The sequence below is a fragment of the Mustela erminea genome, chromosome 17 (assembly GCF_009829155.1).
Source record: "Mustela erminea isolate mMusErm1 chromosome 17, mMusErm1.Pri, whole genome shotgun sequence".
Taxonomy (NCBI): domain Eukaryota; kingdom Metazoa; phylum Chordata; class Mammalia; order Carnivora; family Mustelidae; genus Mustela; species Mustela erminea.
In genome coordinates, this window is record NC_045630.1 from 68,638,446 (window position 1) to 68,768,145 (window position 129,700).

The window sequence follows — 129,700 nt, forward strand, 5'->3', positions numbered from 1 at the left end:
CGCTATTATGTATGGATTTTTTAAAAAGATTTTATTTATTTGACAGAGATCACAGGTAGGCGAAGAGGCAGGAAGGGAAGCAGGCTCCCCGCTGAGCAGAGAACCCGATGCGGGGTTCAATCCCAGGACCCTGGGACCATGACCTGAGCCGAAGGCAGAAGCTTTAACCCACTGAGCCACCCAGGCGCTCCTATGTATGGATTTTTAACAGGGATGAGCCCTCACCATACCGGTACCATTGTGTATCTGCTTTTTTCCCTTTATTTATATCACAGATATTTCCCCCAAGTTATCAAAAGTCCTTCTTCGACATCCTTTTTTAATGGCTAAATATTAGTCCACTGTATGGTTACACTGATTTATTTAGCCATTCTTCTCTTGTGGGATACTTAGGTTCTTAACAATTATTCCATTTTTAAAAGAGTAGCTGCAGTAAATATTTCTATGCATCGTGTTATCTGCATATCAGACCATGTACATAGTCGTGACATAGTCATGTGTGCCTTTTCTGTCCTATTGGCCTTTATTCCCACCTTGTGAGGAGGCGTGAGACCATGCAACTTGCGACTCCTTGAGGCCCATTTCTCTTGCAATCCCAGGGCCCGGCCTGCACCCTCAAGGGAGGCTCCTTCAGAAAGCTCCTCCCCGGGGCCCTGCACTGAGGCCCCAGGACTGTGTCCCTACCTGGCCAGAGCTCTAAGTGACATAAAGTCTTGGTAACTTGCTATATTGTGGGAAGCCACGCAGAAGCTTGAGGTATGAGCCAAACCAGGCCCTGACTTGTGCCTCCCTGACATTAAGGGGTTAAGCAACCTCAGCAATGGAAAGGTTGAGTAGCGCTGAGAAAGGGTCTGTGCTAGGAGTCTCATGATCGCCTAGGTGACTACCCATTGGGGTTTATCAGGAACAGGACAATGCAGGCCTACGTCCTAAACCCACGACAGGACCTTGCTGTTCTTGCATGGGCCGTAAAATGCACCTGGCGCCCTTCTTCAGTCCCTTCATCAAGGGAAGCTTGGGAAATAGGGAACTTATCTGTAAGTAAGCAACACGCTGGCGGCAGGATGTCTGTGTTTAACCGAAGGGAACTGGTAAACAGGAGCCTGGAGAAACTCCTTTTGGTATGTGGCGGGCGGTTAGTCTCCCCTAAGTGTTTCTGCTTTCTATATAACCGTGCACACTTCGTAATAAAGTTGGCACTGCTTGGACATCATCCACTGTGTCCCTCCTGTCCCCATCTCCTTACGCCTCGTCTTCGTGTCACCGTCCTCTTACCCTCTCGACCCTGGTCGTGTTGTTGCGCCGGCCGTGACAAGGCAGTGAGGCCCAGCAGGACAAGGGCTGGAACCCCTTATACGACCAGCCCTCGGTCTACAGAAGATGCTTAATAATTCTGGAACGAGTGAGTCAGGCAGAACAAGTTGCTCACCTCCCTAGGCCAGACTAGGAACCCTGAGTCAGACAACCGTGGCCACGAGGTTTGGGGCGTGGCCTGCAAAGTGGGCCACACACAAACTGTGAGCCCACAAACTGTGGGCCTTGAGATTGCCTCATTCCGGCACTTTCAAACCTCTGCCATGACCACAGTAGGATACAGGACATTGGCTGGGGGGAGGGGACAGAGAGATGGAGGGAGACGTGGTGGAAACTGAAGCCGGGTTGTGGAGCTCCCTCAGCAGCCCCCAATACCACAGGCTGAGTTAGTAAAAATGACTGAACTAGTCCAGTCTTCTAATTTTACAGACCAGGGAAAGGGTGCTCTTAAGTGATTTGTTCAAGGTCTCACGACCAGTGGTGGAAAGGGGAAAGGACTCAGACGCGCCTCCCCTTCACAGGACCTTCCCCAACTCGAGCCGCCTCTGAGTACCTTCCAAGCATCCCGCATCCCTGATGCCGTGGAATTAGGAATTTCACTAAGCAAGACCCACCACGGTTTAACGTCCCTGTGTCCCCAGGGAGCATTCTTACACCAAGCAGGGCTGGGCGCCCGGTGGCTCAGTTGGTTAAGCCTCAGACTCTCCATCTGGGCTCAGGCCACGATCTCAGGGCCCTGAGAGGGAGCCCCAGGCTGCAGGTGCTGGGCGTGGAGCCTGCTCGGGGTTCTCTCTCCCTCTGCCCATCCCCCCCAATAAATAAACTAATAAAAGTAAAGCTGTTTACGGGGAAAATTTGATGAACTGCGATAAACGGAGCCACGTGACAAAGCTCTGCGGGGAGATGCTGGTTTTCTCCGCGGTTCCTGGCGGAGGAGGGCGCCTGTCACCGTGAACACCGCGACCGGGAGCGGGGGGTCAGCGGCGGGCGGCTGCGGAGCCCCGGCAGTTCGTGCGGACGGCGCCCGTGCAGCTGCTCCGGCCGAGCTCTCCGCCTCGGCGACGGCTGCCCCGAGGGGCCGCCAGCCCCGCGCGCGATCGGGTCCGCCTCTAGCTCCGCGCCCCCCGCCCCGCTCCGGGCCCGCGTCTCTCCCGAGCGGGCGTCAACGGTTCCGACCCGGCAGGTGCCCGCAAGGGCCTGGTGAGCCTACCGACACCCCGGACGACTGCCCCGGAGGCTGAGCATTCGCCCCCGCAAGCCGCCCCCGAGGGGTGCCCCGCTCAGGCCGCCCGTGCGCGCCCCGCGCTTCCTTCCCCGACTCTGGGCGCGGGACTGGCGCGGCGTCGCTGCCAAAGCTGTTCTCGGCGTCCCGCGGGCGGATCAGGACGAGCCCCTCGGCCGCCCCCGGGCTGCAGGTTGGCCGGAAGCGGAACACGCCCAACCCCGGAGAGGACGCGCGCGGGCCCGTTTCCGCGGCAACCGGGCAGGCAAGAGAAACGCCACGCAGCCGGCCTCGCGGGCGGCGGCGCCTCTATGGTGCGGGCGGGCGCCTCTATGGTGCGGGCGGGCGCCTCTATGGTGCGGGCGGGCGCCTCTATGGTGCGGGCGGGCGTCTCTATGGTGCGGGCGGGCGTCTCTATGGTAAGGGCGGACGCCTCTATGGTGCGGGCGGGCGTCTCTATGGTGTGGGCGGCCTAGAGAGGCCGGCCTGCAGCTTCCGGGAAGATGGCGGCGCGCAGTCCGGAGGACGCACGTGTTCGCGCGGAGGGGGCCCGGCGCTGACGGTAAGCGGCGACAGCCTCCGGACGGTGGCGGTCGGAGGCCGGGCTCGGGAGTGAAGGCGGAGTCAGGACAGTAGCCGCACCGGGTGGAGCTGCAGCACGAGAGACGAGAGACCGGGGAGGAGGACCTGTGGAACCGCGGTCTGAAGAGTGGCCCCGGCCGCTTTAACGTGAGAAAACTCGGGTTGACCCGAGAGCAGGTGGTTCCCGACGCGCGCTCGCAGCCTTCGCGACCCTGCGGCCTGGGGCCTCGTAGCTTCCGTCCGCAGTGACCGCGGCCGGTCGGTCAAGCCCCCGGGTCGCACCGGCTGAGCGCGTTCACGCCGGCCTTGAGCGCGCGGGGTCAGGGAACGACGGCCGACGCCGATTCAGGGCGTGCGGTTTCCAGTGACGCGGCGGTCAGCCGTAGGTCAGGGAGCGCAGACGGCTCCGCGAGGCCGAGGGTCATTCACACCAGTTCTGGGATCCTGGATCCTCTACTTGTCGGCTGTTGGGTTTGGGCAAGGAATAAACTTCCTGCGATTCGTGTGTTTGCAAATGTGGGTAATAACCCGTCCTGGTAGGTCGGTGGGAGGGTGAAGAAGATGGTCCGTGTAAAGCGGTCAGCAGGCTGGCGTCGAGGAGAGGACAGTGTCAGGTGTTACTGTTGTTTTTACCAAAATCCGGGGGCTGATGGCTCAGGGATGACTTCCGGGAGGAGGCCGGGTTTGGAGGCCGGCTTAAAGGCCCCAGTGTTCGAATTTTACTTTCCTTATAAATTCAAGAGCCATTTCTTCGCCCCCCGCTTTTCTGTCGGGACTCTCAAGGTGTCGGGTTTTTGGGTAATCGCCCCTCACAGTAGAACCGTGAACAGAAATGGAAGTCATCCTGAATTTGCCGCTCTTCAATCCCGGAGCCGGTATCCTGACCTGCGCCGAAGGGAGACGCTTAACGGACTGAGCCAGGAAGGCGCCTTATAATAAATTATCTTTATACAAATTAACTTTCAGTGAGTCAGCAGTGGTGGCCCTAAGTTTTGTGTGTCTTGTGTGATAAGCCAGCCTGACCATTTCAGAGGCAGATTTAGTGTATAAGACGGATAATGCCTTATCCGGTTCCAAACGGAGGAGCACCTGTGCGACTATAAAGAAATGCTGCCGGTAACTGTGGCGTGGTAGGAAGAGGCCACGTTGGAGGCAGGTAGGCAGCCTGGGCTTGTTTTCCAGCTCCCCTCTCTTCCCTAGCTCTGTGACCCAGGCTTTGTTTTCTTTGTTTGTAAATTAAAGATATTAGCCACCCAGGGGAGGATCAGCATTAAATAAGACACAACAACAATACATGGAATCAACCTGTTATGCATGAAATGCTCAGTAAGGGCACCCTTCCTCTTTTTTTTTTTTTTTTTAGATTTTATTTATTTATTTGACAGACCACAAGTAGGCAGAGGGGCAGGCAGAGAGAGAGAGAGGGAAGCAGGCTCCCTGCCGAGCAGAGAGCCCCATGCGGGGCTGGATCCCAGGACCCCGAGACCACGACCCTAGCCGAAGGCAGAGGCTTAACCCACTGATCCACCCAGGGGCCTCAAGGGTACCCTTCCTAAGCTAGACAGTTTCAAAAAGGGTGTTGCAGCAAGATTGAAGACGGGCAGCGAGGAGGAGTCGCGGAGCCCCCACACTTGAGAGTATCGTGAGTGCTGGAGCGTGGTTGTGAGATACGGCTCCCTTCAGTATTCTCACGACTCAGGCTAAAGATCCCTTATTGCTTTGGTTTTCTGTGGCAGTGAGTTGCAGGGGCAGTCACCATGTGGCGGGAAAGAGCGGGACTCCAAGGGCGGGCCGTCTGGCTGAGTTCCTACACATCCTAGCTGTGTGACCCAGAGCAAGTCACACTTTCTCTTTGTAAAGGAGGAATGCTATTTTCCCGGATGGAACGTTCCAGAACGCCTCCTGAGCTGGGAGAATTAAATGAAGTAATCACGTGATGAGCACTCTGTAAACTTAGGTGTTACTAGTTACACCAATCCTGCTTGACTTGTGGACATGCCGATGATCTCTCTGGGGTCAGACAGGAGCCCCTCCCCCCCAGCAAAGACCAGGCTTCTTCTTCTGTCTCTGCCCAAGTTCAGAAAAGAATTTTTAGGCGAGCAGTCAGGCTGGAGCTGAGGGGTGATTTGGGCGCCCTCTCCTTTTCTCTTGAAGCGGTGAGGACGGCGTCTTCTCCTGTGAGGGACTGCGAATCGGGACTGTTGTCTCACCATGAGCATCACCCCAGAGGTCAAGAGTCATGGGATGAAGTTTGCTGAGAAGCAGCTGCTGAAGCATGGATGGACGCAAGGTCAGCCCTGGGGGGCCCCTCCACGTCCCCCCTGCTCCCTGCTCGAGCCCAGGGGAGCAGCTTCCTCCTGGGCCATCCATAAGTAGTCCGTTCAGCTGGAGGGGGAAAGCCAGTTTAAAGGGAAATTGCAGAAGAAAATTTCTGACTTTTCCAGAAAAGGGGTGAGTGGAAGAAATGTGACCGCGGGTCGTGAGAAAGAAGTGTTTGGGAGGACTGGGGGGGAGTAAGGGTCGCAGCCTCTGTCCTGAAACAATCACGAGGGAGAGACGGCTCGGGCGCAGCCAAAGGCAGGGACACTGCATGGAGAGGCGCCGGAAGGAGGGGGACTGGAGGGTGTCCCCAGTGCTCCGTGTGCGTTGTGACAAGGAGTGGCATGTGTTCGTGCTGTGAGGGCTTGGGGCAGGCGGCACAATAAACCGGGTCACTCACTGTCCCGCAGGCAAAGGCCTGGGCCGGAAGGAGAATGGCATCACCCAGGCCCTCAAGGTGACACTGAAGCAGGACACTCACGGGGTAAGACTGGGCAGGCTGAGGGAGGTCTGTGTGGCTGGAGAAGGGGATCCCAGGGACAGAGCAGGGACAGGTCCTCGGAGTTCATACTTCTCCCTCTGGCAGGTGGGACATGACCCTGCCAAGGAGTTCACAGACCACTGGTGGAATGAGCTGTTCAACAGGACTGCAGCCGGCCTGGTTGTGGAAACTGGGCAGGTAGGGGGAGCTGATCGATGGGCGAGTGGACGTGGAGGTCTGGGACGTGTGGGGTGCGGGGCACACCACGTCCCCCACTCACTGTTACCTCCCCACAGGATGGAGTACGGCTAAGGCATCTCTCTAAGGAGACCACCCGCTGTAGTCGTCCCAAGCCCAACATGCTGTATCAGAAGTTTGTGAAGGTGCGAGGGGCTCGGGTCCATCCTTTTTCCTTCCCTGGTCCCCTCGGCCTGAACCGTTGCTTCACATGCCTCCTTCGCTCTTCTAGAACTATCCTAACATTGTCAGACGTCACTTGCTTAGATAGCAGACCCGCGACCAGAATTAGACTTTCAGGTCCCATTGGCCTGGGGATGGGGCCTGGGTGGTGGGGCACAGGCAGCCGCCAGAGCAGGGCAGGAGGGGAGGTCCAGTGCAGAGGACTTAGAAGCCAGAGGAGACCCGACAGGTTATCTGACCCCATCCCACTCCCACTCCCGGTCCACGGCCACCTGGTGCGTGCTAGGGCTCTCCGTGTTCTGCAGCAAGCCTTCCCGTTTCTCCCCATCCCCGAGGCCTTCCTCTCCTGCCGGTTGCCGGCACAGCCTCCTACCCAGACCCCACCCGGTCTCACTGCCCAGCCCAGTCAGTTCACTGCCACAGCGGCCAGAGTGCTCTCTTAACGCCTTGCACTGGGGCTCTGGCTCGTCCCTGACCGAGGATGACCGTCCCGATGTGTCTGGCTCCCCGGGCCCTGCGGTCTTGTCCTGCTCTCACCGTTCTCGGGCCTCTGCCCTTGGGACAGGATCGGATTCTTTTGAAGGTGCCGCCTTCCACCTGCAGGTTTCTGCATGTGCTGGTCCCACTCGCGGCCGTTAGCGCGCCCTGCTGCCTTTCCCCCTTCACCTGCCCACTTGCGGTGGTCGTCGAGAGCTCACGGAGTTCCCGAAACGTCCCCAAACCCTGAAGTCGGACCAGTATCCCTCCTCCAGCACAGGCAGCGCTTGTTTGCTGTCCTCCACCCTCCGCCCCCCGCATCGGCTCTTCTGGGCCAACTGGTCTCGTGCCTGTTCGGCTCCTGTCCCAGCCCGTTGGCCCAGAGTAGGTTCTCAGTCTTAGTTACAAGCACTGCGGGTAGGCTCCCCGGGCCCTGCGGTCTTGTCCTGCTCTCACCGTTCTCGGGCCTCTGCCCTTGGGACAGGATCGGATTCTTTTGAAGGTGCCGCCTTCCACCTGCAGGTTTCTGCATGTGCTGGTCCCACTCGCGGCCGTTAGCGCGCCCTGCTGCCTTTCCCCCTTCACCTGCCCACTTGCGGTGGTCGTCGAGAGCTCACGGAGTTCCCGAAACGTCCCCAAACCCTGAAGTCGGACCAGTATCCCTCCTCCAGCACAGGCAGCGCTTGTTTGCTGTCCTCCACCCTCCGCCCCCCGCATCGGCTCTTCTGGGCCAACTGGTCTCGTGCCTGTTCGGCTCCTGTCCCAGCCCGTTGGCCCAGAGTAGGTTCTCAGTCTTAGTTACAAGCACTGCGGGTAGGCGTGGGGGAGGGTGGTGAGCAGAACCATGGGATGACATCAGGGGACACCAGGACCCAGTGTCCACCCGTGAGTGGGTGCCCAGAGCCCACCAGTGGGCTCCACCGCCGCCACCCCTGCCCTGGCAGCCCACCTCCTGCTAGGGTGGAGGTACGCTGTGGCCCCCCCTCCGTGGGTCTCCAGGGAGCTGTGTTGGGGCCTGGCAGATCGGCCCCTGTGGCTGCCTGTTCTGGGTGGGGGGGCTTCCGGGAGGGAAGAGGGGTTGGCAGTGGTGTTGAGGGGGCTTTGTCCACCCCCATGATCGCTCCCTCTAGACGGCCACACTGACGTCAAGTGGGGAGAAGCCAGACAAGGACTTGGAGAGTGACAGTGATGACGACAACCAGGGACCCAAGCCTCCGAAGATGTGAGACCTCATTTTAGTGCCGGGGGCGTGTGGGAGGACAGAAAGGGCCAAGTCTCAGGCCTGACTGGGCTTCTTCGGGTGGAACTATGTCGCACTAATCTTTGCTTGCCCTGCACCGAGAAAGTGCCAGGTCCTGAACAGGGACTCCGTGTTGAAGGGAGGTTTCGGAGGGCAGGAGAGGTCAGGCCTTTGCACGAGCTGTTTGTGATTCCTCATCTCCCCCCAACAGTCTGACCGACGAGATGCTGCTGCAGGCCTGCGAAGGGCGCACGGCACACAAGTAAGTGGCGGTCAGCTCCTTGCGGTCCCTTCTCTCCTCCCCATCGCAAGCCCTGGGGGGTGGCCTCTTCTGTACGCTTCTCACCCCGGGGAGGGGTCCCCCGCCTCCCCCCACCAGCGCTGCCTGCACCCGCAAGGACCAGGCCTGTTCACCCTGTACCTCGCTTTGAGCCGAGCCCCGTCTGTTTCAGGGCCGCTCGTCTCGGGATCACCATGAAGGCTAAGCTTGCCCGGTTGGAGGCCCAGGAGCAGGCGTTCCTGGCTCGTCTCAAAGGCCAGGACCCTGGGACCCCTCACCTGCAGTCGGAGAGCAAGCCCCCGAAAAAAAAGAAGAAGAAAAAGAAGCAGAAAGAGAGAGATGCCATAGCAACAGCCAGGAAAGCAGAAGAAGAGTGTGGGGGGGACGCAAGCCAGGCTGACGGGAGAAGCAGGAAGACGACCAGACAGAAGCCAGAAGCTGTGGTGGCAGAGGAGCAGGAGGGAGCGGCGGTGGGGGGTGCGGACAGGGGGACCGCAGGGGCGAGTGGACCCGCAGAGCAGGAGAGCAGGGAACGAGCTGATGAGCGCCACAGGAAGAGAAAGAGGAGGCAGCACCGCGCAGAGGAGCCGGGGGTCCCAGGTGGAGGGGCCCGAGGTCAGGAGGCTGAAGCCAGCGCTGGGACGGAGCAGGCAGAGAGCGGCACATGTGCCAAGCTACGGCGCAGACACAAGAGACGGCGGCGGCCGGAGGAGGGGGACGTGCATGCTGAGGACGCGGTGCAGGGGGCTGCTGTGGACGGTGGGGCCCGGGAGGCAGCAAGCAGAGCGCACAGGGAGGGGAGGAGCAGGAAAAGCAAGAAGAGGAGACCGCGGCCCGAGGAGGAGGAGGAGGAGGATGTAAGGGATGAAGGGGCCGAGGAGGGATGAGGCGGGACTCGGGACGGGAGCGGGGCTCGCACCGGCCCAGGCAGCCGCGGCGCGCGGAGGCCGCGGGGACCAGCTGCTGCCGTCGGCCATGACGGAGAGTGAGAAGCAGAACAGACTGTGAAGGTCAGGCCCGTGTGGGGCTCCACGAACCCCCTTCTGAGGAGCTGCAGACTCGGACCCGAGTTGACCGGGTCTCCTACGCCCTCCGGAGGAGGCGGACCAGTGAACTCCAGCTGCTCAGAGCCGGGTGTGGGCAGCGTCCCCTGAAGCTTCTAACCTGGGGAGGGAGAGCTCGGGCTGCGGGCAGACAGGGCCGCTGCAGACGCAGGCCGCCGGCCCCGCAGACTAGAGTAAACCAGTCCGCGCCAGCCTGTGTGAGCTTCCTGCTTCTCCACTCCCAGCCGGGGAACCTCTGAATACAGCTCAGGGGTTCCTTGGACGCCTCCAAAGAAATTCCTTGTGTTCACGTCCCATAGTCTCGCCACCCTGCTGAGTGGGAGGGGAAAGCTCAGAGAACCTCACTTGGGAGCTTGCTCAGCCTCTGGAAGTCCCTGTTTGTTGCACCCAAAGGCCCCAGCTGCCTCCCTGGCCGGTTCTGACCCCAAGGAGAGGTGGCCCTGTGTCTGCCAGGTCGCACTCTGGCTCCCACCGCCCGTCACCCATTACTGCCAGGAAGGCTCCCCAGATTCCGTGGGTCGGGAGGGGGCCACAAAGTCTTTATTGGGAGGAATGGCCGCCCGGCCCCCCTCACTGCAGACGGTAGACACACTCGGTGTCGGGGTAGGGCGGCAGATTCAGCTGGTATTTCTTTTCCAGAGCAGGTGGCACAAAGCGACCCCCCAGGTAGTGGTAGCGCCCAGTGAACTGGGTGGCCGACTTTTTGGGTGCTGTCAGGGAGATGAGCAAGTCTGGCTGGATCCCTCCGGAGTTCCCCTTCTCCACGTCCCATCCTGAGGAGAGGATGGTATTCAGGGAAAGCGGACGAGATCTGTCCCTCTTCGTGCCCTGCTCTACCCCCGTCCTGCAGTGGGAGGCCCGTGTCCCTGCTTGAGGAACCTGCATTACGTCCTTGAAGCTCCATGGCCTCCTGGGCTTTGGTCGCTTGGATCCAACACATACGGGCAGTAGTCCTCAGCTCTGCCCCCTGGCCCTTTTGTGGGCCCACAAAGCTGTGTTCTGCCCCTTCAGACCAGCTTTAAGCTTGGTCTGAGCCTTGGGTCAAGAAGGATGCCTAGGTGCCTGTCTCAGGGCAGGGTCCCACCCCAGTCCCCGCCCCCCGCTCCCCAGCTTCCTTGGACCCAGCACCTGAGGGGATGTCGATGCTCGCGATGGGCACCGTGAGCCCATTCAGGACACTCAGGATGCTGCGGAACGGCTCCCGGACATCGCCTTTGAAGCTGAAGCCAAAGATGGCGTCCACGACCAGCTCGTACAGTTCGTCGATCAGCATGGGCTGTGGGGGGCAGGAAGGGGAGCACGTCACAGCCCGCAGCCACAGGGGGCCCTTGGTGGGAGACGCCTGTGCCTTGCATGCACCACTCACAGAGGCACAACTAATGTCACTGATTTAGGAGGCATCTCGGGCCTAGACTTTAGTGCAAGCTGGTCACTGATTAGGCCAAGCTGAGCTTGCCCAGACAGGTCAGTTCTGAGGGCCTGCCGGACCCTGGGGAGGTACAGGGGGGACGGCCTGAGGCCAGGAGTCAGGACAAGCCTTTTTTTTTAAAGATTTTATTTGTCAGAGAGCAAGAGCGAGCGAGCACAGGCAGACAGAATGGCAGGCAGAGGCAGAGGGAGAAGCAGGCTCCCCACCGAGCAAGGAGCCCGATGCGGGACTCGATCCCAGAACTCTGGGATCATGACCTGAGCCGAAGGCAGCTGCTTAACCAACTGAGCCTCCCAGGCGTCCCCGGACAAGCCTTTTCTGCACCATCCCAGTCTCTTCCGCTGTTGTGCTCTTGAATGTGTTAAAAGCAAAGTTCTCACTTCCCACCCCTAGTCTGTAGACTAAGGAGGGGGTTTAGGATGAGGCAGTTTACTGCTTACAGGTCCTGACTTCAGCGGGAGAGCACTGACCAGGGAAGTGAAGGGAGAGGGGCTTCGGGGAAGGGGCAGGAGGGCACTGATGGAGCATGTCCACTGGCAGGGGCTCCCCTACTCAAACAGCCCAGATCGGCACCCCCGCCCCCGCCTGCATGGAGTCCACCCTCCAGAGAGATCAGCGAGCGAGCGAGCTCGGCCCGGGAACAGGAGGAGCAGGACACCGGCGGTGGCTGGGGAAGGGGAGGACCCCACTGGAGCCACCTACCTCCGAGGGCATTTCACCAAGGAAAGGGATTTCCATTTTCTGACACTGGGTCACCAGCGCTGTGAAGAGCGGCTTGTTCGGCCTTTTGGGGTAATAAATGGTTGGCTGGTAGCCCTGGAGGAAAGGAGAAGGATCGACCGAGCGCGGGTCCCGGAAGCCCCGCCGCCCGGGTCCTCGCCCACACACTCACGAAGAGCTTGAGGTGCCGCGCGCAGACCAGACCGTCTCCTCCGTTATTCCCGGGCCCGCAGATGACCAGGACGGCGGGGGGGCTCCGGGACATGGACTTGGGGGGATAGGCCTGGAGGCGGGGTCAGAGGGCAGTCAGGGGCGCTGGGCGGCCTCGCGCCAGCCCGGCCCGCTGTCCCCCGCCACTCGGCGGTGCCCAGGCCGCTGACCTTGGCGATGGCCGTGGCGCAGCTCAGCCCGGCCAGCTCCATTAGTTGGTCCACGCTGAACTGGTACTCGTTGAACAGCTCCTCGTCCACCGCCTGGGCCTCCTCCTGGCTGCGGACACCCCCAGCCTCAGTCCCGGCGCCCCGCGCGCGGCCCGTCCCCGCTCCCGCCCCTCGCGAGCCCGCCCCGGCCTCGCCTACCTCAGGTACTTCACCGCCGGGCTCGCCATGCCCGCCGACTCCCCGGGGCCGCCCGAGCGCGGCCGCCGCGTCCCCCACCACGCGGGCCCCGCACGGCAGGCGCCGGCCTGGCCCGCGACGCGCCGCAGATGGGAGCCGGCGGCCAGCAGCCCGAGCCCCAGCAGCGTCCGCAGCGCGGACATGGAGCTCGCCCGGCGCATGTGCGGCGCCGGCTCCGCCCCCGGAGGCGGGGCCGCGGGGTCGCTCCGCCCCCCCGCCCGCGGACGCGGAGCCGCGCAGGCCGGGGGGCGGGTCCGCGCTGCGCGCAAAGTGTGCAGTGTTGGGTCGTCGGTGGCGGGGCGGGCAGCCCGGGGTCCTGCCCTAGCACTGCCCGGCTGAGTGGACGGGGCCCGCTGGTGTCCGCATCCCGTGAGCTCCCACTGCGACGGTGCGGGCACTCGCTAGGCCGGCCCGAGCTCGGCTCCTCGCCGTCGCGGCCGGCGGTTCCCCGCTCCGCTGGCCGCGCGCGCTGCACGGTCCCTGCTAGAGGCACAGGCGCGGGTGGGAAGGGAGCCGGGCTTCGTTCAGGAAGCGGCGACCTGGGAGCAGGGAGGACCGGTACCCCAGGGCCAGCCTTCAGTCCGAGCGAGCCTGGAGCGTCTGAAAGGGGGGAGCGCCGGAAGTGGGGGCTCGGTGCGGGAGAAGCCGGTGCCCGGGCGGTGAGCCGTTCGTAAACACAACCCCCCCAGGGCTAGTGTTCCCCGGAGTCCCTTCGCGCCCTTTCGGAAAGGGGGTGTCCTGCTGCAGACCAAGGGACTTAGGTCGGCAAGCAAGGAGCACAGAGGCTTGAAAGTTAACCCCAAGGCCGTGTGGACTGCTGTTGGCGGTGAGGTTTGGGACCCCTGTCCCAACCACATTAGCTGCCCCTGCCCACCTCTGCTTGCCAGCATAGCGCGCTCCGCTTCCCTGATACTCAGCGTTTACCCGCTTTATCAAGGTAGATAATACCTATGGTGGGGCACCTGGCCGGCTCCGTGGGAGGAACGTGCCGCCGGTGATCTCCAGGTCATGAGGGTGTAAAGGTTACTTTTATTTATTTATTATTTGACAGAAAGAGATCACAAGTAGGCAGAGAGGGAGGAGGAAGCAGGCTTCCTGCTGAGCAGAGAGCCCAATACGGGGCTCAATCCCAGGACCCGGGGATCATGACCTGAGCCGAAGGCAGAGGCTTAACCCACTGAGCCACTCAGGTGCCCCTTTATTTATTTTTGTTAAAGATTTTACTTTTAAGTAGACTCTACACCCAACATGGGGCTTGAACTCATGACCCTGAGATCAAGAGTCATAGGGTCTTCTGACTGAGCCATCCAGGGGCCTCCTCAAGATTCATCTCTAAAACAGTGCAAGGCGTGTTTTTTGAGCATGTGCCCCGCGCTAACGCGAATCAGCTCATTTTATCCTTGTGGCACCCCTGTTACTAGCCCCATTTTCCAGACTGAGAAAACTAAGCTCCAACGATACAGTGACAACGGTCCACGGAGCTAGGGTCCAAGCAGCTTGAGCTGATTTGTACTCTGAAGTATTATCCTGTAGGGTGCGGCCTTCCACCCGTGGGGAAGTAGATAGAGCGCTGTCGCGGCTGACTTCATTCCGACGCGATGTAGGAATAAAACAAGGACACGCACATACCCACCACATGCCCAGAATTTATAAGACAGCCACTGGGGGGTGTCCCGAGGAAGGAGGAGCAGAAGACCGACTTCATCTTACCGCTGCCTTTCAGACTTCCAGAGTTTGCTTTGGGAAATGCCTTTAAAACCAGTTTAGGAAGGACACACTGATCGCAGCCCTGCTGAGTTCCAGGTGCTTACCTATTTCACCCTGTCAGTCCTATGACCTGGCTTTATCCTCACATTATAGCACAGAGAAGTCAAGTAATTTTCCAAAGACCACACAGCTACGGGTTTCTGGGTGCCTCAGTTGTTGGGCGTCTGCCTTCCGCTCAGGTCATAGTCTCAGGGTCCTGGGATCGAGCCCCGCATCGGGCTCCGGCTGGAAGCCTGCTTCTTCTTCTCCCACTTCCCCTGCTTGTGTTACCTCTTTCGCTGTCCCTCTCTCTTTCTGTCAAATAAATAAATAAAATCTTAAAAAAAAAAAAAAAAAGAACATACAGCTATTAAATGGTAGAGCTAATGACGGTTGATACAGCACTGGCCTGACTCAGTGTCAATATTCCCGTGTGGCAGGTGCTGCTACCTGTCCCCCAAAATCCATTCTCTTCTCTTCCTTTGGCAGCAGAACCCCTGAGTTGCGTCTGGCCGCAGGGCTGCCCAGCTGAACACTACATTTCCCACTGTCCCTTGTAGCCGTGAGGCATGTACATGTGATTACATGCTGACCAATGAGGTCTGAGCAGAGGGGACGCCTGTTGGCCAGGTCCTCCCTTTGGGGGGAAAAAAAAAAAAAAGCTTATTTTCCCCGCACTTCCTCTTTCCCTCCTGCCGGCTGGGAAGAAGGGCTCTGCTGCCGCCGAGCAGCCATTTTAGACCAGGGCAGGGGAAACCTGTGTGGGGGTCATGGGGCGTCCTGTGGACTCCCCGAGCTCCGCGAACCGGGGCTGCTTTCAAGGGAGAGGATCAAATTTGTCTCTGTCCCTGTTTAAAGGCAGGGTACGTCGGGCTTTGTTAACAGGAGGTGGACCTGTGTCCCACACAAGACATCGTGAATGCCTGACGAGGTGCCAAGGAAGGTGAGCCGCCGTGTCCCCAGCCGTCTGTTCCATGTGCGGCACAGGCTAGGTCCCCGGCAGGCGTTTTAACGGCTCCTCAAACTCTCAGGGTGAAGTACTTCACAGTGTATAGAAGCCCTCTTCCCTGACACGAGCGAGAATGGGTTATTTCATTTCCATGTAAAAATGCATCCGTTTGCCGTCTGTCCGAGTGCGGCCGGCGTCTTCTGGAGCCCAGGACCAGAGCTCTGCGTCCCTCCCGTATGAACCTCATTACGGGTCACCTGAACTTTCCAGGCTGCTTCCTGGAGGTGGAACAGTTAATGGCGTGTTTGAAGCAATCTGAGTGCAAAATTCATCTAGTTTTTTACTATTTTGCCCCAAAATGTGATCATCGTCTTGCTCACATCTCATTCACAGTAGTTTTTGAATTGACTCACCTTAATCAAGACTTCCAAGGATTCAGCTTCGTTTTCATACAAACAGGGCTTGTTTTCACACTTTGTTCATCAGTTTGTGTAATATTTAATTGAATCATGAGTTCCAAGAACACAGGCAGTCGGTGTGAGCACACTGGGTACCAACACAATCAGCCCCCGAGCACGCCTTAGCGTAAACGGGGTGGCAAGCCGCACGGCACTCGCCGAGGTGCTCCCCGGCCGGGTTTGAATCCTGGCTTCCCCGCTTCTCAGTTGTGTGGCCGGGAGGACACCCATGTTCTCGTCTGTGAAAGGGGGTCGTCTGCGGTGAGAACTGCGGGAGAAAACCTTTGGGAAACGCTCAGAGCCGGGTGTGGTGGCCGCGGACTGAACCACACACTTTCCAAAATGTGGTGGCCGCTGGCGGCAGCGTCCGGTACGCCTGAGGGGCTGTGTCCCCAGCCCGTGACTCTCGTGGAGGCGGTGCAGTCCATCTGTGGGCTGAGAAGTGTCCCTGTAGCATTTCAGCCCCATTTCCACCAGAAGGTGGAGGTCTGGAGTGAGTCCATGACTGCAAGCCTGCTGACCAAGATGTCACAGCTTTTAGAGCAGCGAGGCCTCGGCAGTCATGAGGTCTGGATCCAGAAGGAAAAAGGGGGAATTCACGGTCCATTTTCCCTCTTTCTTTTGCCCGTTGAGTCCCAAACTCCCAACAAGGAACAAACGGAACACCTCAGTGCCCGGACTGCAAAGGCCCTGTTCAGCCGACAGAGTTGCCCTCTTTTTTTTTTTTTTTTTTTTAAGATTTTATTTATTTATTTGACAGACAGAGATCACAAGCAGGCAGAGAGAGAGAGAGAGAGAGAGAGGAGGAAGCAGGCTCCCCGCCGAGCAGAGAGCCCCATGCAGGGCTCGATCCCAGGACCCCGGGATCATGACCTGAGCTGAAGGCAGAGACTTTAACCCACTGAGCCACCCAGGTGCCCCCAGAGGTGCCCTCTTGCCGGTGGTGTTCCCTTGTGTGTCCATAGGGCACCGGACAGCGGGGAAGAGCCTTGGTCCCAGAAACCACAGGGGCCACACTCAGGGCCGGCAGAGTGGGGTCACATGATCACACAGAAGCCAGACTCCGTGGGTCTCCTCTGACGGCTTCTTCTGGGGGCTTCCCTGGGCCAGCCCGACCACCTGCGGGAGGCAGGGCAGGGCTTGCCAGTGGGGTGCTGGAGAGGACAAAGGGCCGCCCGCCCTGGTGGCAGGTGCTGGCCCTCGCCTCCCTCCGCTGCTAGGCTCCAGGGCAGGAGGGGGAGGTTTGAGCGCACGCCCCCACCCCTGGCCCTGTTTAGGTCAGCAGGATTATCCCTTTCTGGGGGGCTCCAGTCCGGCTGTGCAGGAGACAGGGAACACCCCAGGCTCTAGAGCTGGGTGACCGTTGTTCCCACGGTTCAAGGCCAAAGACAAAGAGGCTTCCCCAATCACTGGACCACATCTTCCCCCAGTTTGGCCAGCGATCATGTTCTGTTAAAACCATCCAAAGTCACATCTGTTCCTACTCCTTTTATCCAATCTTCAGGCCTCCTCTCCTCCCCCACAGGGACCTACCTATTGGCTTGGGGGCCACTGGGTACCAGAATGCCAGGGTGCTCCTTTTGGAGGGGGCCGTGGCCTCCAAGCAGGAGACGGGCCCCGGTTCTCGGAGCCGGACGGAGAGGGACAGCCGCATTCATCTCTCGCCTCTCTGGACCAAGAATCACGTGGCGGGAAGAGAAAGCTTTGGGAGAAGAGCAGGGCGGTGGGGGCGGGATGCGCGCCCTGGTCACTGACACGGAGGGTGCAGCAGAGCCTGCGCTCTGTACAGGACAGGTGTCCGGCGACAACTCGCCGCCGTCTGGAGGACACGCTACAAACAAAACAGGGCATTCCACTCGGAATAGCGTGTAGCCAGGGACGCTGCCCGCAGAGGTCGGAGCCTCTTTTACCAGCAGAAGCAAACAGGGAGCTAGGACAAGATCAGCACCCGGTACCTGGCACGTCGCAGCCCTTCAGTAAAACCAGGTGCTCTAAGGTCCACAGTTCTAGAGGCTAGGAAAGCCGCGGAGGCCAGGGGGAAAGGTGACTGCGGAAGGGGAAGCTGGACAGGGTCCAGAGACATGAACGGGACAGGAGCGGGATGGGGAGGGCTGGACGGCCTCAATGGCAGACCAGGGCCAGCGGCCCCTCGGGGAGCCGGAGGGGTTGGGACAGCGCTCCCATTTTCGGGGAGGAGGCACACAGCCGGTCAGGCCTACTCCCACTCACACTCCAGTCTCTGCGCCCGAGACACCACGGGGACATCATCGGGAAGCGGCTGGTCCTCTGTCTCCTCCTGGCTCTCCATGCACTCTTCTTCTTCCCACCATCTCGAAGACCTGGAGGGGTGGGGAGCAGGGGGGAGAGAGGCACCAGGCCAGCCCCTCCTCCCTGGGGTACCTGCAGACCCCAACCCCCCAGCCAGCAGCCGCCTGCCTCCAGCGCACCACCCCTCTCGCCCACCAACCCTGGAGCCCCAGCCTTGCCCCACTCACCTGTGTGGCACTTCTGCCCCACCCCTTCCCGCCCCGGCTGGGGGCCCTGCTGCCACCCCTGGAGCCTGGGTCCTCCCTGGTGCCAAAGTCTGGGAATGGTGGGGAGCAAAGGGAACTGGCTAGGGGTGTATCTGCGAGTGTGTGTTCTCTGCACACGCCATGGCCCCCAAGAGACACAGACGCGCTACAGACAGCCTGGGTCATGCCACCCATGGGAGAGTGGAAATCCGTGGTGGGGTTTCGGCTAGTGACTCTCAAGGTAGAATCAGGCTCCCCATTATCAGGCCTGGCCAGAGCCTGGCCTCCACCCCCACCCTGCCTGGAGCCTCCGGGGGGTGGGGGGGCAAAGTCCCAGAAGGCTGGTGGCCGCCAGTCCTCTGCCCCGACCAGACTAATTTCATTTTGCTCGAAAATTGTAAATACAGTGTCCTGGTCTTTAAGAGAAGACATAAAACTCCCTTAAATACATAGAATAAATACCGAAGTACAATTTTAATTCCTGGAGGGGAGTTGGTTGCCTGAGAGCATCTCAGCAGAGACAGGGTTGGGGGGAGCCGGAGCGGGAGGGGGCGGTGAGACCTGCGCGGACGCGCGCGCAGCTCCGCCTCGGGGGACAGGCCCCTCCCCGGAGCACTGCCCCACCCTGTGGCCTCGTGGAGAACTGCAGCCAGGGCCTTGCTTTCCACCCCCTCCGGGTCGGGCCTGGCATCCTTGATGGCACCTGACGCTCAGCTGCTGGGTCAGTTACCACTCAGCCAGACACCTGGCACAGCCCAGCGCTGGGAGGTATGCCAGAATCCTCCGCCCACCCCCGGTGTCCACGGAAAAGTGACCCGTGTCCTCTCGCCAGGCTCCCCTCTCCCACCCCCCGCAGATGAACCCCCAGGGCCCAGGCAGCATCCCTGACGGGGTCAGCTCTGCCTGCCACCCCCTCCTTCTCAGGGTGGCCTCTCCCCACCCCCAGGTCCCTGTCCAGGGTCACCTCACCAGCGTGGACGTTGGGACAAGCCCAGCCTGCGCCAGGTGCGTCCTCATGACATCGGCCAGCTTGGCCACCAGCCGGTCCCGCACAGAGTCTGGCTCCTTCTGGAGAGAAGGTGGATAATGGGGGAATGGGGAGCGTCTGGGCCATGCGGTCGTCTGCAGACTGGGGAGGCAGGAAACTGGACAGGGCGGAGGGAGGGGGCTCTGTCTTCCTTTCTCTTCTACCCTATCCCCACGCCCTCGCCCGGATCTTGCTACCGCCCGCCTGGAACTGCGAAGGGACAGGTTCTTCCTCACAGCAGAGTCCCGGGACCTAGCACACCGCGTGCCCGATGTGCGTTTGGTGAGTGGATGGAGAGTTGGCAAGGAGAGGACCGAATGCGGGACGGTCCGCAGACGAGGCTTGCTGGAGGCCTAGAGGGAGAGCCGGGTTCTGGGAGGGGTGGTCTCACCTGACTCCGGGCCAGCGCTTCCTTATAGTAGCGCAAGGCCTGGTCGTGCTGCCCCAGTCTGGCTGCCGCGGCCCCCAGCCCCTCGCAGGCCTGCCACTGCCCCTTCGTGTCCCCTGGGGAAGACAGCCCGGAGGTCCTCTCTTGGGTCCCCGCAGCACTGACCCTCCCTTCCAGAAGCCACCAGCCCCCGGGACCCCTGGCCTGGCCCCTTGGCAAGCCACCCGCTAAGCCCTCACCGGTGTCCCGGGCGGCCTGGAGGGCATGCAGGTAGCTGTCTCGGGCGGCTCCGTGGTCCCCCAGCTGGCTCAGGGCGAATGCCAGGCCGCCGAAGCTTCGTCCCTGCTCCCGCCGTTGCCCCACCGAGCCTGACGACAGAGCCAGTCCCATCCTAAGAGGGGACCTTGACTGCTGAGACGTCGGCCAGCAGCCCCGGCAGGCACCCGGGAGTCGAGGCACTCAGCCCCAGCACCCCTCCCCAAGGCACCACAGGGATCGCAGCTCCCCACAGCCAGCCTCTCCTCAGGCCTGAGTTTTGGCCAGAAGGCATCTCCACCTGCCCGCTCCCCCGGGAGACCTCCTCTCCCAGCCGGGGCTATGCCCTCTGCCCACTGCTGCCTTCCCAACCCCAGGCCTCGGCCTCTGAGCCCTCATCCCCCATCCTGTCCGCCTGCCCCATCTCCTGCACCACCAGCCCTCCCCTGGTTCTGGACATTCCGGCCCCATACCCCGCCCTAAAGGTCTGTCCACCTTGAGCCCCAGCTGGAGCCCCGCTGAGTCCCTATCCCCTTCCCCAGGCCTGGGTACCCACCATGCAGGTCAGCGGCCTTCTGGTGAAAGTCCCGAGCTTCCTGATGGTTGCCGAGGGCACTTTGGGCCGCCCCGAGGTTTCTCAGCACTGTGGCCTCCTCTCCTGGTCCCTGACACAGGGGCAGGGCCCGCAGGAAGGCCTCTGCTGCTAGCGGGAACAGTTGGAGCTGGGAGTAGCTCAGGCCGAGGTCAACATAGAGCGGCCCTGGAGGGCGTGGCCAGGGTCACGGGTAGCCAGGCCAGTTGCTGCTGATGCTGCCTCTGTATGGGCCCTGTGCCCCTCTCCCGGGGTCCTTCGCCCTTTCCCCGGCCCACAGAGAAGCCTCTGCCGGCACCCCACCTCTCAGAGCATCACTCGGTCTGAATGTCCCCAGACCCACACCTCCTCTGCCCGAAGGCCTCACCCAGCAGGCTGCTCTCAGGGCTCCTCTCTGCAAACCTCCGGCTCTCCTCCAGCACCTGCACCACTTCGGCCACCCCGTGCTGGCCGCTCTCCAGCATACATGCTGCCGCGGCCCCCGCGGCCAGGGCTGCGGCCTGGGGCTGCCCAGCTTGGGCATAGGCCTGGCTCGCCTCCTGCAGACACTGGGCCGCGAGCTCAGGCTGTCCCAGGGCCCGGTAGCAGGATCCCATTTTTGCCTGGGCTTGTCCCTGGTCGCCGAGTGGCCGGTAGTGGCCCAGGGCCCTGCGGTACCAGGCCAAAGCTTGAGGCAGCTTGCCCAGGGCCTCGTAGGCCAAAGCCACGTTGAAACACTGGTCTCCATGACCTCTGCCCTGTGCCTTCTCTGCAGGCTGGGCTCGCAGCAGCAGCTCCAGGCCCCTAGCTGGGTCCCCAGTCTCCACATAGGCGGCCCCCAGGTTGAAGGCACAGGCCTGGAAAACAGGGGTGTCCCGAGTTTGTGGGGGCTCAGAGGCCAGGACGAAGGCCCTCTGGAAGCAGGTCAAGGCTTCATGGTTCCGGCCAGCCTGTAGGGCTCCATGGCCAGCCCTGGTGAGGGCTTGGATGTTGGCCTCCTGCTGGGGACGCTTTCTCTTCTTCTTCTTCTTGGAGCTCGAGGGTTCAGGCTCAGGCCCTCGGGGCGCAGCCTCAGGGTTGGAGAAAGACATGGTGCTGACAGTGGGGAGCAGAAGGGTCAGTATGTTACCCTTGCCTTCCTCCAAAGCAGGATCCTCCAGGGTGATTCGGCCGCACTCCTGCCCTACTATCACCTCGGGGTGTCAAGGCCTTCTCTCTGTCATCGTACTTTGCCTCAGTGACCCTCCCGGGGCCCCATCAAGTCTTCCTCTAATGTCCCAACTCATTCTTAGTCCTTCGGGACTAAGTAACAGTGCCCTCCAGAAAGCCTCCCCCTCAACCGTCTGGGTCCTTCTGGACTCCCAGAGCACCTAGGCCTGTGTCCTTCACGGCGTCCATCACGCCGGGTTAAAGTTGCTGACTTTCTTGTCTGTCTCTCCTGCTAGATCAGGGGAGATCTGAAGGGGCCGGCACAGACCACGTTCTCCATAAATGTTCGCGGACCGAGATGGACACAACGATGCGAGCGCACCTTACACCCCTGAGCTGTGCGCTGGGAACCGGCTTAAGGAGGGGAAAGCCATGTAACATACGTGTTGCCTACATGTTCCCACGCCCATACGATCCTCACTGAGGGAGCGAAGGAGCAGACCAAAGAACATGCGGGGCCTCTGCCCGTCGCCTCCTCCATGCTGCTCCTCCCTGGACACCCAGCCACTCACAAGGACGGGTGCTCCTGCTGCCTGATCCCAAGGTGTAGATCAAGCCAGTTGTCGGGGAGCGCCTGCGGCATACAAACAGCCACCGGGCGCCAGGGGCACGGAGCTGAACGGGCTAGTGAGTTGGCAAGGAGGCAGCTTGGCGGGCAGAATGCTGTCTCTCCCTTCACTGCCCACACCCTCTCAGGGGACCTCTTTCCCCATGGCTGGCTAGTCCTGGTCCCCCAGCACCCTGCGGTGGCGTCAAATATGCTTTTCCCCACCAGGATCTCACCTCTCCCCGGAAAGGCGAAGGAAGCCTTTTCCTGAGCTCTCCTCCCAGGGGCCGGAGAAAGGCGTGGCAGAGGCTCAGCCTGGGCTCTCAGCCCCTCTCCTTTCCTTTGTCCTTTCCCCTCTTTTCTGAGAGAGGCAGGCAGAGGTGAGCCTCCTTTTAAAGAAATTCCCCGTGACCAAGAACACCTAGGAATCTTGCCTTCAAGGGCCTCATCCGTGGGGCGTCCCTAGCTACCCCCCACCAGGCCTTGGGGCCCCAGCCACGGGATGCCTTACCTCCCTCGATTTCTCTGCGGCTGGCCTTCTGGAATGGTCCCTCTGGCTTGGGTTACCTGGCCAAGCTCTGAGCTCAGAGCCCTGGGGTTACCAGACAACCAGGTACCGCCCTCCACTCCTAGGAAAGTTTTGATGGACAGCTCAGGCGCCCTATCTTAGTGCGGTGCCACTGACAGCGGTCAGGGTCGGCTCTGTTACCTGCATTCCATTGCCCCTCCTGTCACCCTCACCCCTGCACACACCCCTCACGCCCCTCCCTGCAAGCAAGGACTCAAAGCGTGCTGGCTTGTTACCATTTACGACCTCAGGGATGGTCTGTCCCGTACTGTCACTCTCTGGAGGAGGGGACCAGGCTCAGGAAGCAGGTGGGACCACCCCGAGGTCACAGAGCAGTGGTGGAGCTGGGGTCAGAACCTGGAGTCTCTGCTTCTGGGCTAATCAGACTCGGATTCTTTCCAGTGCACTGTGACTGCACGCTTTAATGAGGCCTGGACTGCTCTAGAAGTGAACCCTTCCACAAGCACACGGACATGCGCACTGGTACATTTCACATTTGGGAGCGGGGTTAAAGTTGATGATCAGGAAGGGCCTGGAGATCAGAAGAGTCTCTTTGCATTCCCAGTCCTTTTCCCAGCTCCGCTGATCTGCAACCTCCATGTTCTGCTTAATGAGAGGACAGCAGGCCCCAGGACGACAGGTGCCTGCGGGGCTACCCCAAGCAGGGTGGCCTGCAGCAGAAAGAAAACACCTTCATTTCCTGGCGGAGAGGTCTCTTTTAAGTAAAGAGGCCTTTGCCAGAAACAAAATTACCAGGAAGCCGCTGGGCCCCCCTGCACTGGGCAGCCTTTGCTGAGGGCCTGCGTGGTGCTGGGTGCCACATATGGGGCCCACGGCCAAAGCAGGCTTTCTCGGCCGCCACCGCTCCTGCCTATAGGCTGGCCTCCAGGATGCCACCAGAGCCTGCCCAGGGCCAAACAGGCAGCTCAGGCCGCGGCCACTCAGCAGGCTTCCTTTAAGAGAAAAGCCTGGGGAGGAGGCTGGGACTGAAACTATGCTTGCCAAGTCCCGCTGACCTCTCCATGTCCTAGGGACCCTTTCTGAATCACCTGCTTGTTTGATTTCCACTTTAGATGACGTATCCTTGCCACTGTCTCCTCACTTGGCCTCCAGGCTCCACTGTGTCCTGGATCCTTCTCTTCCCTGTTCTCCTTTGCTGCAAACAGACCCCACCCGTCTGCCCTTTGTGTAGACACTTCCATGAACGCTCCAATTAGTCCTCTGACTTTCCTACTAATGATAAGCCCGTCATTTCTAAAATTAGATTCTAGACTCGGCTTGTCCATGCGAAATTTCTGTTTCCCCCCATCCACCCATCCCCCATTCCCGGCGTCAGCTGGAACCATGGGAGGCATCCTTGACCCCCTCAGGAGGCATCCTTGACCCTGTACTTGGTCCTATTGGTTCGACCTCTGAGCCCTCTCCCCATACTATTAACACTCAGTGCGTGTCATTGCTGCGTGTGGTCCCTAACGTCGCTATGCAAGAAATACTCTCCTGAGGCCCTGTTTCCGGCGCCTGTTGCACTGGGATGGTGGAGACAACGTGAGTCAGCTGGGTTGGCCCCCTCCTTTCTCCCACGGTGGAGGCCAAGTTGGAGGGAGTATGAGCTGTTAAGACTTGAGAGGGAAGGCCCGTTGGGTCCTTAGCCGTCTCCTTACTATCGTCTTGGGCCCTGAGCCCAAGTGGAAGAGGGGGTAACTCATCCGGGCACTTCCTTTCTGGCTGGGTTGGGGGTTTCTGTATATAAGGACCTCATTACACCACTGTTCCCTGTGAGGGTCCGGCTGCCCAGGTCCTTCCCGGAAAGCAGGGACCTCTATCAGCAGGAGTCTAGGTTCTCACCACTTCCCTGCGTGGAGAGCAAAGGAGACTGGTTCTCGCCTCAGGGACACCCACGTTCCCCACATCTCCCACCATTTTGTCTCGACTCTGAGTCGCTTCTGGTCTTCTGAAGGTTTGGAGATTTTCTGTTTTCTGCCCCTTCAAGTCTCTCGCCTGGGGCTAGGAGCCTAGGCTGCCTTGCCGCCTGACTGGGCATTGGTGTGTGTGGGGGGCAAAACGGAAGCTGCCAGAGGGGGACGCCGACTAGACGATATGGCAGAAAGCTGTCATGATTGTGTTTACTAGTTCAGACCTCACTATTTCTCGCCTGCACTGCGGCCGCCCACTCTCAGGTGCCCTCTGCTCCAGCTTCACCCTGCTCCGAGCTCCTCTGCAGAAAGAATCTTTATAACATGCAAACCTGACCTTGACCTGTGTGTACAGTGTTCTTTGGCTCCTGGCTGTTCCCTGGCTGTTCCCCGGCGCCATCCCGAGGCCTCTGCCTGCTTCCCGCCACTGCAGCAGGGCCGGCCGTGCCCCTCCAGGCTCTCTTGGTCCCTCTCCCTCTGTACAGCCACACTCGCTTGTCATTTCCCGAACTCCCTCCGCACTCCTGCAGGTGCTGTTTCACTGACTGAAATGCCTCTCTCCTGTGGCCTGATGAATTCGTGCTCCCCTTCCAACCCAGATCAGCTGCCGCCTCCACTAGGAAGTCTTCCTGTCCTTCACTGCCCTTAACCTCATTACCGCAGTGACCTCATCCCTCGGAATATCCCCGATCTCTGATGTGGTTGACTCTATGACCGTCACTCAGTCCAGAACAGCAGCTTTAGGGCATGAATTATACTGACTTTTTAAAGGATTGTATTGTCGTTGTTTTTTAAAGATTTTATTCATTTATTTGACAGAGATCACAAGCAGGCAAAGAGGCGGGGGTGGGGTGGTGGTGGTGAAGCAGGCTCCCCGCTGAAACTATGACCCGAGCAGAAGGCAGAGGCTTAGCTCACGGAGCCACCCAGGCGCCCCTGAAAATCGTGTTGTTTTTTTTAGAGCACCCTGTGTACCCGCCGAGGGGCTCGAACCTACGACCCCCAGGTCAGGAGCGGCGCGCGCTACCGACGGACCCAGACACGTGCCCCCAGTTGGGCTGCTTTCCCTCCGCATCCACACTTTCCAGTTCCCTGCAAGGTGGCCTGCACGTTAACAGGAGCCAAGAAGGCTAGAGGAGGCGCAGCGGGGTTCAGGGGAGCATGAGGGGGAAACGATGGAGGCCAGGGCAGCCGAGGAGCCCTACAGGAACCGCAGCAGCCCCCCGCGGGGCAGAGCCCAGCGCAGACCCCGTCGCCCCCGCAGCCACCACCTCCGCACCCGGCGGCTGCGCCTGCGCCTGCGCCGCCCGGAACTACAAATCCCAGCGGCCCCCGCGACACGGGCCGGAAGTGCTGTCCAGCTGCGGCGACGGGGAGGGCGGCGGCCCGGCGGCGGGAGATTCAAACCTGGGAGGAGGAGGAACATGGAGCGGCGGAGAGCGGGCGCGGGCCCCGCGCTGTGTGAGTGCAGAGCCGGCCGAGGAGGGCGGCGGGCCTGCGCCAGCCGGGGCTCGGCCGGGCTCGGGTGGAGGCGGGAGCGGCGAGACGCCCGACGCCGCCGCGCTTCGGGGCGTCCAGGGTTTTCTCCGGCGTCCCCGAGTCCGGGGCCCGGGCGGCGGGGGTGGCCTGGGCGGCCCCCCCAGAAGGCAGCAGCGCCGGGCGGCAGGCGTGCTGGCCGAGCGCCGCCGCCGACGGGACGCCCGGAGCGCTCGGCTTCGCGGGTGCCGAGACGGTGCGGAGACCGCGGGGCGGGCCGGGGAGCCCTTCGGGGCTCGCTCCTCGGCCGTGTCCCGCGGCTTCAGCTCCGGGGGTCGGGCCGGGGCCCCTGACCCGCGTTTGCAACAGCACCGCTTCTCCGCTGCCCCGGGGGATCAGGCGGTGGCCTGCGGGCCGCATTTGCAAAAGCACCGCTGTCGGGAGAGGCTGGGGCCGGGTCGGCGGCCGGGAGGCTGCTGCCTGACCTCCGCGCCAAAGGCAACATCTCATTTTTCCAGCCCTCCGCCTCTCCGGCCAGCGGGGTCCGGAAACTAAGGCCGCGTTCAGGATCTGTTGAAGCAGAGCTAGTTCTGGACCCCAGAAGCCGGAGGACTGATGGTTTTCACGACTCTGTGTGTGTGTGTATGTGTGTGTGTGTACGCGCAAACCTCTGCGCATCTCACACAGCCCTCAGCTCATGACTCTGGGTGACGGCATCTGCTCCCCCGTTTATTTTCCGTGCTTAGCAACCAGCAACGTTCCTTGTACACACCCTGAAGGCACTGATGGGTTTCCCACAGTGGGCGGGTGCTGTCGGGTCTGGCCTAGACGGGTGTGTGTGTGTGCGTGCGTGTGTGTTAACGTGCTTAACTGCCGGTTCCAGTAAGCCCTGCCCCTCGTCCAGGTCACGTTACACGATATGCAGTATAAGGTGAAGAGCCGGACTGACTTCGAGTGTTGGGTCCAAGACAGAGTTGTCTCTCCTCAAGTCCTCTGTGTTTGTTTAGTGTGTGTGTGTACAAAGTTCTCTCACCCTGCTTGATTTTTTTTTTAAGATTTTATTTATTTATTTGACCGTCAGAGATCACAAGCAGCAGAGAGGCAGGCAGAGAGAGAGGAAGGGAAGCAGGCTCCCCGCAGAGCAGAGAGCCCGATGCGGGGCTCAATCCCAGGACCCTGAGATCCTGACCTGAGCTGAAGGCAGAGGCTTAACCCACTGAGCCACCCAGGCGCCCCACCCTGCCTGATTTTTTAAAAAATGATTTTATTTATTAGAGAGAGAGCACAGGGCAGAGGCAGAGGGAGAAGCAGGCTCCCCCCTGAGCAGGGAGCCCAATTCGGGGCTGGATCCCAGGTCCAGGGGATCATGACCTGAGAGAAAGCAGATGCTTAAGGACTGAGCCATTCAGGCGCCCCACATTTTTATCTAATGCTAATCTGTGTTTCCTGAGAATAAAGATCCACCAGCCCCGGGCCTGACCAATGCCTGACGGAGAGAAGGTAGCATAGGAATGACTGGTTGTTGAGGGATGAGTCCCAGATGGTCCTCCTAACGCAGCCTCTGGGAGGGGCCTGAGAAGGATGACACAGGTCCAGGTCTTGGAGAACTCAGAGGCTGTTAGGGATGAAATAAGTGGCTGCGTTCCCAGCCATGGAGGAGTCTGGACATCCGCGCGGGAGCCTGAGGGAAGGGCCTGGAGTCATCCGGATGGAGGAGTCAGCAGATGGCTGGAGGGAAGGAGCGCGGAGCACCTCTGTCACGGGGGTGCCGACCAAGGCGGCTTTACGGGACGGGGGCCCAGGACCGGAGCCAGGGGTGTCAGGAAGAGGGGGCGCACGTGGGTGCTTTGGGTCTCGGGGCAGAGTTGCCCAAGAAAGTCTGTTGAGAAGCAGCTTCAGTGCCCTGGCCCTTTGTCCGACACTCCTGTCCGCGACCGGCCTTGTCCCGCTTCCCTCCTCAGACGAGCGCCTCACGGCCGAGGAGATGGATGAGCAGAGGCGACAGAGTGTCGCGTATCAGTACCTGTGCCGGCTGGAGGAAGCCAAGCGGTGAGCCCAGGGACTGCCCCTTCTGCTCCCCCGGTTCCCGCCCTGCCCACTCCAGGCACCTACCCTCTAGCAGATGCAAAAGGCCTGGGGTCCTTCTCTTTTAAGAGTTTATTTTGTTAGCACGGTTTTGGGTTCAAGATTAAGAGGAAGGCCGAGATTCCCCAGGTACCCCCGGCCCCCACACGTGCCCCCGGCCCCCACACGTGCCCCCGGCCCCCACACGTGCCCCCGGCCCCCACACGTGCCCCCGGTCCTCACACGTGTCCCCGGTCCCCACACGTGCGCGGCCTCCCTGTCAACATCTGCAGGCAGGGCGTGCTCGTTACTACCGATGAGCTCACCTGGACACGTAGCCTCCCAAAGTCCGTGGTTGACCTTGGGGATCACTCTGCCTTCAAAGTCCTCCGCGCTCTGCGTCTTTTAGCTCCCCCATCCCGCCCCCTGGCAAGCCCTCCTCTCTTCTCTTGTCTCCTTGGCTTCTCCGTGGTTGGAATCACACAGTACGAGCCTTTTCAGACTGACTTCTTTCACTTCGTCCTACGCATTCAAGGTTCTTCCGTGTCTCTTGGGGCTTGACAGCTCGTTCTGTTTTAGCGCTGACCGGCCTTCCGTTGTCTGGATGGACCTCGGTTTTCTAGTCCGTCACCTACGGAAGGACGTCTTGGTTGCTTTCGAGTTGGGCGCTTGTGAACGAAGCCTCCGTACACGGCGGCGTGCAGGTGTTCGTGGGCCACGTGTTGTAAGTCCTGTGGGTGAATACCAAGGAGCACCATTGCCGGATCACAGGGCGGGAGTGTGTCTCGTTTTGTAAAAAATCACGAAATTTCTAGAGTGGCTGCAGCATCTCAGCGGTCCCAGCAGCCGGGACCGGGACCAAGAACTCCTGGTCCCGCTCGTCCTCGTCAGCATCCCGTGTGGTCAGGGCCCCAGATTGCGGCCATTCTGATAGGTGCGTGGTGGAGTCTCACTGCTTTCATTTCCATTTCCCCCATGGCACATTCTCCCCCACCTGATGGTGGGGGGATCTTTCCAGACGCTCGGTTCCCATCCCTGCATCTTCCTCAGCGCCGTGTCAGTCAGTCGGCGTCTGTGGCCCTTATTCTGATCAGTTGTTTGTTCTTGTTGTGTGAGTGTGTGTTTCAGTGAGCTCTGAGCCTGACGTGGGACCCGAACTCATGACCCCAAGATCAAGAGTCACGTGCTTCACCCACTGAGTCAGCCAGGCACCGTGTTCTCTGTGTATTTTTTTTTTCTTTAAGATTTTATTTATTTATTTGACAGACAGAGATCACAAGTAGGCAGAGAGGCAGGCAGAGAGAGAGGAGGAAGCAGGCTCCCCGCTGAGCAGAGAGCCCGATGCGGGCCTTGATCCCAGGACCCTGAGATCATGACCTGAGCTGAAGACAGAGGCTTAACCCACTGAGCCACCCAGGTGCTCCTCTTTGTATATTTCAGATACTAGTGTTTCTAATTTTTTTTTTTTTAAAGATTTCATGTATTTATTTGACAGATAGAGAGAGACAGCGGGAGAGGGAACACAAGCAGGGGGAGTGGGAGAGGGAGAAGCCTGCTTCCCGCTGAGCAGGGAGCCCGATTCGGGACTCGATCCCAGGACCCTGGGATCACCACCTGATCCGAAGGCAGACGCTTAACGACTGAGCCACCCAGGCACCCAGATACTGGTCTTTTATTAGATATGTATTTTTCAAATATTTTCTTCCCATGTCTTCTCATTTTCTTTTCTAGAGCAGAAGTTTTTCATTTCATTTCATCTATTTATTTATTTTTAAGATTTTATTTACTTGAGAGAGAGCAAGAGAGCACACGAGCAGGTAGGGGAGGGGCAGAGGGAGAAGAAGCAGCCTCCCACTGAGAAGAGAGCCCAAGGATGTGGGGCTCGATCCCAGGACCCCAAGATCATGACCTGAGCTGAAGGCAGACATGTAACTGACTGAGCTATTCGGGTGCCCCAGTTTCTCATTTTAATTAAGTCCAGCTTATCAATTATTTCTTTCAAAGATTGTGTCTCTGGCGTTGTGTCTAAAAAGTCATTGCCTGGGGTGGGGGTGGGCGGGGAGTCATCGCCGGGGCGCCCCGCCGGCTCAGTCTGTAGAGCATGCTACTCTTGATCTTAGGGTCACGAGTTCAAGCCCCATCTTGGGGATAGACATTACTAAAATAAAAATTTTTTTAAAAGTTGGCCACACCGAAGGTCACCTGGTTTTGCCTTGTGTTCTCTTCTATTTTGAGTTGATTTTGGTGATGGGTGTAAAGTCTCCGTCTCGATTTCTTTCTTTTGCGTGTGGACGTCGGGTTGCCCCAGCGCTGTTTGTTGGAGAGACGCTTCCTGCTCCTCGGTCAGCGGTCAGCTGGCTGTTGTGCGGGTCTGGTTTTCTCCCTTCTGTCCCACGGGTCCGCCCGTCTTTCCCTGAGACCACTCTGATGGTCTGTGGTCAGACGATCACAGATGACTGTGGCTCAGACGGGCGGCGTCATCCTCCACCTTTGTTCTCGGCCTGCGATCTGGCGTGGGCTCTTCTGGATCTTGGGCTCTCCGTACAAACTTTAGAGGCGTTATGTCGATATCCACAAAATAAGTTGCCAGGAGCCCGCGTGGGACGGCGCTGAACCCGCAGAGCAGCCGGGACGAGCTAACGCCTGGGCGGGTGTCACTCTTCCTGCCCACGAGTGTGGGCTACCTTTCCCCTGAGTTTGTCCTTTGATCTTACTCATCAGGGTTTCATAGTTTTCCTCCGAGATCTTGTATATATTTTGCTGGGTTTATACCTAAGTATTTCATTTTTGGGTGCTAATGGACACCGTATTGTGCTCGTAGTGTCAAGTTCCGCTGGCTTGCTGCAGGACCTGGGGCAGCGACCGACCTGTGTGTGTTAGCCTTGTGTCCCACAGCCTTGCGCGAGGTTTTGTGTCGCCTTCTTTCACATTTTCCCCCCGGTCACGCCATCGTGAGCAAAGACACCACCACCTCCTTCCTCCGTGCGCTCTTCTGGGCCTGCCTCTAACGTCGGGCCGTCTGCTCGCATAGTCCCCGCAGCGCCGCTCTGACACCCACAGACGTTACCCATTAGTCCTTGGGAGATCAACACGCGGCCATTTTCAAATTTTCCTGATTGTCTGGAAAAGTGATCTATTTTTCTATTCTTCGATTGCCTTCATCAAAGAAGGTTCCCACAAAGCTCACAGGTTACATCTGGTTGTTGCGTCTCTTGAATCTTCTTTAATCCAGAACAGCTCACCTTCCCTCGCACTTCTTCACGTCACCGACTTGGAGAAGGCGCCGGCCTGCCGGCCGTGTACAGCACCACATTCTGGGTTTGTCTGTCTACCTCCTTGTGTCCAGCGGCTTGCTCCTCTGTACCCCGTGTTTCCTGCACGTGGACGCTGCCTCCACGGCTCTTTCTAATCCGCAGAGGATTTCTAGCATTCTCCAGGAGAGCAGTGGCGTGGGTAGGCCGGAAGTCAGGTGGCTGTGGCTGGGAAGGCACAGAGCGAGGCGTGACTGGCTCTCTCTGAGGATAGAGGCTTCCCTGGAGGCATCCGTGTGCGGACGTTGGGAGGTCCCATGCCCCCTCCGCCCATGCCACCATCGGTGACAATCTGCTTCCCGAGTCTTCTCCCCGCGCGCTCATACCCGTTAGCTCGTGTCACACGGTGTGGCTCTGAGATGTGTGCGTGCGCGCAGGGGTTGCTGTACAGAGCAGGTCTTCCGATTACAAGGGCTCTGGTCTTTCTGTCCTTTTGTGCGGCTCCCATCACCTTGGGGGTTTCCCCACGAACCCCATTGTCATCAAAGTTGGGTTCTAAGCTGTGTAGACATAACCCTTCAGGCCTGGGTTCTCAGAAAACTCGCAGAGAGAGAAGCGAGCAGACGTGGTGCTGTGGGACAGGCGTGCGAACCAGACCGAGAGACAGGGTCTCGCGTGCAGCCGCTAAGGGCCTCCCTGCAGACACACAGGTTCAGGATCCATCAGGGGAGATTCCTGGGGGTGAGCAGGGGCCCAGGACTGGCCATTCTGGCGCCTGTGGCAGCTTGGGATCCAGTGGCAGCAGCTAGAGCAGGGCAGAGGGAGGAGCTGGGAATAGGACAGGACCCAAGAGTCCGGGACCCTGTGTGCTGGGGGATGGGGTGGCGACGGGCCCTGCTCTGTCCCGCACTTTCAGCTGGATGGAGGCCTGCCTGAAGGAGGAGCTCCCTTCGCCGGTGGAGCTGGAGGAGAGCCTCCGGAACGGAGTGCTGCTGGCCAAGCTGGGCCACTGGTTTGCGCCCGCCGTGGTCCCCTTGAAGAAGATCTATGATGCGGAGCAGCTGCGCTACCAGGTGGGGAAGGGAGGCCTCTGCCTTCCAGCTGCTTCCTCTCAAGCTTCCCCTTCTCAAGGCTGTGACAGTAGGGCGGCCGTATAATTTATTGTCCACACCCGGTTGCAGATGAAAGGGACTGCTCTCAGTCACTGCACGGGGCCACCAGGAGTGGCTCGGGTCCCCTGGCTGGACACTGTGTGCAGGCTTTAACAGCAGAGGACTCTTGCTAGCTAGGTGTTGAGATGCCCCTGGTGGGACGCTTCTAAGCCAGTCGACACTCAGAGGCTTATGGGCTTTGCCGCCGTGACGATATTCCTGGGCCGCTGCCTCTTCTGTGTGCCCTGGCCAGCCCAGCCCTGTCTCCTCACCTCACCTCTGGACTCCCCTTTGCTGGGAAGCCTTCCTGGGTAGTTAATCCCACATCTGCACCTTCCTTCCCAAATGTCCTGCCGGCTCAACCTTTCCTGGTGGTTTCCGTCTGTCTGTGTCTCTCTGTCCTGGGGCTTGGGGGATGAAATATGGGAAACCCATAGGTCAGGGTCCTCTGGCTCCTCCTGCCCTTCAGGCTTCTGAGCTGTGCTCTGGGCTCTGGCCACGGGGAACCCTGGAAATAGATTCTCGTCTCTTCCCTTCACTTTCAGGCCACCGGCTTGCACTTCCGGCACACGGACAACATCAACTTCTGGCTGTCTGCAGTAGCCCACATCGGCCTGCCTTCGGTAACGCTGGGCCTCGAGATTGGGGTTCATCTTGCCCCCCACTGACCCCCACCCCCTGTGTGCACGCTTTGTCCCCCGGGACCCTTCAGCCCCCACCTCCTTCCTCTCCTGGGTGAACTTGATCGGAGGGTTTCGATGGCGGCTGCCTGTCTCTCAACCACGCCGGCCGGCGCTGCCTCTCCTTCCCGCGGGTGAGGCAAGTGGAGGGAAGTGGAGCCCCCACCCCAGCTGCAGGGTCCCCACTAGTGAGCGAGGCCGCCGCGTGCTGCTGGGGCTGGGCTCACGGGAGCCGGCCTTCTTCCCAGGTTTACAAGCGAGGCCATGCCACAGGCCACATCCCTTGGGGGTGGACTTGGAAGCCTAGCCCCTGGACCCCCGCCAAACACGTGCTATGTGTCCCTCGGGCTCTTCAGACCGTACATGTTTCTTGACTGTAAAGGGGTGTGGTGACCCCCCTGGACCCACCCTGGGCAGTTGTCAGGAGGACTGGGTGGTCTGCGTGGTTCCCTCGGCGAACGGTAGAGAACTGGGCGCATTAGGGCACCGCGGGACTCCACCTTGTATGTCTTCCTCCGGGGAACTGGGAGACAAGGAGGTGGCAGCAAAGAAAGGCTCGGTGGGAGGCAGGGGCAACTGAGGCATCTGTCCTCAGTGAGGCGGGAACACAGTGAGGTCCCCAGGAATCTCAAATGGCCAAGAGGCTTTGGGGTTAGACCTCAGCAGTCCCCAGGGGGCACGGGACGCCATGCTCCAAGGACTCGGTTCCTCGAGGGGCCCCCACTGCTCAGAGGCCTCTGGCTTAGCGACAGGGGTGAGTTCCCTGCCCCATCCCTGACACATCCTTGACAGCGTGGGCCTCCGTGGGCCTCTGCGGGAGCATGGCCGCTTGTCTGGCGAGAGTCCAAGGCCAGGAGCTCAGTCTCGCTGTGTCTCTAGGACGCACAGGGGGCCTCATTCTCCTGGAGGATATGGCCCACGTCCTACAACCTTGAGAGACCTACCTGTGTCTAGTGAGCCCAGGGCTGTGTCTGTGGCTAGGCCTTGGTTCAGTATGTGGCCCCAGGGCCTTTCTCTAACACTGAGTGTGTAGGTACAGTGCTGGCTGTAAGTGGCCGGGGAGACGGGCGTAGCAGTCACAGGCCACAGAGAGCACACAGCCGGGGGGAGAGGACACCGCTCCTCGTCCCTCTCTCCGGGGCTCATGTAGTGGTGTTTCTGACGGCTCTAACCGGCTGGCTTCTCCCCCAGACTTTCCTCCCGGAGACCACAGACATTTATGACAAGAAGAACATGCCCCGGGCAATCTACTGCATCCACGCGCTCAGGTGAGGGACCTGCGCTCTCGTCCTCGGTTTCCTGTGGGTCGATGCAGCCGACAGTGGGCAGCAGGCTTGGGAGCAGGAAGGAGGGCGGGTCGGCCACAGGAGCGCTTCTCAGGAGAGGGAGACTGTAGAGGCTTGCGGCTGGGTCTAGGTTTATGAGCGTGTCTTTTTACTGCAGAGAGAGAGAGCATGCGCACAAGCGGTGGGGGGCATAGGGGCAGACGTGGACTCCCCGGGGAGCATGGAACCCGACGTGGGACTCGATCCCAGGACCCTGAGATCATGACCTGAGCCGAGGGCGCTTCACCCACCGAGCCACCCAGATGCTGCTCGTGTGCATCCAGCAAACGTGGACACGTTTGTGTGTGACTCGTGGGGTGAAGGAAAAGGGTGATAGGGAAGGGTCTTCCGCTGGTGACTAGGGCCCAGAGGAATCCAAACAGGCCCCATCAAGAGTGTCGCAGGTGAGTCACTTAGCGTGAGTGGTGACCGCTGTCTGGCTGTACCCACGGCCGGCCATGAGCAACCAGTGGCTAAATCCTAGATCCTAAAGTGACCGACCCATCCCCGGGTCTGCCTTGTTGCCTCCTCCTGACTTCATTTCCCACGTCCGCGTGCCCGGGCCTGCGGGTCTCAGCTTATGATGTCCCATCTCCAAACACTGCTCCAGCCGCGCCCCCTTCTCTGGGAAGTCCTGATCCCCCCGACCTCTCCACCATCCCGTTTCTCTTCTGCAGCACTTGTCTCGGGCTTGCTTCCAGTAACCTTACTCCCTGTGGACCAGGGGGCCTTGGTCCCCACGTCGGGGTCCCTGTGGTATCTCACACGGACCCACATGTCCAGCACACCAACATAAATAGGCCCAACGCCTTTCCTTCTTTTCTAGTCTCTTCCTCTTCCGGCTGGGACTGGCCCCGCAGATCCACGATCTGTATGGGAAAGTGAAGTTCTCAGGTGAGCCCAGCTCCTTCCCCAGCCGCCTGCGTGGAAGGGTCTCGGGGGGCGGCTCTGGCCCTGAGGAAAGGCTTCTGTGGTGTCTTTGCAGCCGAGGAGCTCAGCAACATGGCCGCCGAGCTGGCCAAGTACGGCCTCCAGCTGCCTGCCTTCAGCAAGATCGGGGGCATCCTGGCCAGTGAACTGTCGGTGGACCAGGCTGCGGGTAGGGGCCGGGCTCTGGCCTGCGAGGGGCGGGCTTCATGGGAACGGGGAGCCTCCGGGCCTCAGACAGATTCTGGGTGCCGCTCATCGGTAGGGAGGCTGCCAGGCCTGCTGGGTGGGGAAGGGGATGATATCAGAGCGGCGGCGGCCGGCCTCCTGACCCTGGTCCCTCGCCCTTCCCAGTCCACGCCGCCGTGCTCGCCATCAACGAGGCAGTGGAGCGGGGGGTGGTCGAGGACACCCTGGCGGCCTTGCAGAATCCCAGCGCCCTGCTGGGGAATCTCCGAGAGCCTCTGGCGGCCATCTACCAGGAGCTGCTGGCCCAGGCCAAGGCGGAGAAGGCCGCCAGTGCCCAGACCCGCGTAAGGAGCCGCCTCGGGTGCCAAAAGCCGGGCGGCCCAGGAGCCCCGCAGTGGACAGGACTCCTGGGGGTCCTGTCCCACGCCCCAGAAAAGCTGTGGGAAAGTGTTGCTTGTGGGTTATTGTCGCGAAGCAGGAGAGGCACCGGGGAGAATGATGAGGACTGAGAGGAGGCAGGAGGGGTTCTGGGTTTGGGGCGGGCTGAGACGGGGACCTGGAACTGCATGAGACCGACAGGAGGTGCCAAAGGCGGGCCTGGAGCCCTGGGTTCCCCAGACTTCTGACCAGACTGCCCTTTGGGAAGGGCCCTGTGGGAGGAAAGAGGTACAGACGGGGGAGGAGGAGGAGGAGACGAGGCTGGCGTCCCAGGCCTCACTCTCGGCGCAGGAGGGCGGAGCGAGCTGGGACGTGTATGACTGCTTCCTGACGCAGGCTGAGATCCAGGGCAACATCAACCACGTCAATGGTGAGAGAAGAGGCCTTGGCATGCTCTCGGGCTGAGCCCTTGTATTGGGCGGTTTGGGGGTGGCTTTTGCTTGGGCCAGCGGCCCTCATGTCTCAGGGAAAGAGAGAAAGATCCATGTCAAGAAGCAGCATGTGTCCTGTTCTGAGGCCTCCGTGCCCAGAGACGCGCCCCATCGGGGGTGCTTGTGTTTGGATGGAGATCCATGGGGAGGGCGGAGGCGAGGGCAGGCCTTCCGGCTCTGGGTCAGGCTCCCTCCCGAGAAGGAGGGGTGAGGAATGGATTGGGGGGGGGCAGGAGGGGCTACTGGAAGCCTGGGGACAGAGGGGGCCTCCGCCTGTTTGGGGCAGTGTGTCCTCAGTGTCTGGGGCGGTGCGGGACAAAGGCTGCGAAGATCCCGCTGAGGGTTTGGGGCAGGGGCGGGGGCTCCGGGGCGGTGGGAAGAAAAGGGCTGGGCTTTCACATGTTGTCTGCTGTGTCGTCTTGGTCTTTTGCAGTCCATGGGGCTCTAGAAGCTGTTGATGATGCCCTAGAGAGACAGAGCCCCGAGGCCTTGCTGGAGGCCCTTCTGGACCCAGCGCTGGCCCTGCAAGGGCTCAGGAGAGACTTTGCTCGCTGGTACTTGGAACAGCTGAGCTCAGACAGAGAACAGAAAGCACAGGTCAGGCCCACAGCCTGCTCCCCGCTGTTGGCTGCGGTGTATGGGGGCGGGTCTCTTCCTTAAGCCCTGCCTCTGTCACCTGCTGGTGTTCAGGCAGGGCCAACTATGTGTGCAAAGGATTACATCACCCCAAAGCCTAAGGGCCTAAACTGACTGGGGGGACCCAGAGGCAGCATGGGCAGTGATAGGCTCCCCTGTTGCCGAGGGGGACCTCAGCTTGGCGATGTCGTCTCCACGGCTGCTGGCGCTCTCCCCAGCGTCTGGGCGGGTCTGTCAGTGCCTGGTGGGTACGGGGAGGCAGAGGCTCGAGGCAGGGTAGTCGGGCGCTGCTGGGAGCCGGGGCTGGCAGCATCTGCGGGTGTGCACGGCCCTGGGCTCCCCTCTGCTTCACCCCTTCCCCTCCCCAGGAGCTGGGCCTACTGGAGCTTCTGGAAAAGGAGGAGGTCCAGGCTGGTGTGGCTGCAGCCAACATGAAGGGTGATCAGGAACAAGCCAGTAAGTCGCCTCCGGCCAGGGCCTTCCTGGCTTCTGTGTAGGGTCATGCAGACTGGTACTGGTGGGGCCTCTCCCCCTCCCCACCCGTCAGGGCTGCCTGGAAGCATACGACAGCTAGGCTCCTGAAGGCCTTGGGGTCCTGATGGCCATGCTGTGGGGCTGAGGCTGGGCCGGGCAGCCCTCTGCAGGGCACTTCCCCTGCGTGGGGCCACTTTCAACCTGCTTGAGGCCTTTGGCTTCTGTGCAGTGATTTCCCAGGTTAGAGAGAAACTCTTGATCACACTCAGTTCCCTTTAAAAACCCTGCGTACAAATATAATTCTTTATTAGAGGAGTGTGTTGGTGACCATATCTCTCCCGGGGGTCAGCCCGCCCACCGCAGGAGCGAGAGGAGGCAGGGCACGGGCCTGAGCTGCAGCCCGAGGCCACCAGTCCTGTCACGGCTGCGGGCACCACCCGCTGGCCTGGCCGCTCACAGTCGCTCGCTCGTCCGCTGCCGACGCACGGGCGCGTCTCTGCTGGACGCCGCAGGCCTTCCTGGGCTCCGCCGCATGCGCATAGCCCTCAGTCCCACGCGCTCGGCCGGGGCCTGAGACCTGCGTTTCTCCCTCCCTTCTCATCCGCCCAGTCCAGCCACCCAGACGGGCTGCTCTTCCCGGGCAGCCCAGCCTGCCCCACCGCCGGGCCTCTGGTTGTCCGGGTTTCGTTTCTGCACACTCACCCACGGAGGGCGGGCGGCAGCGTCCAGCGCGGCCTCCGCTGCTTCGTGCTCCCTGGTGGCCGGGGCCCTGGGGGTCGTAAGGCGGTGCTGACACGGGGCGGCCGGTCTTCATATCCTCATTTCTCCCCACAGACCCGCCTCCTTGATGCCAGGGCCTGGATCTGCCTGGCATTTTCCAAATCCTGCTGTTCGAGACCCCACTGATGCCCCCCGACCCCTTCAAGCTTACTGCTGCCCTTTGCGGCCCGAACGGGTCCACTTTGGGGCTGGTTGCCTGTCCCTCTGTGCTGTCGGCTTGATTTGGCCCCCAGAGCCCCTTGTCTGGCCTCTTACTCCGCTCCACGGCCTCCCTCCAGTGGTGTCCCTGCCGCCCCCGCCGCCCTCACGGAGGCGGCCCCTCCCTTACCTGCCACCGTGCTCATCTCTGGGCCGGACGGGTGGCTTCCTCTGACTCCTTGCACTTCTTCCTCCAAAACGCTTAGATGCTTATTTTGAACAGAGCAGAGGGCAGAACAATTGTGCTTTTTTTTTTTTTTTAAAGGTTTGTTTGTTTTGAACGAGCATGTGTGGGCCCTTGTGCGTGGTGGGGGAGGGGCAGTGGGAGAGAATCCCAAGCAGCCGCCCCACTGAGCACCAACCCGGGGCTCCATCTCAGGACCCTGAGATTGTGACCTGAGCCAAACCCCAGAGTCAGATGCTCCGGTGGCCGCAGCATCCAGGCGCCCTGAGGCAGAACTCTAAAGAGTAGTTGCCAAGCCGTTCTGCCTCTGAGACCCCAGCAGGAGCCAGTTAGATGGGAGAGGGGGCCGGGCCCTGGGTGCCCAGACTGTGCAGCCCTCCCCCTCCTCCCCTGCAGTGCTCCAGGCCGTGTGCAGGATCAACAGAGCCATCCAGCGGGGAGTGGCAGCTGCCACCGTGAAGGAGCTGATGTGCCCGGAAGCCCAGCTGCCTCCCGTGTACCCCGGCGCCCCAGCCGTGTACCAGCAGGAGCTAAGGGCGCTCCAGCAGCAGCGGGGCGGGGTGAGCCCCAGACCACACCCCCAGCAGAGCACCCTCAGTGGGCTCGGGGAGGGAGGTGGGTTGCCGTCCCTGCGTGTTGAGCTGATCCTAAGCGCTAGGACCCCTGAGCAGACCCTGCTCTGCACACACGTAATACGAGAACCCCATGAGGTAAGGTTTCCATTTTAGAGACAAGGAGAGTAAAATGCAGAGGCCGACACGGCTCCCACCACAGCTGCATCCGGCCGTGCAGCACTGAGTGCAAATGCATGCAAGTCCCCATGGCTCACCCCTCTGTCTGGCAGCCCCCGCCCCTGTGCAGACAGCTCCTCCCACAGCAGGGTGGTCTCCTGCAGGGACTCCCCAGTCCCAGGGGGAGCTGGAATGCACCCGAGGTCCAGACAGTCCCAGGCAGAGAGAAGGGGATGATGTCAGGGTGGAGGACTTCAGACTAGGAGACCGACGGAGCCGCGCTGGGAGTGAGTCTGGGAAGGCTTCCTGGAAGAGAAGAGCCCAGTGCAGTCAGACCTGCGACACAAAATTCAGAGCATGACCCTGGTCGTGGCCACTCTGGCGGCTGCGTAGGAGGTGTGCGGGAGGTAAAGAAAGCACTGGGCCCCGGGTCATGGACACCAGCGTGGGAGGTACCTTCCAACTCTGCCTCCGTGCCGTGGGCCCTCGGGCAAGTGAGCTCCTTGTCTGCCCCTGAGTTCATATAAGGACGCGGAAGCAGTGGTGTGTGTGTGCGTGGGATTGTCACGAGGCACACGTCAGCCGTGAGCCTGGCCCCTGACCTCCGCGGCCGGGATTCTCCTTGGCGGGAGTCTGCCCTGTGGGGGCGCGCATGGTGCCCCAGACACGAGGATCAGCACACACCGGGGTTTGGAAAGGAGGAGAAGCCGGGGCCACTGAGTGGGGCTGGGGCCTCTTTGTCCCCCTCTGTCCCCTGGAGCTTTGCGAGCTTCCTGGTGCGTGCTGGGAACCACCCGGAAGCCCGTGGGCTCATGGGTGAGCGTGGGCCCTGGAACCCGGGGGCTGGGTTTAACTTCCGTGACTATGGGCTCTTCTGCGAAAGGGGGATGTTAAGGGCAACTCCCTCCCCGGCCTGTTAGGAAGGCGCTTACCCACTGAGCCTGCAGAGAGCACGCTCTGCCGTCACGTTCAGTTAGTCAGCGAAAGAAAGAGGCCGCTGGGGCTTGGGTCAGAGACTGGGGTGCGGGGATGCCTCGAGAGCGGGCTGGCCGTGGCCCCAAGCCTTCCCCAGCCCCATGGGACTCGGCGCTCCCCTGTTACAGGAGCTCGGCCACGAGGAGCTCTTCGTGGCGGTGGAGATGCTGTCAGCTGTGGTCCTGATCAACCAGGCCCTGGAGGCCGGGGACGTCGGTGGCTTCTGGAGCAGTCTGGTGAACCCCGCCAGCGGCCTGGCGGAGGTGGAAAGAGAGAATGCTCAGCGGTGAGGGAGGTTGAACCCGGTGGCCAGGGGCAGGGGTGGAGATCTGCCTTGGGCGCTGCCCTGCTCCCGCCCCCCTCCCCCGGTCTGTACGGGCTCCTCAGCCCCTGCTGTCCTGGGAGTGGGGCTCAGGCCTCCCGCTTCCAGCATGTTCTGTGCTTCCAAGCCGAGGTGCTGGAAGGGCAAAGAACAGAACCAAATTCCTTCTCTCGTCCACCCAACATGGCGGGACGAAAAGGAGGAGGAGCTGTGGCCAGACCCAGACTGGCCGAGGGGGTGACTGGTGGGGACGTGTGGGGGTTACGGGAGGCCCTGTTGGCAAGGGAACGTTGGGAGAGCTCTCAGGGCCTCTGTGTTTGTCATTGCACAGACCCAGGGCTGGACGTGTGCTTGGCGGGGCAGGGTAGCGCGGGGACAGCGGCGGCCGGGGCCGGATGTCGAGGCCACACTGTGGCCTTGACTTTCCCTCTCAGCGAGAAGGAAGCCATGGCGGTGGCTGGGGGTGGCCTGGAGCGGGTGGTCTGAGCTACGTTTGCCGGGCTCACTGTGGCTGCTGGGCTGAGGACGGGCTCCCGGGTTGGACGCGACAAGCGGACAGCCTCCAGTGTGGGTGTGGGGACGCCTGTTGGAGGGCGGTGGCCGTGGAGGTGGCGAGGGGAGACTGGTTGGGAATCTCTTCCTGAAGGGGATGTGACGGGGTCGGGTCGTGTGTGCATGTGGGCTGTGAGACAGAGTGTGGTCGGATGTGACGCACGATCTCTGTCCTCAGAGGCTGGAGCGCATGTCGGCCGAAGTGGGCAGGACTGCGCTGCACAGGCTGAACGGGCTCGGGCTGGGTTTCGGGAGCTCCCCAGGCGTTCCCGGGCTGCAGGTGGACTCCGGGGAGTCACTTAGGCTCTGACGTCTCAAGCCAAGAGCTCAGGATAGGGGTGTGGAGCCCCAGCGGTGGGAGGCTCAGGCGTGTGGGCGTCCGGGAGGAGGCAGCACAGGGGCTTTGAAAGCACGACCTCCAAGGTGGAAAGAGAGGCCGGAGCCTGTGAGGGAGCGTGGGAGCGGTGTCCGGAAGTGCCCTCACCCCTGGCTGACACCGCCCCTGCGGCTCTCCTCTCCCGCCCCTGCTCCCAGTTACTTTGATGGTCTGGCGGAGCTGCGCCGGGCGCTGGCCGGGGCCGTCCTGAGCTGGAACGACCTGCAGGCCACCGTGCACCGGGTCAACGCCCAGGTCCAGGAAGAGACTGACCGTGAGTGGAACCCCGGGCAGGTGGAAGCAGCTCGGCGCGGGCAGCTTACCATCCCTTCCTGTGAGCCTGGTCCTCGGCCCACCCAGATCTCTCCTTCCTAGAGGTCCTTGCCGTCAGCCTCATCAACGAGGCTCTGGACCAGGGCAGCCCCGAGAAGACCCTGTCTGCCCTGCTGCTTCCCTCGGCTGGCCTGGAGGACATCAGCCTTCCTGTTGCCCCTCGGTACCATCTCCTTCTCGTGGCAGCCAAGAGGCAGAAGGCCCAGGTGAGGTCTGAGTGGGCTGAGTCCGTCCCCAGAGCAGGAAGGGCCTCCCCTGTGGGTAGAGCTGTGCCTGGGCTGTGCCTTGGGAGAGCCCCGTGTGATGAGACAGTCCCTTCTGAGGGGAAGGCCAGGAGGGACCCTGCGGGAAGGTGCCCATCGGGCTGGGCCCTGGCCCGAGCTCCAGCTGGCAGTGCGCAGAGAGTGGAGGGGCCTTCTGAGTGGCAAGGGCACAGGCCTGGGGGCCGGACAGCCAGGCTGCACTCACTGCCCTAAGCTCTGCTCGTTGGTCCGTAAAATACCATGCGCCCTGGTGCTCCCTCTGTATCTTCTGGAACGGGGGAAGCACTCGGTCGGAGAGTGGGGCAGGGTCTGAGCACGTGGCACCCTGAGCCACAGCCATCCGGAGCAGTTGAGGGCTGGGCCTGCCCGCTGGACCGCCTGGGTCTGCTTCCAGGCGGCTGGCCCTGTGCGTCCCTCTCACACCGCTCAGGGCCCTGTGAGCGTTTGGTGATAAGAAGCTTCTGGCCGGGTTAGGGCTTTCGGTGAGCAGCATGATGGGTGCTGGCGAATGACGACGCTGGCTAAGGACGGGTCGGGGTCTTCTCTGCTGAGCGTTGTTTGTGCCTGACAAATACAGGTTCCGAAAAAAGTCCTTTACTTTTTTTTTTTCATGATTTTATTTATTTATTTGAGAGAGAGAGAGTGAGCACATGAGCAGGGCAGGGGGAAGCAGGCTCCCCGCTGAGCAAGGAGTCTGACCTGTGGCTCGATCCCAGGACCTCAGGATCATGACTTGAGCCAAAGGCAGATGCTTAGCTGACAGCCCCCCAGGTGCCCCAAGAAAGTGGTTTAGAACGCTGCCTGGAACAGAGTGCTCGAGCACATGTCTGTTTAGAAAGTTCTCTCTGCTAATTGGGAGGGAGCAGAGTCTGGGATTGGGATTGGGTGAGGCACGGGGATTGGGGGGGTTCCAGCCTGACCATGTGGCTGAGTGAGCCTGTGGTCACATGAACCCGGCCACTGCCTGGTGCAGTAGCCGGGTTCAGAGCCGGAATGGACAGGATAGGCTGGTGGTCAGGGTCAGGGTTGGCCTGAGAAGGTACACATGGGCCATAGGTGAATGGGGAGCCGGGGCCGGAAGGGGGCACCTCCGGTTCAGGCTTTCCTTGGCCGCGCTGGGCACCAGGGCGGGTAAGTGTGCTGCTCAGAGGCGGAGGACATTGAGGGCTTCCGAGGGTTCTGGGAGTGCTGCGGCCTGGCTGAAGCTTGGCCAGCCCGAACACAGGCCGGGAAAGAGCTTTCTGAGCCTGGCAGCTGCCCCAGGAAGCACCAGGGGTGCACGGGCTCAGAGTGGGTGGACGAGGTGGGCACCGCTGTTCCTGGGGCTCCTGCTGCCTTGCCTGGATTTTGGTCCTCATGCAGCTAAGCCTGGGCCCTGGGGTGGCTGGCCTGGGCTCCCATCTTCCCCATGTCAACTTCCTAGGTGACGGGGGACCCTGGAGCATTGCTGTGGTTGGAAGAGATCCGCCAGGAGGTGGTGAGAGCCAACCAGGACACAGATGCCGCACAAAGAAGTATGTGGGCCACGTGCCCTGCAAGAGCCCAGGGGAGGGCTGGGGGTGGGATGTGGGCTCCCCACTCACCCTCTCTTGCTTTCAACCTCTTGGGGATGCGGCCAGAACTAGAGCAGGGCCTCGGCGCTTGGCCTGGATGATAGGTCTCCTACCCGCAGCCGGGCAGGGAATTCTTGGGGCTGAGAACGCACAGTCCACACGTGCCTCCGTCGACGCCTTCCAGGGGTCCTCGCCCCGAAGCGTGAGCACGGGAAGTCGGGTGGTGGCCAGAGGTCCATCCTGTCCTGTGCTGGTAACTGGAGTTTGGGGTCTCCCCATCAGCTCTGGTTGTGGGGGGAAGGAAGAACTGGCTTCGAGAGCAAGTAGGCAGGATCGGGAGGACCCTGGCATTCTGCTGTGGGAGCTGGTAGTATCTGGTGTCCCTCTGTCCATCTGTCTGTCTGAATGACACAAAGGCAGGGATTGCACTTCTTGGATTTTGTTCTCTTCTGAAGAAACTATCTTGAGGTTCTCTGCCTGTATTCTGCCTTTGAGCTTCTGTACGAGGGACTTGGAGCTGTCCTTTTGCCCAGCCGGCCCCATGCTGCCTTCTCCAGGAAGCTTTCCTTGATTGCTCCCTTTTCCTTCAGGCACCGCTGCGTGCTGCTGGGGTCATCTGGGTCTGCCCCCGTGCTTGGGTATTCCCTGTTCCTTTCATCAAATGGGGCTTGTGTCCCCCGTTTCTGAATGGACAGGACAAGGGCCCCATGGGAGGGACTTGGGGAAGGGGTAAGGACGAACCGCTCACTCCCGATATCCCTGTCAGTGGCTCTTGGTGTGGCCGCCATCAATCAGGCCATCAGGGAAGGCAAAGCAGGCCAGACGGAGCGAGTGTTAAGGAACCCTGCCGTGGCCCTCCGAGGGGTGGTTCCCAACTGTGCTGACAGCTACCAGCGGGTCTTGGAAGGCGCCATGGCAAAGAAGAGGCACCCAGGTAACGGCCGCAGCCTCAGCCTCCATGTCTCCGCCTGCCCCACTGCCCCCTCCGAGCCCCCTCTCCTTCCTCACTTGGCTTCCGCTCAGGAGCCCCGGCACTCTGGGTCCGACACGGCATGAAGGACGGCTCCGCCTACTACTTCCACCTGCAGACCTTGCAGGGGACCTGGGAGCCGCCCTCTGGCTGCCGCCTGAACACGTCCCACCTGACTCGGGAGGAGATCCAGGTTGGCAGAGGCCCTGTGGGGGAGGGGGTCGCGGAGGGGGCTCCCCCCCGCCGGGTGCCACAGGCTCTCTCTCCCGCCTGCAGTCGGCCGTCACCAAGGTCACCACGGCGCATGACCGCCAGCAGCTCTGGAAGGCCAACATCGGCTTCGTCATCCGGCTCCAGGCCCGCCTGCGGGGCTTCCTGGTCCGGCAGGAGTTTGCAGAGCGCGCCCACTTTCTGAGGACCTGGCTGCCGGCCGTCGTCAAGATCCAGGTGGCCGGCTGTGGCTTCGGACATTGTCGGGGGCGGCGGGCTTATCTGAGCCACAGGGGTTTCCTCCTGCTTGCTTTCTGCTGAGCAGAGGGGGATGATCTTCTGGCCTTGGAGCAGGAAGGGCTACGAGCTGCCGCCAGGAGCCTGGACCGCCTGGGTTTGAATCCCAGCCCCACCAGGGGTGGCCGGGTGACCTGCACAGGCGCCCGCTGTCGCCCAGTTTTCCCAGCTGCAGAATGGGCATGTGGTCGCTGGAGCGCCTCCTTGTAGGGTTGTCGCGAAGCATCCGAGTGGCACCTGGCTGGCAGGCGCTTACTGTTGTCACGTCGCTGTCCCCAGGGCAAGAGTGGCTCTGTCGCCTCTGTGTGGGGTGGTGGGAGTGAGATTTAGCAAGCTGTCGAGGTCCAAGACACAAGGGCTCCCCGAGGTGGGTAAGCAGGACCGACCGGGTAGGCCAGCCCCGAGGGGAAGAGCCATGTCTTTTCTCTCCAGCTAGCCCTGTGGCTGGTCCAGTGCGGCCGCGGGGCAGGACCTACATGTAATGGGAAAGTTGGGCCTCAGGCCCACCCACTTGGCAAGCCAGGAAAGATGGAGCTGAGCAGAGACCCCAGGTAGATGGGACCCGCAGGTCGCGTGAAAGTGTGCGCAGTGCGAAGGTCCTTTATTGACAATGTCTGCACGTCCGGTCTGCAAGGATGCCCCCTGCGCCGGGCCAGGCAGGAGACGGATGGGACAGATGAGTGACCACAGCTCCTCTGGCAGGACCTGGAGCACAGCTGACATTAGGTGCCTTGACGGCAGGGACACGAGGACAGCCCTGAGAGCCTGGGGGTGGGGGGCCCTCGAAGACGAACCAGCACGTGTGGGGTAGCAACTGGGGGCTCAGGCTTTAGAGTCAGAGGCTGGACTTGGCCTCCTGGTCCTCCTGCTTGTGGGTCATACGACCTTGGGCACCTCTCTTAAGGCCACTCTAACACCATTCCTTATTCACAGCGAGGGCCCCACCTCGTATGTCGATTGTGCGGGCTCAGCGGGAAAGTACCTGGGGCACTGAGCTCGGGGAGCCCTCGTGGGCAGCAGCCATCAGAAGGTGTTGAATTGCAGGGCACCGGTCCCAGGACTCCCTACAGAACCTTAGTAATTAGCATCTAGCGGGAGAGGGGATGGGGTCAGAGGGCATGTGTGCCACCAGCATTGGGGCTGTGTGGTCTCTGGCCTGGGTCCTGGGAGACAGGGAAAGGGAGCGGTGGCCCAGAGCCTCAGGCCACCTGTGCTCCAGCCATAGGGAAGGAAGAGCCAGAAGTGGGGCTCCCGGAAGCTCCGAGCCTGACCGAGCCCACAGGTCAGGTCCTGACTTCTGACCAGTCCAGACTGGGAGGCCTCTTGTCTATGGGGAAGAGCCGAGAGGGGTCCCCTTAGAGGGCAGCTGGACCTGGAGAGGGAGAAGAACCGGTGCTGAGCAAAGGCTCGGGCAGGGGTGGCAGGAGCTTCCTGGCCTCCAAGCTCCAGGCCAGACAGCCGCCCTCCTGGGCCGCACTGGCCCTTTTGCATCCTGTCCCAGCAGAGCGACGGGGTCAGCCATGGGGGTGGACCGCGGCCAGCCGAGCGGTGTGTAGGAAGGGAGGGGAGGACAGCTGGACGGAAGGGGCCACTCAAACAACCAGCCCACGGCCGTGCCTGTGCGGGAGGATCGTCTGGGGCCTGAGCGCCCTGGAGAAGTTTTCCCGTGGGACAGACAGGAAGGATGTCAGGACGCAGGAGTGCCTCCTGCACGTCCAGAAGAAAGTGTGATGTTTGAAGTGGCTGGAGTCACTGAGGAAGGACCGGGCCGAGAGTCACGTGGGTCTGGTGGTCAAGGGCTTCAGGAGGCTCAGGCGGGCCTCACACAAGCTGCGGGGAAAGGGGAGCGGCCCCGAAACGGGAAGGGAGCCGCCAGGTTTGTGCTTTAGGGACTGGAGAGCGTGTGGTTCCCAGAGGAGCTGGTCATCCCAGCCCCTCCCAAAGGACCCGCCAGGGCCGGGGCACCGCGGGACAGCGAGTCACCGGGCGCCGTGGCAGGCGGAGGTGGAGTGGGGTGCTGGCGCGGTGCACGGAGTGAACAACAGTCGCATGCGGTCCACATGGCATCGGCAAGGGTGGGGTGCCTCACTCCGCACCTGCGCACGTCTCTGTCCCTGCTCCGTGGGTCCCCCCAGACTGCGCGTGCCTGCCTCTGGGGGACACGGTGCGTGCTCTGGTGAAGGTGTCAGACTGTTCACCTCTTGTGTCTTCTAGTTGGGTTTCCGTGACGCTGCGTGGGGTCGCTCGCTCGTGTGTGCCTGTGTGTGTGTGTGCACGTGTGTGTGTGTGTTTGCACGTGTACACGTGTGTGTGGGGACGGGGGTGGCAGAGCGTGAGCTGGGCTGGCGCAGATGTCTGGTCGTCCCGTGAGGGTAGCCGTTCACAGAACAAGGCTGGTTTCCCCTTCGCCTCCCCCAGCCCCCAATCCCTGGGATGGCCTGTCGCGCCGCAGGGACCAGCGGGGGCGCCCTCTCTCCTGCCCTGACACAGGCTCACTGGCGGGGGTACAGGCAGCGGAAGGCGTACCTGGAGCGGCTGCGGTATTTCAGAGCCCACTTGGATGCTGTCATCAAGGTAGCTGCTGCAGGGCTGGCCAGGGGGTTCCCACGTCCCGAAGGGCCCTCTGAGATGATGGGCGGTCGCCTCGCGGCCTCTGAGATGGCGGGGGCCTGCCTGGGTCCTGGTCTGGGTCCGAGGGCCGGCCCTGAGCCTGCAGCTCTGAGGTGGCATGTGTCCTCAGATCCAGGCCTGGGCCCGGGCATGGGCAGCTCGGAGGCGATACCGGAGGCGTCTGGGATTCTTCCAGAAGAACGTGAGTGTTCCCTGCTGCCCCGTCCCCATGCCCAACCTTCTGCCAGGGGACCTGGGCGAGGGCAGCCGGCAAGCCTTTCTCCACCTGCGCTCACGGTAGGTTGAGTCCATCGTGAAGATCCAGGCGTTTTTCCGCGCGCGGAAGGCCCGCGATGACTACAGGACGTTAGGTACGTGACCTGGTCCCCTCTGATCGCTGATCTGCCCATGCTCCCTCTGTCTGCGAGCGCCTGGCTTCCGGTAGTCAGCAGGGCAGAGGTCACGCCTCCCCACGGCTTACACGCCGGGCTTTGGAGAAGTCTGTCCTTCCTCAGCCCCCTCCTCGCCAACAGCTGATGCCCCAACCTTGAGCATTTCTCCGGATCCAGGGTGCGTGGGGAGTGAGGATGTGTGCTCTGCCTTTGGGGATCCCCCAGTTTAGAGGGAGAGACAGGAATTCCCCCAGAGCCAGGCAGGTCTAGATATCCCTCCCGGGGTCACATAGCAGGGAAAGAGAAGTTACGAGATGTCTGTGCAGGAACATCCTCGAACAGGGCCTGTCGCCGAAGCCCCCGCCTGCCCCCGAGATGGCCCGGTCATGGGGAGGTCTCCCCTTGGCAGATACTTGCTGTCCCAGGCTTCAAATGTCTTCCTGTGGCTGCCACCAAAGCAAACAAGGGACAGGTCTTCTCCTGCAGGACTTCCCGCCTCCGTGCACTTTGCCTTCTTGTGTGGCCCGGAGATCCCCCAGCCCTGGCCCTCTGTGACCCTGCATGCACGCAGCCTTGTGCCGTGCTGGGACCTTGTCCTGTCCCCTTGGTCCCCTGAGAAGGGTGCACATCTAAACCCTCTCGCAGATGATTCTGGGCTGCTCTTGGCTCCTGTTCTTAAAGCACAGAAGCCCAGCCATGGAGGTCCTCTGTGAGGTGATCCCAGGGTCCACTTCTAAGTCAGCCTCTGGCCCTTGGGTTCTGGGAGGTGTGGGCCCTTTCCCTTCTGGGCCTGAGGCGACACTTCTGGCCTTCAGGTAGAACACAAGACGCTGGCCACATGTCCTGTACTGCCCGAGCCTGTCGTGCCCGCGGGGTGCCGCCGGCCCCTCCCTGGCTTTGGATGCTCGGCCAATCTGAGGAGCAAATGGGACTAGGTGCTCATCCGAGGGGGCTAGGCCTCCGACCTGGGGGCAGGCAGTCCTTGGCGTCGGCCCCGGACTCCTGTTCTATCGTACCTGGCTATCACCCAGGGAGCTTGGGGACAGGACTGGTTTGAGGCAGCCCGCTGCCCCCGGCCACAAGCAGAACCAGTTAGAAAAGGACTGGGCGTTGGGGGCCTGTTGGCCTCAAGCAGGATGGGGACCAAGGGCTGGTAATAGGCAGGGGGCTGGCGAGGACGTCTTTGGGAGGGCACGGCTGGTCCTGATGCCTCTTCCCTTCCTGCCAGTGCACGCAGCCCATCCACCTCTCCGCGTGGTGTGCAAATTTGCCCACCTCCTGAATCAAAGCCAGGAGGACTTCCTGGCGGAGGCCGAGCTGCTGAAGCTCCAGGAGGAAGTGGTTCGGAAGATCCGGTCCAATCAGCAGCTCCAGCAGGACCTCAACCTCATGGACATCAAGATCGGCCTGCTGGTCAAGAACCGGGTCACCCTGCAGGTGAGGAGCCAGCCCACTGTCGCCGGCATGTCCTGCGTCCCCTGCCTGTCTGGGGCGGGTGAGAGCAGGAGACCCGGCAGACACAGCCCTGGTGTGAAAGGAGAGAGCTTTCTGCTCTTCCTGCTGCTTCCTCGTGATGGGTGCGGGCGGCCTGCGTCCTCTCCAAGTCTGCCTCCTCCTTGGGGAGCGGGGGGAGTCTGTGCACTTTGCCCGGGCAGCGCGGAGCAGCACGCGAGCCTGCAGACACGTGGCGACGTGGAGGAGCATGTGCTCCAGCTCGGACGGCAGAGCAGCAAAAACCCACAGACGTGACGTCGGGGCCTGGCAACCCCGATCTCTGCAGGGACTCCCCCTGTGACGCCAGAGGAGCCAGCTGAGGTGTTGGGGTGGCCGAGGCCGGGTCCCTCTGCCCCCCAGCACCGTTTCTGTCTCGCTCCTGCCATGAATGGCTCAAGTGGCTCTTCGAGGGGCCGCTGCTGACCGTTGCTCTGCCCTGTGTGGGCCCGCCCCGCCCCGCGCCTGCAGGAGCTGGTCTCCCACTGCAAGAAGCTGACCAAGAAGAACAAGGAGCAGCTGGCGGGCCTGATGGTGCTGGACAGGCAGAGGGGGCTGAAGTCACTGAGCAAAGAGAAGAGGCAGAAGCTGGAAGCGTACCAGCACCTCCTGTACCTGCTCCAGGTGCGCAGCGGCCCCGAGGGCCTGGGGCCTCGAGGCCTTCCTGTGCACGGTCCTCTTCCCAGCCCTAGTGCCGTGGCCCCAGAGACGGGGACCGCCGCCTCCCGTTCGTCCTCCGAGGGAGCTCCTGGCAGGAGATCCTTGCCTGATTTGCTCGCTAGTCCTCTGGGGGCCTCGTCAGCCACCCGCCGCCCTCTCGCTTGCAGACTCAGCCCATCTACCTGGCTAGGCTCATCTTCCACATGCCACAGAGCAAAACCACCAAGTTCATGGAGTCCGTGGTCTTCAGCCTCTACAACTACGCATCCAGCCGCCGCGAGGCCTACCTGCTACTGCAGCTGTTCAAGACGGCGCTGCAGGAGGAGATCAGGTAGGGTCCCGCGTGCAGAGGATGACGAGGGGGAGGGCTGAGACGCCGCCCGGGACTGCGGCCCCTCCGCCCGGTGAGGACCCGCAGAGGCTGGGGGGCAGGAACGGAATCGGGAGACCTCTGTTCTCAGCCTCCTAGGAGTGCCCGGAGGCCGTCTCCCAGGACGGTATGGAGGAGGGAGCGCGGGCGAGGGTCAGCCTGCGGGCTGAGCCCCCGCAGCAGGGACCTGCCTTCAGGGCACACGCCCCGCAGTAGGCTTCCTAGAGAGGAAACGCAGCTGTTCGTCCTACGTGGAGGCAGGGGTCCAGCTTCCGTGACCTCTCGGACCTCAGGTCAAAGGTGGAGCGGCCCCAGGACATGGTGACTGGCGACCCCACGGTGGTGAGGCTGGTGGTGAGGTTCTACCGGAACGGGCGCGGCCAGAGTGCCCTGCGGGAGATCCTGGGCCGGGTCATCCAGGACGTGCTGGGGGACAAGACGCTGAGTGTCCACACAGACCCCGTTCACCTCTACAAGAGCTGGGTCAACCAGAGCGAGGCCCAGACCGGACAGCGCAGGTGAGCCACAGCTGAGGGGGAGCCCTCTGGGCCCGCGGCCCCGTCGGGTGAGATAAGCAGCCCCCCACCCCCGGGAGTTAACACGGGTGGACCTGGCGCGCGGGACGCAGGATGAACACAGAGCAGTGTGCGAGTGTGCCCACTGCCGTGTCCTGCTCGCAAATGACGCGTCCGGCGGGCCAGGAGTCGGGCCTGGACTCCTTATTGATGGGGATGGCTGCATAGTCGTTCCCGCTGAATAGACCCGTAAGGCAGCGAGAGCTGGGTTGGCCCTGGACACAAGGCCGGTGCTCAGGTGCCCGGTCCCCAGAAAGTGGGGCCGCCCAGGAGCAGCCCATGCTGGTGGCTTCTCCAGTGGTGCGTGGGCTCATGGGTCATCTTCCCGATCGTCCCAGCCACAAAAGACAAGATGCAGGCCTGCCATGGCGTCCACCTCCCCCGAGGGGGCCTCCACACCCATGGCGTGTCCATCTGTCCTACGCTCGCCCACCCCCCACCAGCCCCTCTTTCTTCTTTCCCTTCCTCCCAGGTTGCTCCGTTCCCTCCAGGACCTTTCTCTTGTTCTGGCCTGGGCTGCCCGTGTGTGTGTGTGTGTGTGTGTGTGTGTGTGTGTGTGTGTGTGTACGCACGCGTGTGCATGTTCCTGCGTGTGTACATCTGCACGTGTGTGTGTGCGTGCATGTTTCTGAGTATCTGCACGTGTGCATGTGGGGGTGAAGAGCTGGAGGGGGCGGGCTTCGGGAGGAGGAGTGGGCGGGGCTCTGGCTGACACCTTGGCTCTCTGCCCACAGCCACCTCCCTTACGATGTCACCCCAGAGCAGGCCTTGAGCCACCCCGAGGTCCAGCGGCGGCTGGACATCTCCCTCCGCAGCCTCCTCGCCCTGACCGACAGGTTCCTGGCAGCCATCATGTCATCTGTGGAGCACATTCCGTACGTGCCTCAGCCCCGCCAGGCCCCCGGGAGCCCCACGCCCGTGTCCTGAGCCCTGGGAGAAGGAAGGGGATTGCGTCTGTAGGTGGCCCATCCGTGACAGGAATCGTGACAACCAAGTCTAGCACGTCTGGGTGTCGCCGTCCCATCACACGCTCCTTCCACACACGTCATTGCACTGGAGCCTCTCAAAACCCCTGAGCTACAGAGAGGGCAGGGATGCTCGCGTCCGCTTTCCAGAGCGGGGGGGGGGGCGCAGAGCCGCAGGGAAGGTCCGCCGGAGCCCCTCCTCTGGTCCCTGCTTCCCCTCAGGTCCTGCTTCCAGCCCCCGCTCGGCCCCTCCCAGGGGCTCTGCCTCCTCCAAGCCTCCCAGGCTGTCCTGAGACAGGGTGCCCAGGGGACATGCTGAAGGGGCCTCTGTGGGGGACGGCAGGCCAAATTCCGGGCTCTGCGGTGTTTCCAGGGGACGCTGGAGAGAGGCACAGCCAGGGCCCTCGGGCCGGCCCAAAGCCTGCACACCAGCTTAGTGGGTGCTGGGTACTGAGCTGAAGGGTGGCAGGGAGCTGGCCGTGGAGAGCAGGGGGCCGGTGCACCACGCCTGGGCAAGTAAGGAGGCAGCAGTCTTGTGCGTTGGGCTCTGGCAGGGATGGTGGGACCACAGCACATGCCCACTTTGTCCCCAGGTATGGGATGCGGTATGTGGCCAAGGTCCTGAAGACCACCCTGGCAGAGAGGTTTCCTGCCGCCTCGGAGGACGAGGTCTACAAGGCCAGTACCATCTGCCCCCCCAGGCTCCGGCACTCTCCTTTGTCCTCCTGGGGCCTGTGAGCCCCAAGACAGAGATGAAAGAATAGAAAACTCTGGGCTCTGAACGTGCCAGCGGAGCGACCTTCTGCCCACCGCCCCCCGCAGGCCTTCTGCTGGCTGGTGTGCGGGCAGCCTCGTCGTGAGCGAGCAGGGCGGGCTGGAGGGCTGGTTCCGGTCAGGCTCCTGCTCATGTTTCGACCTCGACCGGGTGTTTTGTGCAACATGATGGGGTTGGCCCGGGAGGTCCCCCCAGCCACAGGAGCTGGGTAATAGGACTGGGGCGCCAAGGCAGACCCTGGGGCATCCCTGGGATGGTTTCCTCTGCCCCCAGGTGGTCGGGAACCTCCTATACTACCGTTTCCTGAACCCAGCTGTCGTGGCCCCCGACGCCTTCGACATCGTGGCCGTGGCAGCGGGCGGCGCCCTGGCCCCCTCCCAGCGCCACACGCTCGGGGCCGTGGCTCAGGTCCTACAGCACGCGGCTGCAGGCAAGGCCTTCTCCGGGCCGAGCCGCCATCTGCGGGCCTTGAACGACTACCTAGAGGACACCCACATCAAGTTCAGGTCTGGGTCCTGACAGCCCATCCCTCCTGTCCCCTTGTCGTCCTCTTGCCTTCTGTCATGCCCCACCTCCCCCTCTGGAGGCCTTGGGGAGCGCTGCGTGGAGGGGTGGCGTGCAGTTAGCAAGCCGGAGCGGGCATAGTTGGGGGGTCTGCCCCGGGGGGCTGGAGGGACAGGGTAGGGGGCCTGTCAGGCACTGCAGGGGGAATAGACAGAGCACCAGGTGGTGCTGCCCGCCCACCCCACCCCTCCCACACCCTTCTTCTGGAGACAGGAGGTTCATGTGCCGAGCCTGCCGGGTCCCAGAGCCGGAGGAGCGCTTTGCGATGGATGAGTACTCAGACATGGTGGCCGTGGCCAAGCCCGTGGTGTACATCACCATTGGGGAGCTGCTCAACACGCACAGGGTGAGGGCCGCGGCCGGGGGTCGCTGGGAGGATGGGCTGGCCCTTGGAGGAAGGCCCGGCTCAGCCCCCATCTTCGGCGTGCCCTGACATGCAGCTGCTGCTAGAGCACCAGGACTGGGTCGCCCCCGAGCACTGCGACCCCTTGCATGAGCTCCTGGAGGACCTCGGGGAGCTGCCCACCGTCTCCGACCTCATCGGTGCGTGCCGTGCTGGGCCAGGGAGCGGGGTGCCGGCTGGGGGCCTGCAGGGAGGACGCAGGCCAGTGAGCAGCCTTCTGGAGTTCTGGTTCCGTTGGGGCCGTGTGCTGGGAAGCCAGTCTGCACACGCCCCTCCCCCCCTGCACCCCTCCCTTCTTTAGATGGGCATGGGGACACCGGCTAATAGGAAGAAAGGGGACAGACGGTGGGGGACCCAGTGCCATCGTGTAAATGGCTTATTAAATTGCGTGAGACAGATGGGGATGGCTGTGGGTGTGTTTGGAGTCTCTAAGGGTTTCTCCTACAGGAGATATGCAGCAAGAGTGAAGTTCCAGGTCACGGCTGGGGTGGTGACAGATTGAGAGTGGGGAGCTCAAGGCCCCAGGCTCAGGTGATGGTCAGAGGCTGAGCTCTGGGTGGCAGCCCTCCCATGGGTGCTGCTACGGGCAGCATGGACACGACTCTCCTGGTGCAGAGGTGCCTGGGGAAGGTGGCAGGCCTGGCCGTGGGTCTCATCCCTGCCCCCACCACAGGGGAGGGCGTGGCCGCCGCTGGGAACGAGGACCCAGCCAAGCTGGAGGTGTCCCTGACCCTTACCAACAAGTTTGAAGGGGTGGAGATGGACACCAGCGACACCGGTGCCCAGAGCCTGCTTCTGAGGTAAGTGCGCGCCGGCTGCTGGCGCGGGCCCTCCGCGGTCTTCCTGGGCTCTTGTCCGGGGGCGGCTCTCACGGAGGCTGCCTGACACTGCCCTCCCCAGGCCTCCGTGTCACCCTTGGCCTTGGCTCTGGGCTTTGGCTGGAGGCCGGGGGACACGTGGGGTGTGGGTAGCACGTGACACTGGCGTGTTGTCACTCCTCACGTGTGAGCTTCTGATCTGAGGGCAACCGTGAGGTTGGGGATGGTTTCCCATCTTTACACGCAGGACGGGTGGCCTGCCGGAAGTGAGGGTCAGGAGAGGGGCTTGGAGCTTCCTATCCCCGGTTCTGTGAGTGGGGCGGGGGGGCCCGGTAGGGCTAGCTGGCCGGCTGGGCAGAAGAGGAGCTGAGGTGCCAGCTGCGTCCTGTGCCAGGCGGGCGGCCCTTCCCCTCACCGGACTGCCCAGTAAACCAGTGAGGTGGGCCGTGGGCGAAGGCCTAGCAGGGTGGGGCCACTCGAGAGCACGGCCAGAGCCGCCAGGAGGGAGGCGGCCGGCAGCAGGAGGGACATCGCAGCTGGGAGGGGCTCCCAGAGGACAAAGCATGTCCTTCAGCCTGGAGACTCAGGAAGACCGTCTGTGGGTGGGAGGGGGCCCATCCGGCGGGCGCAGGGGTGAGGCAGCTCCGTGTGTGCTCGTGGAGAGCCTCAGCCGCCCTTGACACCTCCTTCCTCGCTCGCCCTCTGGACCCCTCAAGTGTCCCTGGCAGCCACAGCACAGGGCAGGGTCCCCTCCCTCTCAGCTCGCCGCCAGCCCCACGTCGGGGCCTGACCCTGGCCCTCCCCTCTTCGCCCTCCCCTCCTGCAGCACCAAGCAGATGCTGGCGGACATCATGCAGTTCCAGCCTGGGGACTCTCTCGAGGAGATGCTGTCCCTCCCTGCGACCGCAGAGCAGGTGCGTGGCCTCGCTGCTCACGTGATGGGTGTTGCCCGGCCTCCAGCCCCGCCCATTCCTCCCCAGGACCCGCCCCCAGCCCGCCCCAAGCAGACGCCAGGACAGCCTGGAGGGGGTTCCTGAGCATGTGGAGGTCGGGTTGGTCCAGCAGCAGGAAGGACTAAGCCAGGGCTTCCCAGGGAAAAGGTGAGGCCTGCCGGCAGGTAGACGCTTGTCCCAAAACACGGGACAGAGGACAGGAACGCGGGCGAACACCGGGGAGCCGTCGCAGTATTGGGAGGTGGCCGCCAGCGTGCGTTCACGCTTCCTGCTGTGGCGTCCATGCGGGTCCCCCGCAATGACCACAGGCCCGTTTGTGTCTGTGACGCCGCCCGTGGCTGTTCAGTCCCCAGGCACCCGCTCCGCCTACCCCCACTCCCCGAAGCTGGGCGGGGGGCCAGAATGGCGGAACCTCCTAGGCCCCTCCAGCTCCTCTGTCTTCCCAGGAAGCGGCCCACAAGCAGCTGACGTGCGAGCGGCAGGCGCGCGAGAGCCAGACCCCGGAGCCCCTGCGCCGGCACCGCTCGCTGAGCGCGCACGCCCTCCTGCCCCTGGCCGACAAGCGGCGGCGCGTCCTGCGGAACCTGCGCCGGCTGGAGAGCCTGGGGCTGGTCAGTGCCCGCGATGGCTACCAGGGTCTGGTGGACGGACTGGCCAAGGTAGAGGCCCGGGACTGGGGTCCGGCTGGGGTGGGTGGGTGCAGGGGCAGGCGAGGTGGGGGCGCTGGGCGGGAATGGAGTGGGCGGGGCCGGGTGGGGGCGCAGGTGCCCAGAAGGCCGGCCTCTCCCCGGCAAGCCCCGCCCCGGACTGTCACCAGCCAGGGGAGGCCGACGCACCCCGCAGGGCCTTTTCTGACGGGAAGGTCTCAGGGAGGGGACCATTCCTGCAGCTCTGTTTTGAGCCTTGGAACAGTTACTCCTCCGCGCGCGTCCCTTGAGGGTTTGGGCTGGAGTTCTTGAGCCGGCCCTCCTGGGAGAAGCAGCTGTAAATTCGGCCTCTCCCTGCTTCTCCTGAAGACGCTCCCCGGGAGTGCCCTGGGCTCCCTCAGCTCTCCTGTCCCCCAACCCCAGGACATCCGCAACCAGCGCCGGCACCGGCAGCGGCGGAAGGCAGAGCTGGGGAAGCTGCAGGCCACGCTCCGGGGCCTGGATGCCAAGACCGCCTTCTACGAGGAGCAAGGCGACTACTACAGCCAGTACATCCGGGCCTGCCTGGACCAGCTGGCCCCGCGCCGCACGTAGGCACCACCGGCGGGCCCAAGGCTACCTGTGACCTCTCACCCCCATGTGACCTTTGCCCCACTCCACCAGCTCTGAATCTTTTTTTCTTTTTTAAGATTTTTTAAATTACTTATTTATCTGAGAGAGAACGAGCATTAGCGGGGGGGAGAGGGAGCCCAGTGTGGGACTCGATCCCAGGACCCTGGGACTGTGACTCGAGCCGAAGGCAGCCTCGTCACCGACGGAGCTCCCAGGCGCTCCCTTCCACCAGCCTTGAAAGAACCACCGTCCCAGGACAGCAGGGTCCCTGTCTCGTGTGGGCTCGGGCTTAAGTGCAGGCCCTTGTCCTCCACCAGGGAGGGTCCTTGGGCTCTGCTGTCCTTCCCGCAGACCCAGAGGACGAGTGTCTCGGGTGCGTAGATGAATTCTCTGTGGCCTTTTCGAATCAGGAGTTCTGGGAAAGGGAAGAAGCGGCCGGCCCTCCGATACACCGCTGCCCAGCTGCTGGAGAAGGGTGTCCTGGTGGAAATCGAGGATCTTCCCGCCTCTCAGTATGTGTCAGACCCCAGCTGTGCTCCAGCACGGGGCGGGAGGAGGGGCTCTGGGGGCAGTGGGGAGACCGACACCTCCAGGCAGATGTGGCCCGGCACAGTCGGAGACAGCCCACGGCCCGGGATGCTGGGGGCGCTTCCCGGAGGAGCAGGCATCTGATCGGGCCAGGCCGATGGCAGGTCGGTGGCGTGGTGAGCAGGGAAGACAGAGCGGGAGCACCGCCAGGAGGTCTGGGCTCAGGGACACACAGCGCTGTCTGGCCGCGCCTCAGTGGGAGGAAGAACAGGGCTGGGGTCCTGGGAGGAGGCACGGAGTCCCCACGTCGAATCCTGTCCCCGACAGCTTCCGAAACGTGATCTTTGACATCACCCCTGGAGACGAGGCAGGCAAGTTCGAAGTGAACGCCAAGTTCCTGGGCGTGGACATGGAGCGGTTTCAGCTTCGCTACCAGGTGAGCGCCACCTGCTGGGCTTGGGGGTTGGCCCACAGCCCTTCCCTAGGCCTCGGAGGACACCAGCTCCACTCCGCAGCCAGTCGGTACCCTCTGTTCCTGAGCAGAAGGCTGAGGGGCTCGAAGCCCAAGCCCCTCTGCCCCCAGGCTCTGACGCAGAGCCCCTGCCAAGCAGCAGACCGGCCGCAGGCTGGTGAGGTCAGAGCCGGATGGGTACCCAAAGCCCCAGCCCGTGCCCCTGCCCCCTGCACCCTGTGCCCGGCCCCAGAGCCTTATCCCGATTCTATAGGCTTAGAGGCTGATGTGGAAGAAGCTGTCACAGGCCAGCACTCAGGGAAGCAGTGTTTTTTTTTAAGATTTTATTTATTTGAGACAGAGAGGGAGAGCACAAGCAGGGGGAGCAGCAGGCCAAGGGAGAAGCAGACTCCCTGCCGAGCAAGGAGCCCGATGTGGGGCTCGATCCTAGGACCCTGGGATCATGACCTGAGCTAAAGGCAGATGCTTAAGGACTGAACCACCCAGGTGCCCCACTGTTTGGCCTTTTAAACAAGAAAACTGATTTCAAGCCTTTGTGCTTGAGTTCACATTTGGTTAAGTCACTGTCCTCTCTTGCCCTTGGTGTCCTGCTCTGTGAAGTGGGGTCTCGGTGGTCAGGGCCGCTGGGCTGAGAGCTTTCCAGAGACTGGGCCCCCGCCAGGAGCCCTCACCCCTGCCCCCCAATGCCCTCTCCCCAGGACCTCCTGCAGCTGCAGTATGAAGGTGTAACTGTTATGAAACTCTTCAACAAGGCCAAGGTCAACGTCAACCTCCTCATCTTCCTTCTCAACAAGAAACTCCTGCGGCAGTGACCAAGGCCTCTTCCCCTGCTCGGTGCTTGTCTTGACACTCAACTCGCTGCACACTTCCCTACAGATGCCAGGGCTCAGGATGGACCCCCAGGGCTCAGGATGGGCTGAGCTCCAGGGTCCCACCCCTCCCCTCACTGGGAGGAGCTTGCCTACCTGGCCACAGCTAGGGTCTCCTGCTAACAGCTAACTGGAGCCTCGCCCCAGAGTCTGGCTGTGTGGCTGATAAGTCCCAGACCCCTGCTCTCCCCGCAGGAGGGCATGAAGTTGGGACTTGCCCTTTGCTCGGGCTGGCCTCTGGCCCCTCGTCTGCTGCTGCCTCGCCGTGGTCACCCCAGTATGACACACTGCTGTGGCCCCGTTCCCTCCGCCTCCCTTCTCCCTGCACAGCCCCGCCGGGCACCTGCTCCCTCCTGCCCCTGTCCCTCGCTCCCAGGACACCCGTGGATGCCTGATGGCCCCGGGCAACCTCCGCTCTCATTCCTCTGTGGATGGTCTGTTCTCTGTGCGCCCCTCGAGTATTTCATGCGGCTTTAATCATAGTTTCAATTCTGGCACTTTTCTGAGCTCAGAGTTGTTCCCCATATCCGCACCAACAGTGCCACCAGCGCCTCGTGCCGTGTCGGTTGGGGCGCCTTGGGTCAGAGGCAGGAAGGGCGCCCAGCACGTTGAAGACTCTGTCCATCCACTTCCGACGGTACAAGGGGCATCTCTCCCCCTCGGGGCTCCGGCCCCTGAGAGCTGACTCTTCTGGGCAGTTTCAGTCCACCTGCATTCTTGCCCGCCCCCCCCAGCTGACTTCCTGTTCCTCTGCTCCTGACGTCACTTGAATAAAAGCAGCCGTCATTCCACCGCTGCTGTTAGCGCTTGGCTTCATCTCGTGGGGAGCAGGCCCCCGAGCCCTGGGACAGCTCTCCCCTGAGCACGCGGGGTCCCTCCCGCGTGGGCCTGCTCCGCCAGCCTGTGCTCCCGAAAGCTTCCCGAGCTGTGGCCTTTCCGCCTCCCGCCGCTCCCCCGGGGGACAGAGAGGAGGGAGGAAGGAAGGCTCAGGTTCCGGAGGGCGACTAAAGCCGAGAGGAGGAGCCGCCCGCTCTGCACACACGTCCCCCAGGTTCTCGTCCCGGTCTCGCCGCAGCAACTTAGTGTCTAGCTTTCACACTCTGATCAAATCCTCTCTGCGTGACCAAAGCCCAGGCCCTGCCTCCTGGCTCAGGAGACAGGCAGAGTCTGGGGAGGAGGGGAAGGTACAGAGACACCTGCCCCAGCCTCTGAACCCTGAACCCCTGAGAAGCCCCTAGCGGACACCCCCAAGTTTGCCTGTCACTCAGATCTGTCTTGCTGTCATGTCCTCTCCTTCCGAGACATGTCGCGGCAGAGACTTCAAGTACTGCCTTGCTCTGGGCGACAGGGACACACCATGGTTCCAGATTCCACACATGAGCAGTCGTCACTGAAAATCTCACCCTCCACCAACGGCTCCAGCACCGTCCCTCTGAGACACCCCCCAGTGATCACCTGGCCTCCGCCACCCACACCGGGAACTGGACTGTCACACACAGCAGCTGCTGTCCTTGAGGGCCTGTCGTGCCCTGGGTGTTCATACGCACTCACTCTTCACAGCAACCCCAAGAAGGCAAGCTGCGGCTCCCCTTGGAACTGAGACCCTGAGGTCTGGGTGACCCACCAGCTCCGCAACAGGCAGTAAAGGGCAGAGCAGGCCTTTAACCTCAGGCCTGCTCCGTCTGCACTGACACTCCTCCAGAAACTTTCTCTTTTCCAAGAGAAACATCTCCACTTCCTTCAGCCCACTGCTCAACCTGATGAGCATCAGGGCCTTCCTAGCTGTGGATGGCCAGTCCAAGACATGGGCGTTCAGCTTCCCTGGCGGAAGTCCAAGCTCTCGGGAGGACAGTCTGACACCAGGGACGTAGGTGCAGTCTGCCAAGAACAAGTGGTCTCTCTACCGAATGTGAGTTGGGACAGCTGAATATCCACAGAGAGAAGCCGGACCCCTACCTCACACCGTATACAGACAATGAAACAAGTCATAGACCAAAATGTAAGAGTCAAATTCTTATAAAACTCCTAGAAGAAAACCTAAATGTTCATGACTTCAATCAGGCAATGATTTCTGAGGACACCAGAGGCACAAGCGGCAAAAACTAGGTAAAGCGGGCTCCATCAAAGTTAACAACTTCAAAGGACACCTTCGAGAAAATGAAAAAAAAACAAAAACCCACAGAAAGAGAAAAGGTAGTTCCAGATCATGCGTCTTATAAGGGACTTGCTTCTAGAATGTCTAAAGGGCTCTTATAACTCGAAAAGACAACCCAATTAAATGGGCAAAGAATTTTAATGGCCATTTCTCAAAAAAAGACACACAAATAGCTAATAAGCACATGAAAAGACCCTCAACATCATTAGTTATTAGCAAAATGCAAATTAGGTTTTAATGAGTTAATCGCTGGACGCCCCTGGGGATGGCCGAGCTATTGACAAGGGTCCCGTGAGGAGGGGGACGGGTTCTAGCTCCTGTCTGCTACGGTGCTTGGAAGAGGGTGGGGCCGCTGTGGAAAACAACCTGGGGTCTCTGCAAAATGTCAGACCCGTGAGCCAGCCCTTCCCCTCCCACGTATGACCCAAGAAAATGGGAAGCCCCTGTCCACATGCAAGTCTGTACGCAGATGTCCGTCAGCCAATGGACGGGCCGACAGATGGCGGACAGACGGCGGCAGCGCCTCACCGGCGGAGCCCCGCCCAGCCACAGGAAGGGACGGCAGCACGGTGAGCCACAAGGCAGAAGAAACTCGAAAACACGCAAGGCACAGGTCAGACACGGCGGCACGTGGGTGTGATTCCATCAGACGGACGTCCAGGCTGGGCAAATCCACAGGAACAGAAAGCAGAGCAGGGGTCTCCAGGGTCTGGGGAAGGGGGAGCATCGGGTGACAGCACGGGGGTGTGGCTTTCAGCTGGGGCCGCGGCTCTGTTCTGTAGTGGAGGGGGGGCTGCACGACCGCAGAGTAAACCCACCCCATTGTATACCTTGAAAGGGTGAGTTTTAGCCATGTGAGTTGTGTTTCAGGAAAGCTGCCACTTTGGGGCGCCTTGGGGGGCACAGTCGGGTAAGCGGCTGCCTTCGACTCGGGTCATGATCTCTGGGTCCCGGGATCGAGCCCCACGAGGAGTCTGCTTCTCCCTTTACCTCTGCCCCTCCCCCTGCTCACTTGCTCTCTCTCATTCTCTCTAAAATAAGTCAATAAATAAAACCTTTTTTAGAAAGAAGAAAGCAAGCTGTTATGTTTTCAAACCACAGGAGCACACACCAGCGAGGACGGCTTCCCAGCAGCACGTGTGGCCGAGGGCAGGGAGCCGGGTGTCCATCGCGGGACCGTGTGTGTGGTCACAGTGATCTCAGTAGAGCGACCCCACGACGGCCCCTCACACAGCCGCAGGAATGAGAGCCAGGTGTGAGGTGCTGGCGTGAAAAGCTGTCCATGGCGTATGTTTGGAAGGACATGTGAGAACCGAGGCAGGGGTCCCCTTTGGGGAGCAGGGATGAGGGGGCAGCTGTTTCCACGCTGTGATTCCCGTAGCCTTCTGTCGCTCTCGGGGGAGGGGAAGCACACTCACGTGGCCTCCAGATCTGTGGTGTGAACACCCAGAGGAATGACCTGTCCCTTGTCCCAGAGCTGCGGCCCCGTGGCCACCCACAGACATGCACAGAAATGGGGGCAAGTGTGCCGGTGATTCAACCCCAAAGCTAAAAACTGAAGATCGAGTTTGTATGTTATGGGTCTTTTTTATGTCATTTTTCCAGTAACTCATTTTTGTGGCATTGCACAAAAAATACCAGCCCAGGAACGCCTGGCTGGCTCAGTGTGGGGAGCAGGTGACTCTTGATGCTGGGGTCGTGAGTTTGAGCCCCGCGCTGGGCCTGGAGCCTACTCAGAAATGTATACCTACCTACAGATCAGTCCATCACAGGGTGGAAGTTTCTGGAAGGTGTCTTTCACCACAGTGGGTCTGAGGCTGCTCCCGGGGGCGCTACAGAGGAAGGAGGGCTGTTGGATCGCAGGGGGCGCTGAGTGGCTGTGCAGATCACCTGTCCGGGTGGTCTTAGTTTCTGCTGCATTCCTTCAGCCATGAGAAACATTTTTCCATGTCTTTAAAATTTCTCCAAAAACATTCACGTCTCTAATGGAGCCCATATATTTAATGCAGTTAACATCCATGCAACGGTAAGCGGCTGCTTCCCAGTTTCACTATTAAAGCCTGGAACGGCCATCTGTGTCCGAGAGCTTTCTAACTTATTGCCTGAAATAACGAGATCAGCGAACAGGAGCTTTTCTTTAAAGATGGTTCGCTTATTTAAGTCATCTCTGCATCCAGTGTGGGGCTCGAACTCACAACCCTGAGATCAAGAGTCCCATGATCTCCCGATGGAGCCGGCCAGGTGCCCCAAAGAGCATGAACTTTTTTTTTTTTTTTTTTTTTTTTGACAGACAGAGATCACAAGCAGGCAGAGAGGAGGAAGCAGGCTCCCTGCTGAGCAGAGAGCCCGATGCGGGACTCGATCCCAGGACCCTGGGACCATGACCTGAGCTGAAGGCAGAGGCTTAACCCACTGAGCCACCCAGGCGCCCCGAGCATGAACTTTTAGAAAATTACTGTTTTTTTTTCCCCCAACTATATATTAATTGTAGAAAGTTTGGGGGAGTAAGAATATTTCATGATACCATTACAAAATGATAACCACTTATAATATTTTGATGTCTTTTCTTCCAACCATATTTGTAACTAGAATCATGCAAAGCATATTATTTTATACCTGTTTATTTCCATCTACATTGAAAACACTTTCCCATCTTAAATGGGCCATTCCAGGGGCACCTGGCCCTCTCAGTTGGTAGAACAGGTGAGGTGACTCTCGATTTCAGGGTCATGAGTTTGAGCCCCAAGTTGGGCATAGAGCTTACTTAAAACAACAGCACCAACTGGGGTGCATGGGTGGCTCAGGGGGTGCCTTTGCCTTTGGCTCAGGTCATGGTCTCAGGGTCCTGGGATCGAGCCCCGCGTCGGGCTCTCTGCTCAGCAGGGAGACTGCTTCCCCTCTGTCTCTGCCTGCCTCTCTGACTGCTTGTGATCTCTGTCTGTGTCAAATAAGTACATAAAATCTTTTAAATAAGTACATAAAATAGCACCACCAACAACATCCCAACCACCTAGATAGATGGTTTATGTTTTGAGGGAAGAATGCTGTGCGACAAACCCTTTGTGGAGGTCCCTTCCTTTGGGGAACTGATGCCCCTCCCTCCACACAACTGTGCAGCTGACAGCAGATCTGCCTCCCACCGCCCAGGACCGTGGGCAAAGGACTTCTTTCCCCTGGGCCGTGGGAACTTGAATTCGGAGGGCGGCACCCAGGAAGGGAAGCCGTTAAGGCTGAGTCACCCGCTCGCAGCACCCTGTGGAGAAGGCCACCAGCTTCTGGCACTAGGATGCCCAGAGGGGTCAGACTGTCATCTCCCCCAGGTCAGGTCACCCCACCCCACCCCAGCCGCACGCCGCACCTCCCAGCAGCCCCCCATTGGCTGATGTCCTGAGCCCAACGCTTCCCCGCGGACAGATCACTTCCTGGTCCGTCCTATTTCCGGAGCCTGTGCCCGGGTGTATTTCCTCCGACTCTCCTTCCAGAAGGGAAGTGGCTTCGTTAAAGGGTGTGCGTTTATAAAGGGTCTTCTCACATGTGGCCTAGCGTCCAGAAAATCTGCTCCGGTGAACAGAAAGAGGGCACCGGAGGGGAGAGAAGGAGGTGCACGCCCTGGGGCCAGACGCCCCGGGTTCTCCGGTCCAGAAAGAAGCCCAGCCTGACCGGCTGATCGGCGGAAACCTGCCCAGGCTGGGCCTGAGAACCTCCGCCGCGGCCTTTGTGCTCTGTCTCGGTGTCTGTCTCTGAAATAAATAAATAAAATCTGTAAAAGTAAATAAATAGAAATAAAATAAAAAGTACGGCTTGCCGATTGTGGTAGCGTGACCGGGACACAGGGACGGGAAGACAACATCCGCGGGACACTGGGGGCTTGGAATCCAGTTGGGGCTTCAGTGAAGACGAATATGTTGATACCGGTTTCTTAGAGCGGCGCCTGGCTCGGTTGGCTGGGTGACTGCCTTCGGCTCAGGTCGTGATCTCGGGGTCCCGGGATGGAGCCCCGCATCGGGGTCCCTGCTCGGCTGGGGGCCGGCTTCTCCTTCTCCCACTCTCCCTGCTCCTGCTCCCTCGCTCTGTCAAATAAACAAAATCTTAAAAAATATATATACTGGTTTCTTAGGTTTTTTTTTTAAGATTTTATTTATTTATTTGACAGACAGAGATCACAAGCAGGCAGAGAGGCAGGCAGAGAGAGAGGAGGAAGCAGGCTCCCTGCTGAGCAGAGAGCCCGATGCGGGTCTCAATCCCAGGACCCTGAGACCAGGGCCTGAGCCGAAGGCAGAGGCTTAACCCACTGAGCCACCCAGGCGCCCCTGGTTTCTTAGTTTTGACAAAAATACCACAGAAACTCCAGGGTTAACCTGAGGGAAGCTGGGTAGGGGACCACGGGAACTCCCTGCACTGTGCTGCGACTTTTCCGTAAATGTAAAACTATTTCAAAATTAAAAGTTTATTTAAAACTGTATTGCACCAATTCATAGTCCCGCTGGAAGGACACAGTAGTCTTACCACAACCTTGCCAGCAGCAAGTATTTTTAAAAATTCAGTCCTTCAGCAAATATTTCTTTTTCTTTTTTTTTTTAAGTTTTATTTATTTCAGAGAGAGCTTGAGCAGGGGGAGCCGGAGAGGCAGAGGAGGAAGCAGACTCCCCGCTGGGAAGGGAGCCCGACAAGAGCCTCGATCCCAGGACCCCGGGATCACGACCTGAGCCGAAGGCAGACGCTGAACCAACCAGGCGCCCCTGACAAATATTTCCCGAGTGCCCTCTAGTGCCAGTCCCTACCTCAGGTGCTGGGATCCTTAGGTGCTGGGGTCCGGGAGCGAAGCAGACGTGGCCCAGTGTGCCCCCGGCGCCGACAGCTGGCTGGTGAAGACGGATACTCGACTGACAGAAGCGATAAGCACGGGGCGCCTGGGGGGCTCAGCGGGTTAAGCCTCTGCCTTCAGCTCAGGTCATGATTCCGGGGTCCTGGGATCGAGCTCCAAGCCGGGCTCTCTGCTCAGCGGGAAGCTTGCTTCCCCCTCTCCCACTCCTCCTGCTTGTGCTCCCTCTCTTGCTATGTCTCTGTCAAATAAATAAATAGAATCTTATTTAAAAAAAAAAGGGGGGGGGAGCAATAAGCGCTTTGGGGGAAGGAGCCCGGGACCAGGGATAGCGCGAGTGGCGGAGACGAACGGACGGGCTGCACTTCCCACCCGTGCAACTAGGAAAGCCTTCCCTGAGGAGACATCCCAGCCCTGCCTCAGGAGGAGGAGTGGGAAGCCGTGTGCTATCTGGAGAAAGGTGACAGTCAAGGCCGAGGGACACCCTGGCACCCGCTGGTGACAGCCTGCACAGACGGCCCCGGGCCACACAGACACTCTTGCTCTGAGGTTCGGGGGAGCCCGGCCCTGCTGCTCAGCTCCCGGCGGGACACAGAAGGACACAGCTTCCCCCGTGTGAAATGAGCCGATTGGAAAAAAACGAGGGTCTCTGTTTGGTTTTAACCTTTTTGATGATGAATGAAAGTAGCAGATGGTGTTCTCGAGCAGCGACGTCACCCAGTCCCCGCTTCCCCGTGCTCTTATCGCGACATCAGCGCTCCCGCCACTGACCGGTGATGTCGGTGCCCCTCCCCTCGAATCCGCCAGTTGGTCATTAGTGACAGCGAGGTTACTGTGACTTCTACAGCAACGACGCCACAAACGGAGGCTGCGACTTCCACAGGTCCTGGGACGGCTGCTTCCGGGAGCCTGCTGCCACGCCATGAGGACGCCGGGGTCCCACGGAGAAGTCAGGTGTCAATGTCCTCCTGCCCTTTCCTGCTGACGCCCCTGCGGACACCTGGCCAGGTGAGGACGGCTCTGCGGGGTCTCCACCCACACGAGGGGCCCGGAGTCCCAGCCGCCCCCCTGCTGAGCTCAGCCAGGCCCAGATCCACAACCAGAATCATCTCCTTGTTATTGCTGTTTTGAGCCACAAGTGGGTTTTCTTAGATTTATTTATTTTTATCGGGGGGAGGGGCAGAGGGAGAGAGAACCTTAAGCCGACTCCCCGCTGAGTGCAGAGCTCTACACGGGGCTTGATCTCATGACCCTGAGATCACAACCGGAGCTGAAATCACAAGTGAGGCTTGGCCAACTGAGCCACCCGGGTGGCCCTTGAGCCACTAAGTTTTTTGCTTTTTTATTTTTTTAAAGATTTATTTATTTATTTATTTATTTGACAGAGAGAGAGATCACAAGTAGGCAGAGAGGCAGGTAGGGTGGGGGAAGCAGGCTCCCCGCCAAGCAGAGAGTCCGATGCAGGGCTCAATCCCAGGACCCCGAGACCATGAACCGAGCCGAAAGTGGAGGCCCAACCCAGGCACCCGAGCCACTAAGTGTTAAGGTGGTTTATTCTGTAACAGTCCATAACTGTAAGAGCGAAGCTGGACATCTTCACTATTTTTATGTAATATATATATTTTTAAAGATCTTATTTTTAAGTAACCTCTACACCCAATATGGGGCTCGAACCCAAAACCCTGAGATCAAGAGTCACCCGCTCCAGCAACTGAGCCGCCAGGGCGCCCCCATTTTTATCCACTACATTGAAGGCTTTTCACACAGTGATGCCACATCCTTGACAGGGCCGCTTTTTCTCTTTCCACATAAAAGTGTGAAAACAGGACGAGGCCATGGACGGAGCTACCAGAGATCCCTCAAAGCCGGCTCAGATCTCTATGAACAACGCGTTCTGGCTAGAGCTGTTCCAACTAACGTGCAGCAGGTGTTCAAGGAACATCTGTTAAATGAATGAATAAGGCTGTCCTTGGGGGGCGGGGGGTGGAAATGGGGGGACGTTGGTCAAAGGTCACCTTTCACTTCCAGTTGTAGGAGGAGTAAGTTCTGGAGACAGAAGGCACGGAGCGGTGATTGCAGTTAGCATCACTGTATCATACACTGGGAAGATGCTGAGGGCAGGTCCTAAATGTTCTCACAACGCACGCACGAACATGGTAACCATCGGCGCCAAGAGAGGCATTACTTAAGCCTACTGCAGTGCTCATTTCTCTTTCTTTCCCTGTATCTATGTATCTATCTTTTGTTACACTATGTAACATGTTACACTCTGTAACCATTACATACTATATCACATTATATTATATATTAACTGTTATACTATGTAACAAAAAATATATATAGAGAGAGAGATCGTTACATTGTATACCTTAAATTTATATAATGTTATGTCAGTTATAGCTCAATAAAGTTGGGAAAAGAATCAGAATTCTGTCCTCATTTCTGCGCCTTATTTATTTTAAAAGATTTATTATTTATTTATTTGAGAGAGAGAGCACGTACGAGAAGGGAGAGGGTCAGAGAGAGAAGCAAACCCCCTGCTGAGCAGGAGCCCGATGTGGGACTCGATCCAGGGACTCCAGGATCATGAGCTGAGCCGAAGGCAGTCGCTCAACCAACTAAGCCACCCAGGTGCCCTCTGCACTTTATTTAAACTAGAACCAGCGTGGGGCGCCTGGCTGACTCCGTTGGCAGAGCCTGTGCCTCGACTCTTGATCTTGGGGTTGTGAGTTTGAGCCCCACGTCGGGTATAGAGCTTACTAAAAAAATAAACTTAAATAATAAATAAAATAAAATATCACCAACCTTATGTAATGTGTTCACGAAATTCAGATGCATTTCAATATTTTCCCGAAATCCCGATCTATCAAACCTTTCATTATGAGGGGCTTACAGCAAAGCTTTACTTGGCTTCTCTTCCTTTTTTCTTCTCTTCTGTTTCCTATTCATCAAATCAAAGAATGTATCTGTCATCTCCAAGGACTCAAGGCATACGTAGGAAGGCAGGTGAAACTTAGCAGCGCCCCGTCTTCTCTAAGGGAAAGCCCTGTTATGTTTTGGTGAAGATCCTTCGGGGCCTTTTCTCCTCATGTTCATGGTCATGTTCTCAACATGTTCACCAACTCATTGTGGCAGAATCTGCTCTCTTCCGCAGGTGGGCGGGACATGTCCTATCACACCTGCTCCCCCACCAGGTGGGGGCTCTGTGGGACCCCTGGGCGGGCCCCACGACTGTCTCACGAGTGTGGCACAGAAATGATGTGGGGTCGCTCCCAAGGCTAGGTCCTAGGAAGAAACATTGATCCCCCTTGGTGCTCTATGTAGGACACATAACTTCTGAGTCCTACACCCCTCCTAAGAATACTGGCTACCGGGGCGCCTGGGTGACTCTGTTGTTAAGCGTCTGCCTTTGGCTCAGGTCATGATCCCAAGGTCCTGGGATTGAGCCTAGCACCGGGCTCCCTGCTCGGCGCGAAGCCTGCTTTTCCTCTCCCTTTGCCCCTGCTTCTGTTCCCTCTCTCACTGTCTCTCTCTGTCAAATAAATAAATAAAACCTTTAAAAAAAAAAAAAAGGGATTCTGGCTACCTGGAAACCCCTGGGCCAGGAAGAGCACAAAGACGGACTAGGAGAGACAGGATCATAGCTTTGTCTGGACCCCACCTGTCTGAGTGTTCCCAGCCCGAGCACCAGACACATGAGGAGGCCTTCACCCTGGCCCCGTCAGGATGCAGCCAGCCAGCGGGAAAATCACCCAGCCACCCCGTCACTCCTCGACCCTGCAAGTTAACACGACACGCCTGCTGTTCTGAGCCGCTAAGTTTGCTGAGATGATGGTTTCCCTACTCATACGTGCCTGATTTGTGCAAGTGGCCTAGTCTGGTGTACACTGCTCTGAGACGGGCTTTGTTCCCTGGAAGTTAGCTCCACGTCCAGTGTGGGACTCGAACTCATGACCCCAAGATCAAAAGCTGCATGCTCTCCCGACCGAGCCGGCCAGGTGGCCCTGAGACTTGCTTCTTCCGTCGGATAATGTGTGTCCAGAGGCTGTGTGTCCCCGCGCCGGCCCCACGGCTTGCTCTGCAAGGCTGTCTGACGTTCCATAGCAGAGATGTTCCATCACAAAGCACGAGGGTCTCTTCTGTCTGGGGCTGGGTCCTCAAAGGGAGGCTTTCTTGGGAGCCCACCACAGTGTGTGAAGTGAGTGGAAGAAGCTGCGGGGCTCCCCACACCCCGCCCGCACTAACCTCCGTGGAGGGAGGGCCTTGAGGAGCTCCTGGCTATCGAGGACATCTGTGCAGGTCTCACCTGGGCAAAGAGACTGTGCACAGAGCACCGCAGCGACGCGGCCCGTCCTCCTCTCCCCTCCGTTTGACATGTAATTGACAGGTAACTGTAGGGAGGCTGCAGACGTGTGACAGACGGACTCGGTCTCTGTGCCAGTCGTGAAGTGGTTGCCGCAATCAGTCCAGCAAACCCCCATAACCACACAGTCTCAAATGCACATTCAAATCACCTGTGCCTTTGGGGAAACGCGAGTTGTGCTTGACAGGTCAGCAGCACAGTTCTGGGCAGTTCTGACCACCTGCCGGCTGGGTCCGCACGTGCCCGAGGGGTCCAGAGTGGCCCACCCCAGCCCGCTCCCGCCTTCTTCTCTGACCTTCCAAGACGCTGATGCGGGTCAGCCTGGAGCGGTGAGGATCGAGCCTCCCGATGCCCCGGGAACCTTCTGTTCTCTGCAGTCTTGGGACCGCTTTCTCCAAGATGCCTCCCAGTCCAGGCAAGGCCACCGCAGTGGGCCGCGAGTGGGGGCCACGGCTGAGCTCCGCACGGTGCACGCAGGAAGTCATGGACGAGCAGGTGGGGAGTCTATTCTCACCGTTCTCGAACTCCCATTCTCTGGTCTCCGTGCTTAATACCTGTGTTACCAGAGGAACGGGAAGAAAACAGGCGCTGGCAACTGTGCCCCTCTGTCACCTGTTGTAATCACTCACCTCTCCACCAGAGGACGCTCTTTTGGCCCTTTCTGGACAACTCTGGCTCCACATGTGATTTCCCCACTGCCCTGCCACGAGAGAAGGACACACCTCAGAGACATTCCACGAACCGCCGTGACGCTTGGGGCCCCACCAACAAGTCTGCATGGGCCCTTCAACTTGCCCTTGGCCACAGGGGATCTTCACCTTCTGGGTGGATGGGAGAAGGGGTTGGTTGCAAGGCACCAGACACATATTGTTCGGCTTTTCTTTTCTTTTTTTCTTTTTATTTAATTTTTAATTTTTTTTTTTTAAAGATTTTATTTATTTGACAGAGGTCACAAGTAGGCAGAGAGGCAGGAAGAAAGAGGAGGAAGCAGGCTCCCCACTGAGCAGGGAGCCTGATGTGGGGCTCAATCCCAGGATCCTGGGATCATGACCTGAGCTGAAGGCAGAGGCTTTAACCCACTGAGCCACCCAGGCGCCCCTCTTTTCTTTTTTAAAAAAAGATTTTATTTATTTATTGGACACAGCAAGAGAGGGAACACAAGCAAGAGGAGTGGGGGAGAAAGAAACAGGTTTCCCGCGGCAGGGCTGGACCCAGGACCCTGGGATCATGACCTAAGCCGAAGGCAGACACTTAATGACTGAGCCCCCCAGGTGCCTCATCGTGTGCCTTTTCTGTCGTAAACTCTAGGAGTATCCGCTTTCCACTATCACTGCGGAAAGCCAGGATCAGAGAGGGCCAGTGACTTGCTAAAGGTCTCACAGCAAGAAGTGGCTGAGCTGCGATGGGACCTTAGGTCCGCCGGGTCCAGCCTTCTCTGCTGGCTCTCGCTCAGCCTGAGCAGCTCTGAGGCCACTGTGTGAGCTTGGGGCTCTGAGGGCTCTCTTTTCTTCATTAGCACTTGAAACACCGAGTCCCTGAGGATACCTCCCCTCCATGCGGACTCCTGGGCTCAGGGAGTGTCCCTGTGACCCTTGACGGGGCAACAGACAGGCCTGGCTTCAAACCCAGAGCCCCTTCTTGCTGTGTGCCTATGAACATGCTCCTTAACCTCTCTGAGTTTCTGCTCCATCATCTGTATGAGGAGGATGAGAATTCTGTGACAGACGGGCTGTTCATTGTACGATGATGAGAAAAGCATGTCTTGGGCCTTGCAGAGGGCCTGGCATGACACAGAGATGAAAACGAGCCAGGTTCGTGCCCTTCACCCTCTGCTTTCTCTCCTTCTCCCTGGATCAGCTATCAGGAGGCCCCTAGGTCCTCCCAACAACACAGCCCTTAGGGGCAAGTCTGGGGTGTGGGGAATGGGCAGCTGGCGACTTCCCAGCCCTCCCGGAGGGGGTCCCTGCAGAAGTCGAGGACCACGCCAGCACGGATGGCAACAGCTCCCAAACGGGTCAGCATGCGTGCTGCCTGCCCCTGGCCACTTCCCCAGGGCCCCAACATAGGGCCACAAATGCTCACCCCACGTGGGCGCTCTCTCTGGTTGGGAGCTAAGCCCATGCTGGGCCACAGGTCAAGAGTGGTGACAGCCTGTGTCCGCACTGCGGACTGCCCGAGCGTCTTCCTCAGCCTGGCAGAGATGCAGCTGGGTGGGGAACACGACCTCTGTTAGACTCCGGGCCACCTAAAATACACGGAAAATAACATTATAGAAATACATCAGCCTTGAGAACACTCGGACCACTTACGGGCGGCTTCTCCTCCGGGGCTCCCCTCTCTCAGCAGGCCGCCTACCCACCCAGCTACCACCTGCAGTCCCTGCATCTCCACAGGGGCCCCTACCCTGTCTCGGGCAGGGCAAGCCCTCCCCTCCCATGACCAGGGAAAGATGCTTAAGCATCTTTCCTTCTACCCCCTCCCTGGCCCTGCCTGTCCTCAGAGACAGTCCCACGGGAGCTACGTGGGCTCAGTATCCTGGAGAAGGACAGTACGCGTACACTCCCATAGACAACACACTTACTGGGCGACAAGTACATCCCTCCTGTGCCACTGGCGTGAGGACGGTGTGAGAGGGAGGCTTGAGCTCTGTCCACTCAGCTCCTTCACCGTCTCCCTGCCTCCCCGGCCCCTCCCATGCCCTCCAGGTATACAACCTCTGGTTGCTTAGCAACAGCCAGCCTCTTCCCCCTAACCTCAGCATCGCCCCTGTAGCTCTAGTGGGGGTGGGGGGCAACCTGGACTTTAGAGGAGCTCCTGCCAAGGAACGTGTGGGAACAAGCCCCCAGATAGCCGAGTGAAACCCAGGGTGCTCTATGAGCACTGCGGTCCCACACGGACTCTCGGAAAGTCCTGTCCCAGCGTCTGCCAGCCTGCTGCTTTCCCCTCCCACACTGGATGTCCCCTCTGCCATTCTGCCCTGGGTCTCTGGGTCTGCCCAAGTGATCGCTTCCTCTCTTGGGGCTCAAAGCTCTTGTCCTCCTGTGACCCCACCTCCTCTGGCCTCTGTCTCCCAGGCTGTCCCCGCCTCTCCGAGGGCCCCTCAGCCTCTCTGCAGGCCCCTCAGCCTCTCCGAGGGCCCCTCCTGCTCAGAGGCCCGTCACCTGCACCAATCCCCTCACTCCCTGAGTTGTCATAGCAACTGTGCCCCCACCCCCCAGTTATTACCTTTCTAGGAAAGGCCTGTGCAGGGGAGGGGGGTCACAGAACAGCTCCCCACCCCCACCCCAGGGTACCCAGCTTCCCCATTCACCTGCCCTGGACTTGTTTCCTTTTTTTTTTTTTTTTTAAAGATTTTACCCATTCACTCGACAGAGATCACAAGCAGACAGAGAGGCAGGCAGAGTGAGAGGGGGAAGCAGGCTCACGGCTGAGCAGAGAGCCCGATGTGGGGCTCGATCCCAGGACCCTGAGATCATGACCTGAGCTGAAGGCAGAGGCTTTAATACACTGAGCCAGGTGCCCCATGGACTTCGGTTTCAGTGGAAACTGACCCTGAACTTGCGGCCAACCAGAAAAGCATTAGGCCCAGAAAAATAGTCCTTCCTACTGTCTTCCCTCTGTCCCCTCAGCTACAGTATCAGAGTCCCCAAAAGAAGCCCCTGCAGAGGCTCAGGGGACAGTCAGGAACCCGCCTCACCCGGAAAAGCCCCCCCAGCCTGGGCAGACAGGGTACCCTCGGAGGGCACAGCGTCTTCCTGTCTGCGTCCACCTTGCTTGACCTCTTTACCTGCACTTCCTGCCCCCCACGAAGTCCTGGAAGCTGGGGTCTGATAAGAGGATCTATGGGCTAAGAACCAGGACTAGGAAGCAGTCATCAAAGGGTCCACTGAGGGCAAACACTTCCAGAGTCAAGGGAGGTGGGTGGGGCCCAGCTCCCAGGCAGGGCAGGATGGGAGGGGTGCAGGGGGGAGGGCCTGAGGGAGGCCCAGGGAGGGAGGCCCAGGTCCTCCTTCTAGCAGAGGAAGCAAGCGAACAGCAGATGGAACTTTCAGGCAGGAGGCCTCACAGAGTGACCTCACTTAACCATGTGCTCTGCTCCGATGGCAACCTGGCGAGCCTCCCTGCTCTCCTGGGTCCCCGAGCCGGAGAGCTTTTTATAGTTCACTCCCCAACTTGGGTTTGAATAATTAAACAAGATGGACAGAAATAGCAGCTGGACAGCAAAGTTGGGTTATTTTGGGGTTTTCTGGAACACAGAGTGCTCCTGGGCAGCGCCCTACCCCTGCAGGGGGCGGAGTCAGCACCAAGGCTGCCCGGAGATTCGCGGGGACCCACCCGTGTCCCTCAGGGTTCCTGAGTTGACAGGGCTGCTCTCAAGCCCAAGACGGTCTCCCCCACTTCTTCCCTGGTCTTCAAGGAAGGAGAGGGCTTCCAGGGCCCCCAGCTCACAGCTCTTCCCCGGGGAGGAAGTTCCTTCTGTTGCCTGTCGGCCCTTCTACATCAGAGATGGTGACAGATACTGAAAATCAGATCGATAAGCCACTTCGAGACAGGCTGAACCCGGATGAGGCGGCCACTGCCCCTCTGGCCAGCGAGCTGGAACCAGGTGGTAGGAGGTCTCGTGCCCTTGCCCCTCCCCAACTGGAACTCTGGGGGAACTGAAGTCTGGGGTGGGGGATGGGAGTTCAGAGCAGGACAGGGGGACTGGGGCCGGATGAGCTTGGGCTCCGGAGAGGAAAAGGCCAAAGACAGCCTCATGTCTGGGCTAAGGAGCCCTGAAGGGGCAGGAAGCTCTCCTCCTCCAGCTCCCTTTTAAGGGGCCTCTGGCCCTGGCAGAAGCCCAGCCCGGGTTTCCTGGGTCAGGGTCCTAGCACCCGGGCTGGGGATGGGGAGAGGTGGGGAGGCCCCCTCAGATCTCCCCTGCAGACCAGTCATTTGCGGCTGGCTTGCATAATACTTTTGGTTCAACCACAGTGACTAGGGCCTCATCCCAACTCCACCTTGAGGCTCTGCCACGGAGCTAAAAAGACCCGGGGCACAGAGGGGGCATTTGTAAAGTTTTTCTCCTTGGGGCAAGCACTTTGAGGCTGGGTTTGGAGGTCGGATTTCAGGAAATACTGAAATCATTCATTCATTCGTATTTACTCATTCAACAAGCATTTTAAAGCCACCAACTATGAGCCTCGCCCTGTGTTGGTTCTGGGACTAAATGAGTATGGCAGGGGCCTTGCCCTCCAGATGCGGGCAGTTTAGTGGGGAGATGGGCGTCCTAAAAGCTGCTCCCTCCCACTGCGGAGTGCTGGAGTGCTTACATGAGACAGGTCCCATAGGAGGGCTCTGGGGGCTCTCCATCATCAGCGTAGTGTACGGTCCAGCAGCATTAACCCTATGTGACACCAAGCAGAGCTAAGATGAAGAGACTTGTCCCAAATCCTTCAGTGAGAAAACACTATAGAGGGAATTGGAACCCATGTCTCTGTGATTCTGAGGTCTGTGTGCCCTGTGGTCTCTAACTCATGGAAGGAAGACGCAGGGTCGTTAAACGCCACCAGTGTTCATGAGAGTGAGGGCCGTCTTTCTGCCAGTACATGCTAACCTGCCACGTGGGGCAGTCAGGGAAAGCTTCCTGAAGGAGGCAGCTTTGCACTGGATCCTGCGGCTTCTACAATTACCAGACACCTGTCCACTTGGTGCGGGAGATACCAAGTGGACGGGTATGTGTGTCCAAGAACCAAGTCCTTGCACTGTGGGCGAGCAGGGCAGAGAGGAAGGGAGGGCTCACGTTCTAACTGGGCAAGTCTTAAATGTCAGTCCTTTACCCTCAGAGCTGTTCTGCGCTCCCAGGCGCAAACCCCACACTCCTGGGGAACCTGGAGGAAACGCCCGGCTCTCCTGCTCTGCGAAGCAGCCGAGCTCCTACCTGTCCTGCCTGCATCCCTTCCTGTGGCAGCAGATTTCCCCACCTCTCATCTCACTCCTTTCTCAAGGCCAAACTCGGAACAGCACCCGGCAGGCCGAAGGCGGCTGGCCCTTTAAGGCCACCTTCTTCCCCCCACGTGCCGTCTGGTTGGGCTGGCGACGCTGACGCACGCATGACGTCAATGGCAGCTGGCGGAGTCTGGGCACGAGGAGCGAAGTTGGGATGGGGGTGGGGGGGCGAGAGCGAGAAGGCGGTTCATTTGCATTTAAAGGGGCCACTCCCGAATCAGTGGTCAGGGCGCTAAAGAAATGTGTATCTGGCAAACTTTCTGTCCTGGGCTACGGGGCACGAAAAAGGCGTGGTACAGCTGAAGTCGAAGGTGACTTGAGCTTACGATGTCAGCTATGTCCTTCCGCGGAAAGGGAGAAATAGTCCGTTGGTGCCCGGGCTGGAAGCACGTGACCTGGAGGGGGCGGATGGGGGGGGAGAGGGAAGGAGGGAGGAGCTGGGGAGCCGAATGTCAGGCTTCGTTTCAGCTGCCCCCACCCCCACATCCTGCCCACCCTCTCGCAGCTGCCACCACATCCTGCCCAGCCTGGGGCAGCGAACTCTTGAGGGGGGGCACGGACTGAGGACCCAGCTTTGGCACCCCTTTCCTCCCACCTTCAAATCCAGGGTAGAGCCTCTGCCCTTTGCCCCAGGCCTGGCCCCAGGCACCCTGGCACCGAGCTTGGAGCATGCCTCTGCCAGCACAGCCCGGACAACTCTGTGCTTAACTCCGCCGCCCCCCCCCCCAATTCCTGGCCCAGAGAGGGACTTGTCTGGGCCAGAGCCCCCCATCCCTGGCTAGCACAGAGTTATTGGTGGACTAATAGAGGAGGTTGTCAAGACAGTTTTTATAATGGTCCCCCAAATACACGGACATGCACGGATTCCTGTAACAGACATTGCTGAGTGCCTTTAAGGACAGGCCCAGCAAGGCCCTGAAGCCCCAAAGCTGGTTGAACTGCTGACCTCCAGGATCTGGTGCCCTCCAGGAGCTCAGGATCTGGTGAAGAAGAATAAACTGGAAACCAAAAATGTCAGTCCGGTCTGGTGTGTACTGATGAGGCAGCCACATAGAGTGGAGGGGACTGGACGCAGAGGGGTGCGGGGTGATGCATGAGCCCACCCAGAGACAGTGGGGTCTGACAGCCCCTGCCCTCCCCGGCACACAAGATGGAAGGCATGAGGAGAGACTGAAAAACTGGGAGGAAGAGTACTCAGCCCAGTAGAAGGGATGGGATGGGTGGAGTGGGGGTGGGGGTGGGGTGGGGATGGTCCAGGGAGACCCACGGAGCAGCCAGGCGGAGGCTGGAATTGCAGGCAGGAAGCGAAGAAGCACTTGGGGATGAGGAAGACCTTTCCAAGTAAAGATGGATTAGGGTGCTTGGGGAGGTGTGACTATATGGAAGCTGTTGGTCCCCCTTTGCTGTCGAAACTATGAAAATGGTACTGTACAGAGGAGTTACCCACCTCTTAGGACTTTGGTGGGTACCTGTCTGACTTCTCGGGGATTTTATAGCAACTTTGGTCTGTAAGATGACGTTTCTTGACAGAAGATGGGGTGAGAATCAGAGGGGCAGAAGGAAAAACTGAAATCCAGGCACCTGAGCTGCGAGGGTGTTTTTCCCCTAGAGGATTCTGGCATGGGTAGTGCAGGGGCTAGAAGAAGAAGAAGATGGTATGAGTCAGTTTCAGGAAGTCTTTACTATAACCTAACTTCCAGCGACGTTACCCCCTAGATCCTTTCTCAGCCCTTCACGGAAATCAAGAGCTCATATTTGCTATTTTTCCTTTCCGTGAAGTTCTCCCTACAAATATAAATACGTGTAAATTCTATCTTGCTTGTCATGTCAGCCTCTGCGACTCTCTCCGCCTCTGTTCAGCATCTCAAGGTCCACGATACCCCATCTCCCTCACTCGACTCTTCCTCGCCTCCTTTCTCTCCTCTTCTTCTGGCCCTTTAACACCCTCCCAGGTGACTCACCTTCCTTCCTCATTCCTTTGTTAAGGACCCAACATTCCAAGGCAGGGAGGACTAGCCAGCCAATCACAGCCCCGGCAAGCGTGCCTCTGGCTTGAGATTGGCTGGAGCTGTGGTTGGCGGGAGGCTCACCGCTCAGATCTATCAGAGGTTGGGGAGGAGGGGTCTCTGGAAATCAGACATAGGGAACGATTTGTTCTGGGGCTACTTATGTTCTTGGAGAGAATCCTTCAAAGGGAGCTAGGGTCCTAGGGGTCTCTGGCTTGGAGAGCCTCAAAACTGCAGGCAGGCTGAGAACCCATCTTTCTTGGTCCCCTGGGGGCTTAGCTTCCCCGTGCCCACTTCGGTTTTTCCCTCCGAGATCTTGGGACCCATTGGTCTGAAGGCTGCGTTCCCAGGCCTGTTCCTAAGAAGTCTTTTCCAGCAGCCCTGTCTCTCCAGTCTCAACATTCTGCTTTCCCGACGTCGGAAACAGCCGGAAAATAAACACCCTGATGACTAAACGGTTTCTCCAGCTAGAGCCTGGGGAAGCACTAAAAATAGAGGCCACAAGTGAGGGGAGGTTCCCCACTTGAGGGGGGGCACTTTCCCATCTTGCTACTGCCCCAGCCCCAGCCCCAGCCATGGCACAAGCCTCTGTTCTTCTCACAGTCCTAGGGGACAGGGCAGATGGGCTCCCCTTGCTTGCCCTGAGGAGTTGGGGGCAAGCTAGCCCTGCCTGGCAGGGGGACAGATTTTCTGGTGCTGGGGCCTCATCTCCCAGGTCTGATGGGGAACTGAGAAGCTACATTTGGGGACAAAGCGGGACACTGTTTAAATCAGGTTTCCTGAAGGAGCGGCCAGGTGGAAGGGTTGGGAACTGAGGCCAAGGGAATTGGAGCCTGCTGGCTTCCCATTTTAAGACATACAAGATAAGCCTCCAAACTAGTGGCAAAGCGGTTCCACTGATCTTGCCTGCTTTGAGGCTTGTATGGGATAATGGGCCTAAAGGGGTTGTGACAGTCCAGCCCTTAAGTTATTATAACGTAGCATGAGACACTGGTTTAAGCAATCTACCTGCATAAACGAATTATTTTCACACCTCACCTATGAGCTAGGTACTATTATCACCATCTTCATTTCGCCCATGAGGATCATGAGGTACAGGGAAGTTAAATAAGGTCCGTGTGTTCACAGGTAATATTTGGTGGAATGGCGACTTGAACCAAGAAGGCTTGGCTACTCCGATGTTGATGCTTTTAATCACCATGACTTGCTGCTTGCCTGTGCTTATTAGTGTCTTCACGCAGAACTTAACCCAGCACTTAACCTAGAATCTAGTCTTTGTTCAGTAAATCAGACCCAGCCAGATAGCAATCAGGGTGTGTGGAGAACTGAGTACCCTTCTGTTCTGCAAGGTTCTTAGAGATCGAAGCCGTATTCCATCATTTCCTCAAGCACCAGGTCGACGGCAGCAGGATTTGGAGGTAACAGGGCTGCTGGAGAAGGAGTCCGAGGGGCCGGTGGGTAGGCATGGCCCCGCACGCCCGTGGTAGGGCACGTCAAGATTCACCACGCCCCAGGGCAACTAGGAATTTTTTAATTAAAAAAAATTTTTTTTTTTAAGAGCTACTACGGCTTCTTTAATAAGATGCTGTTGGGCGTTTCCTGTGCTGGGGGAAATTAAGGTCCCGCCCCTTTAAATTGCCCCCCTCGGCTGTAAGTGCTTTGGGGCCGCAGGCACTGGGGATTAGGTCACCCCAGAACTATGAGCTGTCGCTTTAAATTGCTGGGCGTCTGCCGAGCCGGCCCGGGAGGGGAGGGCCGGCACAGGTAGAGGAGCGAGCGAGCTCCCCAGGTAACCCGCGGCCGGGAACGCGCTGCTCTCCAGCGGGCTTCGGCGCGCCCTAAGATGCGGAGACGGCGCCTGGTCGCCATGCAGCGTCTGCCCTGAATCTGCCTACTTAGACTGCCACCGCCAACTCTCCCGGGGCTCGGGGGTCGAGGGGGCGCGCTCGCGTGCGCCAGTGCGCGGCGGCCGCCCAGCCCCCGGGGAGGACCGCGGCGAGCGCACGGGGGCAGCAGCGCCGAGGGGCACCTCGCGCGGGCCGTCCCTCCGCCGGCCGCTGGCCTCGCCTCCCCGCGCCGCCGGCCCGGCCCCCCTCCCTTCCCCTCCCCTCCCCTCCCCTCCCCTCCCGGCCCGCGGAGGGATCCGCCGCTCCCGGCGCCGCAGCCTAGCCTGGAGGGCGGTGGGTGGGGCGCCCGGCCCGCCCGGCCGGCCGCGGGAGGCGCGAGGCGGGGCCGCAGCCAGGCCCGCCCCCTCAGGCCCCGCCCCGCCGGCGCGGGCTTTTCCCATTGGCCCCCCTGCCTGTCCATCAGCCCCCGGGCCCCACCCCTCAAGCTAGGCTGAGCTGTGCCTACGTCGGCCTCGACTCCCGGGGGCTGGAGGAGTTACCTTTGGAGCCCGAAAGGAGGAAGGAAGCAAAATATCAACAACGCCGAGGCGGCTCGGGCGCTCGGCCCCGGTCCCCCCTTCCCGCCGCGCGCCTGCCCGCCCCCGCGCCCACGGCGGGGGCCCAGGCCCCCCGGCGCCGCCCAGGGCCCGCGCGGACGCCGGCCTCATTTGTTATTCCCCCCCGCCCGGAGCTGCGGCTGCCCGGCGTTGAAGATCCCCCGGACCGGGGGCGAGGGCCACCCCTCCCAGCCGTGACACCCCTTTCCCCCAGCGGGGCCGGTGAGTAGGGAAAAATAATGCGCCTGCCGCTTTAAGAGCCCCCCTCCCCCACCCCGTCCCGGGGTTGGGGTGGAGGGTGGTCTGGACCGTCCCCCTGAGGGGTGGGCTGGGGTGGCCCCCGGGTGGGAGGAACTCGCGGAGCGGGCTGTTTCCGTGCGGCGGCTGTGGGAGGCTACGTGGGGGGCTGCTTGTTTGTGTAGGGACTCGGCCGGGGGACAAGTGCAGGGGGCTCTGACTCCCCTGCGTGCCGGGGTCGGGGTGGGGACCTGCGCTTGGGGGCGCGCCCGTCTGTGGGTGTCGGGGGTTACGACGGCCAGCGAGTGGTCTGGGCAGGGGCGCCATCCTCAGAGGGGGTCTCCGGTGACAGCCGGGAGCGACTGACATTTTAACAGCCGGCCCTCCCTCCCTCTCCCTGCTCGCGCCGCCTGTTCACTCCTCCTTGGCCCGAAATGGTGCAGAAGGGGGCCTGGGAGGGCGGCGGGAGGGTGGGGGCGGGGGGAGCCGCAGCTGTTTGGGAAGCGGGGGAGGGAGGGGGGACGTTGTTCAGATGACACCGGGGTGGTGGGTCGGGGTGTGTGAGTGTGTGTGTTTGTCCCGGCCCGGGGTTGCCGGGTGCCTGTGGACTTGGGACGCCGAGTCACCACGGAGGTGGGCGCGCTCGACCCTTTCTTGGGACCTCCCACCCCCACTCCGAGACCCCCGATCTGGTTTGTCAGCAGCCCCAGTTGGAGAAACCCTGGCCAGAAGTTTGCAGCTGCTCAACATCTGGGCAAGAGTTCTCCAGTCTCTCTTTCCACCAATGGCAGGCTGAACTGGTCTGGGAGTGGGGGTCGAGGGAGTGTTGGGGGGCTTTCAAGGAGACCAGGATGAGTCTTGTGTCTTGCCCTGTGGCAGGCCCCTGCCATCAGATTGGGGTCTCAGGGGGATGGGAGAAAGGGTCCCTTCTCCTTAGTGGTTCAAGCCGACCTCTGGATAGCCTCTGTAGGTCTGTCCTGGCGTTGGGAGGGCTCCAGGGTGTGGGCACCCTCGGAACCACTGACTAGGTTATCCCAGGTTTGTCCTTCTAAGTGGGAGGCTCTCTGTACCTCCTCTTAAACAGGGCATTGTTGGTGGTTTGGGGGAGGCTACAGTGGGTGGTTCCTCTGCCTCCCTTCCCTGTGCTGAGTCCCCTTTTTGAGGTCTCCTTATAGGCCCGTTTTCTTTAGTTTGGGGGTGGTCCTCACCCACCCCTCCCCCAGCCCCTCCGCGGGTCTCCCAGGCAGTTCAGGGGCCGGCCTGGACTATGGGAAGTTTGCCGTCTGGGCCGGTGACCTTGGGCTGCTCTGGCCTCGAGATAGGAGGGGAGCCCAGGCCAGCCCTAGATTGGGTGTTTTGAAGTTAGGGAGCTGTCCACCTCCCACTCCTCTTCAAACCCCAACAGGGAAGTCTTGGGAGCCAAGGAGAGCATGGAAAAGGCACATGTCAGTGTTCACAGATGTCCAGCCCGCCTGTGGCCGCTGGGTCACACCCGCCCCAGGACTTAGCCTGGCTGTCCCAGCTCCCACGGCCTGCCTGGGAATGAATTTCCTTCCTGTGGTTTCCAGTGTGTTGGGCAGGAGGTGGGGGTGGGGTGGGATCCCAGAGAGGGAGGCTGAAGACCCGCTTATGTCTTAGGTTGGGTGATTGGGGAACACTAGGGCCTACGTACGGCTCTTTCCTAGTTTGCCCTAGGATGGGCATTTGGACTGTTGGGTCTCAGTGGTCCTATTCTCTTTGTGGTATCTCCCTGCCCCCCAGCATACCTGTATGTGCTTGTGTACCTGGGTGTGTGTGTAGGTGTGTGCGTGGACATGTGTAAGTGAGGGGTCTCTGGTTTCTCTGGGAAAAGGAAGGGTTTTCACTCGTGTTCCTCTAGGGACCAGAGATGTTGAGCCATGTACCTGAAATCACACAGCAGGTCTGTGTCAGGGCTTCAGTCTAAGCGCCGGTCTTCCAGGCGTGGCTCTACAGTAGGGAGTGACCATGAGAGGGAAGGCCCGGTCCTTGCTCTTGGAGCCTCAGGTCCAAGGGGAGCAGCAGGACCCAGGCAGAGAGAGCATCCTGACCCGTGTGCTGGGGGATGGGCGTGAGGGGCTGGGCTGAGGCTTCTGTCTCCTGTGCCCAGTGCCTGGAACCGAGTGGTGGAGGACTGGGAATGGTGGCTCTGACGTCCTGCCCATTGTCCCCCCTGCTCTGGGCCTGCGGCTCCTGGGCTGGAGGGCCCTGGGCTTCCCAGCTCTGCCCCGCTTGGCTCTAGGCTCTTCTCACAGACCCGGAGATAGGATAGTCTTTCTGGCTGCTGTTATATAATCTTTCTCCAGCAGGGTGGTTTTTTTTTTTTCTTTCTTTCTTTCTTTCTTTCTTTTTTTTTTTTAAATCTTCCCTGGTCTTTCCTGGGAGGTGCAGTGAGGAGAGAAGGCGGAGGGTAAAGTCCCTGGGGGGGGTGGGGGGGTCGTCTGGAGTACCCGTAGCAGGGAGGCGGGGGGAGGCCCCAGCTCCACTGGGGCCCAGGGAGGAGGAGGCCTTCGGTTAGACCCTCACAGATCGCCACCTAGCCTCCCCCACACTCCTCCTCAGTCTCTGCCGTGGGCGTCCCTCGGCCCCCGGCCCCCAGAGGGGCCTGGCCTTCTGCTCATCTTGCTAACCTTCTCCCCCGGCCACCTGGGCCGCTGCCCCCCGGCTGGCACCGGGTCCAAGATCGCGGTGCTTGCCCTGGCCCTGTGGGGGGGCCCTGAGTCGGACGCTCTGCCCCCTTTGCCACCTACTTCTCTGCCTTTGTGGGAGCAAGAGGAGTTGGGGATGGACGGAGGTCTCCAGCAGGGCCCTGGTTGTACTGTTCAGAGCCTGCTTCTCTGCCCTTGTCACCCAGAACGTGGTGGCCTTCCTGGAGAAGAGGGCTGGGTGGGGGGCAGGTGAGAGAGGCTGGCCTGGGTTTGTTTGGTGTCGGCAGTGGGTATGGGAGTCGGACACGGGTCTCGGGTCTGTCGTCAGGGGTCAGGTTCTGGGTCATGGTGCTGTGCGGTGGGGGGCTCTGCCCACCCCATGGGTCCAGGCTGGGACTCTCTGGGCTCCCTGAGGCCCCCCAGTTTGAGGCAATTATCCTGCTTGTTACAGGGCAGAAGGGGGTGGCGGGGGGGAGCACGCATCACCTCGGCATCACTGTCATTGCTGGTGGCTTTTATGAGCCAGTCATGGGGCCGGAGTCCGGCCAACCGTCTGTCCTTCTGTCCCAGTTTGGTGACTTACTCATGGTGGGAGGGGGAGGTGCGAGGTGCTCTGAGCTCTGTGTGGGAAGCTGGACACCTTGCCGGCTTCTGGTTGGTGCCGGGCTGCCCGCCCACCACTGCAGCAAGCGGCCTGGCGCTCAACTTCGGAAGAACTTAGCAGGGTGCTTGCTGAGGGGACAGCGGTGGCTCTCCCTTGGTCTGGGAAAGAGGGAGCTCTAAAGGTGCTTTCTTCCCCAGCTGCTCTTGGGGGCTCTGCTATCTGAAAGGCTCAGACAGTGGCATGGGGCTGGGTATTTATTTTCTCTCCTGCCCCCTTGCCGGGAGCCTGCCAGGGGGTGCTGGCGGGGGGGGGGGGGGGAGGTCCTTGTGCAGGCCGCCGAGCCCAGATGCACCTGGCAGGTTCCCAGCATTTAGGGGCACATGGAGTGAAGGTGTGCGAGCTCATACACATGGGCGTGCGTGAAGGTGTGCAAGCTCATACATATGGGCGTGTTTGAAGGTGTGCAAGCTCATACACATGGGCGTGTGTGAAGGTGTGCGAGCTCATATACACGGGTGTGCGTGAAGGTGTATGAGCTCATACACATAGGCGTGCATGAAGGTGTGCGAGCTCATACACATGGGCATGCGTGAAGGTGTGCAAGCTCATACACACGGGCATGCGTGAAGGTGCGGGAACTCATACAGATGTATGTGAAGGTGTGTGAGCTCATACATGGGTGTGTGTGAAGGTGCGGGAGCTCATACGGGCGTGCGTGAAGCTGTGCGAGCTCATACCCAGGGGTGTGTAGACGCCCACTGAGCAGCTGCCACCCCGCGGGGGTGAGGGCCAGTGAATGGGAAGATGATTAAGGGATTGGAGGCTGCCGATGGGTGGGGGACCAGGGGTGAGGAGGCCGAGGCCTGCAAGGACTTGGCAGAGGGAGGGCTCCCTAGAGCAGGAGGGACTGAGTTTAGACCGCAGATGGGCAGCCCTGGGGCCTGGCTTGCCAGTTGAGGAGCCCTAGCTGACTCCCATCACTGCCCCTGCAGTGCCCCCGGGGCCCCTCCCCGCGGCCCTGGCTCACACCGCCTCTGCCCCCCCCCCGTACCCCCAAGTGGGCCACATGCCCTGGGCTAAGGCAGCTTTCCAGGTGGACGTGAGTCGCACGCACCGGCCCAGAGGCCATCGGAGCACCCGGGAGACCTGGTGGTTTGCCCCAGTCTCGGTCTCCCGCCCCACGCACTGATGAGCAAGGCCACCCCCATGTGTCAAGGTTGCATCTGAGCCCTCGGGCACTGCGGGATAGATCCCTGGCCTGGGGGGACCCCAAGGCAGCTGATTTTTCCTTTTCCTGAGCCTGTGTCCCCACCTCGCCTTTCGGGGAGCCTCGCCATGGTTTTGGCTGGTCCTGGCCGCCGTGCAGACCTGGCGGACTAGCTCCCTGACTCTGCATGGACCCCAAGAGTCCGCAGGGGTGGGGAGGCGCATGTGCCTGCTGTGGGAGCTCTCTCCCTCTGCGGAAGGCTTCGAGGGGAGGGGCTTGTCCGGAGCTCAGCTTGCTGCTGGCCACACCCAGGCGGGACCATATTTACTCATTTAAACTCACCCTCCCAGGAGGCTCTGGGCTCTAGGCCTGGTCACTGACCTTGGCTTGGTGCCTCTGGCTGGGTGCTCTGGCCACTCCCCAGGGAGCTGGGCAGACCAGGGAAGCATATAGAAGAGGAGATGTTTTTGTCCTCTGATGAAGGGACCTTCCCCGCCAGCCGTATCCCATTCGCTCTTCCTTTGGAGACCTAACGAGGAAACTCCTGAGATCCCTGGGGACCCGAGGAAGGGAACGCTGGTCGTGCCGTCCCTGTGTGCCACACTCTGTGCCGGGCATGCAGACACCCAGAGGCTCCTCGGTTTCCTGGCATAATTGTTCTTTATAACTGGGGAACGGAGGCAGAGATGGAAGTGGTTTGCTGAGGGCTGCGTCTGCTTCATCCTCTTCCCCAGTGAGGAGTTAGGGGCTTTGTCTGAGGTTAAGGGAAGGGTCCTGGCGAGCAGGAGGCCTGGGGAAACCTGGGAGGAGCACAGGACGGCACATAAGGGAAGGATGAGCCCCTGGATGCTCCTGGGAGCCCCCGGCCCCAGGGTGGAGGCTGAGGTTCGGTGGGAGGCTGAGGGAGATGTCGCTGTGATTTCCCGGGAAGGTATCTTTTTTTTTTTTTTTTAAATATTTATTTATTTCTTTGATAGAGATCACAAGTAGGCAGAGAGGCAGGCAGAGAGAGGAGGGAAACAGGCTCCCCGCTGAGCAGAGAGCCCGTTGTGGGGCTCGATCCCAGGACCCCGGGACCATGACCTGAGCTGAAGGCAGAGGCCTTAACCCACTGAGCCACCCAGGCGCCCCCGGAGAAGGTATCTTTGCCTGACGGCACGCCATGGCAGGAGGCCCCCAGAAAAGGGACTGAAGGACACCTACCAGTACCCCCTCAAGCAAGGTTTCATGAGTGGCCGGCGTGGGAAGATGGGCCGGCAGGAACTCAGGCTGGAACTCAGGCCTGGCTGACAGGAGCCCGCCCAGGCCCAGAGGTTTGGGACTCTGTCCCGGAAGGAATTGCTTGGACTCCCGGGGGAGGGAAGCCCTGGTCATGCAGGGAACCCACCTCTGCCCCTCATCACTGGTGACAGAAAGAGCTGCTTCCCCTGGGAAAGTAGGGAGGGTCCGTGGGGGACATGTGGGGCCCTCAAGAGCCAGTGCTTGGAAAGTGGGTGCCTCCTTTCTTCTAGACCCCGACGCCAGCCCGACCCAAGACTTGCTGGCTTGGGCAGCCCCCCAGAAGGGGGGGGTGTCCTGGCAGGGACCGGGGGTGTGGGAGCTGAGGCGGCCCTGTGGGGGCCTCCAGGCCTGGGGCTCCGTCTCACGTGGGGTTGGGTTGGGGACGTCAGGCCCACCCCTGCCTCCCCAGCCAGCTGTCTCCCTGCCTCGGAGCCTGTCCTCCTCCTCCACCTTCCCGGGAGGGAGTCTTCTCTCCGAGGATCCCCGGTGGCCGCTTCCTCCCCCCCCCCCCCCCCCCCCCCCCCCCCCCCCGACTTCCCGCCCTGCCCCCGCCAGCAGCTTGGTGGGGCTGAGGGTTGGGAGAAAAGGAAAGCTCATCCCCAACCCTGCGGAGGAGACAGTGGGTGGGGCTGGGGGCGGAGGGGAGGGGTCTGTCTCCGTTCTGGAGTCTTCCTGCTCCAGACTCCGGTTGGATCAAGCAGCATGGAGGCAGGGGGATGGCACGGCTGACCTCAGATTTTGAGGGTCTCTCCTTAAAGTGTGCGTGTGTTCTGTGTCCTGCGAGGGGCAGTGGCTGGGGGTGGCCCTGGAGGAAGGGCCAAGCCTAAAAGGGGGGCTTGACCTTTGAGCCCCTTTCCTCCAGCCCCCACAGCTGCTGGCTTCTTTGGTGACTCCCCTGTGCACCCCCCAGGGCAGGCCTGTGGGCCCAGACTGACCGGGTAGGGACAGGTGTCCTGGCCCAGCTGCTCCCTCTTGTTTCTCCCACCTGTCAGCCAGGGGGTGGGGGGTGAGGCGATGGCCCTGCAGGGGAGAGTAGGAACCCCTTGGCCCCCTCACCTGCTCCCTGGGGCGTGGCAGGGGGAGGGGCTGGGCATAAAGTGTGGCAGAAGGATGGGGAGGAAAGAGGGGGCGGGACCCCCTGCTGGGATTGGGGTGGGGTGTGGAGTCGCAGGCAGGGGTCGCCCAGGGGTCCGCATGCCGTCCCTTCTCCGAAGGGGGCTGTGAGTGGCATCGGGCACAAGTGTTTGTGTCCCTGTGAGGCGGTACCCCCCACCCGCCTGGGCCCCCCCCTCCAGCTGGGCGTCTTAGCCTCACCTGGCTCCTTTCCTGCGAGCAGGGAGCTAATCCCGTAAGAGCCGCCTGGCTGGCCGCCCCGGCCAGGCCAGCCCAGCCCCCCGCGGTCGTCCTCCGGCCCGCCCCCGCCAGGGCTTAGAGGACTGTCCTTCCGCAGGAGGAGACCCAGCCACCGCCCTGAGCGGCCCCTTTAAGTCCTCCGTGGCTCCCTGAGGTCGTGCTGTCTCTAGGAGGATTTGCTTTCTCTGATTGGATTGGCCTCTTTTGGGCCCGTCTGTGACCGTAGGGGGACACTCTCTCGCAGCCTGACCCTCCAGCTTCCCTTTTGTCAGGCCAGGTGCTGCCCCCTGTGAGGGCCCGGGCCTGGGGCCTTGTGTCCTGTCTGCTCCGCCTGCTGGTCCCGCAGTCAGGGCTCGGAGCCTGTCACCTGCCTCAGCCAGAGCAGCCCTGCCCAGCCCTGTGCCCGGGAAGGGAGGGTCCCGACACCGCCCCCCGCAGAGAGCGTCCTTCTGAGACTGCCCACTGTCCTGCCCTCCACTGTCTCCCTTTCCCTCGGGACCCTGCATTCCAGAGTCCCCCTGTGCCCTCGTCCCCGCGGGAAGTCCCTCCCCCCGCTCTAACCATCAGTCCACCCCCGGCCGCGGCAGCCGGGCCGGGGCCCTGGCGGCATTGCTCACCCAACGGCTCTCTGGCCGACCCACCCCCCGAGGCCCCAGCTGCCACTTTCACTTCTGTCTCCCGAGACCCCAGAGGGAAGTTGGGTGGGGAGGTGGAAGGTGTCACACTAACCGTCCCAACCGCTTCAGATGGCCCCGGGGCCCCGGCCACTGCTCTCATCTCTGTGACCTGCGTGGAAGGGCCGGCCGCGGTGGGAGGGATGGAGGCAGGACAGCAGGAAGGCCTTCTGGGGAGAGCGACCGCCGGGCAAGGGCAGGGCCACGAGGGTCGGGGCTCTAACTGGACAGGTGCACGAGCCCTTCCGGACGGGTTGCCCGCCGTTCCCCGTTGGCTGGAGGGTCGTGCTGGTGCCTCCGCGCTCCCCGAGACATTTCCAGCTGCCCCGCTTGGTTGGGTGACTTCTAACAAAGTGAATTGGAGTCGCAGAGACGACTCTGAGGCAAAGCGGCCGCCCTCTGAAGCCCCCCTGAGCCTAGCGTCTGTCTGGCCTGCATGAGGCCGTCCACGGAGGCTTGGAAGCGGATTTTAGAAATGAAGCTGGAGGCGAGAGTGAAGGACTGACAGCCCGTCCTCCTCCTGCCCCAGCCTGGGCACTATGGGGTGGGTGGGGTTTCTGTCCTAGGAACCCCCCCCCCGGGCAGCTGTGGAGCCCCCCTGAAGTTCAGGGATTCTCTGCTGTGGTCCCTCTGTCTCAGGGTCACACCCCCGCCCCGTTCAGGGGAGGGACGAGAGCCCAGGGCCTGTGGGACAGAGAGCTCCGTACCACAGCTACTCTTTTGGGTTCGGGGATGCCTTCTGGCCACGGTGCCCAGCTCCATCTCGAGGGCCCAGGTGTCCTGGGTGGGGGCAGCCCAGTTCCTGGAATGGGAAGTTGAGCCCTGTTGGAATAAGGTCAGAGACACTATGCAAATCCCCATGCAAATGAGCGGTAGTGAGTCAGTGCTCTCTGGCTGCTGGGTAGAGCATGAAGCAAGGCTCAGGCTTGGGTTCCAGAACCAGCCCCACTAATGACCATGACCGTGACCTCGGGGGGACAGTGACTACCCAAGCCCTGGGTCTGATAGGCTTTCCAGGTGTGGTTGGAGTTGGGGAGGCTGCGTCTCTGCGGCCAGGGCCGGGGTGTGCCCCCTCTCCCCTGGTACCGCCCTTGCTGACCACAAGCCTCTGTCAACCCTTTGCTTCGTGTTACGAGGGTTCAGAAAGCCCCTTGTGCCTTTATCAGCCCCGTCCCTCCTGTCTTGTGGCCCCCACGCTGTCCTGCCCCCTGGGCTGGAGGACAGTGGCCAGCCAGGCCATGTTTTCTGTTACCTCCCCGTGGAGGATCCCACCCCTGACCTCCCTTCCTTTGGGGCCTTTCTAAGGAGCACAGTAGCCAAATGGCTTGGCTGGAAGGGCACTCGGATACCCTCTCCCCTACACCCACCCGTTGTACTGACCAGTGGGAAAGAACATGGCGGGGGGCGGGCAGTGACTTACTCAAGGCGACACAGTCATGTAGGGCCAGAGCAAGGGCTAGAATCCAGGCCCCCGGCGCCCCTGCCAAGAGACACCGTGCTGCCCTGGGCTGCCTGTTGCCCAGCCACAGCCGCCCCTTTGCTGCTAGGATTCCACCTCCTCCCACCCCCAGATTCTTGCAGAGATCAGGCCCGGTGGCTCCAGAAAGTTGGGAGGGTTTAGGGTGAAGGGTGGTTCCCAGCAGCCAGCCCCGAGGCCCCCGGGGACAGCCAGAGCTGCGGTGGGCGGTGCTGGAGCCTGGGTGGGGGACTGGCCGCTGCCACTGTAGGGCACTGGACACTCTCTGGCCGCTGCAGGCAGGATGGCAGCTAGACTACGGGAAGGACAGGCTGGGGCGGGGAAGGGGGTAGGCTCGGGAGTCAGACCCTCCCTGGAGAGGCGTCTCCTGGGCAGAGAACAGGATGACCCCATCCCAGGGATTTGCCCCGAGGGAAGCCTGGGGTGGGGCTCGGGAGAGGTGTCCAGCGGAAGCCGCGGGGCGGGTGCCCGGTGCGCTGGCCACGCCGGCTGCTCATTCTGGCATGGCCGCTCCTGTCCCTTGGGCCAAGGCTGCAGTGTTTGCCACCACTTGCCTTCCTAGGGCACCTGGGACCTGAGACCACCCTGTTCTGGGTCCAGCTAAGCCTGGACTGGTCCTCCCCCTCCCCCCAGCCCGCCAGCCCGCCCCCAGGTCCCTGTCGGTGAGTTAAAATTAGCTCAGTGCCCAGGCTAAAAATAGCCCCTGCCCAACCCTGAGGCTGCTGGGCTGGGGGAGGGGAGTTCCCGAGGGAGGGGAAGATGGTGGGAACCAGGGGTTTGGGAAGGGAGCCTGCCAGCCGGCACTTGGAGGGGAGGAGGATGGGGCTGGGGATTGCCTGTGCCTTTGCAAGCAGACACTGGAACTGTGGGGTGAATGAAGCGGGACCCTGGGCTGGGGGGGGCGCGGTGGAATGGAACAGCAGAGGGGAGGGGGGAGCAGGGTGGGGGCGTGAGAACTGGGCCTCCGGGTGTGGGCGAGGGGCGCTGCCCTCACTTCGGAGGACCTCAGAGATGGCGAAGGAAGGCGCCCCCCGTGTGTACCCCAGACCTGGGAACCCCAGCACCCTCTTCCTGGGCCCTGTGTGTTAGTGTCGGGGTTCACCTGCCTACCCCGCTCTTGCGGAGCGCACCTCCCTGTGTCTCTGCTTGGAGGGGAGAGGCGTGGAGGGCTGGGAGCCCTGGGATGGCTCAGGACTGATGGGCTCCTGGGCTGCCCTCTGCCCACCGTGGGGGGCTGCCCTCTGCCCACCGTGGAGGCCTGCCTGCCCTCAGGAGCCCGGATGCCCTCGCCCTCCGTGGGACCTGCCCTCTCTGCTTCGTCTGTTGGCCGGACTGCCGGGATGCAGAGGGCAGGCCGGCATCCTGTCCGATCGTGCCCCCGTGCCCAGCCCAGCTTTTGGGCGCAGCTGAGCTGCCTCTGAGCCTTGCCGCCCCCCCAGCCTCTCCTTATCTGTCTCTGCCTCACCCCACCCTCGGCCCCCCTCTTGGCCTCTCGGCCTCTCTTTCTCTCACCCGTCTGGGTGTCTGTCCCCTCTACCACCCTCCTCCGTGTCTGCCTCACCACGCCTCCTCCCTCGTTAGTGAGCGGGCTGCTGGAGGCCGCCTGACTGTGGGGGTGACAGGTGGATTGGATTGTCACCCCCTCCCCCAGCGCCTGCTGCTTATTTCATGCCCTGCAGCCCAGCCACGGGGAAGGGGCGGGAGGAGGGATGACAGCTGTCTCCAGCGCCGCCTGCAGCCGGGATCAGCCGGAGAGGAAGGGATGGAGGGCCTGCCTGATGAGCGGAGAGGGGCGCAAGCCCAGTGCTCTGTGACGGGGGCTGCCCGCTCAGCCTCTCTGGGCCCCTGCTGCGTCTGACCTGCCCTGGTGGCGCCACTCTGGAATCAGATGCCCTCAGGTTCCTGGGGGCCGCTGGGCCCTGGGGCAGCAGGCCTGGGGGGGTGGGGGGGCCATGGGGAGGGAGGAGAGAGGAGCTGGAAGCCATGTCCGGGCGCCCCCAGGAAGGGCATCTGGGCCACAGCTGCTGCAGGTCCAGGAGGCTGCCCCGGCAGCCCCCTGCACTCTCCCCACTGGCCCCAGGCCACCCTCACACAGGAACTGAGATAGCATCATTCTGAAACCTGAGAATGGTTTGAATATTGCTCAGGTACCAAGAGGTGTTAAACTGGGGGAGGCCCGGCCTGTTTTTTCTCCTGTGGCCCCTCCAGCCCGAGACCCCCTTTAGGGTACACTTTGCATATTGTTTGCACCTCATTTGCATGTAAATAGAACCCACTTCGTATTGGGCCTGGATCCCAGCTTGGACAGGTGGCCCTCGGGGTCCCTGTCAGGTGGTGTCAGCCCCCCAGCCCCCTTCCCGTTTGCCGGGGCTGCTCTGCCGCTGCCTTCCCTAAAGAAGGTGGGTCTGTGCCTGCCTCCTGGGCTTGGCCCAGCTGCCGTCCCCTCCCCCTGTGCTCTCCCTGTCCCCACTCCCTGCCCCCAGGAGGCCAGCCTGCCCAGCTCTGTCCTACCGGCACTGCCTTGAGTGGGAGAAGCAGAAACTGCCAGAGCCTTCCAGGGGCTGCTTTCGGTGACACAGATGCTGCCAGCCCGAGGACCCGTAGCTGGGTCCTGAGGTCAGGCGGGCCCTGGGGCCAGCAGAGCCGGACAGCCAACCCAGCCAACCCCGCTGTGTCCACAGCAGCTTGCTAAGCCCCCTCCAGCCCTGGGCTCCAGGAGAGACAGCCAAAAGTCAGGGCTGGGAGGGCTTCCTAGAGGACGGGAGAGGGCCGGGAAGAAGAGGCCGAATGGGGGCAGGCCGGGCCAGGGGGCAGAGGTGCCCCCAGAAGAACAGCTGTTCGGGCCTCTGGCTCCTGGCTGCGTTAGGTCACCGGGCGGGGGCTAATCAGGGAGGCCCAGGTGTTCATCAGGATCTTCCTAACTGTGGGAGGGAAGCGGGACAGGACGGGCCTCCTTCACCCTGATGGGGTCCATGTAGGGTCCTCGGGGCCCATCCAGGCCCCAGCCACCCTCCTTCCAAAGTCACGGGTGAATTCGTGTTCTGGCCCCAGGGCGCTCAGACTCTGGGCCAGGTGGAGCAGGCAGCACGGGTGGAAGGGGGGGAGGTTATCAGAGACCCAGCCTGCTCCGTGGGGGGCTCTTGGTCAGATAGAAGGAAGGACTGCCCAGGGCAGGGGCACCTCGTCCTCTGGCGTTGCAGGCACAGGGACAGGAGCAGCGTGGGGGGGGGGCAGGAAGCGTGGAGTCCGGGGCTCCCCTGGCAGAGGGGACAGACTGGGCCTGGTCTTTTTGTCCCTGACTCCACTCTGGTCAGAGGATGCTTGGGGCGGGGGTCCTCTGTGGCTTCCCTATCTCTTCAGCCCTGATCCCTCTTGCATCCCAGCTCCCCCAGCATGAAGCGGGGGTGGGGGGGTGGTGTAGGAGATCAGCCAGGGAGCTGGTTGCCAGGCGACAGTTGCCTAAGCAACCCCATCCTCTCCATCTCCATGTGCTCGGGGCCGCTCCGCAGACTTCAGAGTCTCACCCTCTGCACCAGGCAGCCCAAGGATGGGGAGGGCTGAGGCCCGGCCCAGAGAGGCGGGCACGCTCGGAGGGCCGGTGCTGTCCAAACATACAAGTTCAGGGGCACAGTGAGAGGCTGCAGGTCCCGCAGCGGGACTGACCGGAGTGAGACCACAAGAAGGCCTTCTCACAGGGTCGTGGGGGAGACGGTCCTCGTCTGAGCAGAGCCTTCCTGAGCTCCTCCTTGGGGGGGGTAGAGTGCGAAAAGGCCGGACGTGGCTCCTCCGGCTGGAGCTCGAGCTCCCGGGGAGCCGGGCATGGAACGGAAGCGCGGGGATGTAGCCAGTGTGCGGTGGTGGTAAGTGCTAGAAGGGCAGGGACCCTGAGGACCGAGGGAACGAGGTCAGACTGCAGGAAGGACTTTGCAGGGCTCCCAGGAGCACAGAGAGGCTCTCTCCCCACTTGGAGGAAGAGAGAGAACTGGCCCGAAGCTGATAAGAGGCCACATCCCAGCAAGAATTTGCTTTTGCACAAAAGGCGGCGAGAGGGAGCTGGGGGCCTGGGTAGCGGAGGGAAGGTAGACGCTCTGAGCTTGGGAGGGCGGCCGTGAAACCCGTTACACGAGGCCGGGCCAGGCTTTCCAAGAAAAAGCCGTCGTCGTGGCCCCCTTGTTCTCCGCGCCCCTCTCCGCCCTCCCCGCGAGCCCAGAGTCCCGCAGCTCTGAGGAACACAGCTTTGGGGTTGTACTGGGAAATGGATTGATGGGGGCTGAAATCCTTGGGCTGGGGCCTTCCACGTGGTCTTTGGCAGAGATGGAGCTATAGGCAAGGAGTGGGGCGGCTGCTGGGCCACTCAGGGCTGCGGGGGCTGGGTGGCTGTTGTCCCGTGGGGACAGTAGGGGGCCCAGGACCCAAGGAGTACCCGGAGAACAAGGGAGAGAGGAAGAGGTTTGGGATCCCTGTCGCGGAGAGGGGGATGGAGGATCCCTCTGGCTGTGCGGGAGTGCCATGGGGTTGTTACCGACAGAGCAGAAGCTCTCTTTCCAGCTGGGCTAGGGAGAGCCTGAGGGCCAGTCCTAGGGGCAGGAACTGATGGGAAGGGGTGTTCCTGACTCCTCCCAAGTACAGATTCCCTGCCTCCCCTCCCTCTCCCCTGCCCTCCTTGACCGAGCTGCCAAGGCTGAGCTCTGCCGTCTACTGTGGGACCTCAGGGGCCGTGGTTGAGGGGGGCTGGAAAGGCTCAGGGAAGACTCAGCAGCCCCTGAAAGTGTGCCTGTCCTCTCTGCTCAGGTTGGGGGCACTGAGACCCCACCTGCTGGACTGTGCTGTAGGGTCTCTGCCTGGAGCTCTGTGGTTGGGGGTCAGGCTGGACCTCCACGGCCAATGCTCTTCCTCAGACCCAGAGTGGCTTTGGAAAGCATGGACCTCCTGCTCCCTACCCCCCCACCCCCGGCCCTTCTCCCAGAAGGCTCCACCTCTGATTCTCCCCATTCACAGAGCCCAAGGGGCCATGGGCTCATCGCGTGCCTCCATCCCACCCCAGGTCCATCCAGTCCCTGAGGGCTCACCCAGCCTGTCTGGGCACCGCCCACACCTGAGCGCGGGCACTTCCTGGGTCAGCCTGGGCTTCCCTCCGCACACACTGGTCCGCCCTGGAGCCGCCCAGCTGGCTGCTGAACCTGCGGAAGATGCGGGGGGTGCGTCTGCATGCTCCTGGAGGCCGGCAGCCTCGGCGCACGCCAGCGGCTCCGTCCTTGATCCGTGCTTCCGGGATGGGGGGGCAAGGCTGGGAAGGGCTGGAGCCCAGACTGGACTCGGGTCCTAGACGTGGCATGGTCCCCCAGAGCGGGCATCTGCAGGCTGAGCCCTCGGGGCCGCAGCTGCCCCTGTGCCTGTTGTTGTCCCTGAGCCCTGTGGCCCGTCTGTGTTTACGTGTTGTGCAGACCCGAATGGCCCACGGGGCCCAAAATAGTTGTGGATCGCCGTGGACCCCCGCGCGAAGAAAGCTTGCAGACTCTGCTGTGGGGGGGTGGTGTATGTATCTGTTTATTTTAAGCAGCAGAAGTGGCTCTTGAAGCAGAACTTTGAGGCAGAGGCCCATGGAGGAGAGGGGGATACGGGCGTGGAGCAGCCCTCGAGGGAGGAGGAGGAGGAGGCTCTGCAGCCCCAGCCCCACCCCGGGCCCCCAGGCTCCAGGCTGCTCTGTGTGCTTGACCCTGGGCCGCAGAGTGCACCTGTCCTGGCACCAGGGTTAGCAGTGCGTGGCCCTGGTAGGAGGTGCTCTCTGCACCGGGCGCTGCGAATGGCAGTGCTCCTTTAGGCCCGAGGGGCGGTCGGCAAACCTAGCTGTCTCTACTCCAGGTGGGTTCTGGGCAGAGGAGAGGGCTGGGGGCATTTTCCAGGACCCAGACCCTTGGAAGCCAACTAACTCTGTGTGATCTGGAACCCGAGAGCAGCAGCGCTGGTGTGGAAAGAGCCTGGTCTGGGGCCTGGGCCTGGGCGTAAGGGCCTGCTGCTGCCTCAGGGCACCCCCATGTCCCCATCTTGAGGATGGGGTGGATGCCGCCAGCCTCTCCCGGGTGCGGTGAGCCTGGCCTGAGTGCTAGTGCTAGCCAGGGCTGACTGTCCTCTCGTGACCCTCCCCTCCCCTCCCAGGACGCTGTGCAGAAGCTGTCCTGCAGACCATGAACTGAGCCCTGGTCCCAGGCCGTTCATGAGCACAGTGTGAGGCGCGCCCAGACCCGCCACCCAGCGATCCCTGCCCCCAGCACTGAGGATCCCCGGAGAAGATGGGGAGGAAAAAGATTCAGATCCAGCGGATCACTGATGAGCGGAACCGACAGGTGAGAAGGGGTATTGGAGCCACGTGGAGGGGGTGAGGGCAGGGAGCTGGCCTCTGCCTCCACTCGCTCCTGCTAGTCCAAGAGGGCTTCCTTGAGGAGGGGGCCTCTGGAGGCTATTACGGAAGGGGAAGGACTGAAGTGGGAGGAGAGGAACCCCCAGCTCCCTGCAGCTCTCGGAACTCTGTATCTTAGAACTCCAAGGCTTATCTGCTGCTGTAAGAGGAGACCTGGGTGTCCCCCCCAAGTACCCCCCTGGCGCACCCCACCCAGGGGCCATACGCCAGCTTCAGGCCATGCCCAGGCACACCCTGTTCCCCAAGATTAATTCTCCCCGTCTTGCCACAGCAGGGGAAGGTCTGGGAAGCCCTCCCGTTTTCCTCCCTGACCCACTCTGTCCGTGGAGCTCTGTCTGTCCAGATTCTCCCCCGTGGAGCTCTGTCCGTCCAGATTCTCTGTCCGTGGAGCTCTGTCCGTCCAGATTCTCCCCCCTTCCACGAGGCAGCTCTGCGCTGCACGGTGGCCTACGCGGCCGGAAGGTGCTGGCCTGTCCCCGCCCACCCCCAGGCCAGGGGCTCCAGAGCAGGCTCTTACTGAGCCCCACCCCGCCGGCCCTGCCTGCCGCCCGCAGGTGACATTCACCAAGCGTAAGTTCGGGCTGATGAAGAAGGCGTACGAGCTGAGCGTGCTCTGTGACTGCGAGATCGCGCTCATCATCTTCAACCACTCCAACAAGCTGTTCCAGTACGCCAGCACCGACATGGACAAGGTCCTGCTCAAGTACACCGAGTACAACGAGCCGCACGAGAGCCGCACCAACGCCGACATCATCGAGGTGGGCCTGGGCGCGCACGCTCCCGCGTCCGGACCGAGGCGGCGGGCGGGCAGCCGCCGGCCCAGTGTGCACGCCGGCCGGCCGGCGGCTGCCCGCCCAGCCCGCTGCGCCTCCACTCGTGCCTGTGAGGCTGGCAGGACGCCCCTCTGCTCCGTCTCCCCCTGGTTCTTTCTTTTTCTCTCGTCCATCGTCGGTCTGTTCTTGCATCTGACTCCGTCTCTGTCTTTCTTCCTGTTTCCAGCTCTCCCGCTCTGCCTCTGTCCCTTTGTGGGTCCCTGGGGTTCAGTTTTCTGTTTCAAAACAAGCCAGCATTGCAGGCTGTCGGAGGACACAGGCCTTGGAATCCAGTGGTGGCCTTTCCTGGCCATGTGTCCTCGGGCCGTGGTGCCCACGTCCATGAAGGAGGGCCGGGGCGAGCTTGGAAGGGTGTGGTGGGACTTAAACGAGACAACCCAGTTCCTGCTTCTCCCACGGGGCGTGCGTGCTTTCAGGGAACAGAACTTATGCCAGTGAGGCGGGTGCCCGGGAAGCCACAGGCTGGGCCTCCCGCTTGAACTCCAAGATGTGGAAGAAGTTACCTTAGTTCTGTAATAGAGAAAAGAGATTACTCTCAACTAGAACGGAAGACGTACATTCGTTATCCACTAACGACAGAACGAGCGTCTGTGAAGGTGTTTAGAGCAGGAAGAGGGAACTCTGGGGTCTGCTCCACACCTACCAGGTGGTCCCCGACATGGCGAGGGCCCCCTGGCAAGGACAGCGTGTGGGGGGGTCGCACAGCAGGGGCTCCCTGTACGCCAGCTTCCTAGGGCCTCTTCCTCTGTCTCTGTCTCCGCGTCTCTCCCCCTCTTCCTGTGAGTAGGGCTGCCTTTCCCTCGTGGGGTACTGGGGGTGGTCAGGCAGGGGCTGGCCCCCCTCCCCGGCATCAGCTCCCAGCCCATCCCCCCAGGGCCCCACCCACCTGTCACCTGGGAAGCAGGGGTCTGTGCCAGGTGCATTGTGGGCCCCCGCCCCAACCCACCCCGCGGGGAGCCCTGGGGCCTGAGCCACTCGCACAACCCCCCCCCCCACGTCCTGAACCCACCACGTGTTCCCACAGTAACACGAGGAGGAGAAGGGGGCGGCCGGGACATGCTGGGGACCCTGAGGAAGGGGGTGGGGAGAAGGTAGGAGGGCGTCGGGGACCCCGCCCTGCTGACGCCGGCTGACGCCCTGCTGCGGTTGCAGACCCTGAGGAAGAAGGGCTTCAACGGCTGTGACAGCCCCGAGCCCGACGGGGAGGACTCGCTGGAGCAGAGCCCCCTGCTGGAGGACAAGTACCGGCGCGCCAGCGAGGAGCTGGACGGGCTCTTCCGGCGCTACGGGGTGAGCCCCACTCACCGCCTGTCTGTCGGCCCCTTCCGGCCCCCAGGCGCTGCACAAGAAGCACAGGGAGTGTGAGAGCCCCGAGGCGGACGAGGTGTTTGCCCTGACCCCCCAGACGGAGGAGAAGTATAAAAAGATAGACGAGGAATTTGATAAAATGATGCAGAGTTATAGACTGGCCGTGAGTAGTCGCATGGGGCCGCCTCCCGCGGTGCATGGTGTGGCTTCCGCCGGCCCCCGGCCGCCCCCCGACGCCCGTCCCGCGCCGTGGCTGGCCGTCACCAGCGAGGCGCCACCCAGCCGCGCTGTGGGTGCCCGTGGCCCTGGCTGAGTCTCCGTGTGGGCGGAGTGCGGGCCGGGAGCGGCCGCAGGGCGTGTGTAGATGACGTGAGGGCCGTAGCCAGCAGGAGAGTAGGGCCGGGTGTCCGGGGTCCTTCATGGACACCGCTGGCCCGAGCCACCCGCTGAGGGAGCACAGGTGACATGGGTCCCGAGCCTCGGTGCAGGCCGTCCCCAGCTGCGTGGGTGCGTGTGGGTCTGTCCTCAGGCCCTCTAACCTGCTCCCCGTGTGTCCCGCCTGGCTGAGGACTAACCCGCCTCCACTGGGGGCCTTTGGGGGTCCCTGGCCCCGTCCGCTGCGAGCAGGTCTCGTTCTCTGGGCCAGAGCTCTGTCCCAAAGCGCTCCCTCCAGCAAACCGCCTCCGAGAGGGCCAGGCGGGAGAGCATGAGCCGTGGACCCTCGCACACACAGCCCAGGATCCAGGAACCCGGGCCTGCCTGTCCAGCCCAGCCACAGTGGGTCCAGGGTGGGGGTGTCGCCTGGCCTGACCCCGCTTCTCCATCTTCTGTCTAGTCCGCTGTGCCGGCCCCCAACTTCGCCATGCCCGTCACGGTGCCTGTGTCCAGTCAGAGCTCCCTGCAGTTCAGCAATCCCAGCGGCTCTCTGGTCACCCCTTCCTTGGTGACGTCATCCCTCACGGACCCGCGGCTCCTGTCCCCCCAGCAGCCAGCGCTGCAGAGGAACAGCGTGTCCCCGGGCCTGCCCCAGCGGCCGGCCAGCGCAGGTGAGGTGGGGAGGAGGCCCGCCGGGCGCTCGGGGCTTCCGTTACCAGCAGGAGTTACCCTTCGCCCAGCACAGCCCTCCGTCGCTCGCTTGGGTGGCTCCTGAGGGGAGGGACCAGGGCTCCTGCCGCTCTGCGGGCCTGGGTCCTGCCGTGGAAGGTGCCGTCCCGCCAGCTCACTGTGGCTCTGTTTGTCCCCAGGGGCCATGCTGGGGGGCGACCTCAACAGTGCTAACGGAGCCTGCCCCAGCCCTGTCGGTGAGTGGTCGGCTCGGTGGCCTCGCAGGCCCCAGGGCCCGAGTTGAGCCCGAGGGTGGTCCGCAGCCCTAACTGGCGTGGGCGGCCACCAGAGACGGAGGCTCAGGGAATCCCGACAGACGGGAAGAAGAGACCCACGTCTCCGCGGGGGGAGAGGGAGGCGAGGCTTCTCTGGTGAGCGGGGCGTCTGGGTGGGTTCTGGAGGATGCCTGTGTCTGGCGCTGCCGACGCGTTCCTGCTCGGACCCCCGGCCGCCGACAGCCTCTCCCCGGCCCTGTGCTGCTGGCTGGCTGGTGACGATGACTTCAGATGTCACCGTTGACGTCATGCCGACATTCCTGCCGTCCCCGGAGTGATCCGGAAATTGGGATGGCGGCAGCCCCACCCTTGGAGGGGAACGGTGTGTTCCCGGGGGACAGAGCAAGGTGACACTCAGAGCTGTGGTTGTCCCCACGTCTCTGGGCTTTAGAGTCTGCAGCTTAGCCCCAGGCACCATCCAGTGCATCGTTGGGAGTGACGGGGCACCAGGGTCGGGGCGTGGAGGGCACGGTGGCCATCCTTTCATGTCTGAGGAGGGCGAAGAGGGCCGGAGAAGGGCCTGCAGTCTCCAGGCCGAGGCGGGCCTTCCCTGTGCCCAGGCCCAGCATATGGAATGTGGGTGGGGGCTGGCATGACGTCCAGCCTGCCACGTTGCCCTGGACGAGTCCGTGTGCCTCTGCCCACCAGGCCTCGAGTTCCCCATCCTGGGCTTGGGGCTCACCCCCCTCCCGTCTGCCTCACGAGGTTCAGCGTGAGGGTTCAGTGAGCTCGGATGAATGAGGGGGCCTGTGTAGATGGTGGCGCAAACGCACGAGGTCCTTATGACACTGGTGGTCACCAGTTGTGGGGGGGGGGTGTTATCGGTCCCCCGTGACCAGCAACAGCACCACCACCGGCCGACGGCTCATCTCCCCCGGGGCCGTGGGCGTCCTGTCCCGTGTACCCCGTCTCTGGCCAAAGCTGCAGTCTGAGTGGTTGGGGTGCCTCGGGGGTCCTTGCGGAGGCCCAAGTCCCAGGCTGCCCTCCCCATCTGCAGCCGGGCCCCTGTGAGAAGTCAGGGCAGGTCATGGGGTCGGAAGGTGCTGGACACCCTGTCCTGTGTTACCAGAAGGGAGGTGGGGAGGCGAGGCCACGCGGCTTCTGGCTCTGGAGCTTTTGCCCCTGTGTTCTGGCCCACATTGCCTAGAGCCAAGGGAATAATCCGGTAATTCCGGAGTGAGGGGGCTTCTCCTCTTCTCCTAGGACGGGGGTTTTCGGGGAGGATCAGAGAGCTCAGCAGTCCCCGCGAGCCTGAGTGTGGAGTCCTCACAGGGGTGGAGGGCTGGGTCCGCATCTGTCCTCTGACGCCCTTTCCTCCTCTAGGGAATGGCTATGTCAGTGCTCGGGCTTCTCCTGGGCTCCTGCCCGTGGCCAACGGCAGCACTCTGAACAAGGGCATCCCTGCCAAGTCTCCACCTCCGCCCACCCACGGCGCCCAGCTCGGAGCCCCCAGTCGCAAGCCTGACCTGAGGGTCATCACCTCCCAGGGAGGAAAGGGGTTGATGCATCATCTGGTGAGTGGGGGTCTGCACCGAGGGGCAGGGGCTGGGGGTGGGGAAGAGCTGAGCTCCGGCAGGAGGGATGCCGGCCAGCCGGTCTGTGGGACTGCCCAAGGGAGACCACGAAAGTTGGACTTTCTGTGAGCTCTCGCTCTCCAGAGGGCCCTCCGAGAGGTCGGAACGTGGACGTGCCACCCGTGAGGGCAGGAGGAAGGGACAGGAGGTGGGAGACAAGGTTCTGTGCCAGGGAGGGGCAGGGGGGAGGTTTGCCAGCGCCACGGAAAGACGAGGCTTGGATCGTGACGGGTTCCTAACTGGTTCCTAACTGGTGGACATCGGGCTGTGGCATTTTCTGGAGTCAGTGTGGACACCAAAGAGCCCTGTCCGGGCTGCACAGCTGTCCTGCTCCTGTGCGAGGGGGTGGACGGGGCGGCCGTGGGGGCCGGGGAGTGAGGCGAGGGCCAGGGCCGTACACTGAACCGCCCCTTGCTTTCATTTCCGCTCCCAGACGGAGGACCACTTAGATCTGGTAAGTGAGGCCCAGAGACGTGTGTGGTGGCTTGGAGCCCTGGGTCAGCCTGTGGCCCTGCGCGGCCCTGGGGAGCGTGCGCCCCGTCCCTCCAGCGGCCTGTGTGCTGTGCGGTGTTTCCTCCGTGCTGGGCGGGGTCCAGGGCTGAATGGGGCAGGGGTCGGGGGTCAGATGTGCACGTGCCTGTACCTGTGTGTGCGTGCCTGTGTGCCGTGTTCACCCACACCTCCTCTGCTCTGCGTGTGCGCACGCGCGTGTGCATGGGGTAGGGGCCGGCCCCAAGCCTCAGCGGGCCTGCCTGCTGGGGCCCCAAGATGCCCGTCTTGGGGGGGCTGCGCCGGACTTGCCCCCGCTCCATCCTGCTGAGCTTGGGACCCAGGACGGGGGCCTCCTTAGCAGGGGGCCGGCGGGCAACGACAGCGCGTTCCCAGAGCGCAGAGATCCCAGGCTGAGCCAGATTTACCTGGGGCTGGGGGTTGGGCGTGTGGGAGAGGGGCTCACCACAGCCCCTCTGCCTGGCCCTGCTGGTCCCGCACGCAGCGCACCCCGCATGTGCTCAGGCAACGGCAGCTGCGCACGCGCCCTCCCGTGTGCACACTGGCCACCACCTGCCGCAAGGGCGGGGCCTCTCCCTCCCCGGCTCCCCGACGGGGGCCAGGGAGGCTGGAAAAGGCAGCGGGTTTTGGCGGCCAACACGTCGGCAGTTTCGGCCGCAGTGTGGGGCTGGAATAAACAAGTGACTCAGCGGCGGATGGGGCTGACAGCCCCGCACACGTGTGTGCACACGCGGGCCTGCGCCACGCCAGGCCCGGCGTTCCCGCACAGAGGCCCGCACGCTCCGGCTGGGCGTGCGGCGAGACGGGCAGGGAGGGCGGCCCAGTCTGCTTCTCCGCCCGGCCAGGCGCGTCTCCCGCCCCGGGTCTCGGCCTCTCTGCGAACGCGCCAGCAGTCCTGCCTGTCCGCCTTCGCCCTTCCAGACCGAGCCTAGGGCTGTTGGGGGCCTGGGGCCTCAGCCTGTCCTTGGACAGGAGGGCTGGGGGGAAGGCAGCCCACCCTCCCGCCACCTGCCTGGTGACGACCATCCACCGACCGACCCCTTTCCTCCTGCAGAACAATGCCCAGCGCCTCGGGGCCTCCCAGTCCACCCACTCGCTCACCACGCCAGTGGTTTCCGTGGCAACGCCCAGTTTACTCAGCCAGGGCCTCCCCTTCTCCTCCATGCCCACTGCCTACAACACAGGTGAGTGCTTGGGCTCCGCGGCCTCCCCGCCCACCGAGGGGCCTGGCCTTGGGGCTGGACCGGGGCCCGAGGGGGAGCAGGAGAGAGTCGCTGGGGGGGAGGGGAGCCCCCACCTGACGGAGGTTGCCAGGGTCAGCAAGTAGAAACCGATGCCCACTGAAATTTGAATTTCAAATAAAACACAATTTTTGAGGATAAGTGCGTGTCAAAGACTTTCTTCTGCTAAAATGTTAAAAAATTACTCATTGTTTTGTCTGAAATTCAAGTTAATAAGTAGGTATTCCCCATTTTTAATCTAGAATCTAATGGAGAAAGGAGTCCCTGCCCTTAGGGAGCCTCCTGTCTGAGGAGGAGCCAAGCCAGAGGTCGGCTGACCAGGGGGCCCAGGGCTGGGGAGGGGAGGGGAGGGGAGGGGCATGGTCTGGGCAGCACAGCCCAGCACAGCAAGGCTCTCCTGGAGGAGCAGCAGGAGGAGGTGAGGGAGACGGCGCCGGCGGAGCAGGCCAGAGACAGAAGTCTGTCAGGGAGGTTTGCCCGACTGCCAGGAGCGCCAAGAGGGGCTCGGGGAGGAGGGAGGAGAGGGAGCTGACGAAGGTGGGGCAGGGTGTGCGGGCGGAGAGCCGCTCGGAGACATGGCGGGGAGCCTCTGGGTGGAAGAATTCGCACAGGACACCCCGTGCTCAGGCCCTCCTGAGTCCCCCACAGTCCCCTCCTGGGAGCAGTTGGTGACGCTCTGGGCCATCCTGGCCTGCGTTCCACACCGGACTTGCTCACGGGGAAACGCCTCAGCACCTTGTGTCTGAGGATTTGTTTCTCCCGCCGAGACCTCAGGTGCTCCACAGGGTCCCAGTCCCGGGACTGGCTTGTGCTGCGGCTGTGTTGTGCTGGATCAGACTAGACCAAAAGGCCCTTAAACTCCCGCCTCCCCAGCCCCTGCTCCAGAAACCTGCATAGGTGGTCGCACGCTCCTGCCTCCTCCCTGGGAACAAAGCTAGAACCACACCATTGCAGACACAGGGAAGCCCCCTGGGGCCAGACAGGGAGCTGGGGCAGCCCCGCCACGGTGAGGGGCCGGGCCCCGCCAACCGCGTCCGCATGCAGATGTCCCTGCCCAGGTGTCGTGTGGTCACCCTTCAGCCCTGCGCCCTCAGCCCTGTGCTTGCGGCCCTTGTCTGTATGGGGCCCGTGGGCAGCCGCAGATGGCTGTGCCCCCAGGGGCCGGTCTCCTCTTCTAGAAGAGTGGAGGGCGGGCGGGGTGGGCGGCAGAGAGCAGCACAGACCACTGTTTCGGAGCTCCAGTGTTTGGAAACCCCGAAACGCAGCGGTGGTTTCCTGCCATCGTGTCCGACCCTCGGGAGTCTCCTGAAGCAGGAGGGGAGGTTAGCGGGCCTCTGTGACACTGGGACAGGCGCCCGGCAAGGCCAGACTTCAGACTGTTTGCCACTGTGGTGTGAAAGCACATTCTGACCTGGGGCCTGCCCTCGGGGCCCTGCTGGGAGGTGTAGGCCCCCTCGTGCCCTCCCAGAAGCTGTGGCTCTGGGTCCGCAAGCTGCTGCAGCCGCCTAGCGCACCTCCGTTTCCACAGCATGTGTTTTCAGGTGGCCCTCCGCGTACAAACGGAAACGCACTGCCGTCTAGCTGTCTGGTGTTCCTAGTCCCTGGCTCCTGCTCAAGTTCTGGCTGAGGGCAGGCCGGCTCCACTGGTGTCCCGGGGAAGGGGCAGGCCCGGCCCCTCACTGGCGCTGGCCGCAGAGTTCCGCGGGTCGCTCTGGGTCCGGAGCGAGTGGGCTGCCAGGCGGCCTGTGCGCCATGTCCCTCCTTTCCAGGGGACCCTGGGCCTCCGCACAGTTGGGTCCCCAGTGTGGTGGCGACGTGCGGGACAGGAGCCGGGCCCCTCGCATCTCCTGGCGGTGGGATGGCAGGCGAGGCAGGAGCTCCGAGGACGGGCATCCTTGTCCGTCCCGTGAATCCAGGGGGCTCCTTCCTGCCCTCGCTCAGCTTTTGTTACGGATCTGTGTCTCAGCCTACAGTGTTGTTATGAGACCAGAGGCAGGGACCGTCTCTGGGCGAGACTTAGGGGTTAGCCAGGAGCTCGGGGTCCCGTCTCCACCCGGGGTCCCCCACACCGGACGCTGTGATTGCCTCGCTCGTGAATTAGGAACAGCCCCAGGCCGGTCTTTGGGATCCGTCCTGTGCGCCAGATGCTGTGGTGCGTGCCTGCGTGCCTTCCCTCGCCCGTCAGGCCTCGTGCTGTGCGTGTTGGGCAGACAAGTCCGAGTGCGTCGCTTGCCCCAGGTTCCGGGGCCTCCGGGGGCCTCGCTCTTGCCCTTTTTGTTCCGTTGTGCGGTGGTGCCGTGGTCCCTGCACAAAGACCAGGGCACAGGCAGGGAGCCCTTGAGTGAGAGTGCAGTGGGGGGGCCACGTGGGGTGTGCCTGTGCGCCCCCACAACGCCATTGCCCTGGGCTCCTCGGGGCACCTCTGCCAAGCAGCCCAGACAGGCTGCCGTGGGAGTGCCCGGCCTGGCATCAGCTGCGCAGACGTCAGCTTCTTCCTTAAGACCGAGACAGTAAGGAGCAAGGAGCTCCGCCTCGCGGGGAACCCGGCCGGGGCCACAGGGGTTAGGGTGCCCTCGCCGCCGCTCCGCTCCGCAGGCCCAGCTGGGGCCACGCACATCCACCTGGTGGCTGTGTGGACACGGCGGCTCGAACCCCTGGACCCTTGTGCACTGACAGTCTCGCAGCGCAGGGACACGGCCCCGGGAGAGGGCGGTGAGGCAGTCTGCTCCCCTGCAACATGTGCCCGGGGTCCGCAGGCACCCGTCTCAGGCACACGAATCCCTGTCTGTCCAAGCGATGACGGTTGGGCTGTGTCAGACCCTCCTGACTTTCCCTGTCAGTTGACATCTTGAAAGTGACACCTACCCGTGGTGAAAGGGAAGAGAATAGTTAAGCTGTTTTAAAATCATCTCTTCCTCCTGCCGAGAAGCAGCACCTGCCGTTGGGAGGCGCACGTTCCCTTCTCCGGTCCCTGCGCTGGGGGGGCGCTGAGTCCTTCTGTCCCCCCCGCCCCCCGCAGATTACCAGCTGAGCAGCGCCGAGCTCTCCTCCCTCCCGACCTTCAGCTCGCCCGGGGGGCTGTCACTAGGCAGCGTCACGGCCTGGCCGCAGCCCACGCAGCCTGCGCAGCCGCCCCAGCCGCAGCCGCCCCAGCAGCCGCCGCAGCCGCCGCCCCAGCCGCCCCAGCAGCCGCCACAGCAGCCCCAGCCGCAGCCCCATCTGGTCCCCGTGTCTCTCAGCAGCCTGATGTGAGTCCCAGGGCGCCCTGGGGCGGGCAGGGGGCTCAGGGAAGGCAGGGTTGGGGCTGGGAAGAGGAGGTCCCTGTCGGGAGCAGGGTGCCCCCCCCCAGGTGCTCTGTCCCCAGCGGATGGCACGGGACCTGGGGCGCAGGGAGGCAGCCCCGGAGCCCCTCCCAAGCCAGCCCAGAGCACCAGGCTGTCTTGGGTGACGCAGCGGAAAGAACTAACGTGGCTCCTTCCCTTCTTTCCTGCCTCCCCCCGCGGCCCTCCCGGTGCGGCCCTCCCGGTGCGGCCCTCCCTGCCCCACCTCCTCCCTCTCCCTCCCGCCCCCACCACGTTCCCCACCTCTTCGCTTCTGTCCTGGTGCCCAGCCCGGGCAGCCCGCTGCCCCACGTGGGGGCCGCCCTCACAGTCACCACCCACCCCCACATCAGCATCAAGTCGGAGCCGGTGTCCCCCAGCCGGGAGCGCAGCCCCGCACCGCCCCCGCCAGCCGTGTTCCCGGCCGCCCGCCCCGAGCCTGGCGACGGCCTCAGCAGCCCGGCCAGCGGCTCCTACGAGACCGGGGACCGGGACGACGGACGGGGGGACTTCGGGCCCACGCTGGGCCTGCTGCGCCCGGCCCAGGAGCCCGAGGCCGAGGGCCCCGCTGTGAAGAGGATGCGGCTGGACACCTGGGTACTGTAGCGCCGCCCCTCCCGCCGCGGCCTGCTGCACCCCGGGGCCGCCCCCGCCCCCGAGCCCCCACACCCGGGAGGCCTCTGGGCCGCCCCCGCCCTGCCACAGGCCCCTCCAAGCCGGCCCAGCCCTGCGGGGAGAGGGGAGCGGGGGGCGCCTGGCCTGGGGCTGGGCCCTGAGCCCGCTGGTCTCCTCTCTCCGCAGACATTAAAGTGACGATCCCCACCCCCTCCTCGGCCTCCCTGACGAAGAGCTGACAATCTCACCGCCCACCCCTCCCTGCCCTGGGCTCCTCCCGCTCGACCCCCACTTCCTTTTGTGCTCCGTGTCCTGTTGACGGTTACGTTTGTGTATAATTATTATATTATTATTATTATTATTATATTTTTTTTAATTTGGATTCTCGCTTTGGAGAGGAGGACGGTCCCGCCCCCTCTTCCTGCACCCCCCGCCATTTCACTGGTTGGGGGGGCTGGGTTTTTGCGGGAAGGGGGGGACACTTTGCACGTTGTACACATATGCTGCAGGAGGGGTGGGAGCCCGATGGGCCTCTGGGACAGGACAGGTGCCGAGCCCTGCATGCGGAGCCCTCCCACCCCGTCCCCCCAGACAGAGGGAAATAACCAAAAAACCTACCAAACGACAAAACCCCTTACAATAGACTGAAACCCCAAAGTCAGCCTGTTGGGTGGGTTTATGTTTCGGGGGGAGGCGAGGCACAGGTTCTGGAAAGGGTCTCTGCGCCTGGGCTCTTCCCATGGCCTCAGGCACCTGGGGCAGAGCACCCCCGCCTGGCCCCCGGCACCCCTGCACGCACACAGCACGTACCCCCGAGGTGTGGGGGTACTGGCCGAGCTTCTGGCCTGGGATTCTGAGGCTGGGGGCAGGGTTTGAGGTGGGGACCCCTTGGAAGCACATTTGGAGAGAAAGATGGAGAGCCATGAGGAGGGGCCGAGAGCTGGGGTGAGGGTGAACCGGGGCCCCTCCCCTCCCTCGAGGTTTCTCCGCGATGTAGTGCAATAGCTCTCCGTCCCTCCGGCAGCAGCCCCAGAAAACAGGCCGGAAAGTGCAGGGGGGATGGGGAGGGGGTGCTCCGGTGAGGGGCTCGGCGTGCTGGGCAGGGGTGTGGGGGCTCGCTTTTCCTTGCACGGACCTTCCCGCAGGAGGGACACTGGGCTGGCGTGACGGTGGGAGGCCACCTCCCTCCTCGGGTCCTGGGCCCTCCCCAGTACCCCCCCCCACATCCTCCCGCCCCCAACCCCACCTCCCTGCTCTGGGCGTCCTCCTGGTCGGCTACCTCCTGTCCCACGCCCCCGGCCGCAGCCCACCTTCCCTCTTGGCTACTGTAATTGTAAATAGCAACCTTTGGAAAACGTTAGCCGTGTAACAGTCCAGGAAACTGGTTTTTTTGTTGTTGTTGTATTGATATGAAATGAGATTCTATTTTTGTCAAAGTATATTGTAATAATAATGACTCAAGCGGCCCGTACTGTACAGATGAGACTCCTCGCTGTTCTTGTTCCCTGAGCCCGCCCCCTCTGCCGGGACCTCAGGCTGGAGCCCAGACCAGACTGGAGGGGGCTGGGCCCCGCGGGCAGGTGGCTGTGCAGGCCAGCGGGGCGTGTGGCCCAGTCCTTCCCCTGCACGCCGCTCCCTGGGGCGTCATCCCAGTGGGACAGTAGACGACAGACAGGGCCCACCTTTGCAGTCCTGCCTCTGGGACTCAGCCGTTTGCAGTATTCTGACACTTGACGCAGGGAAGGAACCAGAAGCAGGGGTGTGTGTGACTGCACGTGACCCTGAGCGTGTGCGAGGCCGTCCGGAGTGTGTGTGTGTGTGTGTGTGTGTGTGTGTGTGTGGGCGTGGACAAACCCGTGTGTGTCTTTGAGCCCATCCGGGCCAGTCCACGACCGCGAGGCGAGCTCCGAGGGCATGTCCCGTGCGCGAGCCTGGCGTCTGTAGAGGGATAGGAGCTCGCCGTGCTGCGCGACCCTGGCTGCCGGCTCCACGCCTCTCCGGCTGGGTCCCTGCCACCACCCCGGCCCCTGCTCCGTCCGCCCTCGGCTTTGACAGGTCGGGACCACCGTTGTGGGGAGCCTGCGGTCGCCCCCTTGCTTCGCCCCTGGGGCCCCGGCTCTCCTGGGCTCCAAGCACGAGTGGCCATCTGGCCCCTGGCCCTTTGCACACATGCAGCTGCCCTTCCTGCTCCTCCCCTGCCCCCACCCTGCTTTCAGGGCCCCACTCATGTTCCTCTTCCTTCTGGAAGCTGCTTCTTTGTCTGGGCCATGACCCTCCCTTACTCAGAGTTGAAACCCCAGCTGCCGACTGGGTACACAGCATGTCCCGGCCTTCTCCGTGGGTTCCTGGAGGGAGTTTGAGGAGTCGAGGGGCCTGGAGCAGGGCCTTGAACTACACTAGGGTATAGTCTTGCGCGTCCGTCCGCAGAGCCTTTTCCGGCGTCTGGCACGTAGTCGGCGCGGTAAATGCTGAACGTGTGAGCGACAGGTGCGCAGTACAGCCTGAGCGGCACGGTCCCTCCGCAGGCCGGTCCTGCCGGCTGTCCGCCCACCTTTGGAAGCTGGGCCCGACCACCACTAGACACAGGGGGGCGGGACGAGAGCCCCTGTGGTTCACGGTGCAATAATCACCAGTTTTGCCCTCTGCCTTGTGATGGCAAACCTGGCTTCTGATTACCATGTGAGCGTGTGCGTGTGCGTGTCTTCTCTCTCCCGGGGGGCAGGGTAGGTCTGTGAATGAACATGTGACATTTCTGCAATTCAGTATCCCAAGGTTTCTCTTGGGGGCAGGGGCTCCTGGCTGGCCAGACGCGTGGGTCCCTCAAGGGGGGCTTCATTTCTTCCTCTCACAAAGCCAAATTTGCCTCCACCTACTCCTTCCTCCTAAGAACTGGGCGTTTGCCAAAGTAATCAGTGACTGGAGTCCTCCCGTGCCCGCCCCTCCCCAGCCTTCCCACAGCTTTCAGGGACTGGGCAAGAGGGCCCTCCCGTTCCACGGGGACGCACCATTCCTCCCCGCCCAGCAGTGCGCTCGACGCAGCAGACTGACCCCTGACCTTTACCCAGCCCTCCCCACCTCGGACAGGAAGGAATTAATGCACCTTCTCTTGATGATTATTTATTTCTTTGGAGAGACAGAAATGATGTAAAAGTGTATCTAGAAATATCTATATCTATATATTTTTAACTGACTCTTTGGAACCCCCTGGGGTGGGCCGGGGGTGAATTCAGGCTTTCGTGGAGGAAACCTGAGCCCTGGGACTCGAGTCTCCTCCACCGTCAGCGATGGGGGAAGGCGTGGGATTTGTGTGGGGGCAGGGGCTGGAATGTTCTAGAGAGAATCTGGATTCTCTTTGTCTTCCCCATTCAAGTCCTAGAAGCGAGAGGGAGGGGAGGCATGGGCGTGCCCCCAAACCCGACAATCACCCACACTCCTGGGGCTGCTCCTGAGTCCTGGGCAGAGCGAGTCCAAGCGTGTGGCTGTTGATTTGTTTTCAATATTTCTTTCCGTGCTGTATGGTGACGCTTTCTTAGTATTCTACACAATAAGAAGACAAAGTCCTCGGGATTCTTACGAGTTTTGTTTGAAAACTCTTTCACTATATTTGTTGTAAAGAGGTTTACTATTAAAAGAAAAAGAATACACGTTTCTGATACTTGGGCTTGGGTTCTGGTTTCTTTGGTGTGGCCCAAGGGTCTGCTCAGCCCGGTGGGGGGTGGGGGCTGGGGGCTGCTCCCAGATCTCAGATGAGTGGTTCCGGCAGAAGCAGAGGCCATCCCGCACGGACCAGGGTTGTCCCAGGGGAAGCCGCATGGAGGGGGGAGTCCTGGAGCACGAGAGGCAGAGGAGCAGCGACCAAGGCCAGGTCAGGAGCAGGGAGACGGTGGGCAGGGCTCCTTCTTCCTTTAGAACGTTTTAACGGGGCCAGGGAACCTCCCCCTGCTCTCTCAGGGTGCCCCAGAGGGCCCCCCAACCTGGTGCCTCACTGCCTGGGGTGTGGCTCGGCGGGCAGGGTGTGCACGGGTGGAGCTGGTGACGCCCCCGCATCTACAAGGGCAGGGAGTGCCCCAGTCACGGGGCTGGCGCTCACGGCATCGTGGGGTCGGCCAGGCCCGCGCTGCTGCGCATCCCACCTTACTGCTCCGTCCGCTGTGGCAGAGGGGGTGGTGCAGAAGGGCTTCCCATGTCCTCCACATGCGGCCCCGCTCCGGCTGCCTGCGCTGGCCCCTTTGAGACGGCCTCGGGGTCCCCCAGCCTGGCCCTCGTGGGGTCCTCCCTCACGCCAATGCACGGGGGGCACGTGTCTGAGGAAGCCTGGCTGTGCGGAAGGCAGATTTCTGCTGCTGAGTCCCTCTCGTCATTTTGGGGGACGCCTGGAGCCATGTCGCGGTCTGAAACAGCCCTGGGGAGAGGCCCAGGTGACGGCAGGGGCCTCCCGTCCAAGCCTCCCACACAGGTCCAAGCCTCCCCAGACACGGCGAGGCGCCCCGCTCCGCTAGAACAGGCACGCCCGCCCACCCGGGCCATGAGGTCACCTGACACCACACCTCGTCCCTCGCGCCTCCGTTCCTCCTCCGCGGGCATCGCCGCCCGGTGTCCTGGGTAGGCGTCACTTCTGTCCCAAACGGACACACTCCTCGGTCTCCGTGTTGGCATGCCAGGTCATGGGCTGGCCGATGGGCTGTGATGGCCAGTCACATCCTGGCTCAGACTGGTCCTGTCCCTGCTGTGGAGTGGCCGGGGCCATCAGGGGGCCCAGGTCACTGTGCTGCCTCCAGGAGCTGTGCTGTGGACTTGGTCGCAGCAAACGAGCCACAGAGACTCAGCTTCGTGTCTGCTACACAGGCTCTCCTCCCCTGACCGATGCAGTGCTTGCTCGCACGGTACAACCTCGAAGCCCCGGCTGCGGCAATGCCGCCCGTGGGGGCGCCGCCATCTCTGCACACAACCTAGTCCCGCACCGGGCTGCCCGCTGGTCCTCCCACTTGGCGGTCCTGTGGCTGGCGTGCGCAGTCGGTCTCCCCACCGTGAGCCTCCCCATCCCCGGGCTGCCCTCCCCACCCGGGCGCGGCTCTGCTGGCCTCCCATCACAGCGTCCAAACTCCCCGGCTGGACTCCGGGACCTCCAGAGAAGCAACGCCACCTTGGGGTCAGGCGTCGCCGGCGTGTCCCGCGTGCATCCCTTGGACCCTAGACCAGCCCCGCAGCCTGTCTCACGTCCTGGCAGATTCTCCGTATCCAGGCTCCTGCTCTCTTTCCGTCTGAAAGGCAACCACTCCATGGGAGCCCCTTGGCTAGGCCCTGGAGACAGACAGAGGCCCGGGCAGCTCCCAGCTTAGACACGCGAGTGGGCGGCCTGCAGCAAAGGTCGCGTCGAAGGACAGGAGTGGGCCCGGGGATCAGCCCTGAGGCCCACCCAGACCCCGGCGAGGGGACACCAGGGGAGGCTTCCGTGCGGAGCTGGGTTCGAACACGTGAGGGCTTCCCGGGCGAGCACAGGCAGGAGGAGCACGGGCGGTGGGAGGGAGAGCGGTGTGCTCGGGAGCTCCAACACTGTGGTGCGGGCCAAGGGGACGGCTGCGAAAGCCCAAGAGGCAGGCAGAAGCCTCGCCGTGCAGAGCCTTACTGCCCCGGTCTGGGCTTTATTCTGGAGATGTTTGGTCGTCCAAGGATTGTACGTGTGAGAGGGACTTGGGGAGATGTGCACTCAGCTCTTGCCAGAGCGACCTCCCTCCCGCAGCGATGTGAGGGCCAGTGGGAGGAATGCAGAATCTGGGCCCAGTCAGGATCTTTTACAAGTGAATTTAGCAAGTATTATTAAGTTCTGAAGATTCTGTTTTTAAGTAATCGCTGCAACCAGCCTGGGGCTCGAACCCACAACCCACGACTCCGAGATCCAGAGCTGCCCGCTGCAGTGACGGAGGCCAGCCGCGCACCCCTCAGTAGAGGTAGAATCACAGGACTGGGGAAAGGCCTGGCGAAGGCGGAGGAGAAGGAAAGGGAGGAGGCTCTGTGGGTCCCAAACTCACGCTAGGAATCCTGAGTGGGCGGTGAGGCTGCAGCCCCGGGTCTGTCCGGAGAAGTGGTTTTGTCTCAGGCCGAGTCGGAGGCACACCCCGAAGCCGATCACGGCGCTGGGAGATGTTTGGGCCCTGCGGTGCACATCGCCAGGGGCGTGAGGAGGTTTTTCTGAAGAGGGAAGTCATTCATGGTGCTGGTCACCCGTGAAGTCGACCTCAGGACATGGGAACTCCAAGGACCATGACGAGGGCTAGGGGCCGGGCAGGAAGAGAGCCACGTCTGCGCCCCGAGCTGCACACGGGCAGTGGAGCTGTGCAGACAGAACCACAGGTGGACTTCCCTGTGATCTCCTGCCTTTGCCACAGCCTCGCTCGACTCACTGGCCTCGTGCTCGTGTTTTGTTTTTTAAGTTCTTTTGACCCAACATGGGACTCCCGCTTCCCACCCTCAGCTTCCAACTGAGTCGGCCAGGGCCCCCTACAAGGGCACACTCGTGGTGCCTTCTTTGGGGGCATCCAGGGGCAGGGAGGGGGACATGGGTACTCTGCTCCCCAGGAATGGCTGTGGGGCTTGTCACGGTGGTCAGGGGAGTGGGAACCTATAGAAGATCTGGTTCCAAAGGCCCAACTGGTCCTTCCTAGGGACACCCCGCGCTGGTTTTTTTTTTTTTTTTTTTGAAGATTATTTATTTATTTGACAGAGAGACATCACAAGTAGATGGAGAGGCAGGCAGAGAGACAGAGGAGGAAGCAGGCTCCCTGCTGAGCAGAGAGCCCGATGCGGGACTCGATCCCAGGACCCTGAGATCATAACCTGAGCCCAAGGCAGCGGCTTAACCCACTGAGCCACCCAGGCGCCCTGGGTTTCTTTTGATAAGGGAAAATGACACTTCTCTGGAACCTGAAGGATACTCCAGAGGAACGGAAACCGTTCTGATCCGTAGCGAGTGCTTGCTAAGTGTTTGTCCTTATTTCGACGGCGGCTCGTCAAAGCCACGAGACTGGATGACTGATTTGGGGAAGAGGAGGTCCGGGGGCCCCAGTGCTCTACACTCGTTGCTACCTTTGAAACCCACCCTGCCATTCAAGAGTCCCACTCCTACAGCTCTCCTCCATGAAGCTTTTCCTGACTTCCCTGCCTTTTCCCTGGTGTCGAGAGCATGACCTCTAGAGTACCCTCCTTGTCCTGTCCAAAGTGGAGGTACTACTTTCTATTTTCTCTCCACGACCGGACTGCAAGCGCGCTTTAAAAAGGCACTGGGTTGTGTGGTGCCTGGGGCACTCAGTGGGTGAAGCCTTTGCCTTCAGCTCAGATCATGATCCCAGGGTCCTGGGATCGAGTCCCGCATCAGCCTCCACGCTCAATGGGGAGACTGCTTCCCCCCTCCCTCTGCCTGCCACTCCCCCTGCTTGTGCTCTCTACCCACACCCCAAATAAATGAATTAAAAAAAAAAAAAAAAAAAAAAAACTTGGGCGCCTGGGCAGCTCAATGGGTTAAGCCTCTGCCTTCGGCTCAGGTCATGATCTCAGGGTCCTGGGATCGAGCCCCGCATCGGGCTCTCTGCTCAGCGGGGAGCCTGCTCCCCCCACTCTCTGCCTGCTTGTGAACTCTGTCAAATAAATAAAATCTTAAAAAATATAAATAAAACGTACAAGTGCGCCCTCTGACCCAGGTCCGCATGTGGCTCAGGGCCGGGCACACAGTAGGGTTCGGTCGCGGTAAATGAGAAGGGGTTTTGGGCACCCGCAGGGCTCCAAGCCCAGAGGATCTTCCCAGACCTTGGTGACCTCGCGCTGCTTCTCCGCTCTGCAGCCCGAGCCGACCGCGTCCTGGGCTGGCCGCCGGCCCTCCGAGCGGGCTCTCCGGGCTCCTACCCCACGGACGCGGCTCTCGGGAGGCCGGAGGCGGGGGGTGGGGACTGTCGCAGCCCCGGCGGTCAGGCCAGCGGCCGGAGCTCGCGTTCCTCCGGCTCCTGCCTGGAGCCCAGGGCCGGGCGACTCTCCCCGCCTCGTGGCCGCGCAAACGCGTCGGGAACAGCGAGCGGCGCGGAAGCGGACACGCCGGCCCGCGGGGCGCACCCCCTGCTCCGCACCGCCTGCTCCGCCCGCACCCCCTGCTCCGCCCGCACGGCCGCGCCTCGGGCCCGGGGGCTGGAAGGCGCGGGCCGGACCGGCGGGCGCGGCGGACAGCGCTACGGGCCGGTCCCCCGCCGTCGCCCACACGTGCCCCGCAGAGACCCGGGCGGGCGCCTCCCGAAGGCGGAGCGGGTTGCGGGGCGGCGCACGGCGGGCGCTCAACACACGGCCGACGGGCTGCCCCGCGGTGGCCTTTACGTCGGGCCGCCTCGCGCCCACCCCCCTCCCCGCCACCACGCGGCCCCCGCAGCAACCGCCGGCGGCCGAGCGGCGGGCGGGCGCGCGCATCCTCGGGCTCGTCCCCGCTAGCGCGGGCGCGGACAAAGGCCCAAAGCTCCGCCCAGCGCCCCACCGTGGGGCGGGAACTGAACCTTGGAGCTTGCTCGGTTGGCCACTCCGGTGACGGACGGAGACACCAGCCAATAGGAGCCCGAACAAGACGCACGCGTACACAAATGCTTGAGCCCTAGCTTGGGGTGGGGGAGGCGAAGCGGGCGCGCCGAGGCGGTTTGGGTCTCGCGGGGGCTTGGAGCGGCGGGTGCGCATGCGTCATCCCGGCGCCGCCCCCTCCCTACGCCGCGGGTACCAAGGGGGCACGCTGGGGGCTGGGTCCGCGCGCCCCGCCGCGGAGCCCGGGTGCGCGGTGCGACTGGGCGGCGGTGCCCGGAGCGGACGCCGCGGGGAGGAGCCCGGCCGGCTCCGCGCGCAGACGGTGCGGCCACGGGCCAGTCCGCCGGCCGGCGGGGCCCGTCTCGGGACGGCGGGGCGCCCGGGGCGAACCCGCGGAGGAACCGTTGTAGAAAGCGAGCAGCGCGCCGGCTGTGCGGGGCGGGAGGCCGCGGACGGAGGAAGGGTAGACGGAGTTGGCCGGGTCCCTCGGCGGGAGAGGGGCGGGGCGGCCGGCCGCGCGCTCCTGACCGTGTGAATGGGACTTAAGTGAGTTGGCGGGAGCCTGGGTGGCCCGGTCGGTCCGGCCTGGGACTCATGGTACCGGCCCAGGTCACGATGTCAGGGCGCTGAGATGCAGCCGCGACCTGGCTGGTGGACAGCGCCGACGCCGTTGGGGAGTCTCCCTCTCTCTCAAAGAAAGAAAGAAAATCTAAAAAAGGCGGGGGGGTGCGCCTGGGTGGCTCAGTTGGTCGGCCGCCTACAGCTCAGGGTCCTGGGATCCTACAGCTCAGGGTCCTGGGATCCTGCAGCTCAGGGTCCTGGGATCCTGCAGCTCAGGGTCCTGGGATCCTGCAGCTCAGGGTCCTGGGATCCTACAGCTCAGGGTCCTGGGATCCAGCCCGGCGTGGGCTCCCTGCTTGGCTTCTCCCTCTGCCACTCCCCCTGCTCCTGTTCCCTCTGTCGCTGTGTCTCTGTCAAATAAGTAAATAAACTCTTTTAAAACTATGAGAGTAGCATCATGGCTCCTCCAAAAGAAGTCGTAGTTGGAGGAAAGGGAGAAAGCGTTCACCGTGCTGGGTTTCCAGAACACTGCCATGCGCGGTGTCCGTTCATTGTCACAATAGCCCTTCAAAGTACTCGCGTGCAAGAAAGGGACCCCAAAGTGACCCGAGGCCGGCAGGACACAGGCAGGAAAGGAAAGCGGAGCGTGCGGAAGGCGGGCGCGGGGTCCCGTGGGGTTGAATCGCCAGTGAGGCAAGCGCGGTGCCTGGGACGGAGCGTGGTCAGCAAGCACCTGCCCAGAGGGTGAGGGACTGGACTTTGTTGTCACGTGGACATCCCGTTGTGAAGAGAGCGGCCCTGAAGGCGGGCAGGACGGCATCGTGGCAGGCTGGCCATTGCCAGGGTCAGGACTACTGGAGAAGCAACTCTCCTCTCTGGGCAAGGCCCGCCTCCAAGCCCCCTCCAAGGACACCGAGTTTGTCAGTGATGGAAGACGAGACGGCACTAAGAAACTCGGGTCCTGCACCGCGCGGCGGGAGCAGTCACAAAAGTAAGGCCTGCATGGCAGACCCGCTGCGGGAAAGCTGGTGTGGGAATAGGTGTGAGGTGTGTTGTCGCACGTGGCCACCAGCCACTGGGCCCTCCCAGCCGGAAGAACAGTGGGTTGATGGGCAGCGATGCAGAAGCGCCTGTGGACAGTGCCCTGGATGAGTGGGAGCCGGAGGGAAAGAGCACTGGAGTGTGAGTTAGGAGACCCCGTTTCTAGGCCTGTCGCCTTGGACAAGTCACTTCAGCTGTCTGAGTGTTTCTCCTCGTACGTTAAAGGACGTGCCCGCAACCAGAACTCACAGAAGCACGCGCCTCGGCGCCTTCTGAAGATCTAGTCAAATTGGCTCATGCAGGTGAAGACACAGGATTTCCATCACTGGGACGTGGCTTCCTCCGCTGCCCCACGGTGCGTTCCCAGTGCTGGGACTCCCGTGGTTGAGCTGGTGCACACGCGCGGAAAGTGCGGCTGACCCAGGCCCCCACGCCCCGCGGTGCCTGAGTCGGGGCCCAGGAGAGGTCTTTCGGGCTCTAGAGTTCTGTGATCCGACGGTGTTCTGTGGACTGAGAAGATGGAGCCGTCTGGTCTGCAGATTCCTTTGCGACCCCACCGTGGAGGGATTTCATCATGCCGGCTTGCAGGCTGGGTCATAGAAGCAGTGGTTGGATGGGTTCTCAGGGAACCTGCAGGAGGACACGCTGAGTACAAGCAACAGCCGGTTATCCCGTCTGGGAAGGAGGAGCCGTGCTGAGTGACGGAGGAGGAGTGTGAGAAGCAGGAGAGAACAGCTTGGGTGTCCAGTTCCGATGCCCAGGAGAGCCCGGCAGGCTCGCTCGCCCCGCTGGGTGGCGCTGCCGTAGGTGTGACAGGCAGTGACAACCACAGAGCTCGGCCCGGCCGGAGCAGCCCACCGTGTCTTCTGGTTTCTGAGGTGAAGCTGGAAATCCAGATTTTTATTTGAAACCTCATGATTTTTAAGTGTTGAATACCAATTTAGATTATTTTAAAACCAGTAAAAAACCGAAATGCCGCTCCATTCTCCTATGCTCCCTTCCAAGGACTTTCTGGAAAGTTCTTTCTTTTCCCTTCTCCAGCAGATTTCTGAATCCGTTGCATTCTGCTGCTTCTCTTCCTATCCTAAGTTGACTCTGCTCCTCCGCTCAGTGCCATTTGAAGTCCGCTTCCAACGTCCCACCGAACCCCTTCTGACCCGGGCAAAGGTCCCTGTGGCTAAATTCATGGAAGGGCTCCAACTGGGCTCAACTCCTCACACTCGGAGACTGAGTCTTGTTCTTTTTAAAATTTTATTACAGAACCAAGAAGTGTTCCATTGGTGTTTATTGAACCGAATGGGAACGTGTTTTCAAGAAAGGCGGGCCGTCAGCCTGTAATCATCAGATTTACAGAGAGATCAAAGTCTGTGTGGGCCAAGCGAAGGCCCCGGGACTGTAAGGGAAGGAGCGTGCCGGCAGCTTTGGAGGCAGTTTGAGCAGGGAGCGCTGGGAGCACGTCGCTGTAGTTCCGGAGGAGGAGGAGGGTTGTGCTGTTGTCACACACAGACAGCAGACACACGTTCTGTGCAGATCACGCGCTGGGGCACTTTGGCAGCGGAGGGAAGAGGTATGGAGCACGGGGTCCTGGGGACGAGTGCCACTTAGAGTCCTTGAGATGAGAAAGCCCCGCGTGTTGGTAGGCAAGGCGGCCACACCGGCAGCTGCCGCGGGGCTGGGCGGTTCAGTGAGGAGCCCAGACAAACGCTCATCTGCAGGCCTGGGGCCCCGGGGTTGGGGGGGGGGGCAGACAGGGGCCGCAGGGCGGGATGGGGACTGTGCGACAGGACTGGGGCTGTGGGCCATCTCCCAGCCCTCACCCTCTGCCAGCTGTGCTCCTTCGGCTCACTCTGGTTTGCCGGGGACTCTCTTCCGCTGCCCTTCCTCCTTGACCCCTGTCAGGGAGGCGTCTGTGCCCGGGGTTTAAGCCACCTCGATGCTAGTGAGTGATTCTGGGTCTGGGACGGAAGCGTCTCTCCGGAGCCTCGCATCTGTGTGTCCAGCTTCACCAGTGGCTCGGTACCTTTATGAAGGAAACCGGTCCTTCCTCCTTAATTCTTCCTCCTGGTAACGGTCACGGTGCTTTCGCAGTCGTCCAAGCCACACACACGTTTTCACGGCTCTCTCTCCCCTCCCCACACGTGCACGTGTGAGTAAGAACACACTTGTATTTTGTGTACTCTGTTTCTTTTGACTTACTACTGTCCTACCACTGTATCATGTCAATAAATTTTTTTTTACATTTTTAGTGGCTGCCTGGTATTATCTACTGAGGTAGTAAAGTCTACAGTCTTGAAAATTGTTCTCTTTCTTCAGGGCACCTGGGTGGCTCAGTGGGTTAAGCCGCTGCCTTCGGCTCAGGTCATGATCTCAGGATCCTGGGATCGAGCCCCACTTCGGGCTCTCTGTTCAGAGGGGAGCCTGCTTCTCCTGCTCCCCCTGCTTGTACTCTGTCTCTCTCAAATAAACAAAATCTTTTAAAAAAATCTTAAAGCAAATAATTATTTTTAAAAAACTGTTTCCATGGGGTACCTGAGTGGCTCAGTGGGTTGAGCGTGCATCTCCCCCTCTCTGCCTGCCTCTCTGCCTACTTGTGATCTCTCTCTCTGTCAAATAAATAAAATATTTTTTAAAAAATTGTTTCCTTTATTATACATAGCACTGAACGTATCAGTACATATCTTCTATTTCCTTATATTTAACACTAAGATCTGAAAAGAAGGCCAAGGAGTGTGACATATGAAAAGCTTTTAATACGTATTGCCAAACTGGACTTCTAGAAAATTGTCCCAGAAGTGTATGGCCCACTGGTTGCCTATACCTTTGTTAGCATTGGATACTATTATTTTTATGTTTTCTAATGTGGTAAATGATACCTGAGCCTCTAGCTCCCAACCCCCATCCTTCTGTCCAGTGTCCCCCATTTCCATCTGGTCGGTGCCACAACTGCCCCGGGGACACAGCTCACTGGGAGGGTGGGGGGACAGGTGACTGCCGGTTCCTAGGGGACAGTTCTCAGTCTTCCGCAGTTTGCTCAGCTCCTGGCCCCACGTGTGCTGCTCTTGGGCACAGAGCTTTCTTTCTGGTGATTCTCCAGGATCTTCCCTGATCGACCTCTTTTTCCTAACTCCCCGCCTCGGGAAGGACATTTTTCGTCGCTGCTTGTTGGCGCTGACCCTGCAGGAGTGCGCCTGGGCTGTCTTCCCCTATAGAAGCAGCACCGGCTCTGGGAATGGTGTTCCTGCCTTCCCTTGCCCAACAAACACACTCCAGTCTCTCCGACACCGGGAAAGGAGAGTCCTGTCACCCTCATGGGCTCTCACGCTGCTGCCTTCTTTTCTCCTTCCTGCGCCATCCAGCTTCTGCCAAGGGGAATCGGGAAGTCGTCCTCACTGGCCCGAGTTCCACCCCATCTTCTCTCCCGAAGCCACAGTCTTCCGGGGCCCACGCAGCCTCACCGCTGGGAGAAGGCCAGGGCTGTGCCCCACCCTTCAGCCGGTAGCTCGAGGCGTGGACGGGCCCTCGCTGCCACCGGGTCCCAGCGGCGTGGCTCTGCCCTCTCCCTGCTCTCTCGGCTCAGGAGAGCGGCCGTGGTCCTGCGGGCCATAACCCTCGCCTCTGTGCTCAGGCTCAATGCCGCAGTCCGAGAGCTGCCGGGCAGCGCGTTCCTGCAGTGTGCCAGGTGCTTCCACACGTAAGCGCCTCTGCTCCTCCCTCAGGAGTCACGGGAGGCGCTCACGGTCCCCGTCCCTGTCACGAGGAGACCGGCGGAGCGTGGTAGCCTTCCACGTGCCTAGAGTGCTTGGGCCTGTGTGGCATTTCGCCGCGTCCTCTCTTCTCTCGGTGCTGGACACGGTTGACCCTGTCAGCCCGGCCTCCAGGGCTCCCCTCTGACGCCAGCCCCTCGTCCTCCCAGTGCCCCCCCCCCCCCCGGGGGCTGGAGCTCCACCCAGCCGAGAGCGAGCCCCGGAGGCACCTGCCCGCCTCCCGCGCCCCTGCTCGCTCTGGCTTCCCTCTCTGGGTCCCTTCTTCCTCGTCCCCCGTCCAGATGCCGCTTCTCCATTAACCTTCAAACCCTCCACCGACACATTTAGCTCTACCTCTTCCAACCCCCACCCTTAGTATTTTTTGCTTTTATCATATTTTCCCCTGTCTCAGGGATTTCTGTAAATGTCTGTCCGCGTGACTAGTCTCGTACATTCTCGGAGGCTACGGACTGTCTCTTAGGCCTCTTTGTACCTTCTGCACTAACCGCACGACCGGCCGGTGTCCTGAGGAGGCCTGCGTGTGTCACGTACAAATGTTAGTTTGGCTTCAGCGTCCAGGTTCCAGGCTCTGTCCGGTGGGCTCTTTCCCCAGGAAACTGCCTTCGGGGCCGGAGCGCTCGGGAAGATGGAAGAGATGAGAGAGACCGCCCTTCCCGGTTGGATGCTGACATAACTAGGGTTCGAGAGGCTTCCCACAGTTAGTCGGGTGGAGGGACGCTGGGGCTGGGGCCTGGAGGCAGCTGTGCCCGGCTCGAGCCCGGCTGCACGACTTGCGAGGACGGCAGGGCACACGTTGCTTGAGGTCCCGGAGCCTCGGTGAGCACCGACCCCGGGCGAGCAGGACAGAGCATCCCCAGGACAGGGCCAAGACGGGGAGCGCAGGAGATGTCAGAGGGCGCCCTAACGGCAGGAACACATCAGGTACGTTCAGAATGGGCTGCATCTGCGTCCACTTCAGTACGAAGGTGCCTGCTTTCCCGGCGGTCCGCGTCCACGCGCACCAAGCGACGGCACCCGCGCCTCCCGCCCTGCCCTGCCCTGCCCGGCCCTCCCGCGGCTCGCTCGCGCCGGAGGGGGGCAGTACCCGCCGCGACCGCCAGGGGGAGCACGCGCGCCGCAGACGCCCCGGGGCACCCGCTGGGGACCGCACGCGCCGCCGCCCGTCCCCGTCCCTCCTCCGGGCACGCGTGGGGCTCTCTGGCCGTACGACTCCCGGGGCGTCTGGCCGGCGGCCCTCTGCAGAGGACCGGACCTGGACGGGAGCCCGGAGCCCCGGGACCCGCGCGCCGGCGTCGCCCCTGATCCGCGAGCCGCCAACGGCCCCCCCGGGAGAGGCTCTGCTCCGGACGCCTCGGGGCCGCCGCGAACCCGCCGGCAGAGCGCCGCAGGGTCGAACCCGCGTCTGGCCTCCCGCTCGGGCCTTTCGCTCCCGCGGCTCCGCCGACCCTGGGCCTGGGGCGGGGGACGGTCCCGGTCAGCACGGGGAGGCCCGCCCCGCCGCGCGCGCCCGCCGAGCCGCAGCCCCGGGGACTGCAGCGGACGCGGGCTGCGCTCCGGGGCCCGGCGCGAGCGGGCGGGGGAGGCGGCGACCCCCGCGGCCGGCCCCGCGCGCTCCCGCCGACGTGCCCCTGCGCGGCCCCCCGGAGGCGTGTTGGGTCTGCGGACACCAGGGGGCAGCACGAGGCCACGAACCGCGAGGCGCGCTTCGGCCCGGCCGCCCGCACGCCCGGGCCCGGGTCCGCGCGCCCCACGCGCTCCCGTCGTGCAGGTCCCGAGCGGGCCGCGGGCGAGGGACCCGGGGGCCTGGGGGCCCGGGCGTCCTCTCTGGGCTTGTTTGCACAGAGCTCCTCGGATCCGATCTCCAGCCTCCAAAAGGGAACAAGAAGGGGGTGTTGGAACGAGACTGAAAAACCTGGGTGCGGGGAAGGGGGCGTCTGCATAGGGCGGCCCAGCCCAGACTGAGCCGGAGAAGAGCTGCGTGCGGAACCTTGTTTTGTTGTTTTGTTTTAATAGCGGTGGCCTGAGGACGTCATTCCCTCACCCATCCCTGCCCCCCAGGACCCTCAGACACACAGACCCCATCACCTTTCCCACCAAAGCAGAAATCAGGCATGTAGCTAACGGGACCTCGTCATTGTATCCCTCCGTCAACTACCGGTTCTTCCTCCGCCCAAAGCCAGGGCCCCTTGAGAAAACCGCATCTCATCTCGGCCAGGCCACCTGGAAAGGCTCCTGAGACACGAAGCCAGGGGCTGACCAGGCCACCACCCATTCCGGTGTTCTAGGGGCAGACACAGTCCCCGTGGAAGCAGACGCCTTCTCCTTGGCCCCACTCCGAGATGGAATCCCCTTTCTGGATCATTTCCACTCCTACTGCTCAACTCAATCTCTTTTTTTTTTTCTCTCTTTCTTTCTTTCTTTCTTTCTTTCTTTCTTTCTTTCTTTCTTTCTTTCTTTCTTTCTTTTTTTTAAAGATTTTATTTATTTATTTGAAAGACAGATCACAAGTAGGCAGAGAGAGGAAGGGAAGCAGGCTCCCTGCTGAGCAGAGAGCGCAATGCAGGCTCCATCCCAGGACCCTGAGATCATGACCTGAGCCAAAAGCAGAGGCTTTAACCCACTGAGCCACCCAGGCGCCCCTCTTTTTTTCTTTTTTCTTTTTCTTTTTTTTAGATTTTACTTATTTATTTGAGAGAGAGCATGAGAGGGGAGAAGGTCAGCGGGAGAGGCAGACTCCCCATGGAGCTGGAAGCCCCCGAGACTCCAGGACCACAGCCTGAGCTGAAGGCAGTTGCTTAACCAACTGAGCCCCCCAGGCGCCCTCAACATCTTAATTAGTGGAGTCCCCATGGCCGTGCAGCCCAGCAATGCCCTCCGCATTTCCTTGAGCACGGTGGGGCCAAGACCACCGCCTCATCCTGTCTCCTCTGTCGGTGGGCTGGGACGCTGCGGTCCTCCCTAGTCCTCCCTGGTTCCTCCAGACCTCACTTCTTGCCATGCTTCGCCTTTGACCGCGCAGCCGTCACACATAATGCGTATGTGTGTCCGCATAGAAAGCACTTGGAACACAACTCAATGTCGACGATGATGGTTCTGTTTCTGACGATCCGCAGCATGTTACAGTTCATAAGGACTTTCACCTGCCTTGTCTAATTCATCCGTCCACTCATTCATTCATTCATTCCACAAATATTCACCAAACACCTGTTACAGGCCTGTCACTCTTCCAGGCACTCAATAGAGAAATGGTGCCCATGGACACAGTCCTGCCTTCCTGGAGCTTTCATGGAAGCTTGTGGTTTTCTCTCTCAGCTGACACCTGCGAGCTGCGTTGTGCTGGGATCTTGGCTTTGGAAAGAATGTCAGAAACCAGCTAATTCAATCTCTTCCCCAAATCAGAAATTCCTTCTACATCTTCCCTGGGTGGCCATTCTTGGCCGAACGTTCTCCCCAGCCATTTGAGCCTTCTTCCTCCGGCCAAACCTACTGTGCTTCCTTATCTTCTTGTCTCGCTTCCCTGATTCTCCTCATCGGCCCATTAACTGACCGGCATCACTGACCGGCACCACTAACAGCGACGGGCCACCGCCTGTCTCCCGAAGCTTTGCGAATAGTTCCTCTTTTTCAAGAACGGTTTTAGGGTGTCTCCCACACCAGCTCAGGTAAGCCTCCAGGCCATGCAGGAATTATTCCCTGCACTTTGCCGAGGATGGGGGCCACCCCTCACCCAGGCAGAGGCCCCAGGGCTGTCTGTGGCCCATCCTCTTCTCCACAGTCTTGCCTACCAGGAGCTCCTTTAAGATGAGCTTAGTCCAGGGGCGCCTGGGAGGTTCAGTGGGTTAAGCCTCTGCCTTTGGCCCGGGTCATGATCTCAGGGTCCTGGGATTGAGTCCCTGAGTCCCGGGATTGAGTCTCTGCTCAGCGGGGAGCCTGTTTCCCCCTCCCCCCGCCAACCCCCTCGCCATGCTTGCCTGTCTGCCTGCTTGTGATCTCTCTCTCTGTCAAATAAATAAATAAAATCTTAAAAAAAAAAAAAAAAAGATGAGCTCAGTCCAAAGTAGGGTGACAAAGTAAGCTCTACGCCCAACATGGGGCTTGAACTCAAGACCCCTCATCTTTCTTGACCTGGATGTGGCTCTCCCCTACTAGAGCCAAGGATGGCATTAGCTTTTAGCGGCACTGGGATAGACGACCTCACTGGATGTCACTGGTTCATAATGAGTTTGTGTTTACACAAACATTCAGGTCTTACTGGTCCACGGTCTGGTTGCAAGTGCTCACTCCTGTCTTTCGCTTTCCCCCGTGTTCTGTACGCTGGGGGCCTGTGCATCCTTCAAGGACCACACCTCATGCCACCTCCTTCGGGAAGCCTGTCCTGATTGCACATCACCTCACTTTACTGTTGTCTCTTTCTCTCTCCGCGGACTTTCTGTCTGACTTTCCGAGCACACATCCCGTCCAGCTGCACAGGCCAGCAGCCAGCATCCTTCTCCGCACTCTCCAATCAGGGCATAGTCCTCACTGCCCTGCGGGTCCCTTAGTGCTTTGCTGTATAGGGATCCAGCAAACACTTGTCAAGTGAACACATCTTATACCTAAAAAATTCATATTTTGTCCCTCCACGTGTAAATACTGTATACACTCCTGCAGGGTTTTGTGACCAAATGGTTTCCGTGGTCCTGGGGCTCAGTCCCTGCTCTGCGTTTGTGCTGAACCTCTGCCAGGAGCTGTGTGCGGTGTCCCCGGATGCCTGCGGTGATCCGGTGAGGCGGGCATCACCTCTGTTTCACAGATGAGGGGATGGAGGCTAGGACTGACGCCGATGGTGTCATTTCTGCCACTCTGCTGCTTTTCAAGAGCCAAGACGTGCCCTTCTGGGGACCAAGTGTGTCTAGGGGCAGGGGCCCCAAACAGGCAGTTCTTGGGCAAAGCTGGGGACCCCTGCAGAGTTTAGGATAGGCTGCTGGCAGCTGCTCTGGGTTCTTTTAACCCCACCCCTTAAAATTTTTTTTTTATTTTTTTAAAGATTTTATCCATTAATTTGATATATGTAGAGAGAGAGATGTCACAAGTGGGCAGAGACTCAAGCAGAGAGAGAGAGGGGGAAGCAGGCTCCTGGCCAAGCAGAGAGCCCTATGCGGGGCTTGATCCCAGGACCCTGAGATCATGACCTAAACTGGAGGCAGAGGCTTAACCCACTGAGCCCCCCAGGCGCCCCCCTCCTTTTTCAAAGTAAGCTCTACGCCCAACATGGGGCTTGAACTCAAGACCCCAAGATTAGGAGTCGTGCTCTCTACTGACTGGGCCCGCTGGGTTCCCCATACACGAGAGAAGACTTTTTTTTTTTTTAAGCGGTAACTCCTTGAGGTTCTTGACCGGGTCACAAAGCAGCAGGAAGGGCGGTTGAGGGACTGGGTGTGTGGAAGGCACGGAGGCAGGGGAACCCGCGGGAAGACACTGCTGTTCCTTGCAGGGGGACTCTCCCCACCCCTCCCGAAGAGCCCTCTCGCCTTTAAGTCTCTGCTGAGAAGCCGCCGGCTTTCCGGAGGCCCCACCCTTCGTCCCGCACCCGGTGTCCCGGCCCGTTTACTGCCCTCGATGGGGACTCTGGGCTGTCTGATGCCGCGGGCTGGGTCTTCTGCACGCGCACACCCCTCCCAGTGCCAGCCGGGCTCCCCCGCAGCCTCTCTGCCCTGTCTGCGAAGCCCCCTTTGGTGACACAGTAATGACCGACAAGAGAAGGAAGGGAAAAGCCTCTAGAATAAATGACTTTCCAAGGGAATGCGGCATTTTCGTGTCCTGTCCCCACAGTTCTGCAGGCAGAGCGGAAGCCCAGAGTGCAGGAACCGCTCCCCGACGTCCCAACCGGGCTGGGGCTGAGGTTCGGGGTGGGGAGAGAGCCGCCGAGCAGCTCGTCCCGGGTCCCCCTCCCGGCGGGGGGCTGATCCCCGGAGGCCCCGGCTGGCCGCCCCGCGCCCGCCCCTCGCCTGGATTCCCAGCGTCGCGGGCTCCCGAGAAGAATGCGGCTCTGCGGCATAAGTGACCTTTCACCCCGCAGACGAGCTAAGTTTGTTTTCTCCTTTTCTGTCCGTCCTGCAGCGGGAGGGAGGGGGAAATGGGCTGGGCCTTGTCGAACTTTCTCCCGCGACAATACCCTAGAGGAGCTGAAGTGCGGGGAGTAAAGGATCTATTTATTTTGGCTCCGGAGGGACAATGTAAGCAGATGGTCTTTGATGGGATTAGCGGCGTAATCTCTAAGACCCTGGTAAATTGGAAAATGATCCATTATATTCCACGAACCTTTGGCGGCTTCGGCTCCTGGGGAGGGAGGGGCAGGGCCCAGGGGCACCTTGTTAGAACGGACCCCCCTCTGGGAGCAGCCCAGTCCCGCGGGAGAATTTGGGAAGGAGTTCGCTAACTGCCCGGCGGGCCGGCCCCTCTTCTCCGGAGAGAGCGCAGAAATCAGAACTCACCCTGCGCCGTCTCAGAACTCCTCATCGGCCCCCCCTCCCTCCTCGGGAGGCTGCTGCAGGGTCCTGGCGACGACCCCCCCTTCCTAGTCCCAGGGTGCTCACCGGGACTCTTGTGAAGAGACGGAGATCAACTCTCCTGCCTTGGAAGGCAGGACGTTTTTCTTAGAATCCCAACTGTGTCCCTCCCACTGGATTTCCAGTCTGTTGCCCACTCCCAGCCCCACAGCCCCCTGAGGACTGCGGGAGGACCCCTCCGCTCCACTCCCTGGGCAGCCTGGCCGAGCCAGGGCCAGGGAGAGGGGGATGGGCAGCCGCCGCAGGGATCAGCCGCTGGGGGGGGGAGTATGTGAAAGGGGAGATGGGGCCATGATGAACCACCCGCCCAACCCTCCAGCCTCTCCGCTCACCTCCGTGCCCCAGAGCCCAAGCGCCTCCAGGCCTAGGAGCCCCTCCATCTGGAGAATCTGGGCTGGAGGTGGGGGCATATGAGAGCCCCAGTCTGCGTGAGGGGTGGTGTAGCGGGCCGGGTCCAGAAGCTGTCTGTCCTGTGTGTTAAGATCTTCATCTCCATGGGACGCAGCAGCTTCTATAGAAACTTGGATGCTCCGAACGTCTGGTCTCCGAATAACCGGGTGAGGGGGGCATCAGGAAGCTGGGCACGGTACAGACAGGCTTGGCGACTTGCGGCAGGCCCCAGGTCCATGCCCACAGAGCCCCGGAGGGGACGCAAGCTCAGCGTAGCGGGGGTCGGCTCACGTCGCTAAATGCGTGACGTGATGTGTTTACAGCACACCTTTGTTTATTTATGTCAGCACCTGAATCATGTCCAGAACTTTCCGTAGTTGCTGAACAGGTGTCTGATTGCAATTGTATCTGATTCACAGATTTAATTTAGGGGAATCCAAACCCCACACACAATCAAAGTGTGCATTTGTCCATACACAGAAGCCACACTTTTTTGAAAGGAAGCACATACATGAGGGGGGCTGGCGGGGGGCACGGAGAAGTCACTCAGCTCCAAACAGAGATGCCAGCCCCTCTGAGTGTGTCAGCCTCGCTGGGGGGGGGGGGTGCGGTTTCCAGGAGGAATTTGGCTTCTACAACATTTTATTTGGGGCTATTTCAATGTATAAAGATCTATCTTACTTTATTTTAGCATTTTTTAACAGATGGATACCTTATGATGTGTATATATTTTTTAAAGATTTTATTTATTTATTTGACAGACAGAGATCACAAGTAGGCAGAGAGGCAGGCAGAGAGAGAGGGGAAAGCAGACTCCCTGCTGAGCAGAGAGCCCGATGCGGGGCTCGATCCCAGGACTTGGAGATCATGACCTGAGCTGAAGGCAGAGGCTTAACCCACTGAGCCACCCAGGCGCCCCTAATGTGTGTATTTTTTAAAACTTTGTTTATAGAGTGATTTCTTCGCCCATCGAGGGGTTTGAACGCGTGACCGTGAGATAGAGTCTCCTGCTCTACCAACTGAGCCAGACTGGCGCCCCTAATGTATGTTTGTTTGGGTCTTTTTTTGCTTTGGGGTGTGCGTGTGTGCGTGTGTTGAGATGGCCTGAGCTGACACAGGGATTTGCAGACTGGTTAGAGCAGGCAGGCAGAGCGGAAAGGCCGCAAGCTCTGTCTACCTCAGTGCTCCTCTCTACTGTCCTCTCCGCCCAGGACAAAAATCACAGAGTTGAGGGGACAATCCCGAACTGTAAGAAAGCTACAATTTCTTGAGTGTGAAGGCCAAGCTGGCACACTGGGCACATTAATTCTCTGAGTTCACAGCGCGGGGAGGTAGGCTTCCTCTCATTTTACCTGTTGGGAAGAGAGACTCAGAGAGGTAACGGAACTGGCTTAGGGTCGCACAGCCAGTTACACGGTGGGGCTGCCATGGCACACCGTGCTCCTCTCAATACTGGGCTCCCTTCCGCAGAGCCCCTTGGTGTCCCCACGGACCGTCTCCCCGGAACGCCGGGCCTGGATGTTCACCTGGCGGCAGAACTCTCTGGGGAAGTCCTCCTCCTCCCTGTTCTCCGAGG

The 129,700-nt window shown here is 61.3% G+C and overlaps 5 protein-coding genes across 15 annotated transcripts; 3 read left to right on the top strand and 2 right to left on the bottom strand.

Annotated features, from left to right (window-relative positions):
- Positions 1-2,982: 2,982 nt before the first annotated feature.
- On the top strand, positions 2,983-9,661 carry GPATCH4 (G-patch domain containing 4). 5 transcript variants are annotated; one of them, XM_032318131.1, is made up of 9 exons: positions 2,983-3,098; positions 5,273-5,408; positions 5,848-5,921; positions 6,024-6,116; positions 6,215-6,301; positions 7,946-8,037; positions 8,267-8,317; positions 8,508-8,772; positions 8,803-9,661. In XM_032318131.1, the coding sequence occupies exons 2-9, from the start codon at positions 5,330-5,332 to the stop codon at positions 9,220-9,222; spliced, it is 1,161 nt and encodes a 386-aa protein (XP_032174022.1). In that variant the 5' UTR covers positions 2,983-3,098; positions 5,273-5,329; the 3' UTR covers positions 9,223-9,661. The 5 variants fall into 5 exon arrangements, with proteins under 5 accessions (XP_032174022.1, XP_032174018.1, XP_032174020.1 ...); XM_032318129.1 differs by adding an exon at positions 3,937-4,083 and having other exon boundaries at positions 2,999-3,098; positions 8,508-9,661; XM_032318128.1 differs by adding an exon at positions 3,902-4,083 and having other exon boundaries at positions 3,008-3,098; positions 8,508-9,661.
- A 256-nt stretch (positions 9,662-9,917) lies between these two features.
- NAXE (NAD(P)HX epimerase) lies at positions 9,918-12,348 on the bottom strand. The gene is made up of 6 exons (XM_032318147.1): positions 12,127-12,348; positions 11,929-12,037; positions 11,721-11,831; positions 11,531-11,644; positions 10,528-10,675; positions 9,918-10,172 (listed from the first exon to the last, which is right to left on the bottom strand). Exons 1-6 carry the CDS (start codon positions 12,324-12,326, stop codon positions 9,970-9,972), a joined length of 885 nt encoding a protein of 294 aa, XP_032174038.1. The 5' UTR covers positions 12,327-12,348; the 3' UTR covers positions 9,918-9,969.
- A 3,873-nt stretch (positions 12,349-16,221) lies between these two features.
- On the bottom strand, positions 16,222-22,390 carry TTC24 (tetratricopeptide repeat domain 24). Its single transcript, XM_032318100.1, has 10 exons — positions 22,340-22,390; positions 20,461-21,167; positions 20,058-20,261; positions 19,486-19,614; positions 19,250-19,362; positions 18,801-18,899; positions 17,814-17,902; positions 17,547-17,657; positions 16,852-16,947; positions 16,222-16,437 (listed from the first exon to the last, which is right to left on the bottom strand). The coding sequence occupies exons 2-10, from the start codon at positions 21,161-21,163 to the stop codon at positions 16,356-16,358; spliced, it is 1,626 nt and encodes a 541-aa protein (XP_032173991.1). The 5' UTR covers positions 21,164-21,167; positions 22,340-22,390; the 3' UTR covers positions 16,222-16,355.
- Positions 22,391-25,206: 2,816 nt separating this feature from the next.
- Positions 25,207-60,951, top strand: IQGAP3 (IQ motif containing GTPase activating protein 3). Its single transcript, XM_032318067.1, has 38 exons — positions 25,207-25,770; positions 27,747-27,834; positions 32,017-32,173; positions 32,797-32,874; positions 34,123-34,199; positions 35,083-35,150; positions 35,242-35,355; positions 35,538-35,716; positions 36,102-36,180; positions 36,675-36,838; positions 37,246-37,333; positions 38,910-39,073; positions 40,348-40,505; positions 41,628-41,743; positions 41,845-42,008; positions 43,489-43,579; positions 44,385-44,552; positions 44,642-44,781; positions 44,865-45,035; positions 47,586-47,669; positions 47,836-47,907; positions 48,007-48,076; positions 49,326-49,534; positions 50,060-50,212; positions 50,416-50,579; positions 50,912-51,136; positions 51,928-52,068; positions 52,752-52,836; positions 53,207-53,439; positions 53,711-53,843; positions 53,938-54,040; positions 54,574-54,700; positions 55,545-55,632; positions 56,118-56,330; positions 56,742-56,908; positions 57,341-57,442; positions 57,786-57,894; positions 58,629-60,951. The coding sequence occupies exons 1-38, from the start codon at positions 25,485-25,487 to the stop codon at positions 58,740-58,742; spliced, it is 5,142 nt and encodes a 1,713-aa protein (XP_032173958.1). The 5' UTR covers positions 25,207-25,484; the 3' UTR covers positions 58,743-60,951.
- A 19,491-nt stretch (positions 60,952-80,442) lies between these two features.
- MEF2D (myocyte enhancer factor 2D) lies at positions 80,443-110,126 on the top strand. Of its 7 annotated transcripts, none has more exons than XM_032318102.1 (12): positions 80,443-80,798; positions 96,232-96,419; positions 97,048-97,251; positions 98,663-98,797; positions 99,470-99,680; positions 99,879-99,935; positions 101,337-101,527; positions 102,021-102,041; positions 103,152-103,280; positions 106,354-106,586; positions 106,949-107,255; positions 107,460-110,126. In XM_032318102.1, exons 2-12 carry the CDS (start codon positions 96,366-96,368, stop codon positions 107,469-107,471), a joined length of 1,554 nt encoding a protein of 517 aa, XP_032173993.1. In that variant the 5' UTR covers positions 80,443-80,798; positions 96,232-96,365; the 3' UTR covers positions 107,472-110,126. The 7 variants fall into 7 exon arrangements, with proteins under 7 accessions (XP_032173993.1, XP_032173994.1, XP_032173997.1 ...); XM_032318103.1 differs by having other exon boundaries at positions 80,444-80,798; positions 103,152-103,281; positions 106,358-106,586; XM_032318101.1 differs by lacking the exon at positions 98,663-98,797 and adding an exon at positions 98,479-98,616 and having other exon boundaries at positions 80,450-80,798; positions 103,152-103,281; positions 106,358-106,586.
- The last annotated feature ends 19,574 nt before the right edge of the window (positions 110,127-129,700 follow it).

What these genes read in the sequence shown, in the direction of transcription:
- GPATCH4 (XM_032318127.1), top strand. Translation starts at nt 5,330, where the DNA reads ATGAGCATCACCCCAGAGGTCAAGAGTCATGGGATGAAGTTTGCTGAG. An exon ending in TGTATCAGAAGTTTGTGAAG is followed by an intron (nt 6,302 to 7,945) that starts GTGCGAGGGGCT and finishes CGCTCCCTCTAG; the next exon opens with ACGGCCACACTGACGTCAAG. An exon ending in GAAGGGCGCACGGCACACAA is followed by an intron (nt 8,318 to 8,507) that starts GTAAGTGGCGGT and finishes CGTCTGTTTCAG; the next exon opens with GGCCGCTCGTCTCGGGATCA.
- NAXE (XM_032318147.1), bottom strand. Translation starts at nt 12,326, where the DNA reads ATGCGCCGGGCGAGCTCCATGTCCGCGCTGCGGACGCTGCTGGGGCTC. An exon ending in TTGGTGAAATGCCCTCGGAG is followed by an intron (nt 10,676 to 11,530) that starts GTAGGTGGCTCC and finishes TGCCCCCCACAG; the next exon opens with CCCATGCTGATCGACGAACT. An exon ending in GAGCATCGACATCCCCTCAG is followed by an intron (nt 10,173 to 10,527) that starts GTGCTGGGTCCA and finishes TCCTCTCCTCAG; the next exon opens with GATGGGACGTGGAGAAGGGG.
- TTC24 (XM_032318100.1), bottom strand. Translation starts at nt 21,163, where the DNA reads ATGTCTTTCTCCAACCCTGAGGCTGCGCCCCGAGGGCCTGAGCCTGAA. An exon ending in CCAGGCCGCCCGGGACACCG is followed by an intron (nt 19,363 to 19,485) that starts GTGAGGGCTTAG and finishes TGTCTTCCCCAG; the next exon opens with GGGACACGAAGGGGCAGTGG. An exon ending in TTGTCCCAACGTCCACGCTG is followed by an intron (nt 17,903 to 18,800) that starts GTGAGGTGACCC and finishes CACCATTCCCAG; the next exon opens with ACTTTGGCACCAGGGAGGAC.
- IQGAP3 (XM_032318067.1), top strand. Translation starts at nt 25,485, where the DNA reads ATGGAGGCCAGGGCAGCCGAGGAGCCCTACAGGAACCGCAGCAGCCCC. An exon ending in GGTCCAGGAAGAGACTGACC is followed by an intron (nt 41,744 to 41,844) that starts GTGAGTGGAACC and finishes TCTCCTTCCTAG; the next exon opens with AGGTCCTTGCCGTCAGCCTC. An exon ending in TCATCTGTGGAGCACATTCC is followed by an intron (nt 52,069 to 52,751) that starts GTACGTGCCTCA and finishes CTTTGTCCCCAG; the next exon opens with GTATGGGATGCGGTATGTGG.
- MEF2D (XM_032318102.1), top strand. Translation starts at nt 96,366, where the DNA reads ATGGGGAGGAAAAAGATTCAGATCCAGCGGATCACTGATGAGCGGAAC. An exon ending in CGGAGGACCACTTAGATCTG is followed by an intron (nt 102,042 to 103,151) that starts GTAAGTGAGGCC and finishes TTCCTCCTGCAG; the next exon opens with AACAATGCCCAGCGCCTCGG. An exon ending in TGCCCACTGCCTACAACACA is followed by an intron (nt 103,281 to 106,353) that starts GGTGAGTGCTTG and finishes CCCCCGCCCCCC; the next exon opens with GCAGATTACCAGCTGAGCAG.